At 43.5% G+C, this 118,983-nt stretch overlaps 3 protein-coding genes across 3 annotated transcripts; 2 read left to right on the top strand and 1 right to left on the bottom strand.

The window, feature by feature from the left end:
* Positions 1-44,689: 44,689 nt before the first annotated feature.
* On the top strand, positions 44,690-58,569 carry emilin3b (elastin microfibril interfacer 3b). Its single transcript, XM_030119858.1, has 6 exons — positions 44,690-44,915; positions 54,276-54,398; positions 55,753-56,069; positions 56,176-56,522; positions 56,625-56,975; positions 57,066-58,569. Exons 1-6 carry the CDS (start codon positions 44,743-44,745, stop codon positions 58,212-58,214), a joined length of 2,460 nt encoding a protein of 819 aa, XP_029975718.1. The 5' UTR covers positions 44,690-44,742; the 3' UTR covers positions 58,215-58,569.
* A 5,247-nt stretch (positions 58,570-63,816) lies between these two features.
* On the bottom strand, positions 63,817-90,788 carry b4galt5 (UDP-Gal:betaGlcNAc beta 1,4- galactosyltransferase, polypeptide 5). Its single transcript, XM_030118143.1, has 9 exons — positions 90,160-90,788; positions 71,797-71,916; positions 71,094-71,207; positions 70,788-70,915; positions 69,251-69,367; positions 68,923-69,110; positions 68,713-68,835; positions 68,234-68,335; positions 63,817-67,850 (listed from the first exon to the last, which is right to left on the bottom strand). The coding sequence occupies exons 1-9, from the start codon at positions 90,266-90,268 to the stop codon at positions 67,703-67,705; spliced, it is 1,149 nt and encodes a 382-aa protein (XP_029974003.1). The 5' UTR covers positions 90,269-90,788; the 3' UTR covers positions 63,817-67,702.
* Positions 90,789-91,457: 669 nt separating this feature from the next.
* slc9a8 (solute carrier family 9 member 8) lies at positions 91,458-111,576 on the top strand. Its single transcript, XM_030119157.1, has 16 exons — positions 91,458-91,803; positions 94,119-94,303; positions 95,371-95,451; positions 97,126-97,184; positions 102,268-102,351; positions 102,808-102,909; positions 103,136-103,170; positions 104,204-104,347; positions 106,855-106,996; positions 107,085-107,190; positions 107,268-107,384; positions 107,479-107,561; positions 107,648-107,759; positions 108,013-108,233; positions 108,953-109,099; positions 110,619-111,576. The coding sequence occupies exons 1-16, from the start codon at positions 91,469-91,471 to the stop codon at positions 110,730-110,732; spliced, it is 2,067 nt and encodes a 688-aa protein (XP_029975017.1). The 5' UTR covers positions 91,458-91,468; the 3' UTR covers positions 110,733-111,576.
* The last annotated feature ends 7,407 nt before the right edge of the window (positions 111,577-118,983 follow it).

Raw genomic sequence — 118,983 nt, 5'->3', positions numbered from 1 at the left:
GTTCCACTTCTTAGTTTAGGGAATGGTCAGTTTTGCGGTTCGGCACGGGTTCTTTCATCTTGTCTGTTTAAGTCAAGCTTTGGCTTGCATCGATCTGCATGCACACGGCGCTCTCTGTCTCTCTTGATTTAAAAAGCAGAGCTATTCTTTTGACGCTCCTGTCAGTCCGGTGAATGCGGCGGAGTGATTGGCAAATCGGTGGCCGTCACACCCAACCAATTTGGAGTCCAGCTTTTCACACAATTATTTCACACGCCCGAGAGAGACCTCTGAGTCTAGGACATAGGACCACATTGTAAAAGTCTTTACTTCAGTTTTAATATTAAAGATAGAAAATCTCAACTTTTTGTGAGTTAAAGGGACTGGTGGCAGTTTTTTCTTTTGTTTTTTGTTTTTTTTTTTAATATATACGTGTGTGTACTGTGAAGATGTTGATTGAACCTATTCTTCAAATACAAACCTACAAAGCCCCCTTTACTGCTGACGCCTTTGTGCGTCGGAGGGATTCGCGGCTAATCTGAAAGAATTCCTGCCTGGTCCACTTGGGAGTTGTTTCTCATGTAGCCGTGCCGTGAGTTTCAGAAGCAGCGCTGCTGCGTTAAGTGGATACAATCTGCCTTAAGTTAGATATATGGGTTCACCAATGTAGAAATTCTTGTCTTAATAACCAATAGCCTGAGAAAACACAGGGCGGTCTGTAGATCAGCACGTTGGGGGTTCCTAATCCAAACCACACAAATGTACTTACATGTGCATGCATGCACTCCCTCTCTCCGCTGCGGATGCGTATACACACACACACACACACACACACACACACACACACACACACACACACACACACACACACACACACACACACACACACACAGACACACGCACGCACGTGTTTGACTGGCACATGTTCAGTGATTGCTGTGGCAGATATCCTTCATATCCTGTCCACTAAAGAGTGGCGGTTTGTTAGTCTTTGAGATTCCTGGATGAGATTTTAAACCCACACTGTCATCAGTCAGCAGAGCTTTTCTTTTCTTTTTCTTTTCTTTCTTCTTTTTTAAATCAAACTAAATAGTTTTCAGGTCAGGCAAAGTCTCTCTCTCTTTAACAAAAGCTTTCTGGCTGCATCAGTGTTACCTCCAGCACTGGAGGATGTTCAACGTAAAACAAAAAAAAAATTAACAAAAAAAGGATCCAAAACTTTAACAGGATACCGATTTTGTTCTTTGTAAGATTGTTCCAGCAGAACCAGAAGGAAGTTCATCAGTTCTGCATTCGCTGTTGAAAAGCTTGAGAGCTGAATGGGCACTGAGGTAATTTGTATGATTTATGGGCCCGGTTGCAAAGGAACTGTGGGTCACGGGATCAGGGTTTGAGTCAAGCTGGAGGGTCACGGGGATGATTTATTAGCCGCACATTCACACCGCAGGAGGGTTTATTGATGAGTAGCTCTGCTGGTGATGCAGAAGATGATGCTGTGGTGGGTGGTGGAGTTCAGGTGGTTGTGGGGCGCACTGCAGCTCCGTGACGTTGTTAAATTACGTCCAACAAGCGGCGTATCACGCTGCGGCAGTGCACTGAATTTCTGGGGTTTTCAGATTGCAGGTTTGCTGAAGCGCATCGGCCAGTTAAAAAAAGGGAAACGAAAAAAACTAATGATCTCAGTGAGAGTTTTAAATATTGCCACAGTAAAGCTAAAGTTATACTAGGACAATATTTTCACATGTATCATTGTGCTTTTTATAATTTTTTTTAGATATATGATAGTCCTGAAGTGGTATGGTTCACTGTGGAACTTTTAATATAGTTTTTCATGATGGCTGTTACACTAATTTGTGGTAAACCATGGCCACTGGACTTCTGCCCTACATCCCCACTCCATTTTAAAGACCATTAAAAGGTTTTCATGATTTACAGGCTTCAAATAAACTTTGTTGAAGCTATTTGATATTCAGTTTTTAAGAAATGGACGGATGGAAGTCCAGATGACTGTACACAGAAGTGTTCAACCTTCTCTGACTACTGAGCCAGATGCACATAAAAACAAAACAAAACAAAAAACAAAAAAAACAGTGAAAAACAGTCTGATGATGGTTTAAAACTCTTATTAAAATATAGTGTTCTGTCACCATGAATGGTTCTTTCCCTTATCATTCTGTACATTTCTCAGGATTGTGGATGAACTCCTGTGACGTTGGATTAAATCCTGGTTGATCTTTTTTCATAAAACTGAAAATAAAAACAGTGATTGATATTCACTGCTGATAGCTAAAATCCAGTGTAGTTAATGTAATTATGCACACTTGTTTTTTTTTGTTTTTTTTCATTATTTTATTTGTGATTTTTCCATATAACGTACAACAGAAATACAAACACAGGTATAAAGATACAGAGATAACACCCAACCCCCCACCCAAAACTTAAAAAAAAAAAAAAAACTGCTCTAGACAACTATGACGTTGTCTTACTTATTGAACATTACTGATGAACATGGCATGTGTACAATACATATACAATATGTGCACAGGTATACATTCCAACAGTTATGAGTATAATTATCTAGGTCAGAGTTGATAGATATAACAAGAAAGGTTGCCACATTTTGTCAAAGGAAGCAGAGGTTAAAGAGATACTGTGTCGGATCCTCTCCAGATGCAATAAACTGGTCACTTCCACCAGCCAGGTCTTAAAAGAAGGTGCATCTTCATTTTTCCAAAGGGTTAGAATGTTCCTTTTTGCAATAACCATGCAATATTGTGTTGTCTTTTGTTGGGGGTGGGTTAAATTTGAGAGGTGTTCAGGCCCGCCCAGTATGGCCATGTATGGATCTGGTGAGATGTTGCAGTTATGTACTTTAGAAAGGCACTTAAAGATATCTGTCCAAAATATCTGTAGTTTGGGGCAAGACCAGAAAAGATGCCCCAAAGTGCCTTCTGCTGACTTGCACTTTGGGCAAATTGGAGAGACGGAGGGATAAAAAGAGTGCAGTTTAGTACAGGAATAATGTAATCTATGAGTCACTTTGAATTGTATGAGTTGGTGTCTGGAGTTTATAGAGCAACCATGAATGGCTGTGAGGCAGGCATCCCAATTCTCATCACTAATTGTAACACCAAGATCTACCTCCCAGGCTTCCTTTAGATGCTGCGTGGAGACAGAGTCATGTACAGCAAAAAAATTAACAAAGCAAGAAACCAGTCTTCTCTAATCAGGGGCCCGTCTCATAATAGTGTACAGTTCAGAAGGGGTATGAAATGAGTCAAAGTTTGGGATGTTAGTACGGATGTAATTTCTAATCTGGAGGAAGTGGACGTGATGCGAAAGTGGAAGTGTATACTTTTCCTGCAGTTGTGTGAAGCTTGCAAAAGTTTTGTCAATATAAAGATCTGCTAATGCACACTTGTTTTTTTGACATTCTGACTCCTTCCTGATGGCTGTTCCCTGCCCCGATGACTTTCACCTGGACCTGAGTGTGAGATTGTCTTCACCTGGTGACTGCTGTGTCTATATAGTGCGTCTTGTGTGTGTTCTGTTCGTTGGGTTGTCTTTGTTTCTGGGCTTTTCCAGTGTCTCATTGTTATCTCCTGTGATCTCTGTGATTTGGGGTTTCTGGTTTGCTCCACCGACAGCAGCGTCTTGAGCCAAACGCAGCAACTAACTTTGATCCAAAAGACTTAATGCTGTGGCTTTTCGAATGAGATTGAATTAGACCAACATCCTCTTCAATCATCCAGGCACACTGAACCTAATTACAAAGTTTGTCTTTGACAAACCATCCAAACTCTGTGATTCATTTATGTTCTAAATGGCTTTAATGCTCCAGTCAGGTGAGATGGAGGAAAAAGAGCTGTAAAGCTGTTTGTATGAACTCTTTTCTCATCATATATCATAACAGTAAATGTGCAAAACACTGTGGAAAGAGGTTCATCGTGTCCCTGCAAGGACACAGTTATGGAAAAAATGACTTGTACCCATAATGCATTTCAATGTCACACACTATCCTTTCATGCTGAGGGCAATTCATTTGCAATATGTATTTCCTACAGCATCACCGTGAATCCAGACTTGACGTCTGGAGTAGAATTCCTGTCTTTATTAAAACGTGAGATTTGTTTGGCCAGCTCTGCGTCGTATGAGGGATTATTTTGTCAGACGAAGCGGCCTGTTTAAACCATCCTGGGCCTCCGCCGAAGCTCCTCTCTAAACCAACATGCGGCGGCTCGCAACTCTAAAACGAACATTTCACCACCGGTTTATTGACACTGATCCACCAATCTAGAATAATTACATTCCAAACTGTATGATGGAAACGATCCTTCTGCACCGTGTCGAAGCCCAGTGTGAGACTGGCGGGCTCCTGTGAAGCTAATGTATGCATACACATGCATGCCTGGGATGTTTTCCGGCCGTGTTTCGGCGCAACACGGGAGGACTTGTGGAGGAGACTGAAGCAGCAGCTGCTGCTGTGTCAGTGTTAGATCCATTACAGCCACATGTATGACCTTTGACATGACATTAAAACATTCTTCAGGAGTGACAACAGGAGATATGACAGAAGGAATCACTACAAAGCATTTTGTGTGCGCGTGGTTTTTTTTTTTTGTTTTTTTTTTCTACATGCACCAGAAGGAACATAACCACAATCACAGACTTCATGGAAGCCGTCACATTCCTGCACACATGCGAGCTGGATGCACCGATATTCTCATCGCAGCCCGAATTCAGAATCAGAAACGTGTTGGGACGCAGACGGTCCAAAAGACATTATTTGTACAAAAATTAAATACCGTGTGCTAATTAAAGGCAGGAGTAAACACAAGTCTTCAACTCAGTTTCGTCAGAACTCATAGTCAGAGCAGTCTGTTGATTTTCTCAGAGTTTGCTCCAAGTTTTTAAACTAAAAGCAGATTTTTGTAGTTTGGCTCCGGGGACAGAAATCAAGTGTGATCCAGGCGACCTGTGAGGTCCGCATGTCTCACAATGCAGCAAGAGATAAGAAATGTTTCCCGCAAAACTATTCTAAGCTTTGTGAAACAGCAGTACGTATTTAGTTACGTCTCAAAACTTTGAAAACCGACTAATGTTGTCAACCTTCTTTGTCCCTTTGAAGGCTGACTTATAGTTACGGTTAGTGTAAACATGACAGCCTATTACTCAGCTTAATGTCGGTCTGTACATGTATTGAAGCCTTTGGACTCAACTCAGTGACTCCAGGTCAAAGTCAACCCAGCAGCTGTTCAATAAGAGGAAATGCTATTAAAATGATGTGATCAGGATTTTCCTGCTGGAGTTGATCTGTTGACTGATTTCAGTAGAAGCAGTGATCAATGCAAGTGCACACGCGACTCCTACATGCCGACACGCACCTCGGCATGCGATCGGCCCTCCAGCCTGCAGGATCCTCTGTGCCTCTCCTCTGTTCTGACGCTGTGCCAAAAGCTGTGAAATGAGATGATTATGTGTGAAACGATAAGCCTCTCACTGGTTTCTGCGACCGGGACGGGACAAATAAGGGTTAAAGGGAGGTGATTGATCATGTTGAGGGAAAGCTGCAGGCTAATGCAGCTCCATGGGGGGGGGTGAGGGTGGGGGTGTGGGGGGAGCAGTGCAGGATATTCTACATCGCCGCATCCAGCTTTCTTTGCATCCTGTAGCTTGAGGGAAAAAGTTTGTACAGTCAGAGATAGATATGATGGAGGCGCTCGGCCTCCTCCGGCGTTGAGCTCCTTTTCATAAATGATCCCAGGCTGAACAAACATTCATCTGGGTGTGAAGTGCGGTCCTCACCTCCTAACCCGCGGTTCCTCCCGCTCGCAGCCCCCCGGCAGCGTCGGTCTGGCTTCTCCTGCGATGGCATTCCCTGCATACCTGCGCTCTCATCTGACGGGAGCACATGTGCAGGTCACAGGGCCGCAGCGGGGAGCGGATGTATGTGCATTAACTTAAATCTCCAGTGACAACCCAATTTTCCCATTATTGCAGATTAATCTTTCCCAGGCTGCCAAGGCACGGGGCACGGAGGTTGGACTGCTGAGTGAAAAGGGGGGGGGGGGGGGGGGGGGGGGGGCGATCAGAGGGGCGAACGTGGGCATTTGACTGAGAAGCTTCAGCCCTTATCGACCGCGACCTCTGACCCCCTGATGTGAACTTGAGACGAGCTCAGTGAGGACCAACCTCCTCCGACGGAGTAATTAGCGTGAACAATAACGCACAATTGGTTCCAGTTGGATTAGCCTGAACTCATCTAATAAGGCCTGCGGAGCACCAAGTGGCTCAGTGAAGCGCTCAGTTTGGGGAATGATACACATTCTTTGATGTTTTAATGAAAGGCGTCTCTCTCCTCACCCCACTGCCTGTTTGATGCCCACATGCACTATAGATAATGATAGAAATCTCAGGAACAGCAACGTATATCCAAAGTATTCCAAGCGGTATTTTTACTGTATAATTTAATTACATTTCTCACTTTCTAGTCCACCTGCTTCGTTTGGAAAGATTTTCGCAAGTGGAATCCCGAATTTCTGCACAATTGTGGTTTGCGTGAGCAGATTCATCTGTCAGTGCTTAACTTCTCATTTCTTTGTCTGATGTAATCAACGATGTCTATTGTAAGCCCACAATGCATTTCATTGTAATACTCTTCGGACTTTTTTGAAAGTACATTTAGTCCCTAAAGAGAAGGACCTTAATAAAAAAAGATTTGCATGTCATGAAATGCAATTCAATCTTAATATTCAACCCAGTTCAAATTATCAGTGCAGCTTCAAAAGTGCTTTTACTCTCCAAAAATATCTAACTCAAATGTACAAGGTTTACATTTACAATTATATTCTCAAAATCACAAAATCATAAACTGTAATGAATAGATATTGATTCCACAAAAAGGATGGGCATCGTGGCGAAGCGTGGACAGCAGGTAGTCAGAAATGTGTTCTATTTATTAGTTCTCAGGGGAAAAGTGAAGACGGAGAGCTTTGCAGCAGGCGGGCAAGCGAAGGCCAAAATTTTTAAACTCAGTTGAGAGCTGGAACGGGGATCTTGGTCGGACAGAAAAAGGCTAAAATCATGAGATTTGGAAGACAAGGAGGAACCTGGAACGACTGGTGAAACAACACAGATCAACTGGCAACAAGACGCAGAACTGAAGCCACCAGGTGCAGACAATCACACACTCAGGCACAGGCGAAAGACGTCCGGGCAGAGAGCAGCAATCAGACATGAGGAGGATCAGTCCCGGAGCGAGAAACAAGAAAAACAGCGAAACTTCAAAATAAAACAAAAAACAGGCAAGCCAGGAAATGTGGTATCACTTTCAGGCCTGTGTGTGTGTCAACAAGTTAATTTTTAAGCCTTTAATGAATTTGATTCTTGATTTTTGTTTCTCTGGCAAAGTGATGAATGGCATTTAAAAGGGATATTTACTTAATTAAAATGCACATTTTTGAAATAGGATCTAATTTCAATGTAATAGAGGAAAATTTGTGATGGATCTAATGGGTTTCCAAAGGTTTACGAGCCAAAACAGCTTGTTGGGAAATGAGGTTATCATCAGATTGAAGTTAATTACTTTTTGGTTTTTATCTGCAACATGGGGCTCATTTTAAATCTTAATTGTGGCCGGTAAAACAAAGTAAGAAAATCTGTGCCGTCGTCACGCAACACAAACCTCCACATTTTCCTCACATCCAGACGTCTTCACCAAAGTCACAGCTGTCGCACCAGGCAGTGACAGTATTGAACCTCAACCTCGACTAGAAACGCTAACCTGGTTATGGCAAATGGCTGGATGTCTGTTTGTGAGGGAAATAAGGTTCCAGAAAAGCAGAGGAAAGTTAACTGGAGACAGCGCGTCTTCACGATTGTGCTTGTGAAGTCATTCCAGGTCACCTCGAAGTCATGCAGCGCTGTCTCTCAAATCCAGAGGAATTAGAAAATATGCTATCTTCATTGGAGTATAAGTTAAGTGACCTGAGTCCACACAGTCTGCTTATTACCCTGCATATTCTCATCAGATGCCTAGAGTCAGTTAATAAGGGGCTGGAGGTAAATCCAGACCCCTCTGACGCTGGGATTACGCGGCGTAATGACTAACGATTTCAACATACAGTCCACCCATCTGCTTCCTTTCACCTGCGAGCGAGTGAGTCCAGCAGGAGGTCTCAGCACGCATGGATGTTGACGTTAATTGCTCCAAAGCTTTTTCTCCTCCCCACAAAGCGGCCTTCGAGGAGTAAACAGCGGTATTTGGTTAGGCTCGTAACAAAAGGATTGCCCTCAGCTGAGTCCAAGTCTCCACAATGGCATCTCAGTTACTCAACATAAAAAAGGCTCAGTTCCAGACTACCGGTATAAATTATAACTACTGTAGTCGTCCAACATTTTTAAGGATCCAAAGACTTGTATAATTTACTGTAGCTTGGATACAAACGATGGGACGACCACATTGACTACCACAAAGCCTCCATTGGTAATTTGCTCTGTTTACTGCACAAAGTGCCGATTGATTGCAGCTCTGTCAGTGTTTACTGCTGTGGAGACGCTTCCAGCTTCATTAACCAGAGCGAGCGGACTCCAGACCTCAGCTCCTGACCGGGGTCCAACAAATTGAACCTTCCTTCCCTCATCTTCGTCTCTTCTCCACAGGAAAAATCGAATGCCTGAACGGAACGCTCTTGATTCATTTCGAATGTTTTGCGTTTCCGTCGCCGCGTTTCCAACTTCTTTGTCTCTGCGTTGTATTAGCACTGAAGCACTGAATCCCGTATGCCTCCTAACGTGAGTTCAGACGTCCCGGATGGTTCTAACTTCATCAACTCTTTCAGTGAAACGGTGATCAGCTAATGAAAAAAATGAAACAGAGCATCCTTATGTAATGTGCAGAGATTTAATCCCTTGCGGTCGGGGAATGTCAAAGGCTGAAGCTTGCCAACTTGGTCCATGCAGCTTGTTTCCTGTGGAAACGACTGACCGGCCCTTCTGGATTTCTGGCTGAGCTGATCACGAGCGTATCAGCAGCAGCATGTGCTGTCCTCGCCGTTTCTGAATACAATAAGGTTCACAGTTCTGTTTCTGTACGTTAACTTACAGGTTAAAGAGTGAATGAAAATGAGATTGACCTCTTTCAGGGCAGATCGATTTAAGGGTCAGATATTGATCTTGCGGATAGGCAGAGTGGAGCCACTTATCTTGATTACTTTACCCTCACCGTGAAAACACAAAATCATTTTATGTATAATTACAGCGCAGTTATGTTGGGTCGTGTGGGACGCCGTGGAGGCAATTAACAGTGAGAAATCGTCAAATCGTTGCAGAAATAACCCAGCGAGGAGTTATCGTGTCCACCGCCAGTGCTGTTTAATCTGAACAGGGGTGTCAGGGGAGGACCAGCCACCATTACCTCTGATTGGTGAAGCTGAAATTATTTCCATTCCTCCATCAATTAAGTTTCGCGGCGGAGGACCCATCTGTTTGTGGTTACGGCGCCTGGCTCGGAAATATGCTCCATCCTCGGCTATTCTGTTATTCCGATGCTGAATGGGCTTTGTTATGATCACAGAATTTGCTTTGGATTATAAAACACTATTCGGTGCAGCGAGCGCGTCTGCGAGTGCGTGTGCGCTGAAAGCTGACTCCCATTCACTCACAGTCCTGAACAGAAACTTCGCCAGCGGCCCAGCGTGAGATTTCATGCGTGATTATGTTGTTTACCAGGATTTGCGTGTGTTTGGGTGGCGTCACGTGCGCGTTTGAACGATGGCGTATATCAGGTTTATGAAGGTAGGATTATTTTAATGAGTCCGTCTCTTGCTGTGAGGGGCGATCACGGGTTTATGATGCAGAGGAAACTGATGGCATCGCTGTTATAATTTGGGCGATGAGGCATTCGGAGATTTGTTCAGCAAATCATGAAACTGATGTGAAATAATGCAGAAAAACCATAAGAAAACGAAACGACACAGCAGCGCCTCTTCCAGCTCTTCATCACAGCAAATCTAAATAAGCAACCTAAATTTTTATCCATTCTAACTTTTCTTTTTTTTACAAACTTCAGTGTTTGAGCCAGAGAACATAAACAAACAGTGTAACCAAAGACTACACCTCAAAACCCATGATTGTATTTCATTATCAGTTTTTCAAGGCATCATTGTTCCCATGATTCACTATCCTCCTGAGTCTCAACTGTAAAGTCCGTAAAGGCCTTGCAATTCTTTTGTGTCCCATGGAAATGAAGTAGGGACGAACCGCAGCCTTACATCAGGTCACGGTCAGACGGATTTCGCTGTAATCCCCGTGATCTTCCCTCAGGGTGTTTCCCATTACAGCTGCTGAGCAACAAATAACAATCCACCGATTGGAAAACCACTCCAATTCACGATAAAACTTCTGCAGCCTTTTTTGTACGATCAATACTTTGGAAAATACATGCTGTTAATATTCTATTAGTAATTATTACATTACCTTCCATGGATTGTCAAGGATATTGATAATTTGAGCAATGTTTCATATCATGTGGCAAACTTATTACTGTAGGTGAGAGGATGTTCAGCGTCACCGCCGTGGATCATGTGATCTGTTTCAAACTGGAAACATACTCAGATGAAAAGTTGGCAACATTTAACACTGGTACACATTATTTATTCACCTAGAAACCAGCAGGGCTTCACAAAAGGAAGCAGCAAGCTCATAAAGTCACTGTTGTGAGTGAAATAACTGCTTTTCCAACCATAGTCTTGGAAAACCAATTTCTCTGCTTGATTTAGTGGTTTTACAGCTCAAACACACCTGATTTAAAATGAATGAATTGTGCACCGCAGGGGGTCCGCAGAATCAGGATCAGGAAACTATATGTCACCTTTCATTTAGTTCCTCCTCCCAGATCCGACGTTGGGTAATCACACATGGCTCTTAGATGTCGATGTCCCAGTTAACCCATCAATTCAGCCCAAAGGTGTCCGTCTATCTCGCAGTTTGGCCAAGAGGAGGGTTGAATGAGTGCATGACGTTGGACGCCATTACTCACTGCATCAGACATGCTTGGAATTCCTGGCCGTTCTCTCCGAGAGATGGCTTTCATTTCTATGATCACAATCACACAACTTATTGTCATGTGTCATCAAGCTGGCCCACAAGGGCGCTGACTCCGAAATTCAAGTACTTTATTGTGTTCTGCGCCGTGTTCTCCCCTGTGCACGGGAATTTCAACAATGCAACTTGTAAAGCCTCATTATAGTTCGTGTCAGGGTGTGTTAATATTTTTCTGTGTTTTTCTCTCATGGAGATTTGTCAAAAAGAAAAAAGAGAGAGAGAGAGAGAGAGAGAGAAAAAAAAGGAATTTTCAGTTGGTTTGCAGGAGCTCAAAACTTATGCAACACGTAACTTGTGGCGGTTGGGTTCTTGCACACACACTCGGCAGATATCACACGTTAAGATGTTAACAATTTGAACACAGACACACACACACACACACACGACCTGCAGTTGTTGGTTTGTGGTTCCTCCATGTGGCCGTCGTACTGAGCGAGCGAGGGAGACAGTGCAGAGCTGTTACGAGGTGCCTGGCCGGTAGCCCGTCTTAGGAGGAGTGGTGTGGTTCTATAGAAGTGACCGGAGAGGCTTTCAGTGATTTTCAATTCCAATTTGGCTTTTTCATGTGGCTCCAGAGCTTATGTAACAGCCTGGCCAGCAGCTGCTGTTACATCAGCCGCAACAGGACAGTGATGTCCTTGGAGCACAGCTGAAGTTACTCCGAACAGCACATGTTAAGGTATTACGGAGGCTAAATGGTGCTTGACTGTTTTCTGAGTCCATTTGGATCCATCGTTTATAGGTGGGCTCCCGTCCCTATTAGATCGGCCCGCAGGATCTAAATGTGAAAATGATAAGTTGAGTAGGATGGCGCCTGGCTGGTGATGCGCTGGATGCAACGCACTGGTGGAAAGAAAAAATACTCTGGAAATCCTTGGCATGAACTGTGAGTGAGGTTAATAAATAATATGGGGGATCGCATCTGGCTTTTGTTTGACCAGCAGCCACGGAGCCAGTCTGCATCTCAGAGTTTCAGTATCTCTGTTTATCTGTTCGTTTGCCTTACCTCTTGCCCTCATAAACGGTCAGCTGTGTCAATACGGTTTTTTACGTTTGCTTTTTCTGACAATGTGTCTGTCGGACTGCGGTGTCGGCCAGAGCGCTCCATCACAAAGGCCGAGGGGAAAAGGTCTCAACCGACGTCAGATTTAACTGTAAGGTTAACATTGCCAGAAACAGCAGAGAGTTAAGAGTTCATTTCTCCATGCCTTTATTCAACCCGATGACTTATATGTAATAAACACATATGTTCTTACTAATAGAGCTCAAACCACATGTCAGATGTTGAAGCGGATGCATTGCACCATTTTAAAAAGTTGGAACACGGGCAGTAGAAGTTCTGAAAAGTGGTGCGGCTAAGGAAACAATTGGATGATTCCTGGACAGTTTGCTAGATTGACTGGCAACAGATCAGTAACATGAGCTGGTATGAAAAGAGTATTTCAGAGAGGCACGGCCTCTTAGACGGACAAATGTTCAATAATCTGCAACAGAGTGAATGGTCTTGAAAAGAGAAGCCTTGAGCGAACACAGTCTAGAATCAGCCTTTCTCTGCCCACGGCTCATTTAAAATGGTCTGAGGCAAAATAGAAAACTGTTGAATCTATATGAAATGTTGAAAATCTTTAGTGTGACAACTAGATATAGCTAAAGTTCATATTTCAAAAGTTACAATTAGTACTGTTGCCTTTTATTGTTTGGGTCAAATTTAATGTCCTCGTCCTCTCAGAGCGCACTGAGCTTGTTGTTGGACACAAATCAACCAAGTAAACTTTAAAATGATCTCTGTCGAGACCTCACTTACAGTTATTCCTTGTATTTGTTTTCGAATCCTTGTCATTGCTTTCTCAACATGCAGACAAATGGAAAAAAAAAAAAGACAAATCCCCAGTTTTCATAAGATGCTGCCAGTACGCTTTCACTCTCATTTGTTGCACAAGAATTACAGTGAGTGTACTCTGTGAGACCTCTTTATTTACTCGCTCTGTGAGTATGCAGTATTTCCATCTCATCACACTCGTAAGCATATGCACACATGCTGAACTCCGCCTTGTAGCATGGACAATTAGACGTGCTTATTCCCTAGAAGATCACTCACATCACCAGACCATTACTTTTGCCGTTTCAGAGACCTCACAGCGACGGATCGGCTTAATCTCAGACCGCGAAAAGAAATTGTAGAAAAGGGGGCAAAACGGTGAAAGTCATGCAAAAGAAAAGAAGTGTGCAGAGATGACCCTGAAGTAAGGAACTGATGACATGATACACACAGATGTTAAAACCATAAGACAGATTGATAGAAAGTCGTGGCTAAAACTAACAGTCAACAATCAGGTCAGAGGTCGGATTTCAACAGGATCATGGTGGTCCATAACACTGACGGGGTCACTGAGGTCAGCTCTATTTGTGGCTGGATTCGACTTGTCAGCTTGTATCAGAGGATAATTAGGAAAAAAATGTCTTTGCGCAGGTCTGGTTGGATTGATGAAGACAGGGAGTCTCTGTCAGGTGAAAAAAAGAAATAGCCGACCAGGTCACGAGTTGTTTGTCGGCCAGTGAACTGTGTGACAGTGAGCCTAACAGCAGCTCTGCAGGGCACGCCTCCACCTGCGACTTTGATATCAGTGCTGAACTGGAAGCTCTGAAAATGTCTCCCTGAAACTGTGAGAAACAAAGGAGAAGATAAGCAGAAAAACGCTGAAGTGGAGAGATTTCCTGGAAGGAAAGGAAACCCATTTAGAAACCTTGAATTCCAGGATTCCCAGGCTCCCCACAGCAGCTGGGAACCTGCGGGAATCAGATTGGCTCGTAGTGGCAGGATGGCACAAAGTCAACTTCCTAAGAGGATGTTCATCTCTGCAAATGAGAAAAATGTGATTTGTGATGCAAAAGTTCAGTTTCTATCTTGAATTATACACCAGATTTATTGCTTTTCTCCCTTTTTCACATAAGAGTGCTACAATTTTGGGTTTGGGTTTTTATTGCGTTTCTGGCACTTTACTCAATGAAAACACTGGAAAATGGATCTGGACAATGCTGGATCAGCTGAACCAGCATCTGACCAGTGACTGTGTGTTTTCAGGCTGGGAAGCTCCAGCAAATATTTTATTAGACAAGAACAATATGCAGTATCTTTCAGCGTTACAGAATGTTGTTCTCTGCTCATCTAACACTGTCTTCATGTACTTGCTGACCTTAACGTGCTATGTCTGTGACTTCTTCCCCCCCCCCCCCCCCCCCCCCCCCCACTGTGGTCAGGAGACACGAGGGAGACTTTATCCTCATTTCCACGGCCCACAGTGATGCTAGCCTCAGCGCCAACTCGATTCACCCAGCTCAGCATTCAGGAAGCAAATCTTGAGGCTAAAGCAGTAAAGTTAAGAGGTGGAAAAATACCTGCGGATGAATGCAAACTCCTGAAGACCCGTGTGGCTCTATTCTCACCACACATAATACACGATGCACCCCAAACCATCTCTTTCTTTCTGCTCAGGCTACAGTAGCTTCCTCAGTTAACCCCTTTTACCTTTCTGAGGACAAAAAAGTGACCTGTTCAAGTGTAACTATCTTCAAATTAGTATGTAGGATCAAGGAATGTTTGCACTCAACGTTTAACTCCGGAATAAGCTTCTTAACAGAAGTCAGAATGGAAAACTGACATCAGAAAGCAATATAAAGATACCACTTTAAGATTAAAAAAAAAGTTTTCATAAGATAAGAAAGAACATCTTTCATGTGTTTTTTAGCAATGTGAAAATGAATTTAAAAAAGGGGTTTTGATGCCAACAGACACGTTAAATTGTGCTCCTTTTAAAAGCAGAGGGGGAAGAACAAGGCTCTTTTTCTCCACCACGTGTTACTTTATCAGTTTTCATGTATTAGCTATGGTTTGATATTGGAACCACTTGCAGCCTTCCTCTTATGTTTTTGGTTTCTTCAGGTTCAGATGGCGCCACTTGAGGTTAGGGTAGAGGACCAGACCCAACAGCCCGTAACATGGTTATTTCAGGCCTTTTCTCATTTATCTATTTGGAGCTCCCTCCTCTCCTGTTTGTATGATTTGAACCATTTAATCTTTTTTATCTGCAGATGCTCGTCTGCATCTTTATGTGCTGTGAAGTCTCTTTGGAGCCATGCTTTGAGATGGCGTCTGCAGCTGGTGAATTCTCTGGTGGAGCGTCGTGGATTGATGCAGTAAGCGCTCAGATCACAGATGTACATGGCAACAGTCGACAGCAGCCGCTCGCTGGAGGAACTGAAGTCATTAACAATTTATGTTGTGTACTTTATGTGTGTGATCTTGTGCGAAAGTGCAACATGTGTACAGTATATTCCCATATGCATTTTGAAACCAACATTCATGTAAAAAAAAAAAAAAAAAAAGGAGTAAATTTTAACCATATTTTAATTTAGATGCAGGGATGTTTCTGCTTTGAATGAATTAAGGCTTTTGTCTCTGCTCCTCTTTGATCCAGCGGGTATTGATGCTCATCTGTTAAGTCACTCAAGTCTTTCAGTGGCACGGATCTTGTGTTGGGTGGTCCTGTTACGACGCCATAAACAAACAAAAGTACCGCTCCAGCTTTGTCACTGTCACGAGTGATGCTGGCTTCCAGTCTGCTGTTTACACTCCGAACAATGAGTCACTGAGCTGAGCAGCATCTTCTCTCAGGGAGTCCTGATTGTTTGGAAAGCTAACGGCGGCACGGTCTGAAACTTGAGGATGATATAATGTGTTAATGTTCTGTGACTGGGGGTGGGGGGGGGGGGCTGGAAAAGCAGTTTGGGAACCACAAAACAGTACTGAGTTAAACACATATACACACACAGTTGCACAAAAAAAAAAAAAAAAAAAAAAAAGGCGCTGAATTGCAGTTTTATTTTTGACTTTCACCAATGACTTGTTACAAGCTGCGAATCGTGAAATAATTTATTGACCAGGACCACAATATTTGTCGCAGATCAGCTCTGATGCTGCACAGTAGTCGCTGTTAGCAGTAGCCAGAGCAAAGCAAATAGTGGGTTTTTGTACTGGACAGTTTGATTTTAGCTTGCATTAGCGATCGCTTTGGGCATTATCGAGCATATGGGAGCAGTATGTGAGAGAAAGCCTGTTGGCCCGACATGAGAGGAAATACAATGGGAGTGATGAAATCCGAATCACCAATCTAGCAGTAAATCCACGCGGTGGATGGGTGGCTGCGAGGGGTCAGCGAGTTGAGTCTGGACACGTTCATGTGGAATCGCGGTGTCATATTTCACAGGTGGCGTCGGGCAGAAGCAGGAGATTCTTCAAGATGAGATTTGTGAGAACGTCATTTGAAATGATCAGCAAAAAGAAGGAGGAGGAGGAGAAAAAAGGCGTATCTCGTGTCACCAAATGGGTTCAGCTCTGTGTGCTCGTGTGTTTATGGGGATCGTTGCCTTTCGCTCTACAGTCCAGGGTGGATCCTGATTTCTGGCAGTGATGAAGAATATTGTTCTGTTGAAAGCACTGAAAGCCAACACCACAAAATCTGACTGCCCGCAACTCAGATCCCTCAGGATGAGTCCGTATCGGCCCTTTCTCTTGTTGTTGTCCTCACAGAAGGATATTGTGGTTTAGAATTTCTTTCAGATGCCAGAAAGAAAACAGTATTCTCTGTTATGACGATAAAAAAGAAAAACTAATCAAATTACAACACAGTCAGCATCATTTAAGATGACTTTAATGTGTGATGACGGGTGTGAACCGTGGCCCCGTACACTCTGACACTGTCAGTCTATCTTGTGAACCGAAGCAGGTGTCAGACGGCGTGCAGGTGTGTCTGCCAGAGGGGGGAAAAAAAAAATCCTAAAAAATACATGCCGGTTAATTTTCTAACATATTTTTGTTTTTTTGCTCATTTCACTTTCCGTCTGAAAAGGCCAATCAGGGAAGGCTTAGAGAGCGCAGACATGTCCAAATACCGCCATCATCACCGGAGGCTACAGGTGTCAGGCCACGTTAGTATCAACAACCCCCACCGAACGCATCTGTCCCCCTGCATTAGGCTCCAGCTGTAACCTCGGGCTTCCCAGGCCCGGGACAGGCCACACCTGGTTTAACCTGTCCACAGATGTCGACTCTGTTTGCGTGAAGGATGAGGGGAGAGCTGCTGAAAAGTGGGATTGGACTCATTCATTGGCTGAGACCCAATGTTTGATTCCATAGTCTGGTACCCTCCAGCTACTGACTCAAATAATTAACGTACTTAGAGTTCCTTAATTAGTTCATGCAAACAAAATGCCGTCCGCTTTCCGTTGAGCAATGGGCAATTTTCCAAAACAGCTCCTCCATTTCTTCATGTTTCAATTCAAACTTTTAAATCTGTTCTCTGTCCATAAAGTAACTGAGAATATATGTCTGGGATCGTGCCAAAAATAAGATTACCGAGAGGCCTGAGGCGCCTGTGTCTTCTGTTCAGATACTAAAAGGCCAGAGGTGGTGAATGAGACCAGAGGTGGAGGCTGGAGGATCTCATCTGGGTGAGTCTCCAGAGCAGAGCAGAGGACTGGAAAAGTAATTTCACTGCCACTGGGAACTGGTATATTCAGACTAAAACCATTCCACAGAGGGAGAAAACATGCACAGGGAGAACATGCATATAGCCACTGCATCAAGCCCAAAACCAAACCCAGGATAATCCCAGGCTAGATCTAGAGCAGAAATGTTGCATATCAAAATCAAGATGTCTTGCATGTAAAAACAAACCCAAAAACGAAAGCGGGAGGCAGACTAGTCTTACTTCCAGCGGGTTGGTTGCTGTTATAACTTTATTGTTGTCACTCCGTTATGATTCAGTGGACGAGTATGGATGTGAGGCCCGGTCAGAGAACAGATCTGCTGATCTCCCCGGCTCTGACAGCTTCCAGCTGCCCCCTCTCTCCACTCTCACGAGCCCGATGCTTCCCAGATGTCTCACGCTGACTGGCTGGCTGGACGGATCCGCAGCTGGACCACGGGATGAGAGACGGGAAGGAGCTGAGGGTACCTGCCAAACCTGGATAGTTCTGCCGGTCTGTCACTCTTTATAGTTTATCTGTTTCAGCTCAGTCCAAACGAAACTCAAACCGCCAAATGTCAGATAAGCAGCAGTCGTGGACGTTTCACTTTTATATACCAGCCATTTCTCATCAACGAAGAGTATATTTATCTAAGCTCTACGATATGCTCCATCATGCCTCAGTTTGAAATCACAATTAGTCACGGGCGCTTTATGTGTATTTAAATTGAATGTAAAGTTAAGGTTTTCAGCTGGATTTCCATTTCTTTTCTTGGAAAAAACATTCATTAACTGCCTTGTTGCCTCCAACAAGTAGAACAAAGACGGACCCCAGACACACACACACACACACACACACACACGGATTTTCATTCAGCATCAGTCCCCTGTGTGTTCGTCTGGAACAAAATGTGTAAAAATTGCGGAACACACCTTTAAATTGGGCCTGCGGGGCTAATACCTAACGCACGTTTCATTAAATATTTTGACAAGTAGTCATTTTATTGATTACAGCGGTCATCAGAAAGTGTGCTGTTTGACATCTTTTTCCATTAGGCGACACGTTCGCGAGCACGTGCATGCTCGCACGTGCACACGCGCGCAACAGGAGAGGGGAGTCCACTGTGTCAAAACAAATGATCGTAGCCCTCAAGCATCTATTTGCTCATTTTCTTAAAAAGTAGTAAAAAGTTGTTGGCAGATGCAGGAAGGTGTCATGAAAACAAAATACCAGATCAAATACCTCGCTTGTTTGAGTCTTTCTTGTAATGGCCTAAAATCCCGTGGATGCGTTGTGAACTTGGGGAAACCTGTTAAAACTCTGCGCCAGCGTTGCCCCAGCAGCTCGCAGGTCCTCACACAGGCGCTTTTAAGGTTCCAGTGTGGTTTTTGGATCATCGGTGTTTTACGACAGCGCATACCTCAGGCTCTGAATCATGCGTCGGTTTCAGCTACATGGTTGTCTTCACGTGAGTTTGACCATGTCCGTCCTCTCTGGCAGCTTTTATGACCTTCCCGTGTCGGAGGCCTCGTCAGTCCAGATGGCCCCTCTATTACTTATTCATTTGCACGTGTAAATCTGTACAGCAACCAGTGGACATGGTTGCAAAACCACCCTAAGAACCGTGGATATAATCATTAAAAAACGGAATAAGCTCGAGACGAGCACAGGATGTTGTAGATTGTATCTTATTCACAGATTTTGAAAGTTTCAAAGAAATCTTTCATCTGTATTGAACATAAGATCAGTTGACAAAAAGGCTGAAATGTTTGCTTATTTGTTTCAGTTTTTTGTTTTGTTTTGTTTTGTTTTTTGATGGACCGTTGCAGTCACAGTAGGATTTTTCTTTTTCTTGAGTACTTTCTGCATGACTTCATGAGATTTTCTGTTACCTCGATATATCATCTGCAGTCCCGTCTGATTCACAGGAACAGTTGGTGTGGCGGCTCAACCCACTTATTCCTCACTGATAGTCGAGGGAAACACTCTGAGGACACCTCAAAAGAGGAGAAATGATGTGACACTTTACGTGATACTTTTAGTGCTCATTACTCATTTTAAAAGGCCGATCTCAGACAGTATCCAGCTGCTGTGAGCGCAGCTGCAGCTGCCCCGGCTGGTCGTGATAGATAAAGCTGTGGATAGATATATAGTTATTGCTTGAGCCTCGCTTGCTGCGGCGAGTCAATCTAGGGTGTGTCGATGCTCCAGCGATGCCCTGACCAATGCTTCGTCAACCTCCAGCAGGAGCCTGCACTTTCCTCACACGGCCTCTGAAGTATTTCACCCATCACAATAGGCGCGTCGATGCTGGAATTGCAATAGAGCATGGCTGTTTATAAAATGATGACAACTATATTACCCTGCGTGAAACAAGTCATGAGCAGAGCTGCAAACCCGTCAATCCAGCACACATGCACTGTCCTGTGATCCATGCTGGAACTGTACAAGTACAAGTTGTTTTATCTTTTACTCCTCTCTATATGGTCAGTCGGTCTTGTATCAGAGCTGTATTTATCTGGAGGAATGTGTTCGGTAATTACTCTGCAGTGTGCATCATTGTGCAGCGAAGCCTTTTAGTATTGAAACAGGAGATTGGGATTCTCCTTCTTGACAGTAACCTTGTTGATGCAAATACTTTTAAAAAACAATTGGTCATAGTTACTTGTTACTTCTTGGAAACATCACTAGTTACTACAATTAGTAATGTTAGCAGTTAAAACTGGTCACAATCCACTGTCGGGGTCCCAGCTGCCTCATGTGGTTGTCTCTCCTCCAACAAACTCCAGCCACTCACTTCCCTGTCCCCCAGCACCCCAGTGTTTTCCTCTGAAGTTCCTGGCCTTAAGCCTAATTGCGCTTAGGAGGAACATGCAAACCCAGTGCAAAAATCCCCCAGTCAAGAATGTTTTTCTTTCTGTCTTTCTTTTTGCTGTGAGGCAGAAGTGCGAACCACATCACCAGCAAGCAGCCCACAATATAATTCAGCAATATGAAAAAGATCAGCTTGAAATCCCTCGAAGTATTTGATGATTTATGGTCATGCAAAGTTACAAATTGCAAACACTTGACCGGTCTTAACATTTGAGGCAAGAGAGGAAACACAAGCTGCAAGGAGGCAGGAGAGGAGAGAGGTGGCACTGAGAGGAATGTTTAGTGATGTAAAGATTCCTGAGATCACATGTAGCCGTAAGCATTGCTTGCATGTGTGAAAGAGCTCTTTGTCTGCCGTCCAGGTTGTTGGGTTCAGCTAATCAAACGGATTAGAGGCAACTTTGAAAGTCTGCCCACTGGAACTGGCCATCCGCACAAAAACAAACACTGTAGTGGCTGCAGCCCTCCACTTTCACTCCGGTTCCTGTTTTTTGTGTTGATGTGTGGGAGCACATGTGTCTGCATATCAGTGCATTGGACTGTGTGACTCTATTTGTGTACATTTTCAAGGAAAGAAAATATATCCTTCACATGTTAACGAGCTCCTGTCTGGTTCCTTTTCACAAGAAAGAAGACGGCACTCTGGGATATTTGCATTTTTCTCCTCTTCTGACCTGACGCGTGTCTGCCGTGTTGACTATATCTGTTTCAGGCATTTTAATAAGACCCAGATCCCATTATTCTCTGCCTCGTGTGAAGCTTTCAAGTGCGTCTGTTTGTATTAGGATGTCAGACTGTATCAGTACATATGATGCACAGCTGAATTATGCGCAGCGCTTATGAAACGGCGTCTGCTTCACATCAATTAATATATAGATCGCAAACACAGTTAGCAAACCATATTGAGATACTGCAGAGAGTCCGATCCAGATAAGCGCTGCACTTCCGGTCGCTGGGTCGCTGTCAAACTACTTTGTCATGTCAGCTCTCGAGAGTCTGTTTCTAAAGAAAAACAGGCTGTCTGGTATCAATCTGCAGCGGCTCTCATCCTCCATCAACGTGGAGCCTGAGACTCTGTGCCAGGAAGCTTCCACCGTCGGCCAAGCATCTTGATGTGGTACCGGTACTCACGACTGACAGTCACACCGAATCAGAGCTCCAGGTGTCATATTCCAAAGAACTGTTGAACACCCATCTGTCCTTCCACCCATCCTGTAAGTCGCTTAAACAAAAATTAGGATTGCATTCAAACACACCCAGCAGACTAAATCTGACTGAATAATAAAGTCATTAATTGGTTTGTTCAGTATTAGTTAGTGTTCTTAATGGTTTGTGAGGGTGATGATTATTATTATTGCTAGCGTGAATCTCGTGGCCCTCAAGGTCAGAGCACAACAAGGCTGCAGCTTATCAGTGAGGATACAGACTTGTTCACCACTCCTGATCCCCAGGCTTGATTCTGAAACAGGGAAACACCAGGACTTTCCACTCGATCTTGTCCACGTGCGTGTGCGCGCGTGTTCGTATTTTCCCCTTCGCTGTGTCGAAGTGCTTCCACTGAGTGTTTGCTCAAGAGGAGAAAAGGTCAGATTGTGCAGGTCTCGGTTTTCTGTTTTGCTTCAGTCATGGAATCACAGATGTCTTTTTGTCTCTGCTCTCGAGGTTAAACTCTCTCTTACAGTCTGCACACCCACGAGCGAGCGTGTTTACATACACATGCTCATTTCACTGGCTGGAAGTGTTAAAGTCTGGGAGGCGAGGGGAGCGTAAAGCGCTGCAAATAGGAAAACAAGCTGTTTCAAATCCGAGAGGCGGCCTTACACATCACCACCACCACCACCACCACATCGCTGAGACCTCAGAGGAGATCACACACACACAAATCAAAACTGGGAGAGGACATGCTGGAATCTATTTACTCACAAAGAAGTCTCTTAGATTCAAATACATTTGAATATAAATAGAAGCATGAAATCGATCATGCTGGAATGATAGAAAGCTAAAAGTGAAGGCACTTTTTTTTATATCACTAAGAATTGCACAACAGCTTTTTGTGTGTGTGTGTGTGTGTGTGTGTGTGTGTGTGTGTGTGTGTGTGTGTGTGTGTGTGTGTGTTCTTGTATTTCTATCCTTGTCGGGGCCAAATGTCCCCACAAGGATAGCAAAACGTGGAACGACGTGCCTTGTGGGGACCTTTTTCCGGTCCTAAGTAGGAGAAACAGTGTTTTCTTGACCATGTTGTTGTTACTGAAAAAAGTAAAAGTGCAAAAACATTTCTTTAGGGTTAGGCTTTGTTGTGGTGTGGGTTAGGGTTAGGGTAAGGGTCAGGGTTAGGGGCTAGACATGAATGGGAGTCAATGGAAGGTCCCCACAAGGATAGAAATACGAGACTGCGTGTGTGTGTGTGTGTGTGTGTGTGTGTGTGTGTGTGTGTGTGTGTAAGTGACTACTGTGCCTGTGTTTAATCAACCACAATGTTGATGCTCCAAGCTTCCAAAATGGAATGAGTTATGGTTGTTTGCAGCTTGGTAATATTTTGCTGTTTATTTCCAGTATATGATGCTGGAATTATAATGAACCACAGCAGGCGCCACATGATTTCACATGTTTTCTCATGCATGCTCTCATTCTGACTTTGCCTGTTTGACTATCACTGTATAAGGAAATGTAAATGTGTCACCTTGCTCTTCCCCAAGATCGTTTTCTTTGTGTTTTCTTATATGAACCTCTGTTTTACAGATGGGAATATTTGCTCCAGTAGAATTATCTTCACAGATTTCTTCTCTCTGTCAACCTGTAAGAACACAGAGAGAAAATTTAGAGCGAGATCAAAACTAGATGCCAAATCCTTGCAGTGGCTTTGTGTCCTTGTTTGACCAGTGCAACCTTTGTGGAAACTATGTAACTCCTCAGGAAGAGAATTGCGATGTATTATGAAGGAGAAAAACAGGAAAGGAGAGGCCACTAAATATGACAAAAGACAGAAAATGAACAAATATGTCATTGAAAATCCACTAATTTGGAAAATGTGTCTCAGTCGTTCCAGATGTTTTTGAAAGCATAGGTTTCATTTGAAAATGAAGATAAGTCTGGAGTCTCCCGGTTCAGTTTTGTCTGTGGTTTGAATATAGGGATATGATACTGCAATTACTGTAACGGAAGCGTATGGCGGAGGCCTTACCACCGATGGTAAGCGACAGCACTGACCACTGAAGGCAGCTGCGCTGATGTTACCACGCTGAGGAAAATATTCTTGAGGTCACCAGTCCATCATAGAACAAAAACAGAGAGACGGACAACTAGACACGAGCAATTAACCTCACACGCATGTTTTTGGAATGCAAGAGGAAACCCACGTACGCGTGCTCTACATAGAAAGGCCTGGTATTTGACCTTCATGACATTCTCTGTGCTGGAAGAGCAAACCACTGCACAACCGAGTGCCCCATGTTGGATCCATGTTATGGTGAAATATGTTCATATATAAAACCGTAGTTAATTGATTGACACATAATCACTGTCAGACGTCCACCTGTATCAATGTCAGCTTCTCGCCCAGCAGAGCCGGCTTGATGGTGGAAGCACCGGAGAGGTCAAAGGGCGCGACTGTTAAAGACCTTTCACGGCTTCAGTGATGGATTTGATATGTTGGTCTCAGGCTGATGATAGAGGTCACCATAAGAGGAGAGACAATGTACATAAAAATTTGGCAAAGAGCTGCAAGGCACTCTGGTGTTTTAGACGGGTCCTGATTAAGGTCCAGATTAACCTTGTAGGCTATTTCCAGTGAAAAAAAGCAGACATTTTGTCCTTAAATGGCCAATAAGTATGTACCGGGCTGACTCCATGTTTATGCTGTGATAGAATGGTGACCTGGCCAAAGAAGAACCCTGCAGTCGTCCACAGTCAGCTGGGATTAGCTTCACCACCTAATAACCTTAAATTGTATAAATTTGGGAAGTTACTTCAACCTTATCACATAAACTTTAACATTTAATCTTATCTACACATAGTTGAGCTGCCATTGTGCATTATCCTTGAAGCTGTTAGAGGTGATAGAGGTCAAGAGTCTAGCTCAGGCACATTTGAACCTGCCAGCCTTCAACCGAAGTCCGTTTCTCTAACTTCAATGCCCATAGAAGACTCTCAAAACACTGCAGGATTACGAAACTCTCCATGGAGTCTTTTGCACTTCACGCTCTTTTCTTGTCCATCTAACACAAGGCCATATCTCTTTGTTTTAGTTCCAGAATCAACAATTCTGCCAAACTCTTGGGTTCCCACTGGCTTTATCCTTAATCAATGCTATCTAAGATGTCACTAATCCAGTGGATCTTCTGAACTGTGCGTTTTGTGATTTTTCTAATTCAGTCAATTATACCAGCAAATCTTTTTTCCCCATCGCGCTGGCGGGTGTCCCTCTGGTCCCTGTGGCTCCCAGGGCCTCTCTGCGTCCAGCTGGCATGGCTGCAGGAACAGGGACAGCTGGGATCCTTGACCATCCGGATTACTGCATTACTGCATCTCGCTCATCATCATCAGCAGCCCATCAAGACAACGAGTTTTCCACTTCAAAACCAATGGAAATCTTTCCAATTTCCCAGCAATCCCTCCAATTGTAGGCTTATACTTGGACGTAAAACAGTGTCTCACTCAGCTCTTCACTCTCAATAAGGACTTCCGCCAGTGAGTGAGTGATTTGGATATATCAGTGATTTGACCCTCAAGCCTCATACCTGGTCATTTAAAGTTGAGAGAGCAGTATTTTTTGATGTGGAGCACAGGGTTGTTTAGACTGTGATCAGGTTTTGGCATGCAGACCGTGGATGCTCTATATCCGCTGTATCCTCTGTGGATTTGGTTCCCAGTGTAATCACAGCATGACTGCGGACCAGAAAAGGGCTTTAGCACACCATTTCAAATCTGAGAAGCATGTGGCATGAAAAGAAGTGTCATCATTTGACTTTAATAGCTCCAATTGTTTGAGCTGATATGGGACACTCTGCAGTTAACCATCTGTGTTTGGTGTGGCTTTTGATCGGACCGTGGAGTTGGAAGTCGATCAAAGTTATGACTTCTGAACTTTCAGATGTAGGTTTCAGTTACATGAGTGACAGGAGCGTTGCAAATACAGCTGCACTGTCTGTCATCTCGTGCCCAACAAGCAGTCGAAACATGAAGACATCAAATAGAGGTTGCCAGCTAGAGCTGTTGTTCCCAATGTCAGTGAGAATGGGAACTCTTGTTAGCAATTGATCCACTCTCTTTTCAGTTTTGGACCGAAACAGTATTTCAGTTTGAACAAATCCATTTTGGTACATAGTGTTTGTCATCAAAATGTGAGCCCGGATTTCCTTTATTACAAAGTCAATGTACTTTATTGATGGAAACATGGAATAGTGTACTTGTTAGCAATGTATCTCTATGCAAGAAGACTAGCATTCAAGTCAAGACCAGCATGTTAATGTGTGTACCAGGGTGGGATGTACCCTGACTTTCATCTCTTTAATAAACTCTAGTCCCTCGACGAGCCTTAAAGCGATACTTCAACATTTTGGCAAATTGGCCCATTTAGCGCAATTCCTTAGTCATTTCGAACTGCATACTTACTTTTTTGTGAGGGCGAGCTGTTGTTTATTCAGAGGCGAGTCGGGGAAGGTTTTCGGGACGGACACAATGGAAGTGGATTATATTTTTTTGTCCCCTCGTCAAACTCATCAAATACAAAATCCAACAACCCCAAAACACTTTGGTGAACACGTTATAATCCACACATTCACTACGCTGTGGAACACCAACAAATAATATTGTAGCGTTACGACACTGAAGCAAATACTGGGAACTACTTTTTCTTTTGAAATCACTACGTCCAGACGTCATGTTTAGTAAGTAGTTCCGTCTTAGCAATTTTCGCATAAACAACTCAATCTCGTAATTTTGCATTAATATTTCACAGCGTAGTGACTGTGCAGATTATAACGTGTCCACCAAAGTGTTTTGGGGTTGTTGTATTGTGTATTTGATGAGTTTGACGAGGGGGAACAAAAATACCGTTCACCTCCATTGTGTCCGTCCCGAAAACCTTCCCCGACTCACCTCTGAATAAACAACAGCTCGCCCTCACAAAAAAAGTAAGTATGCTGTTCAAAATGACTAAGGAATTGCGCTAAATGGGCCAATTTGCCAAAATGTTGAAGTTGAAAGAAGTGGTTTGAAGATGGACAAAAGAATGAACTATGGGTCTGGAATATGAACTAGTTCCAAGCCAAGGCCCTTTTTTGGAGTTGGGATTATCTCTTATGCCTGCGTAGGTTCCGTCTGGAGACTCGAATTGCCTCAAACAAGTCAAAGGGATGGTCGTTGATGGTTGATTGCTGACACTAAAGTGAGCGTACAGGAACACAAGTGATTGTCTTTTTTCCATGCACGGAGACTGACCTGAGCCTTACCTTTACCAAATGTTGGCTTACATTTTAACCTCTTGGTGGATCAGGCTTATTTCTTGGAACTTTTTGAGAGCTAAAAAAGGCAGATGGTTAAAATATATCTATACATTTAAACCTCCTGACCTGTGTGTTGTGGTTTTTGCTGAAACCCAGCTTCTTCTTGTTCAGGAGGTTCATGCAGTTCAGTAGACGTTCGGTTATGTTGGTGGTATTGCTTGGCTGACTTAATTTTCCTGTGTGCATATGCAGTTACCGTTAATAAGTTCATTAATTTTGTTCATATTTCTCTTTGAATGAACCTAACTTGAACTCAGTCTCTTTATAACGGGACCTCGGTGAGACTGGCTCGAGCTGCCAAATTTTTGGCATCCCTTGTATAGACCTGCATATTTGCCATAGTTTGTGCTCACGGTCACACACGGGCAGAGGGCACAAATGAACTGACCTTGGGCCTCCGTTTGGCATGGCTACGGGCCTCCCTGTACAGACTAACAGACTCCTGCTTTTGTTGTGTTCTACTCTCTGAAAGCCTAACAGCCAGAGTCTGAATGTTGACCGTCCGTGCTAATGGTAAACACAGGCCAAATGCCACAAACAAACAAAAGCAAGCAGAGCAAAGCGCTTCCATGCTATTTTTGTAATGAGCTTCCTTTACTGCGTCTCTGTCTTTGTTCCTCACTCCATCTTCTCGTGTCCCCTGGAAAGCCTCAGTGGTTAGTGTGCTAATTTAACAGCGGAACAAGAAGTGAGGGGCCAGCACTAACAGCAACCCAAAGTTCATTCAGATGTCTGATGAAAATCCAGCTCTGCTTTGTTTACACAGTCATACAGAATGAATCCAAATCATTTGATCTCTTGTCCACATTGGGTTTCATTTACAGTTTCCTCCATATTTATTGCTTATATGAATGCTTTGGGACTGATCTGGATTTGAACCTATGTCTCGACTTTTTGCCCGCTTACACCCTCTCAGGACTCCCATTTACAGTCACATACTAAAATAAAGCAGTGTAATTTAACCCAGTCATACAAAAGACGAATGTGTGGTTCCATGAGCGCCAGCACAGCTGCTATGCTGGTTAATCTTCCATGGTTTTGTTCTCTATCCTTTTTCTTTGAGCCTCTAACACACAGATAAACATACAACTGATCCAGTGCCAGTGTCGGTAAGCCAAATCCTGGTTGTGAGGTAGTCTGTGGCTTGACTCCATTAGTTTTGGCCCAAATGGGACCACTGTGTTCCAGCCTTTGACCAGCAACATCGGTTCGCAAACCCCTGGATCTGTAGGCAGACTAAGGCTCCAAAGATTTACACTGATTGACTGGAGTAACCACGCTCTTTCTGCATTCCAGAGTCCGTCTGTAACCGAGACTAATCCTGTAAGCCCTAATAGATATTATCACTTTACTCTGAAAACCACACACCATTTAATTAAACCCGACTGCTCTGATACTGCAGCCAAGTGGTGCTGTGTTTAAAAGAAGTGCCAGTTAGCTTGAGAAGACACATTTGTAGGTGTTAACAAATTAATTCCTTGTTTTTAGTGACAACTGAATAACCTTGTATGATGTTTTTCTCTCTCCCTCACTGTGTTCCTCGGTTTCTCTGTCCATTCAGAACTTTTCAGCGGGCCCTCGTCGTTTCTCCCTCCCAGTGTTTGCCTTCAGATGACTACGCCTGCTGTTTTAGAGCTCTGCTTTTCATTGGCTTTATGAGACCAACTGTAAATTCCTGAGTCTGTTGTGTCTCACCATGGACTTCTTCCAGGTTTCCCTTTCACTCCACCAAATCCTGCGTCCCCCATTGTAGCCGACTGGCAAGCTGTTGCCCTGGCACACCTTTTGCACTCTCTGCTTGGCTCGTGAAAACGTGTAGAACTAATTATGAGGTGGTAATTATTAGGTACAGCTGATGAGGGACGTACTGGTGGTGTGGACTGATGGAAGGGTTCCCCTGCTGCTCATTTCCCTGTGAAGGTGTGTGGCGTAATGAGCTCAGGAAGCCTTAATATTTCTAACAGACACAATGAAAAGGCAACGAAGGGTGTCTTGAGAATAGTTTATCGACATTTGATTTGATTACCCTAACAATACTGTGTTTTCACAAGCCACTCGACATGTTTGAAAACCTTGGGTATAAAAAAGTGAACAGAATAATACACAAGGAGACTCCACATGTTTCCTCAGATGATTGTTTTGGTGGACGGAGTTGAGTCTCTCTCAGGAATAAGATCATGAGGGCAGAAGTGACTTTGCATGTTTTACAATAAATGTAAGTTATTGAGTATTTGTATAAGTTTTGCACTCTTGAGTGTTTCAGGATGTGAAGTGAAAGGAGAATGAGAGAAATGGAGCCAGAATGCTGACGGTGAAAATGGAATAATGTAGTGAGTGGTGCGGTGTGTGTTTGCGATATGCTGGCTGAAGGAGGCTCTTTAGACATCTGTTAATGATTTTGCAGATGTGTGTGTTGGGGACAGAGAGGGGCGAGTTTCACTGTAACAACAGAAGCTGCATTGTGCTTTGTCTAATTTACTTGCTTTAAATTCTTCTTTTTTTTTCTTTTTGCAATGCGGGCGCTCCAAGTGTTGACTCCTGCTTGCTGAATGGCTGCCATTACTCCGAGTGAAATGTTAGCACACCAGGGTTAGCGTATGAGATAGTGTGCACATGTGCATGAAGTTTCTCTTCTGGCGCAGTGTTGCAAAGACACACACACACACGCAAAAGTAATCCTTCATATAGTAGTAATGCCGGGAAGACCTCAGGTATGTCCTGAGAGGCTTTGAACTTGTTGCCACAGCTTCTGTCCAAAGAAATGAGCTTCTTTACAAGAGGATATGATGTTTTGAACCGGAGCACTTTGGAAAATCGACAGCAGACACTGAAGGCATTTGAAATTGTGAGGTTTGACCTTTACTGATCTGACTTTAAGTCGGGTTTTACAAAGAAAAAGGTCCCTGAGAGGATAATGCTGTAAATAGCATTCCAGGATCAATGAACTGAAATCAGCCTCTCTCTTTACCACACGATCCAGAAAAGAAGAGAAAGGGGGAAGCATGAATGAAAGAAAGATGGGGTTGGAAGGTGAAAGAATGTCGCAGACAGAGAGCGGTGGGAGGGGACCAGAGGCTCTGGAGAGTGGTTGACAGGTTGAAGGGTTTGGGTCTGATAGTTCGATGTGCATCACTGGTCCCCCTCCGTTCTCAGCCCATACACACTCGTCCCCCTATTCTAACCCAGGCATTCAGAAGCACTTTCCCACCGGGAAGGTCAAAGCCCCATTAGGAGACCATTTTGTTGCTATTTGGTGTTTGTTGTTTGGAAAGTGAGTAGAAAGGGCAGCCCGGTGGGAGAAAGAATTTGCTCCTGCCACCAGTTCAGCCTCCTATAGATCCCAGTGGGTTTTCTCCTCTCCCACACAGGGTTTCATACGTGTCCAGACAGCGGCAGTTTGTCAGTTTATGTGAAGCAAATGTATTTACCGGAATCTGTTGGGTCAGAGATGTTTGGATATCAGTGGCACTTTCTATGCTGAAACTGAAAAACAACAAAAAAATAATTTCCTTAAATTATTTTACCACTTCTGTGTCTGTGTCTATTTCCATGTTCACCTCTCACAAGCACATGTGCTGCCGTGCGCACAGTTATGCGTCGATTTCAATGCTTTTATGTTTATTGGCACAAGGTGCATGCTGCAGACTTTGAAGATGCCAGATCAGGAAGTCAGGAGAAATTAAAGCGGTTCTGAGGAAAGTGAAGTAGAGGACCAGGGGAAGGTGGACGTGTGTGTTTTTCTTTGAACAGATGGAATCTACAAGTTGTTTTAGTGTTCATAGTTAAGCCTTATGTTAACAGGGAAACCTTTCACACAAGCATTTGACTATAGACGTTTGACTATAGACGTTTCTATGAACATTGATGGAGAACATGTCTTTTTCAGCACTTGCTTGTACTTCACTCATGAACTATTTCCAGTTTTTAGTGAGTTTAGCATCTGTGCTTCTGTAGCGGCTTAATTCTAACTGATCACAGATGCATCAATTAGTCTCCTACTGGCTTCACTCCTGTGGCGATCCCACCAAAACACAATCTGACCGCTGGAACTGATGATTTTCCAATTCATTGAAAGGCCTTAGAAATTTCAGAGAGATGGCTTCAAAATACAAAACAAAGAATTCGTTATCTTGCTCGTGTTATTCATTACTTGCATATTAACTGGCTGCTATTGACTGAGCAAAAAGACCATAGACCATAAGAAAAGCAAATGATGCTACAATAGTGTTGTTAGGGTTAGGATTATTCTCATTTCACAGTTTCTGTCTGTACTTTTACATCATTTTCCCCTTTATTTTTTCAATTTTCCAGCTAAACGATCCGTTACCAATTGTGAACTTCAAAATGAAAGAACTATCTTCTTTTGAGAGTCGAAGCTTCAACAGAGTTATTTACAACTTCTCTTTAATTTCCCCAGAATTAGAATCTGCAGAGTGGCCTGTGATATTCAGTATTCCTTCCAGTATGCGTGTATTAATAGTACTCTCTGTTTTTTTTTTTTTGTTTTTTTTTGTTTTTATAATGAATGTAGGAATGGAGCTGAAAACCTTCCGGTCGGGTCCGTCGCAGCATGGCGACTGGCACCAGGACCAGATTAGGCGTGACACAGGAAGCTTCTATTTTAGCTTTTTGGTTTGTGATGAATGGTGTTGTTTGAATTAAAGGACAGAAATACATCGTCCTCCAAGGACCAGAGTCAGGAAGCGCTACACAATGTTACAGCAGATTAGCCATTTTCTGTGGTGTTTCTGATAATGAACTGCAAACGGAGGCATGCACCTCTTATCTTCAGCTCTGTACTTCTGTGCGCCTGCCTGTATGCAACGTGTGCCTCTGTTTGTTTGGGGATCCAGAACTAAGGACGTTATTCCCAGATAAGCAGCGCTAAAGACTTTGATTGCGATCTTTGCTCTGCTTGAAATGCTTGTTATCCTTTGGTGGACATAAACAAGAATGCTGTAATTCAAGTCACATCATTTATTATAAAACAATGGTGTCGTTTCCAAGTCAAAGTGTATTTTTTTTCTCTCTCTTTCTGAGCTCTCTCACACCCACCAGAGTTTCTGGATTGTGGTTTCTTTGTGGTGACGTTTGACATAGCAATAGCTGCTGGCACCAGCCACTTCAGCCTCTGCTGGGTTTCCTGGGTTTCTTTTGTACCCTAATTGCTCACCACATATGTGACAAATGATGCCAGATGCCACAATGGAGAGAAATCCAGCTCCCTCGGATTTATGAGCTCCAGGGAAACAGTTGGCCTTATTTATAGAAGGTTATTTTACTAGACCTGGCCCCGGGGAATGGAGAGTGGACTGGACCGAGTGCCAATGCAGACCATGGCACGTGTGATCCATTAAGCTGTCCTGGAATAAAGCTGTCAGGTATGTGGAGTGGCAGGTTGTCCTGTGTGAGGGAGTATTTGTGTTCGTAAAAAAACAGGTTTCATCGAGGAAAGTGGCATAAAGTCTTGAGTTTCAGTTGGCTTGCTCCAAAATGTGAAACAGAAATAGTGCAAAGTATTGCTTTTGCAGTTAATTTGACCAAGCTTTAGTGTGTATAGTGTATATATGTCTGCTCTTTGGTGAATGAAAATCCAGGTGTGATGAGTGTCTGAATCTGTTTATTTGACTCTAGATGCAACATTTCTCAATATTATTAACACTTTTGAATTGAGAACATCTCAATAAATGCAGGTTTGTTAATGTTTTATGATCGTAGCATGTAAAAACAAGTTTTGCTTTTTTTCTGAGTATATGTGGATATTTCATTATATCTATGTAGTAAAAATGGTTCTCTTAATGAATGACGACTGTTTCGATAAAAACAAATGATTTCTTCAACAATGTCAACATGAACAAAACTCATCAAACCCACCGTCAGTCAGTATTTTGAGGGAGTAAATAAATCTGAAATATGTTCTCAAAACATTAATTATTAAACTTCTACCATGTTTTTTTTTATACCTCAAGCTAAAAATAAATGGAGCAGGGGGAAAACTTTAAAGGTCACATCACTTTCATCTGGAGCATGAAGTAATCAAGCATGTATTTGGGATGTTACATGTCGTCTGTACCACACACGGCAGATTTAACCGAGTATAGTGTTACATCCCCTCCTGTGTCTGTGTGAAGCAGGGCGACTCAACCCCGGTCCTCGCGGGCCGCAGTCCTGCATGTTTAAGGTCTCTTCCTGCTGCAGCGCTCCTCAGTCTGATGCCAATGTCTTCATCATGCTTGTAAAAAAGCCCAGTGAGGAACTCACTCACTCACGCAATCAGGTGTGCTGCAAGTGAAAGAGACATAAAACATGCAGGACTGTTTCTTACGAGGACCAGGGTTAAGTAGCCTGGTGTAAAATCTGTGTCTCTTACCTGTTTTGTTTACGTAATATCCACCTTCCTTGTCCACGTCTCACAGGTTTTCGTCATATTTTCTAATTTGGTTGCAGAATCATCATGAGCATGCGGGTTTTCATTTTTAGTTTAGTGTAAGCAGAACTCGAATAAACCTTGTCGTTGCTTCGGAATACATTTGATCTGTTTCCAGAGAGGTCGGTGTGTTTGATGCTGCTCCTCCGGCTCGTCTGTCAGCTCCCTCGGGTTCGTAGCGCAGGTCGGGAGTTCACTCTGCAGCCTCGTGTCCACTGCTTTCAGCAAACAGGAAGTCAGGGAAGGAAAAGAAAGTCTTCACCAGATTTCACCATCTCACCATCACTGTATAACAGTTTAGATGATTGCGGCCTCTGGTTTAATTTGAATAGCAGGTTATGAAGTGTTGTACTCACCGCACTGATTTTCCGCTCACTTGTGCTGCAGAAAATAAACACGTGTGCATTTTTGTCCTCTGAATATGAAGAAAGTCATTAATGAAAGTCATAAATGTCGCCCACAGCAGGGTACTGTATTTTTTACCAAACAATGCTAGCACATGCTTGTGCGTGCGCGCCCTGGGAGTGCTGTGTGGGTGGTGGCGAGGGTCAAAAAAGAGAAACACATTACAAGCTGTGCCAATTCCACCAGAGTGATAAAAGCCTTCATCATGGTCCTAGATCACAGCGCAGTAAATGGTCCCTCTCGGCCCGCAGTTCCTGCCAAGAACTCCTCTTTTCTTCTTTCTTTTTCGCTGTCAGTGGTGTTTATAAATCATAAACTCAACGTACAGGCAGGGAGGCAGAACTAAGCTCTATGGACACGTATTCATTTTGCTCACTGAGCTCCTGCAACTGAAGAAACAAATTCAATCCTCTGAAAGGTCACAGATGAACAGTGTTGAGCAACTTGCTGCAAAATTAGCACTTAATTACAGTTGCGTGACTGCTTTTTTTTTCCTGGTTACTGAAAATAAAAGTTTTCTTGAGTCAGATAGTTGTGAGGATTGTGCTCTCATTAAGTTCTTGTGAAGTTTAATCATTTATTTTGAATAAGATGCCTTATATAATGTGGCGTTTAGATTTATGAATTGACAGCAAGTAAAAGAAGCAGCTGAGATCATCTGAGAACATGCAGACAGCAGCAGCTCTGCACTTTAATTTTAACACATTACTGACCAAAGGAGTAGCATTACAGTAAATAAAGTTTTGAAGCATATTTACACCACTTCAGTTGTCTCAAAGTGCTTCACACTGTTTATATGGGTGTTCGATGCCCGACCTCCATCAGGACACATTTAGGGTTCAGAGTGAGATACAGACAGCAGACCGGGAATCGAACCACCGGTCTTGTTAATGAAAGAGAAGCCACAGCTGCTGCTGTAATGTGCTACTTTAATATATCAATGGTAAGGAGAAAGGACTTTTTTTTATTTCTACTAGCATGCAATGAGATTCATTGTGCATGTTTTTTTTTTGTTGTTTTTTTTAAGAGTAAATCTGGTTTACCTTCACTGTCGTCCTGTTCTCTGCACTGATTCTGACACTGAAGCTAAGTGGCCGGGTGTTTGTAGTTTTTGTTGCCTTTGACTGGCACTATAAAGGCATTTCCACTTAAAGCCTTTATGCACAGACAGGCCATTAGAAAGCAGCTGGCACCGGTGGAAAGTGTTTGTTGACCTCTGGTGCATGGTCTCAGTGTAAAAGGCTGTTTTGTTGTTTGCCAGGTCCGAGTGTTTCAGAGGGCGGCGACACTGGATTGGATCACAATCAATGCACTATAGAATCAGTTTAAAGATGGAGCCAAGTGTGCGGCTGCAGGGCTGCACTGATGGGCCTAAATTCTAAACAGAATGCTGGTGAAGGGAAGGGGAAGATTTCAGGAAGACACCTGACATTGCTCCTGTGATGCAGGAGCGATTTTTAAGGATGTGGGCGAAGGAAAAGCAGTGATGCCTTTAGTAGCTTAAGTTTATGACCCTTTTAAGTGTTGACCTCACGTGAACCAGTAACGACCCCCCCAACACGTGTGGGAAAAACACTCACAACCTCAATAAATGGGGACACACACAAAGACATATATACCCCCCACACACACGCACACAGCACACAATGTTGTAAGAGTGTTTGGCCCATTTCTGTTGTTTTCACTGCAGGAAAACAAACAAACAAAAGAACACAGGCTGCTATTGTGTGATTCAGTTTCTACCACTGATAAGGAGAGGATAACAGGAGCTGCTATCAGCAGGCAACAGTTGAGGCTGATATATGTGATTGATTTACTTCAGTTTTCACTCTGATAGTACAATCTAAAAGATGGTGACAAACACACTCGTGGCCGTACCATGCTGCCTGAGTAAAAGTGAAATAAATGGACTAAACCCGCTTCCATCTTACCACCTGCTAAACCCGCTGACCCTGAGCAGGACAAACACTGCAGAACGCTGTTTCAAGTCCCTCCAAAACACAAGAATCCTTCTCCATCATGTGTGTCTATTTTGCTTTTGGAGAGATTTCAGAGAAAGTGAAAAAGAAAAAAAGGTAAAGACCACGTCTTAGACACATGGAGCAAGTTATGCCCATTCACACACCCTGCAGTGCTATCATAAGTTTGGTTGCTTCTCTGTGAAAACACACAATCTGAGCAGTGCATACCAGTCTGAGCCCTGAATATGGAACGACTGAGGTCCAACAATATTTGACCACACAATATACTCGCACTCAGCCGTTTGCTTTTGTTGTAACAATGAGCTCCTCTCAACGTCTCATCACTGATGGCAGTTGCATGAAAGGGATCCCTGGAACTGATGGACTCATATTTTGCAGGTATCTTATGCAATAAGAAATACATTTACTATATTAGAAATAACAAAAAAGATTAAAAACTGCATGTTTCTAGAACACAAAATGTTTTCAGTCCTGTTAGGCTGCACGAATTAAGGTTTTTTTTCCTAATGTTGAACGGGTGGAAGCTGACATCACTGTAAACATCTCCACCCTTTCACTTTCGGTATATAAATACAGGTTTAACATAAGAACCTGTGTTTGGTATATTTCTGTAGAACCAACACATCAGTCACTTCGCCTCGACTGCGGAGTTTCTGTCACTCATCTGGAGTTATTGTCATTCTAAGTTTTAAGCTCATATACGTAGATGCATACGGGCCGTTCCTCTCGCAGCAATAAACTGGCTTCACTCTTGTGCATGTGTGTATGCATGTGCGCACACGTCACTCAGACCTCAGCTGGGCAAACCTTGGGCATTGCGTCACATGCACAGAAAAGAGCAGTCCTGGCCAGTAAACTGCTCTTTAATTGCTTTGCAACTGAGAACACATTGCCGAGGAAACAAGAGGCTCATTGTGAGAACGCGCTCATCTCGGCACACCTCATATTTTCTGCAGGCCGCTGACCCCCACCAACATTTACAATAAAAGTGCAAAGCCAGCAATTAAAGCGCTAAGTGTTTGTGCATGTGAGCATGCATGCAAACTCTCAACATGTGTGCATAAACTTCTGTATCTTCACTGTATGTCGAGATGCTGCAGCGCTTTAACCCCGGTTATTAATGTGAAGTCACTTCGCCTGCTGAAGGATGCACAGCTCTGTGTATTGAAAATGATGGATATTGAAGTGTGTGTGTGTGTGTGTGTGTGTGTGTGTGTGTGTGTGTGTGTGTGTGTGTGTGTGTGTGTCATGATAAATCTGGGCTTGGTGGTGGTGGTCTGGCTGTGATGTAAACCAGATGTGGACTGGATGCAGGCCGTGGTACCCACTAGAGGGAAACTGAGCGTGTGTGTGTGTGTGTGTGTGTGTGTGTGTGTGTGTGTGTGTCTGTGTTAGTGCATGTGCAGCGCCAGCATTGATTACAGATCCAATGCAATTTTGCGTTGCACCAACCACATTTGGCAGAACTCAGTCCTGCCTGGAATGAGCTCATGCTTCATGTGACTGATGCATAAATCATGTAAACTCCATACAGCCACTGCTGTCGCACACACACAAACACACACACACACACACACACACACACACACACACACACACACACACACACACACACACACACACACACTCCTGATATTACTGCAGCCAATCAAACGCTGTGTTAGATAAAGTATGTCAATACACAGTGATTTCATTTAACCTGTAAATGTCTGGGTCACAATGTATTCGGTTTCTCTTGATGAAGAGATTAGACTGGAAGAATGATGGTTAGATTGATTTTAAACCAATTTTCCAAGAAAGCCCACCAGAGAAAAACCTGCTGAATAGTAAATGTAATTTCATAGCAATCCTCCTGTCAGGAACGAAACTTCTTTCTGTATGAATCCATTCTGTAAATCAAATCAACCAATCTACTGGGGACAGACTACACTGGGCTCATTTGTTGGTTGTTGGGAAACGGAAAGAATCCAGTAAAGGCAAACTTTTGGAAAAATACAACATGATTTGAGAAAGAGGAGACTGATTAGAGTTTTCAGACTGAAAAAAGAAAAAAACGTCATTAACCAGATCAATGTATTGGGGATGATTTATTTGATTCTTCTTCTTATAATGTTGGGTTTACTATATGGACACTTTGTTGTGGGCGTATTTTATGTTGATGACTCTTTTGTCTTTATTGAACTGATCATTGAGTGGCCATCAGTCCACTGGTTTACCACTTAAAATAAAACGCTGAAATGAATCTTCAATCAACTGGCAGGTCAGACCTGAACAGAGCATGTGAGAACAGGGGTACGGTGGGTAATTATCACTGCAGCAGCCATGCTGATGAGCACTATTCATTCAGGATGGTGTTTTGTCTTGTTAATAATCAGTGGAGGCCATCAGGGCAGGGTGTGGGGTCAGCAGTGATCAGACGGTATTGTAGAAGAAATTAAGTTGTATAATGGTGATCTATTTTGAATGAGTGGCGACAGATGTGACAGGAGAGAAATTTCCCTCAAGGTTCATTCGTTCATTTTTCAACCTTCATCATATATAACCAATAGCTGCAGTCAATTTAAAGCCATCGGTTAAAGCACATTGTTAACAAGAAAATCTCCGTTGAGAAGTTCCCAGTGAAGCAGCAGACTTGAATCTGGAACCCTCTGCGCGATGCCCCCCGATCCATAAACATATTATTGGGAAATATTTATGTGAGCGCTCCGCGTGCAGCAGTCCTGTTTATCCGCGGGTTGACGGCATACAACAATAGTTTAGAGTGAAGAGCTTCAGGGAGCCAAAAGCAACATGATGGGTGAATTTATCAATGATCAAATTATCCTTTCAGTATAAATATTAGCGAGTATTTATTTCACCACTGTAGGGATAAGAACTACGGCTGTCTAACAGTGGATCTCGAGGCATCTGTCAAACAACATCTGATAGAAAAAAAAAAGGCCTCAGTAACTCACGGAAACAGACTGGGGATGCAAAATGTCCATTTTGGAGGTTTATTTTCTTTCAAGGACATTTTTTGTTGTTCAGACAGCCATGTTCAAACATCATCCAGATATGATTATAATGATGATTATGTTTTTGCCATATTCCTGGTGTGAGGAGTAATGGAGGAATGGTCCGTTAACACAGGAGGTGCAGTGAGTCTTTATTTTGCAGAGCTTTAAAATCTAGTTTATGAAACAGAGAGCTACAGATCTGCGAAATGTCGGGTTTTCTCATCCTTCCCAGATGAAGCCTTGGGGAAGTTTACGGGTCACCCCCAGTTCACGCTGCCATGCTGCTTCTGCACCGACAGTTGTCACGTTCCCGCCGCCGTCACCGCCTCAGTGAGGTGCCACTCCGTTTCCCTTTGTGCCCCCTTCTGGAGCCCTCTCTGCTGTTTGAGTGTAAACAGCCTGCATGCCTGGACCGACGGTGACACGACAAGCAGAGTGAGAACTTGCGTACGCTCTGAAACGTCACTGTGGTCCCACACCTACATCTTCGTCCCGGATCTACTGTTTGCTGTTTTGTAGTCGGTGCACACATAGTTTTGTTATGTATGATATAGACAACTGTCAGGGACTGAAAAGTGTTTAGATAATTTGAAATTGTCTAAACGTTGAGATGTGCTGCTCTGCTCTGAACCCATGAAGATGTTTATAATGTGTATAACACAGTAACATGCAGTGATTGTTGAGTACCGGTTGGCAGTCAGTCATGGCGTAAAGTGATCACTGCAGGGGAAGGTGTTCCTGGTGACCCTCTGGTCTGCTTCCACGTGACTTTCCACCAAACAGTTTGCGTCATAACACTGAAAAATGGATTCATTTATTTTTTTTAAAGAAGAAAATGAGGTTTTGTTTGCAAATCGTGGGGTGCAGATTTGCTCTAGTGAGTGATTTAAATCTTGTAAATACACGGATGGCCGCTAATCCTGCTAGCTTTTCCTCCAGGGGGCTTTCAGCCTGCACATGGTGCGTGGTCACATCCATGTTTCAGACTCAGAAAATTAGATTTGGAAAGAAATGCACATATCTTTTTCAGGACATCATGAAGAGGCAACATGCATCCATCTGTTCGTGATTGCAAACATTCTGAGAGGAATTTCTTAATTGCATTTACAAATTGTATTCGTATTGTTTAAAGCTTTAATAGGTCAGTTTATATCTCCCACAATCAAACTGTTCAAATAAATCCTCAATGATTACGAAAAAAACAGGTAAAGAATGAACGCGTATTTGTCTGATCGGTCATTTTGAATGGTGTCTTTTTCAGCTACAATGCTGCATTCATTAAGATTGTAAATAAATTACATTGAATGTTATGCTAATGCAAACATTTATCACTTTTGATTTTAGGGTATCTACGTTTGAACCCAGTCCAATTAAATTGGCCATCAAATAGTGTGAAACTAAATCAATTTTAATCCAATGAATGCTTTCTGGTCTGTATGTTAAGTTATAAACTCTAATTCCCACACATTATTCCACTGCAAGAGGAGGATTGATTTTCTTTTTGTTTTGTTTCCCAGGTCTGGTGTTCATAACCAAACCATCATCTGATTAAGTTTTGAATTTTTAGCTCGATTCCTGACTGGTGCACAAACTGTGACTTCAGCTTTTCCCAACTGAACCTTTTTCAAACGTTTGAAAAGAAGAAAGAAGCAGGAAACTTCTGGAAAACCTTGAGGACATTCAGGAGCTCATCATTCATATTTAACAAGCTGGTTGAGAAAATGGAAAATATGTTTTTAGGGCTTCACTAAGAACTTTTTTCTTTCTTTCTTTCTTTCTTTTTTTTTTTAAAGATATATCATAGTGATCTTTCTGTAGACACCGTTCCTCCACGCACGCCATGTGAAATCTTACCATGCCCGGGCCAGCACAGAGCTCTTCTTCTCTCTCTGGTTGGAAACCACTGGTGGGCTTTTAAAGCCTGCGGAGTGGAGAGAGGGAGCGAGAGAGAGCGAGTGGGGGTAATTTATCACCGTTCATCCTGAACTGGTGTAGATGGAAGCCTGATTTTATTGCCGGTGTCACATGTTAACGAGCAGACTTTACGGTGGAAGTGACGGAGGGTCACACCACGGAGGAATTAACACACCGAGAGGGCTAAGAGCATGTAAACTTCGAGCAGAGAAAGTTCCATTTCGGGGTGAATCTTGTTTATTCTAACTGTATAAGGAACACTTTTTTTCACTGTGGCATAATGTGTGTGCATGTGTGACCTTTCAACTCTCACAGCCTGGGAATTGGGAATGAAATGACAGTCGGGGTCTTCCTTTATGAAGATCGGTTTGCTTCCCAGATCACTACTGTAAGAAAAGTGTCCACTGATGTCACCGGGCTGGAATCCGTCCGTTCTCTCCGCCGCGTCCACGCCGTGTCTAAATCTAATAAAAGTGTGTCGTGGGGAAAATCCTGGAGAAGACTGATAGCGAGTGATGAGGCGGTTCATGGAGGGGTTAGGGAAACGGATCTAATTGACTGGTGTCCCGTTTCACTTAAGTGGATTCATTAAGTCCTCTCATCACTGCGGGACTGTTCGCACAGACTCTCCACTACTGGAGAGCCTCGCTTAGAAAGTCAGGAAAAGAAAAAAAAAAAAAAAAGTGGACACAGACTGTAAGTCACTTGGACAGGATAAATTATCCCGAGTCCAGACTGTAGGAACATGAGGAAATTACACATTGTGCCCCATAATATCGCCCTCACTGACTTTTTTTCAGTATAAAATCCATATTCCAACTAGTAGTGGTCAGAGGTTGAGGAGGGGGAAAAAAAGTTGGACAAATTTCATCTCAGATTTCTATCGAGTGTATGGAATCAGTCAAGACCAGCAGATAAGGATACTTATCTGAAACTGCTTACAGATGGAGCACAGAAGATATAAATCTTTGGTTGGCAGAGCAACTCTCTATTCAGCATAAAACAACAAGGAACAAAGAGACAACGGGATAAATTTAGAGTCAAGGGTAACTGCTTTGATTGGTTAATTATTCATTCAAGCTTTACTCTGCCTCTTTGGCTGACTAAGAGTCTGCTGCACAGTTTAAGTCTTTTAATTTGACGTGTAGCTATAGATTTCATTATCTCTTTACTTGAATATTAAATATCTTTTTTTTTTCATTATAAACGCCTTAAAATAAGTCAAATTCCCTCTGAGTCTTTATTCTCCCTGACGTCTGCACATTGTGCTGGGACAGACGTCTGGATGAGGCTGTGCCAGTCGTTTCCGTGAAAAATGGGATTTGAGTGTCGTTGAGCCGTCTGCCAGAGTGAACAAACGATTTCAGGCGGTTTCCTTCTCGCTGCTTCTGTAAGGCGACAGTTTCTACGGCGCTGGGATGAATGTTCAGAAGGAAGAAAAGCAACTGTTGATCTGTGAATCTGTGCAGCACAAGAAAGGTAAATAAATCCTGCAGCGGCGACAGCAGTTTGTAATCTACAGTGCACATCAGATTAAAGTCTCAAAAAACAATGAGTGTGGTCCTGTTTACACGACAACATTTTGATTGAAATGGACAAACTTTTGTTGCATTTTGGGTGACACAACTTTCTAAAAACACTGTTGCTACTCCTGTGCACCACAGCCACAGTAAATAGAACAAAAACAACAGTGGTGAAATCCAGAATGCCATGACTCCCTGCTATTATTCTCTTGGAAGTTGGTAGTTTTATAGTTGAGTCGCCTGGAACAGCAGTCCAGCTCGGTCATCTGTCCTTGTGAAAGTGCGTTTATTCACCATTGTTAATGATCGTAGCATATTGTTGTGTGTGCATGTGTGTGTGGTTTCATTCCAGAAATAAAGAACAGCACCAACTGGTGGCCTGGTGTGCTATTAGATTGCTTCGAAAACACTTCAGGATCCGTTTTCACTTGGAACGTTGTCTGATAAACAAGACAAAAACCTTCCGAAGGGTTTTGGTCATCGTACTTTTTATGCTTGCCATCATGTCATAACTTTTTGAGGCATTCAGTTTCCTTTACAATTAAATTAGTTCCTGAAATTCTCAAATTTATTCAGAAGAAAATGTATGCTGTCCTCACAATCATCAGTTTCCCTTCTCTTTCCTCCACGGAGGAATCCTTCACCTTCACCATGTGCCTCTTCTCATGCCATGAAGCTGTGTTTTTCTTTCACATTGACCTGTAAATGAAGAGCAAACATCGGAGGGTAAATGGTGCATAGTCCACACACAAGTGGGAAGGATGCTACAAACCGACTGTTCAAACAAAGACCCTAATTCACACAGCGGCCTCTTCCTCCTCTTCCTCCTCTCCTCTCTGTTGATGTTAATTACCCTGCTTTTCGGTTTTCCCTATAGAGATAAGTTGAGAACTTCATGAAGGCACTGAAATTTTGCTAAAAAGTCTCCAGGAGACTCGTCTGGAAGCCTGTTCTCCAGGAAACCCCGTGCCCTCCTCTCTCATGTGTCATGTTAATTCTTTTTGTCCGATGTGGAACATAAAGCTGCAGTCGTTTTCCCAGCTCATTGCCTATTCTTGGCGAGCTTCTCCTCCAGTGCGGCTCATCGTGCAGTTTGTCAGTCACAGTTCTGCCCTCCAGTCTTTCAGCTACAGCGCCGCAACTGCAGTCGTAAAACTCTATAAAACTATTTTTTTGCCGTGCAGCGATCTGCTGTTTTTCTTCTGTCTAAAAGTTGAGCGAAGGGAAGACATTAAAAATTTATCATTTCAATCTGCAAACTGGAGAAAGCAACTAATTGAGAGCACTTGTTCCCCCTTGTAGTGGAGCTTTATGGAAATGTCTTCTGGCTCAGCAAACATCCATTCAAACGCCGATCAAACACCGACGCTTGCTTATTATGCCAACTGAACTGGTTTAAGCAATTCCCAGGGAAGCCCCGCTGCAGGACGCAGGAGGCGGTTATGCATGAATTCAACGGGCACATGGAAGTGCAGCGGGACATGAGCGGGGGGTCAGGGTGTGGATCGCGACTGACGCTGTGGTCAGGAGATTTAATGACTGACCGCGGCGAGGCGAGGAGGAGGGCCATTGTGTCCGGCTGGGCCGCGGCTGTGCACATGGCACGGCGCACCGGGGCAAGGCTTTGAAGTACAGCTGCTGGCAAGGCAGATGGAGAGAGAAAAACAGGAGGGTGAAGGAATAAAATCTTTCGAGAGATTTAAGAGACAGATCCTTGGTTTAAAACTGGTGCAGAGAGGGAAGAATGGAAAGAGTCAGAGCTCATTTAAACAAGTTTTTGTCGTAGTTTTAGACCTGATTTGGAGTCGCGCCTTCATATGCAGATCTGTGTTTATGTGCAACAAAGAGGAAAAGGGAGAACGAGTCACCAAATGATATTAGCGGGCCCCCCTTTAAATCCTCCCTCCTGAGCAGAGCCGGGGTGGGATATGCAAATACAGGCTGTCTGTCTGCCTGCCCCTTCAGAGGCAGCAGAGCAGCACACTGCTGCACACACACACACACACACACGCACACACACACTTGGAGGGTTGAGCCTCGTCAGCATGTCCCATACACACTTGCGTGTGTGTGTGTGTGTGTATGTGCCTGTGTGCGTGGAGCTTAAACTTTCCTAGAAACACACTCGCCGCTCACACTCCCTTCCCTCCGTCTCCTCTGTCCAGCTCTCCTCTTCCTCCTCTCCTCTCCTCTCCTCTCCTCCTCTCCCAACACCTTTGTGTTGTTTTCCTTGCCCTCTTCCTCTCCCCTCCCTCTGCAGCCGCCCTGCTTTTCCCTCCGCTCCGTCCCGTGTCCTCAGACTCTGGTGAGTGGAGGAGCTGGAGGTGTGCAGGACGGGATGCTGCTGATGCTTCAGCTGCTCAGGCACTTCAGGGCCCACTGAAGCAAAAAACAAGACCAGGATCCTGAAGTTTCTACTATTCAACTGTTTTTGGTTTTTTTTTTTTTTCCCCACCAGCTGTTGCAACTTTGCAGGACTCTGGAATTTAAAGACTGAAAAGAGGAGAAACAATGTGGAGCATGTTGTGTCAGCTCTTCCTCTTGGGCGTCCTGCTCTCTGTGGTGGACAGCAAGGGGACTTTCTATGGAGGCAACCTCAACTCTTTCTATGGGAGCAGGTACAACCTTTACAAGGCTGGATTCAACCCCCACCACTCGCCCAACAAGCCCATGACTCGTCACAAGTAAGTGCTCTGTTTTGGATGTGTCACCGGTGCAAATGCACGTGTTTTTTCCCCCCCCCCCCCTCTTCCCAAGGTGGAGGGTATTGATTTCCAAAAGCATTCCAAGTAGCTTGAGTGCAGGCAGGACCCACCTTGTACTGTATTTCCCCCGAGAAAACCGTGTCACCGGTGAGTTGCGGAAATATGGTTTTAGTTAGAGAATCGGCTCCAAACGGATCCCTGAATCGATGCTCTGTCTCTGTCCTCCGCCAGATCTGTCCCTTCTCTGAGGTTCACACCTAGAACCATCTGTGGCCGGGGATAAACATTATAGAGCAACAATGACACGCTGCGTTACAAAAACAAAGCCGTCATTATGGTCTTTATGGTGCAGCGGTGGTGGGGGGGTGCTGAGTTGATGACAGGGTATTGATCCCTCATGGACTCTGTGTATGTGTGTGAGTGTGTGTGCAGGAGAGGGGGGTCTCAGTACTGTACAGATGGGCACCCGCTGCCAGAAGGGAGTGGCACATTTATTCTCCAGCCGGTCCTGAAGCAATAACAGCTACATTTTTTTTACTTTCTTTTTCTGTTTTTACTCAACTTCCTCCGGCTCCTGTCTGTCAAGGCTTTTTTACTTAAAACCTTTCCAATGAAGGTGAAGTTCTTGTGTTGCATGAAGAATTCACAACACTGTTAGGAACTCTCACACAGAGAGAACACTCACATCATGCACATGGTTTCAAATGAAAGGTCTGCAGGGATACACTCTGCAGATGGGTTGTGGATGATATGGCTCCTTCAGTTCTGTCCTCCCCTGTCCTCCTCCCTTTCCCTTTTGCTTGGCTTCCCCTGAGAGCCGTTATGCCTTTGGACAGCTCCCCAGCTACCTGCTGCTTCACTCAAACTGCCACAGAGGACTGTTGATTGCCCCGTCCTGCTCAGTCTGCCAGGCAGCCTCCATCTCCAGCTCGCCGACACTTCAGCATCCACTCAGCCTCAGAGCAAAGCCCACATCCAGCCTCCACCTTTAACAGAGCAAAGAATATTCAGAACAATAAAATAAAAGCTCACTTTCCATCAAAATGTCCCCTCATTGCCTCACAAAGTTTATGTCAATCATTACACACACATTATGTTTTGAGGTATTATGACTAAGAGTAAGTCAGTTTTATTCAGTTTTATTTGTATTGTGATGGAAACAACAAAGTCATCTCACGGCGCTTTCAAGGAGAAAAAGAAATGAATCTTGGAGTTGGAGTGGATTATGCAATGTAACCTATGAGAAAAGGTCGAAAGTATTAGACTGGAGGCTTTGCGTCTCACTTTCACGAGGTGACTTGACAGTGGTGTCTCTTTACTTTTTGACAGTCGAGGCCAAAGAGGTTTATTTATATTCACGGACGATTCTTTTATACTCGGCCTTCAATCCTGAGAATACCGGATAAACCGCAGTGTTTTCAGACACGTGAAGATCAATCGCTCGGTCAGTAATTGTTGTAGCTGGTAGCTGGTAATAATAACACCCCCCTCACACACACACACCCCCGCCGCATGTGTCTGTGTGTCGTGCTGTAGTGTTTATACAGGGAGCTGTTGACCCGTCCTGGACGCGGCGGGCCCCGGGGACGCGTCGGTGTCAGACCACCACCGCAGATATATGAGCTCAGTTGTTGTCCGGCTGATGGTCAGTGGAAATAGACCCTCAAAAATAACACACGTGCGGTGACGTGGGTATAAATGTGTGTGCACCGGAGTGCGCGCTCACACAGGACCGTCTATTTGTGTGTGCATTGTGAAGGTTTACATTTGTGTTTTTACCACTTTTGAAATGTGACTTCTGTTTGTGGCTGGCCGCAGCGTCACGTGGAGAAAACGTGCATGTTTTCATTGAGTTTAAGGAAAAAAAAAAAAGAATTCTCAGCTGTTGGTGCGGCACAGACTTTTTGTCTTCGTGCTGAATTATTATCTATGTTTTGGCAGCAAAGCGAGTGATTCGATTTCACAGTCATTCCTTTCATTCAGTGCAAACACTCACCGCTGTGAGGGAATATATGGCGCTCCAGTCACCGACCGGGACGTCTCAGACAGCTACGGCCGTCTCGTCATATCTTTATTGCACAGAGGCGTATATTCTTCCTCTTTTTCCTGGGTGAGAATGTGGCTCTGGGAGTTTCCGATTTCATGAAGAGTGTTTTCATTCAGCACTTTGCCAAAAAAAGCAGAAAAAAATGTTCAAAATTGCATTACAACATTTCATATGGTTGACATTTTATATGTTTGCAGGTGCAAATGACTCTAAAAGATGCGTATGCATTGCTTTCTGCCACATGATTCTGCATGCTTCCACACAAACATGAGTCCGACAGTCGCTGGGAAATATGTGTTGCGTTGCTTAAATCAATTAGAACCTCCGCCATGTCTTTACTGATCACATCAGAGACACATCAGTGACGTATGAGACACAGTTCAGAGGGCAAAGGTGAGTCTTTTGGTCAAGGTCAAAGGTCACGGGCTACCGTTGTACATTTGTGCTCGGTGTCCAGTTGGAGGACACGAACGGAGCCGGACTCCCGTGGAGATTCACAAAGCCCGGCGGTCAACTCCCAGCGATTTATCTGACGCTCATTTCAGCGTTCTGAAGGAGTTGATGGTTTTCAGCTGTCCGCAAAAAAACAAATGTAACCGTTTAGGACAAGTCAGTGAAATATTGAGCTTATTGTTTTCAACTGTTGACCCTCAGGGTCAAAACTTACATGCTTCTTTGTTACTTGTTGACAAACGCTAGAGCTTCAGTTATTGTTCCACGCTGCATGAATTCAGTTTAACTCATCGTCACCAACTTCAGAGAAATGAACGGCAAATAAACACGAACTTAAGCCTCTTTTTGAAGAAACTTTTATAGAATCATAGATCAGTCAGCCTTCAACCACATATTTCTATTTTATTACAGCTGCACTGGTTCATGTGACTTGACTTTACTTCTGAAAAAAGCATCACACAGCTAATTTAGGGGCATTTCCAGTGTTTCAAATGTTGGAGGAACCATCGAAAACCTTGCAGAAAGCTTAGCTAAAGGAGATTAAGTGCTTTGGGAAATGCTTGGGGATCAGTAAAAGTTGTGTTATTTCACTACCGGTATTTCAGCTTCTTCCTGTACGCAGAAAAGCGTGCACGGTTAAAAACACAATGTACATTCACGAGGATTTGTTGTTGGAGTTATTTTAAATATTCGACTTCATTTTTGCTGTAGAAATGTAAATAGACCACTTATAAATTCTTCCAGCTTTTGATTAAAGATGAATCACAGCTGTGACAGTTTCTTCATTTCCTCATTGGATGATCTTGATGCTGTGTTCAGTTTGTTGATCGTTAATCAAAAAATGCATTAGTTCTATTTCACAGTGGTGCAGTGGTTGGCATACACAAGAAGGCTCCCATCAAAGAGCACTACAGTAGCATCACAGCAGATCTGTCTGTGGCCATAAAATTCTATTACTCCCTCTTGTAAATAGTGTTTGTTGTGTTTCTCCAGTCACCGTTGAGCTTAACATTTGATATTGCTTATTGAACTTCAGTTTCCAACAGGTCCCCTCGTAAACAGGCTCCTGTTTCAGATGCCAGTCATGTTATTATTGCATGATAGGATAAGTTGATCAAAAAGGCATGTAAACTGGAATCACAACCTATTTGCATGCATGTGCAATTCAGCCTGCAAGATATTTAAAAAAATGATTGCATAAATAAAACATGGAGGGACTGAGAGTCACTTTCACACCTGCAGGTACCTGGGAGAAACATGCAGAAAGAGGAAGGCGAACAGGTTCAGTCCGGACTCAAACCAGGGAGAGCAAACCGCTCCACCACTGAGCGGCCCTATTATCTATAATCACAGTCGGAATTCTTAAAATAAATTTATTAATGATTCCAGGTAGAGCATTCGGAGGTCATTTCCAAAATTGGAGCTGGCTGTATATAAATAATGATCCGCACTCAGACTAAAAGTACAGCTGGCTTGGGACTGACCCCGTCTCCGGATGACAGAGTGATCCCTTTGGCGCTCGAGCCGGGAATATCAAGCCTCGAACCCGCATTAGCCACAAGCGCAGCCTCAGTCGGCCCTGCAGGAGCAGCCAGTTGGCTGCAAACAGGCGTCATTAAAAGTGTATAGAAAGAGATGGGCCCTGGAGGAGACTTGTTAGCCTATGGACACGGCTGTTGAAGGTCCTATTAAAGATTGCATGCTTTTCTATCTGGCCCACTCCGAGTCGTAAATCTGTCAGAGCCAACAGCAGTGGGCCGGGTTCAAACAGTCAGGGACCCCTGCAGGTGGGAGTGTGGTGGTAATGAGGAAGGTGAGCCCTCTGAGTGGCGCAGTGTCAAAACACGCAGGGAGGAGTGGCGGGACGGAGAGCCGGGCATGTCGGGGGTGCGAGAAGACAACATGGGAAAAAAAAAATCAAACACGGGCCAGATTAAGACTGGTATGCTGGGATGATTAAGCAGGGATCACCTGCGGCTTTCTTGTTTTTAAGGAGAAACAAAAAGAGAAGTTATGAGAAGGAGGAATGGACGTGCAATAATATTTATTAAAAAGAAACCTCCCACATGAGAATCAGAAGTGGGAATTATCTGCAAACTGAAATGCTGTAGATAAGTGTAATTATCTAGTGGAAATATTTACTACACCCAAATACCATGTTCACATGCACAGGTTAAAAAAACACAATATTTTGAAGCTGGCAGAAAAAGTGAGCGTGGCTCTCTGTGATCCAGAGAAAAAAGGTTTTTAATAAAGATTGTTGGAGGAAGAGAAGCAGGTCAGGTGAGGATGGGAGGCTCAGACACAGTGGGATCTGCTGGGATTGGGTGGTTCAGTCAGGGTGCGGTTTTGCGGTCATATTCTGGGTGTTCTCGTGTTTTCGTGTGTGACAATACACAGAGGAAAAGTCTTTAGAATCAAATATGCAAATACAGTTCCAGTTTTCAGTCCGTTAAAGACAGCAACGACCTTCATGTGGATGTTATGAAAGTGAGTTTTTAGTTGTGCACGAATGGACTGAATATCTTAACTTGTAGATCGTGTTTTCATAACTGGACCAGCTCACGTGCAAGGAAGCAGTGAGGCGTCTGCACGGAGAACGGTCCAGTACAGACACTTCATTCTCCGGACGCGCCATGTTACACCCTGCTTCCATTCTCATTCATACAGTTCTTGCATAGAGACTTGGTTTTTCTTTTGGCAACTGTGATTTCTAGATCATAGACACCGACCATCACACACACTCAAGCTAAAGGATCCTGCTCACAGCGTGCTAAATCCCATGTTCCCACAAATAGATGTGCTCTCGGGTGTTCATGTGAGGGTTTTCCATATCTCTTCACATCTCAGAGCATTACAGCAAATGCCTGTGAGTTTGGGCAAAAGAAGAAAAAACGGTAACACTTTACTTGAAGCACCCGGTATAACACATTATAAGTAGTTATAAACACTCATAAATGATCACAATGCTTTATGACCCACTATACAGCATAGGATTAGGGTTAGGTCTTGATATTTTAAAGCATTGTGATCATTTATGAGTGTTTGTAACTATAGTTATACAGCGCTATAATGTACTTATAATGTGTTATACAGGGGTGCTTCAAGTAAAGCGTTACAAAAAAACAACACAAGACGTGATTGTTCAGAAAGTCAAAAGCTGCAGAGAAAAAGAGGAGCAACAGAAGAGACTGCAGAAACGGTATAACATCATAGAATCAGAAGAAAGTCTGCAAATAAAAGCCGGAGGGGCTTCTGAGGAAACACCTCTCATTACAATAACAGCCGCTCTCTGCCAAAAGCTGATTTACTGCTTCTTTTCAAACACAATCAGGCACAATCTTAAACAGTTTCAGACACAGAGAATCATGTCCATTAATCTATTAGCATAAACTCCTCAGGGTATTGAGTGATCTGGAACACACCCTAATGTTCAATATCAAGGCCGATGTGCTGGAAGGACAGTTTGTGGGAATTTGTGCGTTTGTCAGATGTGATCTGAAGGGCGAACATCATTAGATCAGTGATTTATGCACACAAGTGTTTTGTAAATCAGGAACCAAGTGTCAACAATCAGCCTTTTAGGATGTTTCTGAAGTATTTGGACATTCTTTGTGTGCCACAGAGGCATAAAATAACAGAGCTCCGAATAGACCTTCACACGCCTCCCTTCTGTTCTTCTTCCTTCCCGTATCCCTCTGCTCTCACATCGGGACTTCTCATTCCCTTCTCTTCCAGACGTGTCCAGAATAACGCTTCCTTCTCCCTGATGGAAAGCCTCCCACTCACACCAGCAGCCCAAAACAAAGCTCTCACCTCTCCTGCAGCTGCAGCACATGGCGGAGACAATAACAAATAATAGAGAGAGCACTTCTCACATCGGAGCGCTTCTCACATCGCGGTCAGGGGTTTGGCCTCGGCCTCATGCGGCCCTCTTTCTGCGGCGCCGCGAGGCCCCTGTGGCTCACGGTGAGCGCTAACGAAATGTGCCCGATGTGTCACTCCGTGTGCAGCTTACGCACATTATCGCTGCCTTTCAAGCTGTAACTCAACATTCGTCTTGTAACAATCTGCTTTCGCGCTGGAGAGGAGGTGACCTGTTGTTGCCCCCGCCGACACTGCGGCGCAGGGGGACAGGATTTATCACAGCACTCCACTCCGAGTCTCACAAAGCCAGATCCCCCCCCCCCCAACCCCAACCCCAGCCCAGGCTGTAAGACACAGAGGATAAAATATCACTCATAGGCCCAAATGACATTGACAGATCTGTGGAAACAGGCAGAGACTGAGCGGCAGAAAGAGAAACCAATGCACTCGAGAAAACTTTTTTTTTTCTTTTTTTTCTTCCCATGTGCATCTGGATTCCTGCTCTTTTGAACCATTATGTGCGAGTCGGAAGGTCGCTGGCTCGCCCCCAGACGTGCACCTGACAAACAAATGGATGAACATAGTGACTTTTCACTTCCAGTGTGTGGGAAGGTCACACACTTACTGTAATTTAGACTCACATGCACCCGGGCTGCTCTCCATCAGCTGTCACAGCTACTTGTTTTTCCTTTTAGCCACATTTCCCCTCCAGCACAAACACACACACACAGACACACACACACACACACACACACACACACACAAACACCAAAGAAAAGCTCCTCTTGCTGTCTTGATCTCGGGATCTGATCTGATCTTAAATCTGACTTTAGTAATCAATATGCCTCTTAAACCATTCCTGAATGTTGCTTTTCTTCCTCGACTCCTGAAATCTGCCTTGACGTGACCATGTGAACGCAATCTCCGAGAAGCGCGCTTGCGTCACGTGCCTCACATGGTTTGAAACGCAGCTGATCTTGGCGCCAGTGATCTGTCAGAAGCATAGCGAGCAGCAGATGACAGCACAGGGAGGGATCGGGGTTAGACTCCCTCCGGGACGGTAAAGAAAAGGGCCTGCAGGTGGGGTGGTGGGAGAGGAACAACAGCATGAAAGCAAATTACTAGCAGCACTGAAACACTGCATGAGTCAGCCTGGCTGTTAGAAGCCTTCGTGGGACGGCGGCATGAGCCAGGATCATTGACGCAGCAACATTGCCGTGTTTGCAGGCCCTCATCCCGCGTAGCTAAGCACCTCCCAGCCAGACATCTTTGTTTTTGTTATGCTGGAGGAAATCTTCTGCGGCGAGCGGCAAACTGCACATGTGAGTTTTTAAAGCGCTCCCATGTCACACCACGTCAGTTAAGGTCACAACTGCCGCTTCCTCCTGAGTGCATGACCTGGCGGCAGGTTGTCAGGCTGGAATGAAAGGAGCTCTGTCATCCTGACGCCTGCCCTCTTCCTTCCACCGCCGTTAACATACGTCAACACTGGGCGAGTGGTGACACACACACACACACACACACACACACACACACACACACACACACACACACACACACACACACACACACACACACACACACGGTGGGTGATTTGCAGAACGTTGCAGAGGTTTCTCACAGATCCTGACGGGCCGCCCCGTCTGTCGCTTGGCGTGCAGACTCTCCTCGGCCCCCGTGTCCCTCCCTGCCGCTGCAAAACACTCCTATTTGTCCCGAAACAGCTGTGGAGTTGTGCATGTGCTGCTAAATGCTCCCCTCTGAATGTGAGAAATGCTTCACATGTGGGCCTGAAGAGCGCGGTTCATCATTTCCTGTGTTGCGCGGGGAGCCTTCAGCGGTTTCTATAGCTGCAGGAGAAATGAGGCGAGAGAGAGAGAGAGAGATGGCGAAGGCCCAACGTGACGCAACGGTCACTCCAAGCAGTCACGATCAAGTTGTGTTTTGGACTCTGGTGTAGAGGTTAGCTCTTTTGCCTCACAGCAGGAAAGTCCCCGGTTTGAGTCCATTGTGGGGATTTTGTGTTTAGTTTGCATGTTCTAACCATGAACGTTTGGAGGGTTTTTTCCCCCGCAGTGCAAAAAGGTTAATTATAAACTCCCAATTTCCTGTAGATGTAAATGTGAGTGTGTGTGGCTGTCTTGTGATGGACTGACAACCTGCACATGGGATCTGCAAGAGAATGAATGGATTCTTGGAGCGTCTCAATCTCTTTTATATTTCATTGATTTTTTTTTGATGTAATTAAGGCATCATTGTTTACACTATTTGAAACTCAATGTTAGATCTCAAGGAGCTGTACTCTTAATATATTCAATTATACACTTAAGAGAATAAAAGCAGCTTTTGTGTGAAATGAACTTCAAACATCACTTTTGTGATGTTGTCTTCAGAATCATTATGAAGACTGAAAAAAGTAGCGAAAATATGATTCTGAAAAATGAAGGACATGTCTAAAAACAGAGCGTTCATATTTTTTTACAACTGCTTCATCAAGTTGTAAAAGTTTGGCTCTCTTGGGAAAGTATTGCAAAAACTCACCAGGCCGTCACAGGACATACACTGAGACACACACAGTCACAACCACATATATTCACACCTTTGGCCAATTTAGAGACACAAACTAACCTCCACCTTTGCACATGTAAAATACCTAAACCGGAGATTTTCTCACAGTGAAACCACTGCACAACCAAAACACATTAATTTAATTTAAACACAACAAAGTTGGATGCAAAAAGTATAAAGAATAAAGGGGTAGCTGCATCAAGCTTTCACTTAAACTGAAGGAATTATTTCCTTTTACAAAACATGCGCCATGTTGCTTCCATTATTTTTTCTGGTTGTCAGACAAAACAAACCAACAGTATGGGCATTTTCCAGAGAAAGGGGTATTACAGTGTGTGTGTGTTTGTGTGTCTGAGTTGTTCGGCTCGTGGTTTGTTGAAACATTTCTGCTCTTGTGCCTGCAGAAACCACTGTGCCTACGTGGTCCAGAGAAACATCACATGCACCATGCAGGATGGCGTTTCCACCTATGTGAAGGCCGAGTACACCACCAAGTGCATCTGGGGTCAGAAGTGTCCCGTCGTCATGTAAGCTGATCTGATGGGAAAAAGGAAAATGTTGCATATCAATGTAAATGTGTTCAAGTTCAAGTCCCTTGAATTTACTGTTAGATTCCTTTTTCCTTTTTGCTTTGTGTTCTGCAGCACGGAGCCCAGCGTGTGATGTATTCTGTGTGAATGGCTCCCTCTAGTGCTCACATCATATGTGTCCGATTGATAATCGCTGATGTGAACTTCAGCTCAAAATGTGTATATATTCTTCTTCAAACAAATTGTCAATTTTCAACTTAAATTTCATTTCAAAACAACTGAATACGAGACAGTCTATATGATTGTGTATGAAAAATATTGAAAAATCTATAAATTATAATGAAAGAGTATTAATAATAAATTCAGCAGATTGTGAAAAAAAAAAAAACTCTACGTGAAAGTTCAAAAGACCTTGTAAGTGCATGTCATCCGATTTCTAAAATAAGTGTCCTCAATTTACCTTTCAACAGCTCCCACAAAGGGGAAGTGGAGTGTGTGTGTGTGTGTGTGTGTGTGTGTGTGTGTGTGTGTGTGTGGTGTGAACAGAGAGTTTGGTCACGGTCAAGAGGAAGTTCATCTTAAATATGACAATAGGTGCAGACCAGGTCCAATCCTGTGATGCCACATCGTTTAAAGCATGCTTTGTCTTAATCTCCTAATCTGTCTTTCATCCATATTTAATCCCATCAGGACACGTTCGTACGTTCATCCCTGCTCTGCACCACCTTCCCATCCCGAGCTGCGACTACATGCTCATAGTTTAATTTCATTCACTGACAAAAGAAAAAAAACAAAGCAATTCAATACAATACAAAGCAATTGTTGATTATAGTTAAAGCTCTTTTCTGTAAAGTGAAAATTAACTGGATGAGTTGTGTACAGGTATTTCCCCAAACTTGAACACAGTAGCTTAGATATGGAACAATCAGTGAATTGTACAACATGTACAATGCTTGGTTTTCCACCAATTCCTTTACCTTTTATAATACAGCAATTATCGTTAATATTTTTACTTAAATATAATTTATATATGATTTCCACTTCAAATTCTTATCAACCCACATGTTTTTGGGCATCACTTCACTCTATTCATTTCAGTACTTCCTATATTAATTGAACAAATCTTTCTGTCTGCTACTAAACATTATAGTTTGTTTTTCCCAGATTTAGAGACAATTTATTAACATGAAACTATTTTTAACCACATCCAACACCTGTGTTCAGTTTTTCCCCAGATAAAGATAAAGTTATATAATCTGCAAAGACAATGCATTTGAGCAGTTTAGAAACATAAAGTCATCAATATTTGATCCAAGAACCGATGTGAAGTGTTTCCTCATATGTTCCTCAGGTACAGAACGATCTACAAACCAAAGTACAAGGTCGGCTTTAAAACAGTGACTGAGCTGGAGTGGAGGTGCTGTCCCGGCTATTCTGGAGAAAACTGCCACGATGGACCGACGTCGCTGCCGGACGTCATGATGCCGCCTTTCAAAGCTTTGCCTCACCGCCCTGGCGTGAAGGGCTTCCCCCACGGTCCTCGACCCCCTGTGGACCAGAAGCCAGGAGGAGGCCAGCTTGAGCCGGGAAGACCGGTCCCCGGAGTCCCCGACGCTCGACCGATCCCCTCCGGACAGCTTCCCACTGGGACAGGAAAACCCAACTATGGTGAGGACAGACTGTGACCCGACTGTTGTATTCACACATTCTGCTGCTGGCCTTTCTAACCTACTTTACAAAAACTATATTTGCGAAATCTCCTCTGCAAATACAGGAAACAAATTCGGCATTTCGGGAGTGACGGGTGAACGTCTGGACCGGATGGAGGAGGACATGCGCCGGCTCACTCAGGGTCTGGACACCCTCAATGGGGTGGTGGCCGGACTGGAGGAGAGGCTGCGCACGTCCCTCCGAGAGGACACCAATAAGATCCTGGTGTCCCTGCTGCCCAACCCCCCCCGGGTCCCAGACTCCACCGTTGGCTTCGGAGTGATCCCAGATGGGACTCCTGATGGTGTGGAAGGAGGCGGACGTTTCCCCGGGTTCGGAGACTTAGCAGGGAGAGTGACAGAAGTGAAGGATGAGCTGCGAGCCAAGACTCACATTTTGGAGGAGATTCAGGTGGCGTGCAAACAAATCAGCTAATGCCCTCTGAGAAATCCGATCAATTATGCTGCAGTCTTTCCCGTAACAACCTCTGATGCTGACCCTCTGTGTCTGTAGGGGATGGTGTTGGGTCACGACGACCAGCTGAAGAGGCTGCAGGACGGAGTCAGAGGAGGACCCGTTCCAGGCTCCACCCCCACCTCGCATCTGGATGAGATCTTAGACGCCAGGCTGGCTGGGGTGAGGGCGGAGATCCTGGACGGCTTCGAAAGACGCCTGACGGGGATGGAGACGCACTGCAACGAGAAGATCGGGGAGGTGCAGAGGCAGTGCCACAGGGAGCACATGGACGGCCAGGAGCAGATGCAGCAGTCCCTGGACGGCAGAGAGACCGGACTCAGGGAGGAGCTGGGCTCTTTGCAAGCTCAGATTCAAGGTCTTACTCTGACGGAGAGCTGCTGTGGACAGGTACGATACGTTTCTCTCACTGCAGTAAAAAATGGCGTAAAAACACGTGGCGCGCAGACAGGTGTGTGACGGACTTGTTGATGTCTGCAGGTGAACAGTCTGTCCCAGCGAGTGCTGCTGCTGGAGGAATCGGTAAAAGGCTTGACGGAGTCTCAGAGGCAGCTGCGGAACGCCCTCAGCGACCAGAGCATCCACATAGAGACCCTGATCGAGACCCGCCTGGTGGACATCGAAGGCCGACTCAACGCGACCGGCGGGGAAGCGGACGGCGGCGAGGGGCACCCGGGCGGCCTGGACGGCTTCAAGACGATGCTGGAGGACAAGCTGAAGACGCTGGAGGAGAGAGTGTTTGTGGCCGTGGAGGAGCTGAGCAACGCCACCGCCCCGGCACTTCTGGAGGGTCAGGTGGTCCCAGCGCTGGAGACGGAGATCGAGTCCGTGAGGAGGAGAGTGGAGGGAGACTTGGATGGCATTCAGAAGCAGCTAATAGACCTGGAGCTCCTCTGCACATCTTCTTGTGCGCCCGCCACGCCGTCGGCAGGGCGCATCACTGGTGCCGAAGAAGAGGAGGAGGAGTGTGAAGGGATGGAGAAGAAGGTGACGGACCGTCTGAACTCCCATTCGGACCAGCTGAGCAGCCTTAACAACACGCTCCAGAATCTACTATTCCGCATCGCCCAGGAGGAGTCGGAGGGAGCCATCCAGGGCGAGATCACACTGCTGAAGGTCAACATCAACTCCGTCAATCGAACTCTGAAGGGCCTGAAAGACTCCCTCAGCTTCATCGCCAGCGAAGTGGGGCACGCCAACGCCTCGTGGGAGCAGAGGGAGAACCAGCTCGTCAACCAGGTGCAGGGAATCACCAAGCTGATGGGTCAGCAGGCCTCCCTGCTGGGCGCCGGCGAGAGGCGGCTGGCCCAGCTGAAGGGGGAGCTGGTGGCCCTGAAGAGACAGCTGGCCGGCGAGCTGCAGGGCTGCCGCAGCACGGCCATCGAGGTGAAGAAGGAGGTGAAGAACGTGGGCAGCCGGGTGAGCCAGGTGGAGGGCCAGTGCAGCAGCCTGAGCGAGCTGGCCGAGCACCTGGAGCGGATCAGGGCCGAGCTGGAGAAATACTCGGACTCCTACCTGGCCGAGGTGAACGGCACCCTGGCCGTGCATTCAGAACAGCTGGCCGCGCTGAGGGGGGAGGTCAAAGACTGCGCGAACAAGGACGCAGCCGGCCGGAACGGAGACCAGTAGCATTTCAGCTACAGAATCTTTTTTTTTTTTTTTTTGTTGTTTTATTTTAAAGAGAGACTTATGTGCGCTTATCACCAGGCTCCAGTGACTTCCTTTGCTTCTGTCGTCTCTTTCAGTTCCCATATGCACAGGAGAAGGAGAACTGAGCTGGTGAAAGTGATGCAAGGAGAGACAGATGCAGAACACAAAGACATGCCTGAGGTTAAAGAGCCGGGCAACATTTTCCCGTGAGATTTTATGCTATGGGGCATTTGTTTATTTTCTTTGACTATGATTATTTTGTTTAGACTTTTTACCTTTTTTAACTTATATGGAGTGACTGCATTGTGTTGATGTTTGTAATAGAGAAGTGATGGAAAAAAAAAAAAAACACACGCTGCTACGGGTTTCTGCTGAAAAGCACCCTCGACATCCTCTGTGTGCGTCTGGCCTCTCTGAAGAATACTGTATGCCAACTTGGTGCTATTTACATTTCCCATGAACGTTTGTGTTCCACGTGCTTATGAAGGGCTCCTATGTACTGCTATGACAGACGTGTTCATTTTCTGCCGCATTGCTCCAAGTTGCAGGGAAATTCCATGATTCACCATTGGGGGACAGTGAAAACACACTGCTTGGTTCGGTCGACTAAAGAGAAATAAAACCAGAAACCCTAAAGAGCTGTGCTCAGGTTGGACGTGTGTGTTTTTAAGACATTATTTGGATAATGGAGACCCTGGAAAGCACTCTGCACATTACGCACATTATCTAGTCTTTGTAATTTTTTTTCCTATTATGAGAAAATGTTTCATTAAGCAGGAACCAAAGAAAATATGTGGGATAGTTACAATAATGACAGTAATCATCATTTAGAACTATTATGCAGAAATATGAAGAAAAAAAGGCATATTTGATTAGGACGAAGTAACTTATCAGCTCTTCTGAAATAATCAAACATCCAGAGCCAGACGGTTTCTTTCTGTTCAGTAATTATTCAGAGTAATAATACATGTTAAAAAAAAAAGCATAACCCAAATCTTACTAAAATATAAGATTATCAGCTAAATCTCTGGAAAATAAAACAATAATTATGTTTTTCTAAAGATTTGTTGGATTTAGCTGCGCGTAAGCGTGAACATATAAGGATTATACAATACAAACTGCTCTGTTTATCTCAATTAGAGTCATCCGGTTTTCCTCCATCCATGTTCTGAGCAACTCATTCCAACCGGCAGAGGAGGAGAAGTGTGTGCCAATCCAAGACGACGATGGGGGAAGGCTCGTCCCCCTGGACGGGTTCACGTCAATCTCAGGACAAACACAATGAGACAAACATTCACATTCACACACAAATCTCCAGGTAGCCTCAGATGTGTGTATTTTCTTGCCGTGAGGAGAGAACACACACCACTGCAACACTTTGTGAACCGGTGCATCGTCGAGCATGTCACATTTGGAGAAATAAAACCCCTCGAAGCTCCGTGTAGCTTCAATCCCGACATCATCATTATCTCGTCGACCTTTTTCATGCCGATATTCCTCATTATCGAAGAAATCCTCGTAAAAATAAATAATGCAACGATATCATCTGCAGTGAGTCCACAGAATCAGAAGGGTCATGAAATCTGCTGTAACAGGAATATAAAAAAAAAATCTAACTTTTTTACAGGCAGATGGCAGATGTCAGTGCACTGAAGGCAGTGATGAAAAATAACTTGCCGGGACGCGGCCCGTTTCGTGCTGATAATCTCTGAGCAGATTGTGAAAACAATTTGTTGTTCAGACTCTTTCTCAGTGTGGAACAAAGGCAATAGATGACCTAAAACGATGCAAATTTCACAAATGAGGAGTGATGGTTTTACTCTTCATGGACAGGTAAAAAAAACAACAACAATAGCTTTTGGCTTAGGGCAGAAAAGAAAGTCAGAATTAGGAGGAAGCCAGTCATCAGGCTGCACCGTCTGCAGGTTTCACAGAACATCAGCACACGGTTTAAGACAGCAACATCTTTCGCTGATTAACTGACTGTCAGTATGTAATGGGAACCAGAAATATACATTACTTTATGCCGGATTGCATTTGGGGCGGAGGAGCGTGAGGCGTGACACCACACAGTGAGCTGTTTTATGACAGGAATTCATTTCCCTTCCAGCACTTTCACCAAAATGAACAGAACAGATGAAACTTTACTGACGAAGACGAAACCAAAACAGATTTGACGGCATCCTGCAAGAGCTGCAAAAACACCAGCTCGCTATCCTGTAGTCGCATGTTGATAAAGTGAAACTATAAAGAGAGAGTTTGCACATATTGAAGTCTTGTAACGTCAAAGACCCAGAGATGTTGAATGAAGTCGAGTGAAATGAGCCGTGAAAACGAGTTGACCTTGCAGCACTGAAGCGCCTTCAAGCAGGTTTTCTGTACAGCATCAGCACATAGTTTTTTTTTTTTTAAAGGCAACAATCTCCCAGTAACCAGAACAGGATGAAGCAATCACAGCCTAATGAAACCCAGAGGCCAAACATAAAAATAAAGTAGCTGGAGGGGCAGTGCAGAGCGGGCAGAGAGGGTGGAGGTCACAGGCAAAGACCAATTTGGATGTGTGGCTGAAAGAGGAGCGGGGAAAAGGAGACTGACAGTAGGATGATGATGAGAAACACAGTGGAAACACTTCAGTAAAATGGCATCACAAGGAAAACACAAGCAGAAAAGCAGAGGAGGGAAGCGTACGGCTGTGGTTGGTCAAGAGGAGAGCTGGAGAGGAAGACGAACGCCGAGCCGATCAGCGAAGACGTGATAGGGCGCGACAGGCGGGGACACAAAGGATGGACACTGAGACAGAGAGCGCAACAGAGTCAAGCAGGATGAATAATGTGAGAAGTGGAAACAGATGTGTTTACATCCTCCTCGTCTCCCGGCTGTACGCCCCGCGTCCTGACGGACAGGCCGCAACAGGGGGATGTTGAAAATGTCCTGCCAGCATTAAGTGTGCGACACAAAGAGGGAGCTAAAACAGGGCGAACCGCAGCAGCGGGATTAAAGCCCCAGGCCGACTGCAGCCGAGCGCTCTGCACCCCCCCCCAACCCCCCCGGGAGGCAGCGCCACACCAGGACTGTCCTGTGGGCCGGCCGAGAGCGACATGGACGGCGGAGGAGAGCGAGGAGCCGGCTGCTGTAACGCTGGGTAATAACCATACCTGAGACCATGACAAGCTGTTATGTAACACCAAAGAATGTTACATATTCATGTGACAGCCACACATGAGCACTGCTGCTCCCCTCCTCCTCCTCCTCCTCTTCCTCTTGTTTTCACACATACACCAGGCAGTGCACACTCACATGTACAAAGGTTGCATCCCATAAGGCATTGCTGCTCTCTGATTTGAGCAGATATGAGAGCGCAGGCCCTCAAATGCATGTTGTCAGCACATATATCATATAGAAGGTACAAAGAAAGCTTTAGAACTGTGGAAAGCTAAAGGGCATGTCTCTATTCTTTGCTGAGCCTATGTTTAGAAGTAGCATGCACGCACACACACACACACACACACACACACACACACACACACACACACACAAAGAGAGCACAGAGGAAGTCTGGATAAAGAGTGCGACACCATTCTGCACCGCTGAAACCAACAAATTCAGTTATTCAGCTATTTCCTGATGCAGATTGCAGTTTAAAACAGTCTGCGAGGAGGAGTGCGCTGGAACAGAGGCAGCAGACAAAGGCGCCACAGAAGATATCAAAGCCTCTGAGTGGCACAACACTCAAGGGGTGCGTGCAGATGAATTAATAATGGGTGTGTGTGCGCACTGGCATGTGGTGCGTACACATGCCAAGGCAACTCTTGAGATCTTAAGAGCTGCCCTCTGTGTGTGTCTGACAGCTAAGTGACACTAGTGTTAGCATACCAAAGCCTTCTGTTTCCAGACTCCATTAAGACGGGGCTTCTCCAGCCAGCCTCTTGAGCCCCGGCCAAAACCTCTCTTGTAAACACACACACACACACGCACACACATGCAGCAACGTCTATTACTCAGCAGGTGTCATGCAGGTGTGTTTTAGTGAAGATAAATGCAAGTATTTTGGCACATTTTCAAATACAATGCACCATAGCTTATGTCAGAATATTTTTTTTTTTTTTTTTTTGTAAAAAATGATGCACAAATGCTGTGAAATGCATTAATGTCCCATGCTGAAATCCCATCCCTGCCACTTAGAATTCACTTTTCTGAGAGCATAATTAAATTATCAGCTGTCACTTCTTTTAACCAGTGGAGATGCGCAGCTAATGTGCTAAATGCCACAGGGCTGAAGCTGCTCTGATTCAATGAATCTTAAGTGACCCCTCGTCAAAGCATCTCATTCGGTGTTTTATTTTCTTCTGGGTAACACGCTGGAGGATCCAAACAAACGTTGTCATTGTGTCCGGATCCGTGCACAGTCAGAGGAGCAGTGACAAGAGTGGAAAATGGGAGCTTTATAAAAAACGGAGCAATACAAAGAGGGAATCCTCTCCCAAGATAGTTGCAACATTTTTTTTTTTTTTTTTTGGCAAACGTGGATGACATGAAATGAAGGCCAGTCGTCCGAGCCAAAAACAGACAATAAACCTCTGTTGAGGGACTAGTATTTAAGAGAGGACGTAATCATGTCTATATAACTGCCTGAAACCCTTTATGCTGATGCCAAGCTTTCATCTTCCAAGCAAAATCAATTTCCAACTGCAGACATTTGGACTTCAATAAGCTCCTTGTGTTTCCCACCATTATCACTATTTTCCACGCTCACTTTGGAAAAACTTCGAAAATGCAGCATAACAGTGCAGTGGAGCTCCGAGACGAGGGGCTCGGTGGCCAGGATGGGCTCTGCTTCTCGTTCAAGCAACTGAAGTGTAAACCCAACGTCTCGTAACAGGAAGCACGGCTGTGTGGGCACGTTTGCGCTCCGTTCAGCAGTCACCGTACGCAGCATAACCACATTATTATTGGTTAAACCCCAGTCAGTGACCACGCCGATTCCAGGCAGCTAATTCAAAACAGACACGGAATGAGACGGAATGGAAAAAGAAGAGGAAGGAGAAGAAAAAGAAAAAGAAAAAAAAAAACAAACGTCCATCTTTACAAGTTTCATTTTATTGGTGTACTTTGACAATAACAATGATGGTATAAAAGAAAATTTCCATCATACAAATCTCAATAATCAAAAGATAATATGCCAATACACAAACAGATCCACATAAGGCTGACATCAAGTTTTGACAAGTGGCTTCAAATGGCTTCAATTCAAGGAGAAGTTCTCTCTCCTTACAATCAGAGAAGAGCTATTTTAAAATTTTCAACCTCTGTATTTTTTGTTTGTCTTTTTAGTAGTGAGCTTTCATATACAAAAAAAAAAAATAATTTGTGTGGGTTTTTGGAGTGGAGTGTGTCGCTGGTTTGGGTGCCTGCGCTCCACTGTAAGGGTTACATGTTTTAATTCCTGCGGCCCGCACCTCGCCACACAACCGCCGTCGCAGGGACGGCGGGATTCTCCTGAAGTCGGACGTCCGTGCAGGACACCTCTGAGGTTGTGTAGGGCGTCTAAAATTCATTGGATCAGAATATATGTATATATATATATTTTTTTTTATCTTCGTTCAATGCAAAAGAAATGGATCTGTGCTGGGAAGCAGTGATGTAAAAACACTGATGTCACTGTGTAAAAGCTTCACGAGAACTGAAATGGCACCAAATACACCTCCAGCCAAACACCCTCTGAAGCCTTGTTCTTTATGCTAGCATCTGTAGTGATTTAAGACCTTATAGAATTTCTAAAACACTACACACAACAATATTTACAATGATCAATAGTTTTTGATATGCACTTTTTTTTCTTTTCAAATTTAAATAGTGTTGCTTATAAAAAAAAATAAAATAAAAACTTGAGTGAAAAAACACTGCAATAAATTAAGAAGCTTTAAGGCTGCCAGTCTTGTCAGATGCCCAGAAAATGGTCCCTTCATTCAAACTGGCACATAATGGATCAGAACAGGTGAGATTATGGTACGATGAAGCCTCTTTAGTGAGCAGCAGTCCTGGTCGCGGTCTGGATTGAGACCATGTACATTAAATATATAGCAGGAACAAGACTAGCCAGCATGCTCTTATCGTCATCTGAAATCAATGTAGTTCCCATTTTAGATAAAAGCGAGAGAGTGCTGACCGATTTGCCCCGTTACAATTTTCATCTAGTGGACAAAAAGCCGTCTAGTAGTCACAAAAAGAACATCTTCCTAAATACATGGTGTTTGCTGATGAAAGCTGCTTCTACATTGTGAAGTATTGAGCCGAATACTGACTCTAAGATTATCTCGATCGTCCAGAGGGCCAAATCATCACCTGAACACTCATCCTAAGATCATTTGGCTTTTGCTAAATGTCCATCTAGCTTTTAATTTAAAGCAACGACATGTTTTTTTTTCTAAAAAAAAAGAAAAAAAAAAAGGAAAAAAAAAAAGAGAAGATATTATACAGTGTATCATGTGAGTGTTAGGAACTACAAAGACAACCTGTGAGTTGTTCACAACCAGGTTACTAGAAATAATAAGTCAAATCAGTGCCGGGAAAAAAAAAAAAAAAAAAAAAAAAAACTGAAGAAAAGACAAAATCTTCAAAATTCGGATGGAGGACAGTTCGACCTCTAAAAGGTTTGTAGCCATTTCACTCGAACACACGTGGAAAAGAAAACTTTTGACACAAACTGTGCGCCCATCTATGACTTTCACTGCTCACCCCCCCCCGCCCCCGAGTGATTGGAGAGGAGGTAAACACGCGCTTCTGCCTCCGGCGATGCACCAGAACACAACAAAATGCATGGATTAGGTTTCAGCTGGCAGGATGAAAAGGCAACAGGTTTACAAATGTATGGATGTAAACTCCACTCATATGCAGAATCAAAGGAAGCAGCCGCACAGGTTGGAGGGATGCTCTGCCCGTCGATACCAGCCTCTGTGGTGTCAGGGTTGGTTCCAGTAAGCACGTCCAATGAGTCCCGGTAAGGGGGGACTGAGGAAGGTCAGCACCATTGATTATCAATTAGGATAATGGAGGTGATCAGTGAAAGACAGAGACCACGAGCAGGTTCCGATTGTGTCTTTGCTCTTCCTGTGGTTGTCACACAAAATGGCCTCCTCCAACGTGTCTGCTCAGAAGATTAATAACACCGGGCTACAGGCCTGATTCCATTTCATTAGAACCAGCTATTTAACGTCAAGTCTGAGGAGGAAGTCTGCGTCCGAATGAAATGGAACAGCCTCGTTTTCACAGACCTGAACCTCGCATCCCACACAAGTACACAGAACTACGTTTCAGTGCATCTAACACGGTCTGTCATATGTCACCTACTAAATCATCACATCAACCGCAAGAAAAATAAAAACTCAACAATTAAGGAAATTAATCCATCAAATAAATAAATCGAGGTCCAGCCTCTTTACTTCTTATTTCATCAACCACCCACAACCCCCCCCCCCCCTCCCCCACCCTCCCCCACCCCAAGAAGATACATCTTAAGAAATGCATACAAGGCGATTTGTGTGAAATGAAGTAGCTGCATGACTAGAAGACAGACAGTGAGGAGAGTATGTCTGTATGATATCTTCAAAAGAAACTACATTTTTTTTTACAGTATTGGGATATTTTACTCAAAATCAACACTGTCAAACACATAAATCAGGAGAACGTCACCGCTGTGGGTTTTCAGAGGGCTGTCCGTCTGTGTCGAGCACAGTGCTCGGCTGCTGGCCGCTGAACAAAAAAAAGAATCTACACGGATTAACACCCCGAAGTCTGATTCATGCAAAAAAAAAAAAAAAAAACACCTCACAAGCCAAAGCCTGGCCGCAAATGAACAAACCTGACATCTGAGATCAGAACTCAGATCTGCATTTCCATATCCAAATCTAGATAAAGATCACAAATGGAGAAAAAAAAAATATATAAAGGCAGCCATAGATTGTTTGTTGAAGAGATACAATTTTCACAGCACTCATGATGGAGGAGGGCTGGCTAGCAGTATTACAAACACTCAACAATCTGAAAATAATCAAGCAAAAGCTTCTGTAAACACCAGTGACAGTGACAGCAATCAAGTATTCTCTTCCTCCAATTTGCTTCTATAAAAATGAAGGTGAGTAAACATTAAGGATGCGGGATCTAAAAATAAAACCGTGACTGTTTATCTCTCCCTGGCCTGACTTCACACGCTGCAAGCAAAGTGAGGTCTAAAGTCAATGTGTTGGTTTGGGAGCGCGACGCTCCTGGAGGTCACGCCGATATCCTTGCGCTGACAGCGAGATACACACAGGCCATTTGCATAGCTCTCCCTCACTTACAGGCGGACAATGTTCACAGACACGAGTAGTGACAGGGTGGCATGTGTTTGTTTAGGCAAAGTTGAGTTGAATGTGAAGTTTGCATACGCAGTCACTCCTTTTGTGTGTAGTCCAATAAGGGTATGCTAGCACCCGTGCTATTGCATCTGTATTGGTGAGGAAGTCAGGGCTAAGTTCTGCTGTTCGATATCACAGCTTATTGCTAACAGGATGAACATTGCACTTCAACATACAAACCACGTGCAGGCAGCCAGAACATTCAATGCAACTATGCAAAACACAAACATCACAGTCTTCGAATGGTATGTTTCAGGGACAGAACAGTTAGTAAGAGATGGTTGAGGAATTAATATTCTCTGAACTTAGAATAAACTATTTCACATACAATATATATAGATATATATATATGACTGAAAACACTCACTCTTTGTTATCCTCTCTCGCTCTCTTTACCTGTAGATTTGGCATACCTTATGCAGAACCAGCTGCACAAGTCCTCTCGGTTAACGTTGCTGTTTGGTGTTGTGTGCATGCAAATGTTTTCACAGGTTTACTGCATTAACAAACTAATAAGTGCAAGGAAAAAAAAAAAAAAAAGAAAGAAGAAGAAGTAAAAATCAAAGCCTCAGGATCATGTCAGCGCATTTAAGTCAAGCTTTCGTGTGCGTGCGAGTGTGGGGTGTCCGTGCACCTGAATGTGCATTTATGTATCATCACTTTTTTTTTTCTTTTCTTTTTCTTTTTTTTTTTTTTAAATAAGTCGAGCCCGACAGTGCAGGGCGGAGCTAAATGGACAGAAGAAGAAATGACTAAATGAATGGATGCTGAAGGCCAAAATGGTGCAAAAGGCATGTGGAGACTGAAGTCTAGATAAGCCCAGATGAGAGGAGTGATGGACTGTGGCACGAACAAGTGCAGCATTTATCCCTATTTTCTAAAATGATTTATCAAACGTACTTATTTTGAGTCTCCTTTTTTTTTTCTTCTCTTTTTTTGCATACAAACAAAAGAAAAAAAAAAAAGCAAACGAATAAACGGAAAAGTCCTATGCAGTTTTGTAACCGGTGAGATATGGCTGATGTCCCAGAGGACTTTGATTCCCAGGTGTTTTGCAGTCCAGCTCTGCCTACATCAGTAGTCGGCTACAGGCGCAAGCATTCTGCTCAAGCTGACTGTGATGTTGGTGTAGAGAGGCCTCCTGGAGACTAGAGGGGAGTAGTTTAGGTTGTTCAGACCGTCCACTTTCTGTCTCTCTTTTGAGTGACGTAGTAGGCTATACCTGCAAGTACAAACCATGGGTCAGAGAGGAAGAACAGGAAGAGGAAGCAGAGACAACAGCAGCGTGAAATGAGACTGCCACTTCAGTAAATATAGAGGGGAAAAAGGTCAATTGATGAGCTTTTGTCTGACTGCTATACACTTACAAACGATTAAAAGAAACTCATTTTTTTTTTAGTCTGTTTAAAGCAACTTAAGAATTTGGGCCTGAAGCATAGAAGCACATCACATGCAAAGTCTTTAAAAGAGTTAGAAATGCTCTCAAAGTCACTGCTGTGGCTTTTCATGTGACTGGCTCACATCACATGAGCGTAAGCCTCGCTGCAGTTATCAGATTCCACTTTTAACCAAAGGGTGTGTGAGTGAGGTATAATGTGCACCAACCGTCCCAGGAACTGCACTTCTCCACGATGGTGGTGTGGGATGGACATGTAGCGTCCCTGATCTCCGTGTGGCCTGCTCACCGTGTAATTGGCAAACTGCACCCTGCACAAACATCATCATCATACCGTGGCTTTTTTTGTTTTCATTTGAACTGTACATAGCTGGTCAGATCGAGCAGTGCAGAGATGACTCAGGCTTTAACCTTTACGTCAAAAATCACGAGTCTAACAGCTGTGCTATCAGATTACATTCAGTGAATAGCATTCTATATATACACACACACACACACACACACACACACACACACACAAACAAATGGAACAATTGCAAACAAAAGGGATTTGAAATAACTGCTAGGAAAAAAAAAAGACTGATATTAAACAGAGCAATATGCCAACCAGCCCAGCTCATCGCCGGAGCGCGCCTCAAGAGTCAATAATGTGTGTGTGCATGCGTGTGTGTGTGTGTGTGCTCCTTACCTGTTCCAGAGGTCGTCATCTTCTCCTCCCCAGCCCCAGAATGCATTAGGAAATCCATTAATCTTTTTGAACTGCTTCACTGTCAGGCCACTCACACCTCCAAAGAACTCGTGATACGGAAGCCTTGGAGGGAGAATTCCATACATTACATTCACTTTAGATAAGAAAGCATCTGGTGGATACTCCCACAGAGGCTGCACCGGGACTCACATGTAGGAGTACTTGTCGAGTTTGACTGCGAAGTGTCGGGGCATGTTCGTACAGCCGTAGTAGTTCCTGTCGTTCTCCATGAGGTGGTCGACGTCATGGAAGACCAGACAGTCCCAGTCCAGGTCTTTCATCGCTTCCTTGTAGCCCACGTTGAACAGCATGGCTCGGTTAAACGGCTCGGTACCACTCTGAAAAAAAACAGACGCCTTATTGCTATTCTCTGTAAACTCTTTCAACCGGACAGCCACGTCGAGCGAGTGTTTCTCTAACATTTCTAGCGAGTGTTTGGATGACAGTTCTACGACTGGATGAAGATATGCGCACATACCTGCTCTATGACATAAAAGGCAAACTGGAGTCTCTGCTTCTGAAGCACTGGCACCAGGTGTCTCAGGAGGATGGGCAGGTGTTCGTGTCGGTTCCTGAAGGGAACCAGGATTGCCACCTGCAGACACAAAGTGAAGAAGAACACAAAAAAAATGGATTTGAAAGATACACAGACATACAAGTATACACAGTAGTTATAGGGAAACTTGATGTGGACAGCAAAGTGACGTATATCTGATTTTCTGCTCTCTCAGCAGTGGGCAAATGGGACTGTGTGGGTGAAGGTGGCACCGACATCAACTAACTACCAAGAAAACTTCAGATGAAAGAAGCGGCAGGTTTGAGGAACTTCATTTCCACAGCGTTATCTCTGTCGTCAGTCAGAAGCACTGAAGCTTTAAATGTTTGGAGGAGCTGCATCTTTTTCTCTAATGGAGCGGTAACTATGACTGAGCTTAAAAAAGTAACAGAGAGAGAGAGAGAGAGAGAGAGAGAGAGAGAGAGAGAGAGAGAGAGAGAGAGAGAGAGAGAGACAAATAGATATGAGAGAAAAAGAGTGGCACAAAAAGAGTCAGACAGAAAGAGGGACTGACATGGAGAGAAAGACAAAAAGAGACAGGGAGAGAGAGAGCGAGAGCGAGAGAGAGACTGCTGGGTAATCAGGGACTGAAAGAGAGAAGTTTGGTTGACGGGACATGAACAGTCTCTTGGGAAACAGGAATGTGAGAGACAAACAGATGGCAGACTAACTTGCTCTGGTGGACATAAAAAGGCTCAACCAAAAATACATACCGAGTCAAAGAGCCGGGCGTAAACATGAAACGCCACTACAAAGCACAAAGAAATCGTGGACTTCATTCTTTACTTGCGCCTTCTACTCTGGAAGCCAGGGAATATCTCTGCGTCTGAATGTCAGACAGTCACATCAAACAGGGCACGAGAGTAATAGGAAACTGGTGTAACTGCGCGTATACATGAGGAATCCTCCCCACTGTCGCCGCTAAAGTGCACTCCGGATGACCTAAAACACCGTCTCCGTGCACTGCGCATAAAATCAAGAGGAGAGGTGTGGCAGCAGCCTCACACTCGTCACACGGGGCAGTTAACCTCAGAAATCTGCATATACCGTAAATCGTTTGATTTGATATGAATGTCTGTGCAAAGGCTCTATTTAATAGGTTTACAAAATGAAATGACACGAGCAATAATGTACTGCAGTGCACGACTGCTTTACATCTGAATTGTAACACAGTGGGCGTCACATCAAAGAAAAGACGAAATAATGAAGCATTTTGAACTACTGTAAGTTAGATGCTCATGAAACGAGGACTAACTTTCACACAGTGTTTTGTTTTCCGTTCCGTCTTTTACACTGCATATGGACTATCTTTAATTTTACTTTCATTTGTAACACCTGGATTTCTCTGCGGACAGCAGAGAAAGAATTCCATTGTGCATGGAAACATGTTTTCTCTTGTACACATGGCAATTAAACTTGACACTTCAAACTTTCGTGCACCTGCATGCTTCACACTCACCTTCCAGCGAGGTATACAGTCTTTGGGCTTCCAGTAGCCTCCAAAGGCCATGCTTGGCTCCACCTCCAGCAAGGACCTTTCCACGTCCTCCAGGGACACTTCGCTCATGTTCACCTCCAACCTGCCCTCTGTGTGTGGGGAAGAAAGAAAGTGAGGACGAGAAGCTAGAAACTGAAAGTGAATGAGATCCATGACACCAAAGGCGGAACAAAGGAAAAAAGCTATAGGTATATATCAGATCTTATATCCTCAATGAAAGCCTAAAACATTTAAAAAAATCACACGTCTGATCAACAGTATACTTACTCATAGAGGGGAGCCTCTCAGGGCAAATCTGCGAGGGGAAGTAGGTGAAGCCCACGGGGAGGTATGTGGTGGGAGGGGCATCGCTGTCATTGAAGTTGAAGTCATAGGAATAATCTGAAACCACACACAGACACATTGGCAGGATGACCGGCGGGCTGAGTGCGGCTGCATGAGGGTGCATGGGAGCTGACAAGATACGTCACAACAACATCACGTGACTCTCTGAAGAAGACAGCTGACAGCTGCCGAAACTGTCAGGTAAATAACAAAATACCTCCCTGGTCTTTGGAAAAGAACCTTTGTTTTGGTGCATGAGGGTGCATTTCGTGAGAAAAATGCAAACTCGTTGGTTAAACCATAAACTTCTGCCATAAAGTTCATGTCTGATTCTGACGCTGTCTGTCACTGGTTGGGGTTTCATAGCCCTCATGTGTGAAGTAGGCTGGGGGAAGTTGGAGAAATTTCCTCTCACATAACCACAACGGTTTTTCAGTCCTTCCAGCTCAAACAATTCAAAGAGAAAGTGGATGCTATGCTGTTCTGGAAAATGGCTGAGAATCACTGCACCGGGGTAGTGTTCTTCCTCATACACCACGTCATACACATGATCTATGTCCGAGACTCGTTTTACCTCCAAAATTAAACTGCTGCATTCATACTTAAATAATACCTTGTGTCTTTGCAGTTTGGCAGATGTTTTTACCTGTGCCGTTGACGCTGTAGGCTCCTCTCACCACTTGCTCCAGAACCTGAGCCCCGAGGTTTTTCACGTTCTCTCTGAACTGGATCCCTCTGGCTTGGACCATAAACACATACTCATTCACTGTGGGAAGAAGAAAGACCAAAAGAAATTTAAGTCATTATTTTAATTATACTGAATTTCAAGAAACTGGTTTAAAAAGTAAGCACACCAAGTACCCACAGCAAAATACCTTCATGTAATGCCTACTCAAGCTGAAATAACCTGAGATTGTGCAGAACATTTTTTTTAAACAAGCTAACTGAGCAGGACTCTTCCATTCTTTTATTGTTGAGGGGAAAAAAACAATCTGAATAATATTCAACTTTACAAAAATGGGTCCAAGTGTCTTCCACCTGATGTGGCACAGAGTGATTATCTGCTCTGGTGACTTAATGAGGGGGGATTTCCCAAGCACACATCAAGGGGCTTTAGGCCTAAAGAAGCCAAGTAACGGAATGTTAATCTATCATGAAGGGAGAGGAAAACAGGGAAACAAAACGCATTTGAGAGGGTAAAACATTGATTGGTTCTTGCTTGCTGTGCATGACACCTGCAGTGTTTGGCCCTGTTCCTCAATTGCCAACAATAGTTGATACATTTGTGGAAAAAGACAGAGTGAAGGTTTTCCAGCACTCGATAAAAACAACAAGCCAAAAACCAGCCACAGCATACATCTCAAACAATGACCAGGATAGATCAGCCCAACTACACATCCTTTCATCCATCTTCGATGGTCCTGGAGCCAATCCCAGCTTACTGCTGGTGAGGGCAGGGCACACCCAGGACAGGTCGTCACTCCGTTTCCCAATGTGCACATGCTATGTCGCTGGTTTACCAGTACTGCTGTAGGGAATGACACTATATCTGGAAGGATTTACCCCTCATACCTCATGGATGATAGATTAACCACAAGTTTTAACCTTCACACGATTAAATAAAGTCACACTGCTGAGGTTATGGTTGAAGGTAATAATGTCTTAGCTGCCGAGTCGTAGGACAAAGACACAGAAAGCAGCTGCGTGTCCACAAAAACATGGCATGTCAAAAGCTTTCAGCAATGACGGTCATGATGACTACAGTGCAAGACCAGCAGCATGAGGAAGCTCCCAAATGTTTGAGTCTTCAGCTCAGACGACATGTTCCGTATTCAAATCCACCTGCCTCATCTTGAATTGTTTTGATTTTTGCTGAACCGAGAAATGACTTCACCTTTCTTAGTAAAGTGAGTCACACAAGTTTGAACTGTCAACACCGGTAAAAGGTAAAAATCACGACTTGTGCAATGGGATCCTGGATCCATGTTTTCTCTGGAGCAAAACTCCAACACAATGCCGCCACGTTAATGGATCCAACGGCACCATCAGTGGTCAGTAATGAAATCAGTGTTTGTCTTAAAGCAATCCTGATATGATCCACACTATTGTGCAGAGGCCCACGTCTGTGCGAGAGTGCGTAATACTGCTGAGCTAGAAATCCACGGGATGTGATTACTCATTTGTAATTGTATTACACTCTCCATCACATTCATCTTATTTTATACAAACTGCCAGGCTTGCAGGACTCCAGACTAGTGGCTAAGCGGTAACTGAAATCAATGCTCTCATTTCACGCCAGTGACAAGCAAATATTACAATGCAGTGAGAGGAAAACTGCTTTGTTGAAATAGTAACAGAAGAAGCGAAAGTACGCACACAGAACAGATCCCGTTCCTTCATACTACAACCCATGAAGATCACCACATATCCACACGTGCACACATGCACATGCACACACCCTTGTGAGGCGCCATATGATGGAAAAATGCTGAGAGGCTTCTGGAGTGTGACCCAGTGCAGACACCAACATATTTTGACATGTCTGCTTCTCATGCCTGCCGAGCATATGGTCATACATTATCTATGCATCGGCCTCACAGAACAAATCCAACTTACATTCTGCAGTGTACACTTGAATGCAAAACCCATGCAGAGTGCTACAGTATCTTCAAAATCGGAGTTCTTTTAACACATTTTACTGTCATTCTTCAAAGAGCCTTGGTACTTCTGCATTTCAGGTACGCTGGAAACACTAGCTGAAAGTCACTGAACACAGATGCAAAGTCAATCAATATCTTTTTTTTTTTTTTTTACTGTACAAAAAGCTCCTTGATTCCTCTCACGTCAAATATGTGCCCAGAAGACGGGATAATGGCGAATGCTGAGGCGTTTCAAGGCTACAAACTGTGACAAAATGCAATGAGACACGAGGGGCCTCGACTTTAGAGGAAACCAACACAGTGGGCTGCAAAGCAAGGCCGGTAGCAGCGAGCACATAAAAGGCTTTAATGTGGATACATGTGTACAAGATGACAGACAGGTAGATCATAAAGAAGGAACTCACAAACACACATACACTCCTCCTCATCCCTTTTCCAAATCCCCTCCACTCCACTCTAACCCATCAAGCATGGCAAGAGACCTTGAACGACCTTGTATTTTATGGCTCTCACAGAACATGCTGTCCCCATGCAAGGACCTGCCCACATCTCCACATCTCTCTCTCTTTCCCTCTCTCTTTCACTAATCTATCCTTCCCTCTATCTTCCTCTTTATCGCTTTTTGCGGCCCTCTCTGTGTAATGTGTTTTCTATCACTTTCTGTCAAGCCAGTTTGTTCCCGTCATTAAGGTAAATAACCTGGATGATGGATTGCAGCCTCGCAGGCCTTCAGCATACTGCATGTAGAGGTTAATTGAAAAAGAAAAAGCCAGCAAAACAAGCGCATATGATAATAAAAATAAAAGACGTGCACACACAAACCCTGCTACTTCTCTTCTGTGATGCAATTAAGTTCACATTGATAAGTCAACAGTGGGAGGTGATCGGTGCTGTGCTGCCTCCTCCCTGATAAGCTGAAAGGCGGCCCCCCCTCCCCGCCTCCAGCTCACAGCAGAAATGCCCCCTCTACGCACACGCTCCTCTCTCGGTTTAAAGCTGTCAGTCTCTGAAACGGTCATTTTAATGCCACTGCGTATCAGTGACACCCACAGAGCCCGTACATTCATGAGAGAAACCCCCGAAGGTGGGGGGGTACTATGGGTGTGGACTCGACACAGCACAGTGAGCGCTGAGCGCGTATTCTGCTGGAGTAGACGGCAGCTGAATTAATTACACCGTCAGTAATGTAACACACTGAATTGCCTACACATGATTTAGCAGGTCCAATTCGATAGCGTATTGGAAAATAAACAGGCGATTACTCCGAGCATTAACACTAAATCCCTCAATATTAACTGGAACAACCTCTGTGACTCAGAGGTATTGATCTATTGAGGATGTTGAAAATTGGCAAGAGATTATGTAAATATACAAAAGTGTCCTTTTTGTGGATTATTTGGTCTCAAGTGAATGATGGTTTTACCCTACTATACCCGTCGTGATGCTTCAGCAGATCAACACACACACACACACACACACACACACACACACACACACACACACACACACACACACACACACACACACACACACACACACACACACACACACACACACACACACACACACACACACACACACACACACACACACACACACACACACACACACACACAGAGCGAACTCTCCGTTACCATATAGGGTTTTTATTTTTCCTTCCTCCTAATAGGCCGATGTTTAACGTCATCAGATCAAATGAAGGTCTCTTCACCTTGGTTCCTCTTTTTTTTAAACTGTGGTTTAAAACCACAGAGACAAAAATATTTGTCACTAACGAACATGTAACCAAGCTCATATCCTGCCTGACTTGGATCTTTCACTCAAAAGCACGCCAGCCTGTTTGATTTTTGACAGACACGTTATCATGTAACCTATTATTCCTGCACAGTGTGGTGGAACAGCAGAACATTTCAAATATTCTTAGCATGTAGTTTAGGTTATTTGACCACTTCAGTGCAGAACTAAAATATAGGCTTAGACACACCTTGAGGAAGTGTTCTGGAGAAAAAAACAAATCAAAAAACTCTCAGTCCTATCTGAAGAAAGCCACACTCGCTGTCGAGTAATTTGACAGAAAGTGCAGTTTTGTGTAAATTCAGAGTCTTGTTAGGAGGTCCGTCTTCTTGTACTCTGCAAATGCACCATATCAGGAAGCATACACAGCATTGGTATTCAGACATGTTTTCTTTGCTGATTAGATACCATTTTCACCACAGTTTTAGTAACACGGGCATTCATGGGTGAGTTCAGGTTATGTAAGCAGAAATGCGTAACGCTTTCTCAAAAAGGCTTTTCCCCTCTCCCCGGGAGAAACACTGGAAATGCCAACGCTGATGCTTCCTCTTTCTGTCCCTCTAGAAATTTAAATAAGCTGCTCAAAATTTGATAAAGTTCTCATATCAGTGTTTTTTAACAAAAATAAATAAATAAATAATTTTAACATGTTATTGGTTCTTTATTTGTCTTCAATGAGCATCACTGAAGTATTAAAATGATTTATTACTAGTTATCTTAATGTCATGTTGTGAACTACTGGGCTTTTCAAAATCTTTTTCCACTGGTACAAAGAAAAAAAGAAAAAAGAAAAAAAGAAAAAAGAAAAGGCTTCTCGCTCCCGCCTTTTGGTAGATTCTCATAACTGAATGAAAATGTAACTGTTCATTTCTGCTTACAGAGACCTCAACATCCTCCCTGAGCTCACCACAGAAGAAAAATAGGTTTAAAGGAAGGAGCAGGGTGATGATGCTTAACAAGTGGTGGTGTATTAACGTGTCAGTCCGCTGTGACAAAGACAGTCTGTTCAGTTAAACTTTCATTTTGCTCGGGGAAACTGTTTTTGGCGAAATACCAGAATGATAACAAGATGATGATGGGCACTGCAGCAGACCAGTGCGAGTCAAGATCACATGACACCCGGTCATAAGTAGATCATGTGGCTTCCTCTGAAACCATGGCTGCTCCACACACGCGCACACACACGCCCATACGCACACACGCACAGTAAAACTACAATGAGAGGAAAGCCGTCCTGTCTGCAATGACCAGAAGCCATGACTGAATGAATGGGAAGATGCAGGAGGTGAGACTGCCGCACAGAAAGTACGCAGAGGAAATGAGACTCCGCCACAGTGCTAAAAACAATAATAAGAAAAAAAAACAGATGTATGAAAGACTTGGAGCAGACGTCTTACTGCAACAGAAGTGACGTCAGTTCTTATCACAGTTCTTGGCCGGCTGCCCACTTCCTGAGAGCATCCCAACCACTCGCACACTCGTTCCCTCATCAGCAATTCCCACTTCCTGTGGATATTTTCATTCATTCAGTCACTATCTGTCTCTTCAGTGTTGCTGCTCTTTGATTTGCAGAGGCGAGTCTGAGAATGAAAACTGTGCAAGATCTTTGCACTGGCTTTTTTCAACTTTATTCAGTTCATATTTGGTCTCAGTTATGTTTGTACCTCAATCAGCTCGATTTGGGGTATCAAAACACATTTTAGTTCAGCGGCCACATACAGCTCAATTTCATCTTGAGATGGCTGAACTGGTGAAATCGTGCCTTAAGAACCCTTTTTCTTTGTTGTGGCGCAGCACATATGTTAAACAAATTTCTATATTTTTTCAAAACCAATTACTGTCAAAAACTGCTACAATCGCAGCATGAAGCCAATTTTAATGATTCCTTCTGGTGGAAAATACTGTGAAACGTCCAAAAATTTCCATTGCTGTTGCATTATGCGTGTTTTTAAAAGCTCACCCTGACACCATGGCTGTGAGAAACGAAGCACCGGTAGCTAGTTTTCAAGGCAACTTCACTGATATCTCAGTTTGGGGTCTCAGTATTATGTTGTGTCTCCTACTCTTAAAAAAAGGTGTTTTTTTTTCCTGGTTTGGGGGGCCAGATCAGAGCCTCTTGCGAGCCGCTTCTGGTGTATGGGCCGTACGTCTGATGTCCCTGGTCTAAATGCTACAAAATATCTTGTTTTTTTTATCTCCTGTGACATGCTACAGTGCCGAAAGTAGGTTATCTAAAATCGACATGTCAACAGAGGAAACGAAAAACGGTATCAGAACTAAACCATGAGAAACTGAGACACTTATCTAAACATATGTCACACACAGTGCTGAGACTTAACACCATGCTATTTGTCACCTCCGCTCATCAAGCGAAGAGATTTGGATACGCACGGCCATAATTGTGCAAGAAAATCTGTGCATGTAAAAGCAGACATGCACACTTCTGCTAACAGGATTTTATAATTTATCCACATCTAAGGGTGAGACATCAGCTACTCGACTGATTATATAATCTAGGGTCACTTTCTTTAGCTATTCCACAGTCAAAAGGTCTGTGTGGGCCTGCAGGAGTCAGAAGGCTCAGTGGGCTTATGAACCGTCAGTATGGATTCAATGTGTCACTACAAAATGAGAGGAAGTGACAAGTCCGAGTCAAGATCTCAGTGAGATAAGAATGCTTCACTTTCACTTTCTACACTATGTGGACAAGTACAGAAAACCTGGAAATACAAAGAACTCAGTTATCAAAAAAAGCGCTTTACAGTGCACTGTGCTCACAAAACCCCCCGCACCTCGTGTGTGCATGCACGCACACACACAAAAACAGTATGACTAAAACCACAATCACACCCAAAAATGTAAAATTAACCTTTGCGTGAAGAGAGTGAAAGCTCAGTGGATGTACATGTTGATGAGTTCGGTATGACTGTGCTCGGTGTCCACAGACAAGGGAAAGTCAACCGCTCCATTTAGTATTGTTTGTGAGCACCAGCAGGGGAAAAATGTTGGTGGGGGGAAAACCCAGCTTTGAAAACTTGCCGTCACGCTAAATGCTGCAATGCAACGACAGTAAACTGGTGGCCACGTCTCAGCAGCGTTATCCACGACTCCACTTGACTTAATTATTCTTGGCTATCTGCAGAGCAGTTTCCATTTAAAGACCGGAAGAGGGCCTGAGTAAACAACTATTTTCACTACACTTTGTACACTCTTCATCCTCACAGACACTTCCTTCTTTCTTCACCTTTGAGCTTTTAGGCTGATTTGCTGGTTAATCAGTGACAATAATTGACAGATTAATTTTCAGCCGACGCTGCCTCAGCCTTGAGAAGCACAGCGGCACTTGTCAGAGAGAGGAATGTTGAACTTTCCCACTGATAATCCTGAATGTCTCAGATAATAGAAAAGGAGTGGAGCTGATAGCACACAATCACAAGACAGGACGTGTAATATTCTGTTGTACGTCTTTTATAAGTGGAAACTCTGTGTAATGGAAAATGCATTGTAGCATTATCAGGAAAAAAAAAAAAAAGAAAAAGAAAAACTTGGCCAAATAGTATATGGCGCACAGACACAGCAAACACACTAACACATGCCAGTAGGAACAACATGAAGTCTAGTTGAGTTCATTATTGGTCTTGCACTAGTCCCTCTGTCCCTCCATCTGCTCTGCTGTCCCAAATGTATGCATGTGTGTGTGTTTGACCTCCCCTGAGTCACTATGTCTGCTGAGCCACGGCATGGCAGAGAAACGCTGGGACCAGACGTGGTGAGGAGAATTACATAAACGACACTGTGGTGCCAGGACCCCTTGTTTTCACTCTGCTGCGAGCAAACACTGAAAAACAGATCTGAGGGAATGAAAGTGAAAGATGAAAAGAGGGAGAGAGACAGACAGATTGTGGGTATGTATGTGTGTGAGCTCCTGAGAGAGACTTTCTTTTCCTGGTACACTCTTAAATCTTTTTTTTCTCTCTCTCTCTCTATTCTGCTGCTGCTTGATTTTCTGGGTGGATAAGAGAATGCGGGCAGGAATGCAGGGGTTATTTCTGTCAATGTCGAATCATTCATGTAAGTGGTAAATGCCAGAGTATAATGGATTCTATCCTTGGTCTGAAGCGTATTAGTGGATTTAATAGAGTGCAAGAAAAAAAAAAAGATTGCCAGTGTGACCCCATGTGGTCTAATCTGGAAAGATGATGAATGGATGGATGGTTTGATAGGAATAAAGTATAAGAAAAAGAGACTGCTGTTACAGAGGGGATGCATGATCCATGGAAGACAGTAAAAAATTGAGAAAAGCATTGCTTTTACCTCTACAAAAGAAATTTATTAACCCGAAACTGATTAAACATGGAGACAACGGCTTTATTTTCACCTGCTACAGTACATGAACTGCCTCCATTATCAGTCTATTTGCTGAATTGTTGCAGCTGCCTTTTAAAACAAAACAGAGATTCTTTAGTTCTACTACATTCAAACAAACATTGGTAGTTCAATGTGTGATGACTGAATGAGCGCTTTAGCACCAGATTCTCCAGTGACCATCACCCAGCCTCACCCCAGTCCGGTCACAAGTGGCAATCCTCACCGGATAGGGAACCAACGTCTCAGAGCCAAGCAGTTTCGTCAGTGTGACGGTATCATCGTGTACAGACAGGACTGTGATTCAGAGGTGTTCAGTCATAATCCCATAGATGGTAGCCTCGCACCACCTGATCATCAGGTTAGCAGCTACACTAAATACCTGTGCAGAAGTGCCATTGCACCATCACATGATCAGCAAGGTAAAACTCACAAACTGTAATTGCGTTGTCAGTCCTTGATGAGCAGATCCAGATTAGAAAACTGACAACAGCAGTCTGGTACACACCAGTTTATTTTCACTAGTAAGTAGTCAAATCCATCAGGGTAGAAGCTTCAGAACTTAGACTTTACTTGATTAGCTCCTACAGTCTGCATGCAGCTGGTGGTGATAGTCCTGCGGAGTCTCCTTTAACTCCTGTTTTTGTCTGTCCACTGTTGCTCCTCACACCTGACTGAGTCTGTGTTATGTAACAAGTGCAGTGTATATGGAGAAGATCTGACTTCCTCTGAGCAGCTCCTGCCAAAACAACTACAATGCAGCTCATTAATTCAGCTCCAGATTCATTTCCGTCTCTTCCTTCAGCGTATCCGTTATGCTTTTCGTCTTCTTGCAGCTTTTCGGCATCTCTCTTTCTTCAGGTTTCATCTCCCCACCCATCTAATTTAATCCTTCCTTATCTGCTTTCACAATCTGTAATGTCATGGAGTGCTCATTACTTAATGTTTACGAGTGCTGCCCTCACACCATCAGTGAAACTCCCTCAGTGTGAACGGCACAACACATTGCATAAACGTGGCTCCACCTGTAAAACGTACAGTAAGCGAGACCGTTGTGACAGCGGCAGGACCAGGGCAGGACCAGGGCTATGACCCTGGCAGAGCCGGGGCCCAGAGCGCGGTTTCATTCCTGTCGTACCCCCGTTGCTCGCTTCTGCCTACTTCCGCCTGCTTTTATGTTTGGCAGCTGTCCAGTACATTCTTGTGTTATTGCAGTGGCTCAGTGTAGAGGACACACACACACACGAACGGACGCATACATACACACACATACACGGTGCCGCCTATTTTCTCCTGCTTGCTCTATTTTCCTATTCCCCTCAGCAGAAAGATGAGGTCTCTTCACAGCTGGAGGTTACTCCTGTTGACTGAACAAATGGGCCATAGCGGGCAGCTACTATATCACACTGCCACAGCGGATACATACAGACGGGAAAAATGCAGAAAAACCACACGCCCTTCCCACTGGATTTCCATGTTTAATGCCACTCAGACTTGTATAGCTACAACCAGTAACTAAATGCTTCTAGTGTTCTTAAAAACACATAGCACAGTGACTTTACTAAACACCTCAGGATCCCGCTTTGGAATCTGGCTAATTACATCAAACTAAGTTAAGTTTTTTCTTTTTTGTTTAAACAAACTGTGGCAAATGCATTTTAAAATGTATGGTAGCACACAAGTAGCACGCCTGCATTATATTGTACTGTATGCATGAAATCAGTGTATTATTTTTTAAATAATAATACCTGCTGCAGTTCATGAGAGTCATTTTTTCAGCAGAAACATTTTTCGCTTTGACATGATGAGATGCACTGATGGCTATGTGAGCAGCTCAAAGCGGTGGTAAACTGATTAGAGTATTTGAAATTAATCTGGAGGGTGACACGATTGACTTCCCACAGGAAAAAAAAACTACACGTTGTAGACAGAGCTGGTGGCTGTTAGATTAAAGTACTGTACATGCATAAACAGAGGTGACGAATTTGATAAAAAGCATGATGAGATACTATTAGAAAAGAAAAGCGTTTGGATTGCTCAACATGTTTCTTTACTTTTTGCCCACTCTTCTTGGAGAGATCATGGTGGTCTGTGGCTAAACCAAAATATATAATGAAGCAGCTGGTAATTAGCACGCATTACATTTGCACTATTATCATAGCACAGTGATGGTAATTCAGCTGTGGCTGCAGCCATGTTTCGTTAATCAACCAAGTTGCCCTCCTGTGGTTTTAATGGAGGAACCGTCTAATGAAGCTCAAACAGAAGTTCTGTGTTTATTGTCTGGGCTGCAACAGCAGATGAAGGCTATACCTATGAATGTTTTTGCACTGAGTGATAAAGTTACACTGCTGCTCAGCCAAGAGCAATGACTTCCTGTACCTGTTTTGTATCAAAACCCGTCCATTGTTTCAAACATTCAACTGTAATCCAGCTTGTTGAAGCAGCCTTCTTTGCATTTGCTACCAGAAGCAGCTAAAGGTGGTGATCTGGATACCTGAGAATGCGACAGGTGTTGGAAGGCAGGCAGCGTGAGGATATCACTGTCAATTAGGCCGTGTTCGCCTGGACAAAAGCGCCGGGTCAAATTATCTAGCCAAGTGTGGACCATGGGAAGCCACGACCAAAGCAATGGCACAAAGACCTGTGAACCTTTTTGTAAAACGCAGCAGAGTGTGCAGTGAGTGTGCTGTCAAGCAAGTATTTACGTCTCTTGCCTCTGGGTGAAAATACCCAGTTTAACCTTGAAAGATGAGTTCATATTGTTTGAGTTTTGCTGAGATGATATTGGTAAAAGAGTTACTGTCTGGGCAAGCAATCCTCTACCGCACACGTAAATAAAAGTAAACCCTTCTTTTCTGTATTTCACAATAACATTCCAAAAATAATTCATTACTGAGAAAAGAATTTAGTTTTTTTCATAACTTCAATCAAACATCAAGCCTTTAAACATGGAGATATTCAAAGGATGCACTCGAATCATAACATTAAATCACTTCTAAAGAACAATCCAGTAGTGTAGGCATGGAGGCGATTCGTGGAAATGAGTTTTTAAAGACCGACGTTGACACTGTTCATGAGTTCTGCTGTTGTGCTATAATACGACATGTATCCTAATTCAAAAGACAGCAAAAACACTTTAGATGTCTGTAGACTATTTATTTATTTGCTTAATTTTGGTAGTGCATGCACTCATAGGTGATGTCTGTCTGGAAATGTATTTCCTGTGTTTTTCCAGAAATGCAGACGAGAGCGTCCTCGAGTTCAGTAAACACTTATTACAGCCAAAGCTTAAAACCATTGCCGTCCTCACAATAACAATCTCTTAGCATCAGCAGCACTCCACCCATCATTAACAGTGTGTTTGAATTATAGCTCACTGGCAATATCAGTGCAGTATACCGGCTCATCACAAGTTACAGTCGGGCTGCCCTCAAACACATGACTGAAGTAACCGTGGTAACCATCTCAATAACAAAGACGGGCTCAGACCAGGTCAACAAAGACTGGGATTCTCCTCAGGATGATTAGGTTACATAAATGATTAGTGGCTCAACACAAGACCCTCAGCTGGCCTCTGAAGTGACTCACAGCTTTCCATGTAGACCCTGGCACACCTCCACCCCCTCACCTCTACTACGCTCAGCTCCACCATCTGTCTGTGGTCAAATATCCAGACATCAGGGGTGGATCCGGGTCATCTTACAGAACGTTTTAAGTCCCAACAGTATGATAGCTATGCGTGTAGGCATCACCTCCTGGATCAGCCATGCCTGCAATGCCTCGCTACAGACATGCCAAACAGACTAAAGTTACAGTATCTATGACCAAAACAAGAACTTAAGGTGAGCAGAGCTGGTATCAACATTAAAAATAACGGAAAATTCGAAACAAGGTTTGAGGATAAAAGAAAATAAAATGGACCAGTGCATGGCAATCTAATCTATGCCATAGGGTTTTCTTTTTTTTTTTTAAATACTTTACGGAACTTGCAAACATCACAGGGAACTATTTCTGTACTTCTATTCATTTCATATAAGGAACTTGTGTTATTGAAATATGATTTGCTACACCAGGAGAGCAAAAAGGAAGTGGATTAACAGTTCAACACTTAGCCACATGTCCATGCCTGAGAATTATCACTGTAGTGATACTGAGAACTTGATAAGTAATGTCTCTGAATTGTGCTTTTTGAGTCATATAATTTCTGAGGATGAAATCCAGTCATAGAATACAGGAAAACATACACAGTAACATCAAGGAGTGGCTGTGTCACTGAGCGGAAGCCAAAGCAATAAAACAATATAATGGGTGGCACTGGTACACCAAAACATCACACTAAAAGACTAAAAATACCTTTGTAGTAACATTACAAAAACAGAATGGTTAAAAATTTTGTTATGGAATTCTTGTCGATTCATTTCATAGCAATGTGTATGAATAATATGTGTATGAATAGTAAAAGGTGAGAGCGAGGGAGAGAGAGAGGTATCATACGGTCAGTGGAAGGCTTTAAGAGGATTGCTCCTGCCTCTGATTGAGCTCACAAGGTGCAATGAACTCTCACTCGATTGATGTTTAACTAAATTCCTTTGTGAATAGAGTATTTAGAGTCACATGTCCGGGGCCTGTGCACATGCATTTACAATACAGGGACATGAGAGACGTTTACCGCCAGCAGTTTTGCACAAACAGAAAAGGGCTGGACAGAAGCTGGAAAAATGCAGGCTCATTTGATGTTCAGCCACATCAACAGATTGAAAACAAGCCAATCCACTTCAGATTGTTTATTGTCTACTCGCTGTACGCTGGAGTGACTTTCACTCAGGGGTCCCATCTAAAGCGCGCCGGACGCAGAAAAGCCTGTGTCCCAAATGACTGAAATGACCGTGTCCTTTGGGATTCGTTGCCACCCAGATCATCATGGGAACAAGGATGGCATGTTTCTGTGGTTGCTGTGACAATAAAAAGAAGTCAGTCCTGGATGGGAACCATGGAAACGGCAGTGGAAATGTCAAACGCCAGATCTTAAGTGCTCAAGCTGGGAGGATTTCAACCGCTGTGTACCAAACTTTCTTTGCTTTTCACTTTTGATTTTATAGATTTTTATTATTCATTCAAATACTCACGCTCAAATAATCATGGATCAATTTTTAAATAGCTAAAGAATGTTACAAAAGTTACAGCTGAATAATTTAGCAACATTTTGCATGCTTGCCTATTCATAATGTAATCCATCTGAGGCGGCTTGGCACAAAGTTAATATTTCACCCCGGCTATCTCCAGCCTCTGGAAATTAGCCCGAGGAAGCTGGCTGGATTGAGCTAAATGGATGGATCAATTAGGCAGCAGGAGGAGCAGGAGGGTGATATGAGGAGTGAGGGCAGCACTAAATCAGGCCTTCAGGGCCAAAGATGGATGGCTTTATGAAACTCAAGCACTGACACAAATGAGACATTGGCGAAAAAGCCTCATACCCACTAGGATCAAGAATTATCAAAGAAACCAATCTCCACTTTCCAGGCACATTTCCCTATACTTACACATACAGTCACTCCCTACAGCTAAAAACCAGAGGATCTGCGTTGGAACCTGGACAATACTGAGTGCAATGGTTACTACAAACAATGCTTGAAATTTGGAGACCTCTGAACTTGTGACAAACACCAGCTTTATAAGACTTAACAGAGGCAGTTTAATGACAGCAAACAATAATTTTCAATTTCAAAATAGCCCATTAGCACTGTGAAAAGAAAAAGTAGGTCGACTGTTACAATGCACCTACAACAAAGTCTTCAGTCAGGTAAAAAAAAGAAAAGAAAAGCTCACCATAAAGAATGCACCATGCCCTCATCAAAGTTAATGATTTAGCCCTATTAAGCCGGTCAGAGTAACAAGTTGGGGTCTAAAATGTGCGGTCAAAAACACTGCTGATCTGGGTTAAGGTTAAGGTAGTAAACTACATAGCGGCACAAATAATCCGTCTGGGCTCAGTGCCTCCACACAACTAATATCTTTATTTTTTTTTCCATCTAAATCCAGAAGTAAGGTGGCTACTTGTTGTCACTTTAGAAAAGCTTGTTTTGCAGGAAGTGGCTGCACAAACAAATGGACAGAGAAGTGAACTGAGCCTCACACACGTGCACGTTTGCACTGCTTAATGGGTGTGACCAGAGGAAATGTGAAAACTGGACAGGGCAAACAATGTTTTTCAGAGGCATGCTGTGTGAAAACCAACTTGTGAACACAGACTAACCTTGACAGGATGGCAGAATATTGACAAATGATGCATCAAAAACAATGTTCCAGTTTTCACATTTGAGCCCCAAAACACAGAGCTTACATGGTTTAATTTAAATCAATCCCATAGCAAAACAAATACTAAAACTATTACCTCATGACGATATTGACATACAGGGTGACTCGGCTCAGTGTTTAGCCATGACAAGACAACCATAGTCATATACCGCGTTATGAAATGCTTTAGCTTTCACAATTTGAATGACACTCGAAGTACAACTTAATGAATAGATGACATAATGTGAAATGTGGAACCATGACCTTTGAAAATGCTAGCTGCAAAAAAGCAGAACAGGTTGAAAATGTCTTCATCGAGTAACTGCTATAAATCTGCCACATTCTGCCCCTAATAACAACACTGCTGACAGCATATTTAATTTCTCACAAGCCAAAAAGTGTTGCTGTAATGGAAATAAGCTGATCAAATATGTACTGGGTTATCAGTCAACACTTTTGGAGTCAGGCATACTGAAAAGTCTAAAAAAGCATGTTTCATTAAAGAGTCTCAGTATGTTAGAGCGGCAGAACTACTTTTATTTCTTGACGTGCTGTCAATCTCCATGGTCACCATCGGGGGAGGGTGATCGGCTGATGAAGCATTTTTCAGTGTCTATAAACCAATAAGTAGCTGTAAAGGTAACGTGAGGTTGCATTAAAGCTGAACAAACAGACCTAATCGCCAAGCATATGAAAACTAATTCAACACTGCCCTCAACAAATAGTTCTGCAATGAGTTGAGTTGAACTGATAATTCTCAATTCTTTATTACCTTATTTTTTTAATTATGAATTTGTTAAAATATATTGCAACACATTAGTGGATCCCTGGGTTACTGACTTACCGTATCTTAATTGCTTCATATACTGTGAGGCAACTTGGAAAAGCACAGCAAAGACTTTGTACCGTCAGTAAACCACACCTAGATGTTAAGCAGGTACAAAGTAAGATACACACTGCATTACAGGCAGGCGTACACCCACAGAGCCTTTTAGACAGGAGGATGAACCTGGGCTCTCGAGACAAAGACAAGCACCTGGTTCCTTGCTTGCTCTCCATGGATGTGGAGGGGTGTGTGTGTGTGTGTCTGTGTGTGTGTGTGTGTGTGTATCCATGCTCAAACCTATAAATAGAGGCTGCGTCTTCCCTAGTGCTCAGTCCAGTGGGATCCTCTCATGTTTTAATTAAATAAACTGCTGCAATCAGGCCCAGCTGTGCCCTGCATCCCCAGCCTGCATCAGTCAGCATCCATGCTTATGGGCGACATGGAGGCCGGGGCGTTAGTGCATATGAGTACACGGAGGCAGAAACGGCAAGGCAGAGGCAGACCATGAATAGAAACAGAATGAGAGAGAAATTGGGGCATTGTGCTCTGCCACCTGGGTGTCATAGGAAGCCCTGCTCAGGTGTTCTGGATGGGTTCCCCAATGTGCAAACCAGCAGAAGGAAAGCAGCTCAGCTCAGGTCTTTCATCCCTTAATCTCAGTTTCTCTCTCATCCTTATGCCCTCTCACATTAAAAAAAAACAACAACTTCCAAATCTTTCCCCTGTGGCTTCACCCAAATGATTTTTTTTCAGCAAAACAGTTGTCATTAATTATCGCTACCGCTATCATATGATCTTTATTTTCACAAATACCACAGTAATGTCAGTCTGTTTATCCAAAACTCCAAGAGAAACCATGAACCATCTGTAAATCAGCATTTGAGTTCCTTCCTCTTGAAGAGGAACCATAGATTGCTTGACAAACCTTACTGGAAGAAGTTCAGACAAAGTGGAGGGAGTGGGAGTATTCAGTTTTTTAGATGCAAATGAATAGATACTTATAACTGGAACTGAAAAACCAAGCGCTCCTAATACAATTACCCATCTCAATGAATTATCTCTTAAAGATCCATACTTTATTTGTGTATAGAAGGGTGGATCGTGATATACTGCACCATGAAGACAGTCACAATAATGTATTCTGTTGGGCATTGTCAAATCAAATGCTAATGCTGTGTTGTGGCTTCAAATGTTTTTGTTAACCAGCCCCATTTGCTTCCGTCTCATCTTTGACAAGCTGCTGGCTCGCTGGTGCTCTGACCACACTTTCTGAAACCTCAACTAATGTCTGTGAATCAATACCACTACTAGTGAGTAAATCATACCACCTTGTAACAAAGAACTTGATCTATTTTTTTTCCCAGAAACCATCATCACCAATCTGTCACGTGACTTCCAGAGTAAGACCTGCTGTAAAAGACTAAACTGCAGCTGCTAACAGCAGTAAAAGCTGCCTTGTTCTTGGTTACCATTTATAATTAATGGACTGGTGCTGCTGGTCCTTGTTCCCTTTTCTAAACTCACCCCCACTATTCCACATGGCCATTACAGCCCGACAATAGTCAAAACCCAGGAGGATGAATATGGCCTTTTGCACTTCTCATTAAGGTACCAGAAAGCATCAATCCTTGCGCAGGAGAAATAGTGAGAGACAAAAACGACAGATTATTTTTTTTAATACTGGCTACTCAACAATTTACTTATTTATTTGTTTTACATTTAGATAAATCGTTGAGCTCAGTTACTTGGACTTACACAGGCTATTCCTGTCAGTAATGTGTCTTCCATATGAGAATTGATTTATTCATTGATTAACTTGTCCACAGCTGGTAAAAAGCGTGAATGAATCAATAATCATTTTGATGACCGAGAAGCTTTTGCGATGTTTTAAGCTACACCTGAGTGACACACTCATATCGTCACCATATATGAAATCTGCTCATCCTGTATGTCTATCATGGCCTCCTAGTGTGCAGTGTTTTGAAAAGAAGCAGAAAGCCAAAGACTTGTGTTTCAGAGGCCCAACCTTAACAAGCATGTTCAGCAAGCATAACAGGATACCATCCAGCAGTGTCTCAGACTGTAAATAACAAAAAATCCCAGTGGCCAATTTTTAGCAACACTTTATGCTTCTCTGAAATGTTTCCTTTTGAACTTTCCTCTTCTGGGTCCCAAAATAGAATAAATGCAGGCATGCTGTTGCTGTTTAGTTCAATGTTCTCTAAATCCAGTCAACGGAAAGTTATAACAGATCTGCTGGCAAACGGTCAAGGACAGAGCCAGCGAAAGTCCCATTTTTACAAGTGCTATGCATCAAGATAAGCTTCTGGGATGCATTAAATTAATTCACGTGGGTGATAATCAACAAAACAGGCAGAATGATACACCCAACTGGATAATAGGAGTTGACCATGGCCTGAGCTGAAAGGCCATCACAGAATCAGTGATTAAATATACAGCGACATAACATGTAGGCCCACACAAAATGAGAACGAGAAAAGGGTGATAAAATAAGAGAAGGCGCGGGGTGATAAATTAATAAAAGGGAATCGGGAAATTCAATGATGTTGCACAGCTGCATGTGACTTACAGGCAGCACATGATGAGGGGAATGACTTGCCTGTAAGTGATCTCTATGCTCAGGTTCTCATCACAGATGCTATTTAGGCCTATGAATCATGATGCAAAAAAGCACACAGGCAAGCGGTTACTTGTAAAATGCACTCGTTAAGTTAAGACCATTTTATAGACGCATCCAAAATCGACGCCAAATATTCCGGTTTGGCCTACAGACATTACTGTAAGCAGTCTAATCAAAGCCCGTTAGGCCTCAGGTCGTAATAAGCATGCTCATCAGCGGAACTATTATTATCGTGGCCAGGTACATGGATATTATGGGATTGAGCAGCAGCAGCATCCAGCTGAGTCTCATCATCGATTGGGAGAGATGAAGGCAGAAAGCAGGCGCATGGCCGAGCTGTCACACATGACCTAACAACCATGCGAACAGCCTCCTGCATCCTCCCATCACAGGTTTCAGTAAAAAACAACCATCGGGTCCACTTACCGATTCCCGGGGCGGAGTAGATGAAATATAACGCCGAGGTGGACAGTGAAAAAAGGAATAAGAGCCCAAGGAATGACCTTCTCCGGAACCGCAAATGTGTCGGCATCATATAGGCAACAAAAGCACACACAGGCACGTTTGCGTTTCTCCGACGAGCGGGCAGTCCCGATGTGTCCGGACGAGGTGTCGGTAGTCCGCGGACAGCCGGGGGTTCGGTGAGCCGGGCGGAGCGGTCGGTCTGCGGCAGTAGCGAGCCAGGCGAAGAGGAAGTCCGTATATTTCCGCGGCAGGTCGGGGGGTAGGATGGAGCCTCCAAGATTCAATCAAGACACTCCGATTTCATTCCTGGGGAGGGCGGGGGTGATTGCGGCGGTAAAGACGCTGAGTCCGGTGTCGAAGCGGTTGGACCTGGCCTGTGTTCTCAGACGGAGACCATCATTTGGGTTCCACACTACGTCGCTATGGTGTTCGGGTGTTCTGCCGCTCCTGCGCGTCGCCTGCCGCCTGCCCAGCCCTGTGAATGGAGCGCTCCCTCCGCAAAAAAATGAGCAATACCTAGTGGGCGTTAACGGTGGCTGCAGCCCCACACACACACGTACGCTGCTCAACGCTAAAAACGTAACCCCGCTCCGCTCGTGACCACGTTATGGCAAACGGCACGAGCCAAAAGCTAGCCACTTAGCTCGAGCAGTCACAGCGCGGCAGCTGTAATGAACGAAGGATCGGGTGTACCTCGATTTAAGCGCCCCTAATGTTTCATGCCACGTAACACGAAACATGAATACGGGTTACCATGAAGGCTGCCTATGTACCGTCTGTATTTTTCAGAACCGGCCTACACCAAGTGAAAACGATGCAGGCAGACACGTTTCTACAGTGAGACTAATATAAGTTTTTAATGACTTCGACGCACAGCTCTGGCCCATATTAGTAAATATCCTCACGCGTATGTCCTATGGCGCACTAAAAACAGGAATTTTATAACCACTTTCCATTTACAGGTACTTCAGATTTTTTGAGAAATTCACTAGAACTACAATTCCCAAACAACACCAACCAAAAGGTGGGTTCGCTGCAGCAAAGGCTCCTGGGAAACTGAGTATAACTGGACCATGCAGTGTCGACACCTAAAATAAAACAGTTCGACGCAGAATTTGCCATTCTGATACAAACATACATATCTATATTTAACACACATTAATTGAGTCCAAAGTGTCGATTTTCTTTTGTTTTTTTTCGCGGCATTCAATCCAAAACATTCAAAAGACTACAACTCCCAGCTGAGGTCTGACCAGGAAGTACAGCCGTGATGTCCACAGCTACAAGGAGCTGTCGACATGAAACTGCCTGTATTTTTTTATTCCAAAGCCTTGCTTTCGTGTTTTTGGGCCGTGGGTTGAGAATGAGAGGAGTTAGTCTTAAAGTCTTGTCGCTGCTGGTTCTGTTGCTGTCCGCGAGTCTGTGCGCGTCAGAGCGAGCTGAGAGGGACAACTCGCTGAATGTGCGTGAGAGAGCTGACGATGATCTAAATGTGAAGCAGCAGGAGAATAAAACTCCTCCTGGAACAAACCCTGTGGTAACAACACACGACAAAGAAGATGACCTGGGCCCCAACGACCCTCTGAAGGATGGAGCGCTTGTCAGGTTGGATGTCTTTTATTAACCTTTTATATCAAACAGCACAGATGTTGAACATACTGCTATCAGCTTTAATGCAAGGTTTTCTGGATATTGATGCATATTGACATTGAGTGAAAACTATAACGAACACACTGAAAGTCACACCAGGACAGTATATAGCACTACTGTATATTGTATGACACTGTAGCCACATACACCCCTAACATCCTGCTTCTTCAGGAATCTATTTCTGTTTATAAAAAAAGAAGCATGCTCCATCCAGCCATCCTTTATACCACCTTATTGTTGAGTTATTTATTGGCCATGGCAGGAAACACTCTGGACAGGTATTTAGTCCGTCACAGTACAAACACACACACACACACACACACACACACACACACACACACACACCCACCCACACCCTGCCCTGGGGCCATTTAGGCTCGCCAATTAACCTCACGTGCATGTGTTTTGATTGTGGGAGGAAACTGGAGTACCAAGAGGAAACCTTTGCACGCACAAGAAGAAGAACATGCAAGCTTCACACCGAAAGGCCCCGCCAGTATTTGAACTTGCTGTGAAGTGAAAACACTAACTGCTTCACCACTCCACCATGCAGTGTCACATGCTCCCATCTGTTTAATCTTTATTCAATTCAGGGTCACAAACAGCTGGAATTGATCCAGCGCACTGGTAGCAAAGGCAGAGTACACCCAGACAGGCCCTACTGTCACCTTGAAGTTCCCTATCAATCACACTTTTGCCATATCGGTAGCCATCGCATCCAATAAAAAACATCTTGTGTTCACTTCCTGACCAATAAAGTCACAGATGATTTATATTTGAATTCGTCTTACAATGGAAAACGTTAGTCAACAGCCCAATTATGTTTATACAGCTTATATCTGTGTCATAAAGTCGAGGAGATACCATGGGTTAGACTCAAAACACTCACGTGTATCAAGATAAAGTTGAATCAATTAAATTTATGTTTTGCAGTTTTTTTCCATTTATTTTGGCTCATTTCTTGAAACAGAAATTAAATTTTCCAAACTCCAAATTTTTTTTGGCAAAACAGTTTTACAGTTCAACACAGCACCATAGTTCACTTGCAAAAGCTCAGATCTCTTTCAAAACAGTTCACTCATGTGACAAAACTAAATAGTTTTCTCATACAAACAGTCAATGTCCCCAAAATGCATTGTTCCTTCAGCATCCCTTTAAGTCAAAATGTTTAGATTTTATGTTATTTAAGCAGAGGACCATTGAAATATCCCTCATCAACCTTTCAGCCTGAGCCTAGTCCTTTATTGACAACTATTACCATGCTAGTCAATTTATTGTTTAGCTAACAGAATACAACTATGTACAAAACTGGAAAAAAAATAATTTTACGGAAAGAAAAGCCTTTAAGTTTTGCCATCACACATCACACTCATACTGCCAAGGAAGTTATAAGTATCTTTGTTCACATACAAAGTAACTTCCGTGCATCAGCTCATAACATATTGTAATGTAAACACAAGCAAAAAAAAACAAGGAAAATTAAATGTAGCCTATAGTGCTGTAAATAAAGCTGAGTCTCATGGCTCGTTTCTTCGCTGGTTGCTGTACTCGCCGACCCTCTCCTGTTAGGTATATGGTATCCATGGTATTGCAGTGTCTTCATGACTAATTTTGACAACTGAGCAGACGATTGTACATGTAATGATTGATGCAGTGAGATGGTGCTGAAATGATTTGGAGAGAGCAACCATTAGACTGAAAATCAATTAATCAGTCTGGTTCAACACGATCTGTTCATCTGGAAATTGTACCAAATGTAGTTTAACTGTGTTAATCATTTGCAGGGATGTTCTGAGACATTAGTATATGCACTAAGACAAATGAGCCAGACCAGTGGAGAAAAACGGTAGTTTGGTACTCTGGTCTTGGTGACCAGCTTCAGCTGCTCAAGTAGCAAATGTCGTTTTAAAGGTCGATTATGCGACACTCATCCAAAAACTGCATGAAAATAGCTTCCTGTGTGTCCCAAAGCACTGCTGTCATCACTTTATCATAATGGTGCGCCCAGATCGCTGTCCTGTTCACTATGTTTTTAAGAAGTCCTCTCCAGTTTCAGATTCACCCTGAAGGTCTCAGCAGACATTCTCTCCGTCCCTTGACCTTCGTAAACTTAAAATTGTGACAAATCGATCATTTTTCATCTCCCCGCCTCACACATTCAGCTTGGAATGATCAAAACTGTCAGCACAACAGTGTGCACATTTAACATGTTTGGTTCGGCCTGAATCTTCACTCCAGTGCGCTCTTTCTCCTGTCTTATCACCTTGCAGCAAGTCCAACGACACCACTGACAACTACAGCAATGAGACCCTCCGCTCAGCAACAACCAACGCCAAGCCGACCGTCCCGGCACCACCGACCTCCAAACCCATCCTGCCGGTGCAGACGGGGGTCAAAGCGCAGGAAGAAGAGCAGTCCAGCGGGCTGACCATATTCTTCAGCCTGCTTGTCATTGGTGAGTGGACTCGCACGCTCTCTCTGTCGACTGTTTGTGTTGCAATCTGTTGGTGCAGCTTTCCCATTCACAGAGGATTATTTTCTCAGAGGAATGTAGTCGAGTCTCCATCTGAGCATGCAGAGCAGAACGTTGGAGCGAACGGGATCCACTACAGGAAGAGTGCTTATTTAGCTTCATACACTATGCATAGCGCCGAGCTTACACTGCTAATAATGGAAGGCAAATGTGCAGCCACTTTAGTGTTTCATTCAGTCAAGCTTGTGCATGATGATTCAGGATGATGGAAGTGGGAAACGGAAAGGATGTGGTTACACGTTGTGAGGTCATGAAGTGCTTTTTCAGACACAATATGTGCATTATCCACATTAGTTCAAGCTACCACTGTAACAATAAGGGCCATGGGAATGGCATAAATCATGCATGAAGTTACTGATCAGACTTGTTTGCTATGTGGAAACATAGAAAACATATGTTGTCTTCAACATAACATGCGTGACATGTGAACATTTTGTCGAAGTGTGCAGAAGATTGCGAGATTTTTCGAATTTCTAAAAACTCACATGTGAGGACAAAACAGAAGTCCCTTCTCAAATGTGCAAACCTTAATTGGTGAAAGTTTCAGATCTTTGTAACAAACAATTTGGCTAGTTTTAGCTGTTTTCCATCATAATGATGCTAATGTGCATCACATACGCAGAGTAATTGCCTAAGATATTGTCACCAGATATTTCAGTTTGCACAACAGGTTCCATTTCCAAACAACTGCTTTGCATTTGTATCACTCTGAACTAGTTAGTGTGATATAACTGTGCAGCTGGAACAAGCGATTAAGGGTGATTAAGACTGAATTTATGTAAGTAAACAGAATAAATTTAAACCAAGCAAAATTATGTATTTTCCTTCATCGCTCCAGTCTTGTCCTCAGTTGATTGTTTAACCATTGAGAGGATCTTACGGTGAGTACGGTGGGCTGATCTGAGTTTATGCGACATGAGTTTTTTGAGCATGGATGTATTTGTCCTAAATATTCATTCAGCGGTCTTTGTCCTCCCACCTTCCCTCAGGTATCTGCATCATATTGGTGCACCTGCTTATCAAGTTCAAGCTGCATTTTCTTCCAGAGAGTGTGGCTGTTGTCTCCCTTGGTGAGTAGCATTCACAAGACATGTTGGGAGTCCTGAAATATCGAGTGTTTCTGTAGTTAAGAGCAAGTTATTGCATATGTTTCTTTTGTAGAGCATTTATAAACCGTGCAGTGTGTCTTTTTTTAAATTCATTCATTTTTAAATTCACTTAATTCTTACTCTATCTTCTACATGCACTTTACTCATATGTAATTAAAAATCAAGACCTTTATCAAGACCTCTAAATCGTGTTAGTCCACTTGCAGCTCATAAGCGCTCTAAATGGGCAGAACAGTGGAAAAAAAGGATATTCGCCAATGAATAATAATGAATAAAGACTGCTAGCTCCACATTTAGTCTTTGTTTTGTGTGAAGTAAGATGTGCAAACTTAAAGAAAAAGTTTAAATTCAATCCAACACCCTAAATACCAAAAGAATGTCCTTTCCAGGTTTTAGTATTTTGTAGAGATTTCTTCAGAGGTGAAACCACGTCCTCCATTTGTGCTTCCTATTTTGTGTCACATCCACAAAGTGAATTTTGAGTTTTGTTTGACCCATTAGGATAAAAATGTGAATCGTGCCAGTGTTTCTGTTCAGGTTAATGTTTATGCTGATGACAGTCTGCATGTGTTCATAAACTGTGGTTTCTCTACCAGTCACTACACTCTTGATTTTTGATCTCCTGCCAGCTGTTTCTTGCATTGAAAAATGACGCTGGGGTCTTCTTTGGAGTTTTTGGGCTATGTTCACTTATCTCTTGATCTCTGTCAAGCAGTATAAATTGTCTGAAGACTCATCCTGTACAAGCAGTGTTTCCAGCTCTGCGTCCAATAAATCAGCATATTCGGCAGGTTTCTCCTCTCTGTGAACTGTTTCTGATGTCTGTTCATACAACACAACTGGCTACAGAATTCGCATTTTTCTTTAATAATACTGCACTAAAATACATGTAATAAAAACAGTGAATGTGTCTCTTTCGTTCTGAATAAACGGAGGCAAACCCATCATGTGCTGCTGAGACACTTGAAGCTGACCCTTTCCTCTGGTTCCCTCCGTTCATGTTTGCCCAGTTTTACTCACACAGACTCGGTGACACACATCTATCTTGACCCCGAAGGTCTTTTCCTCCTGCCTGGCCTGTCTCTGTGGGTAATGGGGAATTCTGCTGGAGAGAGATAACGCTCTGCTTACAAATCAGCAAGGACTGCTTTTCCTTCCTCATCACTTCCTCTCGCCCATCTACTCATTGTATGTCTTCCTGTGCACTATCCCTTTCAATCTGACAATGCATCTGGACCCTCTGTGTTGCTTTGTAGCGTTTATTCGATTTAATTCTCCATCTTATCAGTCTTTCTCTGTGCCCTTTACCCGGCTTTGTGTTTTCCTCAGCCTTTTAATTAATGGTCTACTGAGCCCTTTTGCAAGTGAGCTGATGGCCCAAGGGGACTTTCTCAAAGACAAAACCTAAGACAATGGCCTTTTTATACTATTCACACCTAAATTATTCATGAGTTACGGTGGACATTTGCAAGTTATCAATATTTTTCTTTGACCACTAAAATAGCTCCACTAAAATAGCACTTTGCTTGAAGTTTCCAGTCCATTTGGGACCGATTGCAGTGAATTCCTCTTAAAGGGACTCTGTGAATTATTTAATCAGTATTATTATCATTTTTTTGTCTTCTGTCTTTCCAGGGATCCTGATGGGAGGCTTCATAAAGATCATCGAATTCCAGGAACTGGCCAATTGGAAGGTACAGTCTGATTGATAGCGGTACTTCTTCCTTTCTTTCTGTGGGAATCTACTTTAAGTTGTGCAGCATAAAATAAAACATTTATACAAAAATAAAATGAGCTTATTGAACAGGCCTTCTTTTGAAATATTCATTTAAAGCCCCTTTAAATAAGATGATTAATGTTAATTTCACTAGCACAGTGTAGCTGGGATGGCTTGAAAATGCAGCTGATGCAGAGAGTGGACATTTTTCCTCTCTCTTGCATGATCCGTTTTATTTCATTCCAGATTCCTCGGGAAACCCCCCAACATCCCAACTCAATAAACATCTGTCGCCCATGTGCTATGGTGTTTTTTTTTTTTTTTCCTCCTCTCTCTTAGGACCTGCCTTTCAGCTCAGTCATTCATTTCCTGGTCGCTGGGTTTTGTCACAAATCTCATCCCACTCTCTCAGTATTCGTTATCGACTAGTAGTGGCGCTCACTCCTCTTTGCTCCCAGTGAGCCTCGCGTTTCCCTTCTTCTTCTGGTTCTCACAGCCTTTAATTAACATTCCTTGTTCTCTGCCAGCCAGTGAGAGAACGGGCGAACAAGAGCGGCAGCGGGACGGCGAGTGAGGGGGGAGGGAGGAAACGACTATAGGTTGTGTCAATGTTTCTTGCACACAGGGGCTCATTGTTTTTTTTGCCCGGGGCCCCCGGGGTGGTGCTGAGTCATCAGCACTAGTAACCAGAGCCCCCGGAGCCCCTTTAACCATGTTGCCTCTGTGCTGTGGATCTGTAGGCCGCATAAAACAAACAGGCCTGCACACCTGCTCGTGTTCGCTGTGACTTTGTGACGCTCCAGAAGAACTGAGCTGAACTTTGAGCCCTCATGATCTTGCAGCGGCGGCTCCTGCAGGAGATTTATGGGCTATCAGAGACTTCAAAAGACCCACAATATAAATCCATTATGGCTGACCTATTTGTTTTTGAGAAAAGCCTCTAAGAGTAGGATGCGTCATGCAACCTGTGCGCTGACTAACACGGCCGGTGGCACAGCCGAGGTTTCTGTCGGGGCCATTTCTGTTCTGCTGCTGTGCTTTTTAAATCGTGCATACGTTTGCTTTGCGTTTTACCGCCATAATCAAACTGAGGCGTCTGTCATTCCTGATCAGCTGGGAATCACCTCAGATCGCATCAGAAAATGGTGAAAATAATCTGTTTTGAGAGCAGAGACATCGTCTCCATCAGCTCCAGTGTTTCTGAAGCTGTCCCTCTTGGCTGGCCCAGCGGGCCTTCGTGAGTGTTCAAACATGGTTGACATTGCTAAATTCGTTCTCTGCTTACTGCCAGTCGGTCTTCCTTTGGCCGCCCCGCCCCTCCCTCTCTCCTCTCCTCATATTTCAACATATGAACCCAAGAATTCCTCTCACGCGCCTTTCGAGGATCCTCCATTGCTTCTCTCTCGTCCGTCCATCTCTCCCCTGTGCTCTGACACAGATCAGAGGAAGAAATAGCAATCTGTCTCCAAAACAAGGTGTAAGCAGAGAGAAACTCGTCTGTCTTCAGGTGTAGTTTGACTACAGTGTTTTTTTTCCTGGGCTCACCATTTTTCTTTAGTGTAAGCGGCAGTATGTTTTAAGCCCCAAAGGGAATGCATACTTTTATTAGATCTCTCCTGCACCAGTGAGAGTGACACAAGGAGTGAAGCTTTAATTGTGGTTTCAGGGGCCTTTTTCCCATGTCGTAATGTCACTGGTTGTCAAAGCTGAACCTCGGGGGGGGCTCGTACCCTGAACCAAGGTCTCTCCAGTGTCCCCACTAGTTTTCTCATATCTCTCAACCCTCTTTTAACTGTGCTCCCTTCATCTTTTCTCATTTAGTTCAAGCTCTGTCTCAGCACTTCTCCAGAGTATATCCATCCTCTGCTTTCTGGTTTTTATCCATTTCATCTTTTTCTTCTCTTGTAACATAGATTCACTTGCCACTTCGTGTCCTTGTTAAAGTATCTAAAGCCAGTCATATGGCAACATCTACCCGACCGTCGAGTGATATGTGAGCATGGAAGTCGACGGGAGAATGGACTTTAACGTGATGATGTTGTTTCGGTTGCCAGATGAACTGGTCTGGGCATGTTAGAAGATGCAGGTCAACCGAGATCTTCCCATCACATGCGAAGACGGATATGAAAACAAAAAAAAAAACAGAATGTGCAGTGAGAGCAAAAGGGTCTTCCTGAAGCTGGAGGTCACTGTATTCAAAACGCTGTGAAGGAAATTGGCTGAAGCACCCAAAGACCAAAGCGCTGCTGTCAGCGGGCAATGCGCACGTTTCAATCCGGTATACAGAAAAAGTACATGTCCTGGTCTGATGAGTCTGGATTTCTGCTGCTGCCTTCAGATTGCAGGGTCTGAACTGAGCAAAGACGGCGGGAAAGCTTGAAGTCAGGTCAGACGGTGATTGTGGTGAAATGATCAGTGGTAATTTTCTCAGCACTCTCTGGGCCTGTTTGCACCGGTTTAGCTTAGCAAAAAAGCCAATCAAGGCCAACGTTAATGTCATCTCAGGTTACTGTCTTGCACATTTTTTTCCCCAATATTTAATTTTCACTTTCAGTTTGACAGAGTGGAATTTTACCGTCGAGCATTACTCAAGAGATCTTTCCCCTCCATGTCTTCAGCACTTTGTTGAATCTTGTGTTGCGATGAAGAAATGCTACCACCAAATCGTCCAGGTCGTATCAGATCATCAAATTCTTTTCTGACATATCGAGACAGGCAGTATTTATGTTCGGTTGTGAAACACGCTTGCTCTGGTACAGCGATGGAGGGCAGACACGGAATACCTGTTTATGTTTCAGGTGTGCTCATTGCTCACCTCCTGTGTTGAAGGCTGGAGTTTCGCTGGGAAGAAAAAATGTCAAAACAGGAGAGGGAGGCTGGAAGCGACAGTTGGCCTACTTTCCTTCCTGAAATCTGAAGAGATTGTGATTCAAGCAAGAACTTTGCCATTTTTCCATCTTCCATCGGTTCCCTCAATGCATTTACAAGAGCTTGAAAACCCATTTGTTGATGGATATCCACATCTTTTTACGTCTTGTTTTCTCAAGACTTAATAGCCACAATTACCACTTTGAAAGACTGAAGTGAGGAAATGTTTAAACGTTCAGCGGTTTTGTCTCTGCCTTGCCTTTGCCCGTAAGGAACTGGGATTGGCTCCAACACCCCCCGACCCCGAACAGGATAAACAGTACAGGAAATGAATGAATCAATGAATGATTGAATGGTTTTGTCTCCTCGGTTTTTTTTTTTTTTTTTGCCGTCTTTCACCAGCCATATCAAGTTCTTTTAGAGGTTGGGCCCGAGTAATTAGTTAAAAGGCAAAATAAATAATAAATTCAAAAGCTGTGGAAACTAGTTATGTTTTATGAAAATTATCCTGCATTATTCACCTGAACTTTTAAACTCAACAATGACACCGCTTTTTTTTGTGTGTGTGTCAAACAGTAGACAATTGGAGCATAATGCTGCTTGTATCATAAAGTTAAATGACGGCGGTATGTAACCGGAATACCTTTAAGAAAACCCACATCAAATGTGGAGGTAATTGTGTACAATCGTCTGGTTTTCTGGCTTGTTGGGTGGAGATTCAGGCTCGACCAGCTGTCTAAACTGCCTCTCCGAGTACAAAGAGCCGGACTGTTGACTAGGTGAAACATCGCCCTGCCTTCTTCCATGTTTCTGATGGAAACAACTGCAGCCCAGAAATAAACCTCCTATGTGAACATGCACTAATGCATAGTGTTTATTGACTTTTACATTACTAACATGGATTTTGCGCAAAGTGAGCAGACACACACACACACACACGCACACACACATATATTCATGCTGCATCATGCACAGGCACATTGGCAGCCGGAGCGTAATGCACGGGCACATGATGCCGATGTCTGATCTTGGAGGCTCGCCCATTTTACCGAGGAGCAACAATGATTTCATTATATTGCCACCATAATCAGAAAGCCAAGGTCGCTGGACTGCTGTGGGCGTGCACGAGTGAACGGATGAGGGACTCGGAGATGAAGCCACATCTAAGTGTTTTCATATCTAAAGCATGTGTAAAACTTTGTTTGTTGTGCAAGAAGGCTTTTAGCACCATGTGTCTTGTGCATGTGTGACCCCACCCATCAGCCCTTTCAGTCCTGTGACTAAGCATTGGATTTGCTGATAACTGAACTTTACCAGAAGTATTTACTGAAGTTTGTGTAACAACCATAGGAATGTGTTAGTTCAGTATTCACACACACACATTATTCATACTTTGCTTATAATTTAAATCCATTTTCTGCACTTTTTTTTTTTTTATCCTGCTTTGGGTTGTGGGATGCTGGACTCGATTCCACCAGAATACCTGGAGAAAACCAACACAAGAAACACAGAAAAGCCCCAACTGAGACTTAAACTGGTGGTCTCCTCACTGTGAGGCAAGCCTTCACTGCAAATTTCATTGTATATCTTATTTTATTTGCGTACCTGGCTTATTTTCAAAAGGACTATTCTGGTTAAAATGGTTCAAAAGGTGAAAAACTGCTAAAATTACTAAAAGCTACAAAAAAGTGTTAGGAGGATTAGGGAAAAAAATGTCTTTGGCTAAAGAAAAATATTCGAACATGATGAGGAAAAAAAAATGGTCAGAAGTCAAAATGGCTAAAAGAAGCAAACCAGAAGAATCACTTAAAGCAGCCTAAAAAGGTTAAAACAGCAACATGAATTCTGAATTGTAGTCATGCAAAATCATGAATGTAGCTTGAGGAAAACTACACGAATAACTTCATAATCTGTGTGATGTTTTTTTTTAATTTTGTAGGTTAGTTTGAGAAATTTCTCACCAAAAAATCTTTCTTTTGTAACGTTTCTGCTTCCCTTTTTATGTTATGGTTAGCTATTTTATTTAATCTGCAACGCTCCCAGTATTTTACTTCTACCGCATCAGTTTGTTGCCATTGGCCGGCATCCTGCTGAAAACCAAGGCTTGATTCAGCGGTCGGCTGCCCGCCTGCTGCAGTTTATTTACTGCGGAGATTGGACTGTATGTGACTGTTTCTCTTGTCCTCTGGTAGGAGGAGGAAATGTTCCGGCCCAACATGTTCTTCCTTCTACTCCTGCCGCCCATCATCTTTGAATCTGGATATTCTTTACACAAGGTACGGCAGCAGATTGTGTCAATGAAGCCGCATTCACACAGCTTAAAGATTGTTTTCATGCACATGATTAAAAACTCTGCAATAAACTTCTATGTAAATGAGAATTTCTCATATTTGCACCAAAGGAAAGGAAAAAAAAATTCAAGCCTAATTATCGTTTTTTTTATTAAACTGATCAAAAACAAAAGCGGCCCTTGTCAGATTTTGGATTGTTGCACGCCTTGTTTGTATTTTCTGTGACTCCAAACATTTGATATTTATTTGTGCCTCTCTGTTCTGAAACGTCTCATGCTGGGTTCACAGTTTGCAGTTAAATTTAGATTTTGTCTTTGTTCCTATACGTGTGCCCTGATTTTTATTTTAAAGCTGACAACATGTTTTCCATCACTACTGTTATTTGAAATGGCGAGCTGCCAAGCCCGTGACCACTTCGGCTGTATGTGGACGTATGTGCAGGGAAACTTCTTCCAGAACATCGGCTCCATTACCCTCTTTGCTGTGATTGGCACGGCCATCTCTGCCTTCATAGTTGGAGGAGGAATCTACTTCCTGGGTCAGGTGAGGGATCCCCGCCGTAAACGACACTGTCGGATCTCCTCACGGAAAGAATCTGAATAAAAATGCTCAGTTTACTGTTTTCAGTTTCCTGTTTCAGCTTCTTGGTTTAGTTTCATGGGATGCTACCAGAGACATATTTTGAAATATGCCTTGCTGTTTTCAGTGAGGTCACGTTTCCTCGTTTGAACTCATGTGGGCGTCTGTGTTTTGAAATCTTTTTCCTCAGGCTGATGTTATCTACAAGATGACAATGACTGATAGGTGAGTACTGGCTCTTCCACTTCAAACTGCTGTCAACTACTCACACCTTTTTTTTTTTTCATCCCCGTGTTGGGAAAACTGGTTATCGACAAACCAGACAACCAGATAACTAACTCTTGTACTTGAAAGCATAAAACCTTCTCTCTAGTGTAGCGTTACTCAGACCCATCTCCAACCGACATCTAAGGTTTACTGTTGAGTTTTAAATAGTTAAGCCTTCTGTAACTTAGTTTGTCTTTTCGGGAGTTCCAGACAGGGATAATCCGGCTGCTGGAGAAAAGCTGACACAAATAAAGTCTGCTTCTCCACACCTGTGTGTTTTTAGAAGAGGAATTTACCGTTGCTGTGCGTCGTGTGTTGTCCTTACTGCGCAGTCGGCTCCAGTCCTTGTGCATGCGTCCAGCTGTCAGACCGGGCTTTTATTTGCCTACTCATTTCCAACAAAGATGGTTTTTTTTTCATTCCCGGTAGTTTTGTTAGCAGTATTTCTCCTAAACTTCTCAACATATTTCAGTGACACTTACGGGCAAATCCAGGACATGGACTGAGAGAGTCCCAGAACAGTTCTGGAATTCTTATCTCAAGCTGTAAGCATGCAGAGTGTTGCTACTTTTAATAGTCTGTTCAACCTTTACCAGCTTCTATTTGTTTACATTTGTACCTGTCTGTAAATTTTGTTTACTGTATAAAACAGACACGTGGACGACAAAGCTCAAGGCTAAAAGGACAAGCAAGACAGTTCCTGCTTAGGATCTGAGATAAGCCAGCAATAAAAACAAAGGATTCAGAACCACGATAAGAATATATTGAATCCTCAGTATAAACATTGATAGGAACAAAACAGTTAATGGCTTTCAGTCCTGTGCTCTGAGTATTTCCCGGTTATGGACCATGCTTTCTGCACAGTGTGTCTCTGTGGGCTATGTTAATGTTTCCCCCTTTGCTGTCCACACACGTTTATTCCTGCCTGTGAAAGTGTCACATTAACACCGTTAAAAGTCTTTTCCCCCGTCTTTCTCACACTTCTGTGCAGCTTCGCCTTCGGCTCGCTCATCTCCGCCGTGGACCCCGTGGCCACCATCGCCATATTTAACGCCCTCAATGTGGACCCGGTCCTCAACATGCTGGTGTTTGGTGAGAGCATCCTCAACGACGCCGTCTCCATTGTCCTCACCAAGTAAGGCTCTCTGTCTCTTCCCACATGGGTTGTTTATTCTCCAGTGCACATTGCAGGCGCATTAACATTCGTCCATGCATGATGTCGACACGGCCTTTCACCAGCAGCAGCAGCAGCAGCCCCACGGACAAAATGCACAGACTGTTATACATAAAAGGAGCAGATACACACAGCAGCAGGGCGCAAAGTCACCTGCCGCTTCGACGGGGATACGGTGACAACATGAGTTAATACGTACAACAGTTCTACCTTTAAGCACTGCATTTACCATGGAACTGGACAGCAACACAAAACATCTTTCAATTTATTACACTTCAGCCAGATAAAAACAACTCATGTATACACAGTCGTTATTAGTATCTGAGGGATGTAGTCTGATATTCATGAGGCAGAAAAGAACGGCTTCCCAGTAAATGACGGTCAGTGTTTTCTTTGGAACTTCCTCAGAAATGAATTTCAATGTCTCAGGGGAACTTTTGATAACTGGGCCCTGATGGAGACGCTACAAACATCTACTGCTATTCAGCACTCTTTTAGTAGTATTCATTAAAACAAATGTGGGCTAAAACAATAACGTAGCAGCTCACATTACAAGATCTGCAGCTTGTCTGATGGAGCTAAATTTAGGAGTTTTACAGTTTATTCATTCAGCACGCTTGAACAAAAATGGTGCGAGGAGGTAGCAGAGCTTCCACCTCTTATTTATGACTTGTGTTCCTAAACAGGGTGATAAGTTTTAATGGGGTCCCTCCAGATAAAAAGACATAGAAGATAACATTGAAGTACACCAAAATTTCTTTTCGTGAGGTTTAAATGATGTGGTGTTTTAGACATTAAACAGGAGATTGAATAAAATAGTTAAAAAAAAAAATTGTAAGCAGTGTAAATACTTTTTTTTTTAAGTTTCTCCTGATGCTGTAAACTTTGAGTAACTCATTTGTTAAGCAACGTCTTCAACAAGATGGACAGAAGCACAGTGGACAATAGAGCAGGATTAGACAGTAAATAAACAAAACGTTCTGGTAGTGGCAGCTGTAAAAAATCCTTAAACACCACAAGAACAACAGAGTCTGAGCTCTGAGCCCTCCCACATGAACGGGCGCAACAGGTGCTCACTGTTGTAAATATCCGTGGCCGTCTCCCGACCTTTGAACCCTTCCTTCCTTCTGGCGATGACTCATCACACTGTGAGAAAGCGGAAAAACCTGATGTCATTTATTGTTTTGGATGTTAAAGAGCAATCGCCTTCCTCCGGCCCGTTCTGGGACGATACCTGAGGACGTGGGTTTCTGGTCATCAGAAGTGACAAGTTCAAACTCGGCCGGCTGGAAGAGTGACGTGCTGAAAGTGGAAACTATGCGTGACATTCACAGCCGAGCAACGTCCGCCAGGAACTCATCTTTCCGATAATTACGGGAAACCACGATTCCTCGCGTCGCTAAACTCGTTGTTGACACAAGGTGCAGTTTGCTCACAGGGCCGCTCTTGCTCAAGTTTACACGGTATCGGCAAACCTCCACGCACTCGTACACACACACACACACACACACACACACAAAAAAAACTCGACGGGCTAGTTTGACGGGAAGGTGTGCAGTCGTCATTGTCACCCAATCTTCCGCCTCTGCACACTCCAACGCCGCCTTATCTGACCCACTCACAGCCAGCTAAATGCACAAAGTGATCTCAAGTGTCTGCACGCCCCTGTAGAGTAAATGAATGTATGAATAATAGATAAACCCAGCGGCCCTGGCTGTTTGCTCATTGTTAGCACCTCGCGGAGCAGCTTTCTTAGAAAGCTACTTTACAGTCTGTTGTTTCTAACAGCCGTGCAGCTAATGCTCGGTGTGGGGGCTTGTTAATGAGCATTAGCATCAGATTATTCATTGTACTGCTTTTGCACGGCTGCTTGTGTGGGTAATTGTTATTAAAAAAGAGGATTTAAAGTTCGCAAGTGGGGGAAAAAAGCTGTCTCTGTCACGGATGCAGCTATGTTTATAAGAAAAGAAGGGAAAAAAAAATCTTAAATGTCTTTTGACTGATGTTAAAATAATTTAAATGATCTTACTTATCACTGACATTTTCATAAATTGTGGTGCTAAATTATAGCTTTAATATTTGTGTGCTGTTTTTGTCTGTTGTTGTTTTGCTTTTTGACCTCCCCTGAAGTTGTGATCATATAAAAAGAACACTAATTACACAGTATCAGATTACTTATCTGTGTTTTGTGTGCCACGTGTCACTTTATTTCCGTTGCCTCCCTGGTTTGTTTGATTATTAGCAGGGTGATGTGATACAGCCGATCTCGGTCCGGATGACAGGAGTTTGATGGTGGATTACAAACAGTTTCCACTCTAATCTGCACATGCTCTGTTTTCGTCCCCCTCATGCTTTCAGCGGTGGAGTTTCTCTGCCCTCTAGAGGCAAACATGGGTATTACAACACCCAGCGTCCTGTGGTGTGACTGCGGCCTCATTTGAAATGCTCTGTTTTGCTGTGTGTTTCAGCACGGCGGAGGGTTTCTTCTCCCGCTCCGACAGCTCCGTGGTGACGGGCTGGGAGACTTTTGTCCAAGCTCTGGGTTATTTCCTGAAGATGTTTTTTGGCTCTGCTGCACTGGGCACGCTCACAGGACTCATCTCAGCCCTTGTATCCAGACTCAGACTCACCTCGCTTGTCTTAATCGTGCATATTTTACCTTTCCGTGCGCCGTACGGCTCCTTAAATCAGCCGCCAGTTTCTGAAGCACTTTGACCTGAGGAAGACGCCGTCGCTGGAGTTCGGCATGATGATCATCTTTGCCTATCTGCCGTACGGCCTGGCAGAGGGAATCAAACTGTCTGGTGAGAGCATGCCGACCTCAGAAGGACTGCGTTCTCCTGCTGACTTCTAACTCACGCCCGAGTGTCTGTTCTTCCAGGAATAATGTCCATCCTGTTTGCGGGGATCGTGATGTCTCACTACACCCATCACAACCTGTCTCCTGTCACCCAGATCCTCATGCAGCAGACGTTGCGCACCGTGGCCTTCATGTGCGGTCAGAGAAAACCTATTTCATGCTGTGAAGTCGAGTTTGTTTTGTGTCATTCAAGCAGGTTTTCAACATTTCTCCTTTTCTTTTTTCACTCCAGAGACGTGTGTGTTTGCCTTCCTTGGTCTCTCCATCTTCAGCTTCCCTCATAAATTTGAAATATCCTTCGTTATCTGGTGCATAGTAAGTCCTCTCTTATTGAACAGTCATCTCAGGTCAGTCTTTGATTGGTCTGAGTTATAGCGTCTGTTTCTTTACTCTCTCTGAAGGTCCTGGTTCTTCTGGGCAGAGCGGTCAACATCTTTCCTTTGTCCTTCCTGCTGAACTTCTTCAGAGATCACAAGATAACACCCAAGATGATGTTCATCATGTGGTTCAGTGGTGAGATGACTCAACACTCTGGAACTTTTGCTGAATATCTCTGTCGAATAGGAAGATTTTTAGTGGATTAGTGGATTTTATCCAGTTTTCCCAGTTTCCCAGTACAGCTATTGAATCAGTTTTGTAAGCCAAGTTTCTGATTTATTTTAAACTATTCAACAGACAGATAGTGACTGATATTTACCCAGATCTTTGTTCAAACCTCCATCCTGAGGATAAATGTCCAGTCTGCTCATTTCTGCTCTTCCCCCAGGTCTGAGAGGCGCCATCCCCTACGCTCTGAGCCTTCATTTGGGCCTCGAACCCATCGAGAAGCGCCAGCTGATCGGCACGACCACCATCATCATCGTGCTCTTCACCATCCTCCTCCTCGGGGGCGGGACCATGCCGCTCATCCGCATTATGGACATCGAAGACAGCCAGTCACGCCGTAAAAACAAGAAAGACATCAATCTCAGCAAGACAGAGAAGATGGTAATGGATGAAGCCCTGCGGCACACACACACACACACACACACACACACACACACACACACACACACACACACACACACACACACACTGTTGCACTGATACTCGCTGTGCCATCCTCTCATCTGCCATCAAGCTCTCACTGTTGACTTCAGAGGGAGAAACATGAAAGGATTGATTGTGGTTTGTGTGAAGGACAGTGAATCAGTGGGGAGCGCAGCACTCTCATCACAGTGATGCACTCTGGGAAGCACGGGAACTCGGACAGCTGGCATCGATGCCATTTCTCAGACGCCACAATGCGAGCTATTTAATAATACATTTAACTGCGTTCGCTCCAACTCTGAATAGAGCCTCTCTCTTTTGAAGTACATCTCGCCATCGAGGTCGCGGCGGTGCGTTCGCACGACCTGTATATGCAGTATTAGCATGTTTGATGTGTTCCAGAGCTAAGTGGTTCTCCCCTGAGGTACCAGCAGCTCCATCCATCACACCCCCGTCTTCCTTATGGCCCTCATCCCCTCTTTGATGTAATCCCCCCCCCCCCCTTGCTCTTTCTCCCTCATGTGAGATCTCCACTGACTCCACCACCCTCGCCGTCGTCCTGTCATTTTATCTTTTCCCCCACACTCACCTCCCACTCCTCCACATCCTTCACTCCTGCCTCTCTTTCTGTTTATCTGCCCCCCCCCCCCTTCTCCTTCCCCATCGTCTGTCTCCAGGGTAATACCATCGAGTCGGAGCACCTATCGGAGCTGACAGAGGAGGAGTACGAGGCTCAGATCTACCAGAGACAAGATCTGAAAGGCTTTATGTGGCTCGATGCTAAATATCTGAACCCGTTCTTCACTCGCCGGCTCACCCAGGAGGTAAGAGAGGGAACACAGAGAGATCTTCACAGTCCCTTCCCAACGTTTATCCTGGACACTTTTTAATGTCCACCACTGTTCCCTTGTGTGCAAAATACATCATTCATTTGTTTATTCAGCTCAGTAATAACATAATATCTGGTTTATTTCCAATCACATGCAAGAATGCAAACTATTGTCAGTTATTATCTTTTTTTAATATTATTGTTACCAATGTTATTGCTTTTAAGTACTTCTTATTATTCCTATTCTTTTGACTTTCTTTTATTACTGTCCACACGCTGATCAAACTATGCAAATTTCCCCTTTGTAGAACAAAGAACAGATTATCATATCTTTTACTGGATTAAAAAAAATAATAATAAAGGCATTACGGCACCCACAGAGTCATTTCGCTTCTAAATAGTATTAATCTCCCAGATCATCGTTCTTTTATCATCCCGCTGCTCTTTGTATTTTAACCTTCTCATGAATATAATTACAATGAGGTGTCTTGCAATTATTTTGAAGTAGTTTCCTTTTATATGGCTCAAAGATGGGAAGAAAATGCTCTGGCTCTTTATTTGAAAAATAATTTAAAATGATTAATTCAGACCTTCCTTACACCTGTGAATCGTGTCTCTGATGAGTCGTGTTGATTAACTCCTGGAGGACACCAGTCATTCATGCAAAACTATTGCATTTACAGTTTATAGGCGAGAAAAATTTAGCAATAATTTACATTTACTTCTGAATTGTTCAGTTTTCATTAGAGAAGCATAAATAATTCAATCCATAAATCCACACTGTGATGGAGAATTTGCTAAAACGTGCACGTTGAGCGCTGCAGCATGTGATGAGAACAACCCGATGTTATAAACGGAACCAGGAGAACTTCTTATTTCACCGGTCCGGCTCCGTTCAGACCAAACCGGGCTGTAAATGAGTTTCATACGCTGCAGATAAACCAGCTCGTTCTAAAATGCAGGAGCACACAGTTTGTGAGCGACTTCTTCATGTGAGATTTCGTATCTGAGGGAAAGATAGTAAAATAATTGCTGCGCTCTTATCAGGCATGGCTGCACAGAGAGGAGGAGGAGCTGCAGCGCTCAGCAGGACTCCTGCTTATTAATTCACACAAAGACATTATTTTCTCCCGGGGACAGAAATATTGATACTGTATGTTGTTTCAGATTAATTCTGCATTTAGAAGCATCATTCAAGAAAAAAATCCAGCATTTTTTCCCTCTTATTCATTGAAGTGTGGATAAAAAGCTATGATGCCTCAGTACTGCATATTTTCCTTTTCTCTTTGCCATCACTTTTCACAACTATTTGCTGAACTGTGCAGTACATCCTGCATATTTACTCATATTTCATTATTGCTGGAGTCTATATAAACGTGATTTCTGCTGTGTTTGTTGGAGCATGAGTCACAAACAGGAGAGAGATGTCTAACGAAACAAATCCTCTCCACCTTCTCGTCATGACGTTTCATTAACGGACACACTGTCGTCTGTGTGTGTCGTCTGTGTGTCAGGACCTGTTACACGGCCGGATCCAGATGAAGACGCTGACCAACAAGTGGTACGAGGAAGTCCGTCAGGGGCCGTCCGGCTCCGAGGACGACGAGGACGAAGCAGAACTCCTGTGAAAAGAACCACAGAAGCTGAAATGTGACTTCTGCCATGTTGTTGTTCACTGAGGAGACTGTGGTTAACGACACACGTTGCACGATTTGTTCACGACGTTTTCCAGCAGCAGTGAAGCTGCGGCCTGAATTATCTATGTAAAGCAATACTCGAGCACTTTTTACGCTTCTCCGTTCACATTTGTAAAGCCCACTGCTATCTGGCCCTCGTTATGTTGGTGTTCGCTGGCGGTTCCACTTTGTTTCAGGGGGGAAGGGTTTAACGCCGCGCCGCTCCAGGCTGAATGTGGGGTTTTCATGAGCCACGGATTTCAGTAGAAGTAATTGTCTGCGTCGCCACTTTTCTATGCATTAGAGTTCAGAATTAATTTGCTGTCATGTAAAGAAAAACCCAGCACATGTAAAATTAAATACAAGTCACAAATGAGCTACTCTCTATCAGAGGCAGCAGGGGAAAAAAACAAAAAAAACGTCTAAATGGGAAATGTAAAACTAATAAGTGTTTTTCAAACAGAAATGCTACAAGAGGATAATTTTATCCCTGAAAACTGGAAATTACTTTCCAAGAATAGATTCGGTTTCAGTCCAAGAAACAAACTTGAATCCTTTGTGGAGGTTTATGCCACTAAACTGTGTCTGTGGAGACGTGAGAGTCTCCGATGTTGATTTTCACTCTTGATTTGTGATCAGCAGACAGGAACTCATGAATGTGAAAAATCCGGCTATTTCATTTGTTTGTTGTTTGTTTAATGATTTTTGTTTTCTATTTATTTATAAAGTCTTTACCTGTTATTTGTGGGATAAAAGCTTTTATACAAACGCTGTGACAAGTACAAGATGAAGAAAAAATATATTAAATGATATGACATTTTATCTGCACTGAATCCTTCTTTATTAAAAGAATAAGGCCTCGGGTCCAAAACATTTTTTGAATTTTGTCATTTCATCTTCAGAGCTGATCAGTTTATTATTTTTTGTGAATCTTTTATGCTAAATGATGGTTCCTGCTGTAAAAGGTACCTGAAATCTCTGGTACACACAAAAGTGTTTGGAATGTAGAAGTTTTAATGCAACGTTTACATTTTTCTTTCCGTTTCAGTGATGATCGCTCACTGCAGATTTCTTTCTTTTCAATTTCCCTCTCCTGAGTTCCACGAGCTAATTATAATTAGTTCCTGGATTGCAGCGAGTCTCTGTGGGAGGTTATAACGTGTCTGGCTGAGACACGGAGCCAGATCAGTCCTCAGAGTAATTAGAACCGCTAAAAAGGTTAAAGCCCGGCCCTGCTGAGGAGGACGCCCTGTCACATGGAGTCCAAGCCCTCGTGTCCGGCTCTGAGGAGAGCAGCCGTACCCTTGAAGCCTCTCGTGGGACCTCATTAAGCATATTTATGAGCAGGATCCAAGTGTAGTGGCTGCTGGCAGTGAGTGAGCACATGTCTCGGGGCCCGAGTGTGAAGGAGGCGAGCGTCGACACGAGCTCTTCATTAATACGATCAGCCAGAGAAGATGACACTCTGCCAGAACACGGACAGATCTCTACTGACTGGACACCAACTGAACGCTCCAACACCACAAGTCTGACTCCTGCTTCTGTTTCAGTTGCCTCCTGCTGAATGCAATGGTTTGATGGGATTATGTAAGAAGAAATCCCCCAAAACTGACATGTTGTTGTAGTAGCGGTGTGTTTCCAGTAGAGGGCGTCCGCATCCACTGGAGTGATGTATGAAAGACTGATGCTTTCAGGAAACACAGCAGCACTGCTTCTTTATTTGCTCTTCATTTACCAATAACTCAAAGCAAAATTAAGCCAAGAGGAAGAAAGAAAAATAAATTACTTACACCGAGTGTTTGAACTGCGTATATATTTTTCAAAGGCACATTTTTTGGGGGGATTTCCAGTTTGAGTGTTAATTTAAATCACTGTTCTTCATTAATAAATCCTGTCATCTCTCACAAAGTGGGGCATAAATTTCTGATTTGTTTGGTGGTATTTTACAAATCGACATGAATCAAACAAGCTTTTCACATTAAAATTTCTTGTTTTTGGCTCGATTGCTTTCCGTGTGTCTTTGAACACTTCAAAGACAGACAAACTCACTCATTTGAGATACATTTTATCTTCTTCTGAATTCTCATTTCACCTTCCTTTTCACCTTTGTTTTCTCCTGTCAATAACTTGGCGTTAGGAGGGGATCATCTTCTTCTGCATCATCCTCCTACATGGCATCCTGATCCTGATGCATTCTGGGACTGCCACTCATTTTCTACTAAATTTTCAATTTCTTTCATCTCAGACCAGGTGAGCGAAATCCTTCAAGATCTCCGTCCCTTTTCATCCCTTCACGCTCTTCTTTTGACCAGACTGGTTCTTCTAATTAAACGGAGAAGCTCGGGCTTTCCACTCTTCGGGTCTGAGGTTTCATGTGTTAATACTTTCTGTGTTGACGGACCACAGAACCCAGGGTGGGACTCTTCACATTATTTCCATTTCCATCAATTCATTTGCCCCCGAGGGGCAATTAAAGTCAAACCGAGTAACAAATAGCCATACATTAAAGAAACATATATACATTGCAAACAAACCACTTCATAAAGGTGTATACGAAGATCTAATGTATATATTATCAAATGTGATATATTAAGTCTCCATATGAAGGAGGAGATCATATTTCTGTCATAAGCGTCACTTATCAATCAATCAATCAATTTATTTTTGTACAGCCCAGTATCACAACAACAGTTGCCTCAGAGGGCTTCAAGATGTTACATTGGCTACTTATGTAGTTTATCATTTGCCCTTAATTTATCTGTGTCACTTTCCATCTCTGTATTGGTTGTGTTTTAACAACCTTCAAAGAGGCCACAGGAGACGCCCGAGGTCACATGGATTGACCTTGACCCTTCAAAGTGGGATTATTGAATATTTTATTGATCCTTCTTTCAACCTTGAATGCAATCTATGCATCATTTCTTCACCTGAGCTGAATATTTTATGTGGAAAAAAAATCAAGGCGATGACATGCTTTTTTTTTTTTTTTTTCATTTTCTATTTGGGATCAGATGAAGGATTAAGAAGAAGTGGAAGAGTGAATGAAGCCTGATCTGCCGCCAAACGGCAGACGAAAACGTGTTGGCCGAGTGAATCAGAAAACATAATTACAGTTTTAGTTGCACAGGTGGATGAATTAATATCTCACCGCACTGACAGCTTCTGATTATGCACAAGCGCTTGTGTTTGCAAGTAAACGTGCACGCGTGATGGATTTTATGTTTAACACTGATCCGGGGGTGGGGGGCTGTGGCGAGGGGGGGGGATTTCACTGATTAACATGTGCTGATGCAAAGGTACCAGCTCATCTCTGCAATGCGAAGAAACAGCTGGAGTGGCTCCTTTCGGGGCCACGGGGGCCTCCGCCGTCCTCCGGGGGCGGATTTAACAGTCTGTTTGCTCTTCATTCATCAGTCCCGTTAATATTAAAGCTTTACTCCGTTTGCCATCTGTTTCCCTTTAACTCTGCTCGCCCGAAAGGCGGGTATTGACTTGCTCAATAACTGTGGTAATTGGAAGTGGCAGGAATTCGACAAAAAAAATAAGACGGGATTTAGGTTAAATCGTGGCAAAATTCACTTTAACCGTTTCAAGACAAACTGTGAAATCTGTGGAAATTTCCACCCTTAGGCTGTTTTTTAGGAGATATTTCAAGAATTCCTCCTTTTATCGGTTTTATCCTTGTCTCTCTTCAGTAAGTATGCAGCATTTAATGAGTCGAGATCACGTTTCTATGTGAATGTTTTAAACTGAGTATGAATGTGAAAAACATATCGCTTTTTAGATAAATAAACTAAATGTTTTTAGTGCGGAATACTGTTCTAAAATAATTTAATTACTTCTATACGATGCAAAAGTCCACTAAATTACAACCTGGAAAGTATTTTAGTTTTGCCAATATAACTTTACTTTGACTCAGGCAGATCTTCGGGCACCCTGTGACCTCTGGTGCTGAGTCTTGAACCTGAGGTCGGGAACCACTGTGTTATTAAAACGAGAATCACGTGCGCTGGAGGAGTGAGGAGAGCGCAAAGCCAGATCAGTGGCGTTGCTGTGTGATAATGTGAGATGTGCAGAGCAGAGGTGTTGTTTATTCTCACCGTTTCTCAAGCAGACCCCCCCTTTTTTCTGTGTTTTACAACTAAATCATCTAATCTGCCCGTCAATAACTCAACATCGGTACTTTTGCAAAGCAGGTTTTACCAAATATTTTCACGTGTGTGGTTAAACTTGTTTTACATTCCCTTTTCTTACATTATTAAATGGAATAAAATAACTTTACATCTGTGTCGGGTAACATTGAAGTCGTGCCATTTAACGCTCGGCGTGCCTCTCTCCACTTCTAACGACACTGGAAAATAAATTCTGGCTTTGAAACAGCATTTATAGACTAAAAGAGGCGGAGGAAAGTGTCCTGTTATTTCCAGCTGCCCTCAGCGATCTTCACTTTGATTGTCTACTGCAGCCCTGTTTGTTTTCCCTTTGTGTACAGAATCAAGATAACGCAGCTCCAGCTTCAGAGGAGCCGGCAAATGGAGACATTGTTCAGTTGACAATCAATCGCAGCTCAGGGCCACGTGTCGCGGCAGATGTGCACGAGGCAGGTTTGATTTTATCTTGCAGAAATGTGGATTTCTTCTGAAGTGGAGAAACGTCAGACATAGAAATGTAACGATAAGAACAATGGTGGCCTCCAGGGTGTCACAACTTCCTGTCCCACTTGGAAAGCTGAGAGCCACCAGCTGAGTGTGTGTGTGTGTGTGTGTGTGTGTGTGTGTGTGTGTGGTTTCATTACAAAAATAAACAACAGCACCCACTATCAATCCGTCGGTCAACCATAGCTGACCGCTTTTATGAGGCGAAGCTTCAACATGAGCATTGAGGGAGTGAAATGTGGCTGAAGGGCCCATCTCCTCCTCCCCCCCCCCCCGCGCGTAGTTTGCTCAATGGCTCCAAAGAAGTATTTCAAGCAACACGTTATCTTATTGGACTCCAGCACTCAGTGGAAAGCATGGTCCTCTTCTTTTATGACATGTCTTGTTTTGGTCATCTTTTAATGAAATACAAATGGCAGGTTTATTTAAACACGAACCAAAAACATTCTGCAACAATCCATTTCCCCATGTTTTAATGAGTGCTTTAAAAAGCGTCTGTCACAACAGAATGCTGATGAGATTTAAATAGTCTTGCAAAGAACTTTTATAAGAACACACACACACACACACACACACACACACACACACACACACACACACACACACACACACACACACACACACACACACACACACAAGTGAGTGACACATCCACATTATGTAAGGATCTCTGTTTAAAGTGAACCGAGGCGTTCTGCTTCAGGGCCATCAGAAAACTCCGGGCTTTACGGGGATGCTGAGCTAATTACGTAAGTAGTTTAACTTGAAGCCGAACTTAAGTTCAGTTCCTCCACAAATAAAAAGAAAACACGACCACTTGGGAGGAACAAAGCTTGGGGCGCCTCTCTAACATTATCACCTTTTAATTGAATTCTGGGGGGGTGTAAGGTATAAGACGCTGTAGACACATCCGACAGGCACAGCGGTAATCCCTGTGTGGCGTTCCCGTCTGCGTCCTGCTACTCAAACCAAAATTATGCAACCGGTTGTTATTAGTTTAACCTCGTCCTTGTCTCCCGCTCACTCGGGGGCTTCAATTAAACTTCAACAGGGAGGGACAAGAAGCTGCGAGACACAAACATGCTTTTTTATTATTCACTATAATTACACAGTGGAAACCTCTAAAACTGATTTAAATAATAGACAATCAACAGATTAATAATCTGTTTTGTACCAGAATGTTCAAATATTTCAAATCATCGCCATGTTAATAATGAGCTCTTCGGTCTGTTTGAGGTAATCTGCTTTTTTTTTTCTTTTTTTTTTTTTTAATTGTCTGTATTCATCTGTAGGCAATTCAATGCATGGGGGCTTTTTCCAGCATAAGGTGTTGAGATTTGAAGTTATGAACTAATTACTGTTCCCAGAACCAAACAAACTGAGACAGCATTTAGTTTCTGTGCTCCTCATGTGCAAACACCAGAGGTCTGCTCAAACTGTCGACTTCATTAAATCAGCACTGAAGACTTTATTGTTCACTGCAGCATTCTCAGGATTTTAATACATTGCTATTTATTCATTCTAAATTTTTCATGATTCTAAATGCATCATGAAAGGTTAGGTTTATTTTAAATTCAAAATGATTTAATTCTCCTGTTTTAATTGCATTTTGTCATTTAAATGTTTAATATCTTTGGCGTCTATGATTCTGGTGTAAATTTATGTTTCTTTGCCTTTTTGAAGCACATTAAGTTGCCTTGAATGGTGCCTTTAAAACAACAAAACACCTGAGATAAACATGCAAACAGAAATATACGTATTAGGAAAGGTACCTTTGTGCATATACTGATGAAAAAAGAAAATAAATGTATTAATTAAATGATAATGTTTATTCAAACGTGCTTTGAAGTGTTTTGTTCAAATTTACTGCAGAAGTGGAAAAAGCACTGAAACATCGTTGAGTAAAAGCATATAGTTTAATTTCAACTTAAGTAAACACAAAAGTGTCATCTAAAAGTAAAAAAGTGGCTCATTTAAAATTCACTTTGAATAAAATTTACAGCTGGAGGGGAAAAGGACAATGAGTCAGTAATCCAATCAAACACTACTTAATCAACTTTTAGTTCTCAGAATAATCAGGACTTATGAGGAGACATGAGGTCTAAACTTTATACTTCATGCACGGACCCAGACCATCCTCTAAAATATTTTCAAGTAAAAGTAGGCAAAAGTTTGACAGGAATCACAAACAAGTGCCCACCTTGAACCAGTGCATCTTAATGTAGAGTAAATGGACACAACTATCACACAAGACACAAGAAATACAAGAAATACAAAACCTGTTCGCCCACAAGACATCTGGTTGACCTTATCCAGGTCTGCACACGAAGACCGGACTGGCAAACTCCCATGATCCCATCTCAACAATGTGAGAGAGTGAAGAGCTGGTCCGCTGTCCCAGAACATTCCGCAGTGTTCCTCCTGGATCTGAGGCCAGAGTCTCCGTTCAGCAGCTGCACCATGGTGGCTTCCACCTGAGACTCTTAACGCTGCGTAATTACAAACCTGACATCACTGCAGTCATCGCACAAAGCAAATTGCGATCACATATGAAAATGGGTTTTGTGGGATTCAGTGGTATGGAAAATGAATCAAGCAACGTGTGTCAAAAAGAAACCCTTTGTTTTCAAGCAGATTTTTCTTGGAGGTGGTGTCTGCTGTAAAAACAAGGAGAGGCGGCGAAACAACCTCAGAGAAGGGAGAAATTCATTTATTGGTATTTTAAGGGCCTGAGCCTGCTCTTAAACCTTAGTCCATTTGTGTTTGAGTTGGTGTCTGATATGATAAAGTTAATCTATTTAATAAAACGGCACTTCTTAAGCCATTTTTTTCTATTTTTACCAACGTCAGTTATCAGATACCTTGCTTTGGATTTGTATAAACACATTTCTGCTTCAAAAATTCTCCAAGAAATAAAGTATTTTGGCAATCTGAAAGTTGCTGATGAACATGTTTGTTTGTTTGTTTGTTTTTTTGCTGGGGAGGAGCTGTTGCTTCTCATTACTGTTTGAAACAATAATGATTGCACATGACTAAGCATGCTGTGTTAACCTGACTACGATTAATTAGCTGGCAGAGGTGTGAAATGACGGTCTCTCTCACACACACACACACACACACACACACACACACACACACACACACACACACACACACACACACACACACACGCCGAGAGGAGGCGGCTCAGACACACTCATCCTGACTTTAGAGATGAAACATCTGTGATGTGTGAATGTGTGTGTGTGTGCGCTTTATCACTTCCCCAGTTTACATCCTGCAGTCTGTTATGGTCCTGTGAGCATGTTCGAATGTGTGTGTGTGTGTGTGTGTGTGTGTGTGTGTGTGTGTGTGTGTGTGTGTGTGTGTGTGTGTGTGTGTGTGTGCGTGCGTGTGAGCGTGCGTGGCTAAGTGATGAACAGTGGAGAGAGAGACCGTGGAGTGTATGTTCACAGGTTGAATTGACCACTCAGCAGCACGAGACACAAAGTCAATGATCTCAATGAGAACAATCGATCAAGCACAGTACAGACTGACAATTAATGTTT

Source organism: Salarias fasciatus, chromosome 20 (genome assembly GCF_902148845.1).
Source record: "Salarias fasciatus chromosome 20, fSalaFa1.1, whole genome shotgun sequence".
In the NCBI taxonomy this organism is placed as follows: domain Eukaryota; kingdom Metazoa; phylum Chordata; class Actinopteri; order Blenniiformes; family Blenniidae; genus Salarias; species Salarias fasciatus.
Note: the sequence above shows the minus strand (reverse complement) of the source record. Positions and strands in the feature narration are given on the sequence as shown.

Bases quoted from the DNA above. Each gene is read 5' to 3' on its own strand.
- slc9a8 (XM_030119157.1), top strand. From the start codon at position 91,469: ATGTCCACAGCTACAAGGAGCTGTCGACATGAAACTGCCTGTATTTTT. The intron at 97,185-102,267 runs GTACAGTCTGAT...GTCCTCTGGTAG, and splicing joins AGGAACTGGCCAATTGGAAG to GAGGAGGAAATGTTCCGGCC. The intron at 103,171-104,203 runs GTGAGTACTGGC...ACTTCTGTGCAG, and splicing joins AAGATGACAATGACTGATAG to CTTCGCCTTCGGCTCGCTCA.
- emilin3b (XM_030119858.1), top strand. From the start codon at position 44,743: ATGTGGAGCATGTTGTGTCAGCTCTTCCTCTTGGGCGTCCTGCTCTCT. The intron at 44,916-54,275 runs GTAAGTGCTCTG...TTGTGCCTGCAG, and splicing joins AAGCCCATGACTCGTCACAA to AAACCACTGTGCCTACGTGG. The intron at 56,976-57,065 runs GTACGATACGTT...TGATGTCTGCAG, and splicing joins CGGAGAGCTGCTGTGGACAG to GTGAACAGTCTGTCCCAGCG.
- b4galt5 (XM_030118143.1), bottom strand. From the start codon at position 90,268: ATGATGCCGACACATTTGCGGTTCCGGAGAAGGTCATTCCTTGGGCTC. The intron at 70,916-71,093 runs GTAAGTATACTG...CCCCACACACAG, and splicing joins TGAGAGGCTCCCCTCTATGA to AGGGCAGGTTGGAGGTGAAC. The intron at 69,111-69,250 runs GTATGTGCGCAT...GTTTTTTTTCAG, and splicing joins CCTTTTATGTCATAGAGCAG to AGTGGTACCGAGCCGTTTAA.